The following is a 140,198-nucleotide window of genomic DNA, read 5'->3' as shown; positions in this document are numbered from 1 at the left end:
GACTGTGGCCAGAGGCATCGATAGCTCATCTGCTGCATGACTACCTGGCAATGCCCACCCTGGCTTTAGTTACTGCCTGGCATTCTCTACTCCGTGTGTGGCCAGTTGATGGCCTTAGGACGCTTGTCACTGGGCCTGTTTTGCCTGACCTGTCTACTATCCTCATGGGTCATTGTTCTGATCCTTCCATACTGTGTATACTCCAGTAGCCCACAGGATGCCTGTCGTGGTTGATCCTATAACCCCAGGGCACCAAACTCAGCTAGGAAGGGGCCTGGGAGCCCTTGTAAGGCCTCCAGGTTCCACTTAGAGGGTTTGAGTCAATACACCTTTTCCTTTCGATCTACCCTCTGGCCTAACGGTGAAAGCTGGGATCAGCTGAGCAGCCTTGGCGCAGATGAACCTTGACCTTCACTTCAGGTGTAGTCTTGTGTTGACTGTCATGTTGAGTACCAGCTACAGCCCTGCTAGACGGAAGGCCCTGGCCTTCTGCCCCTCTCAGAGCAAGTAGACATCTCTTTCCTGGTGGGGTTGTCAGGTATAAGGTGTTCTAAATCTCATTTACCACACCCTGCAGTCTCAGGCCACAGAGGCCTGGCTCTCACAGGGAGCTGCAGACCACGCTCCCAATCCCGCTCAGAGCCAGACAGCTGCATCTGGGGCTACGCTTGACATTCAGAACTGCTATTTTTCTCTCACACGTGGGTCTTACATTTGCGTTTGGAATGGATTCCTGCTAACTTCTTTGCTGCTGCTGCTGGCAGGCAGTCCTTTGTGGCTATGCAGGATGGATAGCTCACACCCGCCCACTGCTACCCCCCAAAGGAACCCGGTGGACATGGAGAACTTGGCCCCCAGAGGACATAGCTCCGTTTCCTTCCCACAACTCCCGCTGTGCTGTTAAGGTCACCCTTTTCTGGTAAATCTGAGCTCACCTTTTTCCTCACATATTTTCCCTCCCCCATCAGCTGCCTTCTGGTAGGACTGTCTGTGTTCTTTCCTTCCCTGGTACCAGAATACATTCGGTACCTACCAGCCCGCCCTTTTTGCTGGGGCATTAGGTGAGAGGCACTGTGGGTCCTGAGCCCAGACCTGCCCCCACGAGTTTAATTTGATTGAGAGTGGTTTTTCTATTGCCAATTCACTGCTTTCTGCTCTAATCTTTGCTTCTACCTTTTCTTTTAGGTTTACTTTTCTCTTCCTTTCAGTTTCTTTCAGTGAGAGCTCAGTTTACATATTTAACTATATTCTGTTATATGCAGGTCTCAGATGCTATTCGTGTCTTTCCCTCTCAACACCACATTACCTGCCTCCCTCACATTCTATATATCCTTCTCGATTCGGTTCTAAATGTTTTACTCATGTTCCTCAAACTTTCCTTCTGTGGCTTCTTGTGGGGCCACTTGTTCATCTAGCTTAATTGAGTGCATATGTGTATGTGTATATGACGTGTATGATATGTGATATATATGTATATTATGTATGTGTATATGATATATATGTGTATGGATTGATGTTTATGTATGTATGTGCTTATATGTGCTTATATGCACATATGATGTATATGTATGTGCATAGGCATGTGCATATGTATATGCATATGATACATATGTGTATATGTGTGTGTGTATATGATATGTGATGTATATGATGTATATGCGTATGTGTATGGATTGATATATATGTATATGTGTATGTATGTATTTGTATGTGTATATGCATATGATACATATGTATGTGCATGTGCTTATGTATGCATATGATTCATTTGTATATGATGTATATACATGTGTATGTTTATATTATTATGAGACCACAGTTCATGTGAGTTCTGCTTTTTCAACTGACCGTAGGCTGTTCCATGGCCAAGGATCCAGTTTGCCTTGCTGAAAGCTGGGTTGCTCCTGAGGGCATGTGATGGAATCTCTCTCTCGAAGTAGAGCTGTATCAAGTTACTTGTTCGGGTTCTGTGCAGCAGGTCTGCCTCTGAGTTCTCATTCTCTGCGACGATGGATACTGGTGAAGTCAGATCTACCATCTCTCTTGGCTGTGCTTGCTTTTATTCCATTTGGCTTCATTTCTTTCCCCTCTCCTCTCATCTGGTAGAAAATAACTTCATATTCTAGTTTGCTCTCCGCTGCTGTGAAAAAACACGGAATGAAAACCATTTAGAGAGAGAAGGGTTTATTTGGTTTACAGGGAGGGAGGCCAGGTAGAACCTGGAGATAGGAACTGAAGCAGATGCCATGGAGGACGCTGCTTCCCGGCTCATGTTAAACATTTCCTGTCCTTTATGAAGGTGATAACTTACTTTTTATTTCAATTAAAAAATTTAAATGCCTTTTTAGTTGGAACAGAATTACATAATTTTTCCCTTCTCCCTCCAACTCCTCCCATTCTGTCCCCTCCCCACAATACACATACCCAAGCTGAAAGCCTCTCTCTCTCTCTCTCTCTCTCTCTCTCTCTCTCTCTCTCTCTCTCTCTCTCTCTCTTGTTACATACTGTGATGGCTAATCTTGGTTGTCAACTTGAGGACATCTGGAACCAACTAAAACCCAAGCAGCTGGGCATACCTGGTGATGGATTTTCTTAATTGGGTTATTGTTTATTTTTTTTATTTCTCTGTATATTCTGGACACTACTGACCTTTTATCAAAGATTACAAAGATTACCTCTCATTCTTTGGCCTTCTCCTTCGCTTGACTGATGTTTCCCTAGCTGGACGGAGCTTTTTAATTTCAGCTTTATAATATAATAAAGTCTAGAATAGTAATATTTAGGGCTCTTTTTTTTTTCAGCTACATTTTTAAAAGACTTACTTATTTTATGTATGTGAGTTCACTGTTGCTGTCTTCAGACACACCAGAAGAGGGCATCAGATCTCCATTACAGATGGTTGTGAGCCACCATGTGGTTGCTGGGAATTGAACTCAGGACCTCTGGAAGAGCAGTCAGTGCTCTTAACCGCTGAGCCATCTCTCCAGCCCGATTTTCTTCTTAATACAGGGTAATTTTGCTGGCTATTGAATTCTGGGCAGGTAGCGTTGTTTCTCAGTAAAGGAGTCGTCGCACTGGGTTCTTGTTCCAAGTTCAGTGTTTTTCACACCTTTGATTCTCTGCTGTCTGATGTGCACTATCTAAATGTGTATCTGTATCTATATGTGTGTGTGTATGTGTGTGTGTGTGTGAACGTGTGTATGGTATATGTGTGTATATATTCTTATGTTTACATATTCATATGTGTATTCATGTATAAGTGTGTAAGTATATACATGTACATATGTGTGGCATCTATGTGTGTATGCATGTGTGTATATGTGTGTGTATGCATGTGTGTATATGTGTGTGTATGCATGTGTGTATATGTATGTGTATGTATGTGTGTGTATGTGTCTTTACAGATGTCATGGTACATGTGTGGAGATTAGTGGACACCTTGTGGAAGTTCTCTCTTTCTGGCATGTGGGTTCTGGAGACTGAAGTCAGGTCATAGAGCTTAGCATTAAGCACTCTCCACTGGGACTGGATTGTCAGATTTTTGAGGTGGACGTTCTCGGTCACAGTTCTTTTGGTGTTTATCCCAATGTTCTTGGATTTTCTTGGCTCTGTTGTTTTGGAGTCTATTGTTAATATGGCCGCTGCTTCCCCAGATGGCCCTCCTTGTTTATGTGACTATGCGCTCTGGTTTAGAGCCGGCCCTTAGCCTGTCTTTGCTTTTTCCTGACTTCCTCCAGCCGTGTGAATCTGCTGAGCGTTGAAGTCACTTTTTTTTGTCCTAGTTGCTGTATTTCCATCTGGGTCTTACTTCCTTACAGGCCCCATCTCTGCTGGAATAACTTTTAGCATCGTGAATGCTGTCTCCTGTCTCCACAGATCACACACAGCTATTTTAGGTTCTCTGTTGGCAGTCCCAGCATCTGCCACGTCCCATCCACTCTGCTTTCTATTGTTGCTTTGCTTCCTTGGAGAGTTCTCCCTGCTCACTATCACTCTTGGATGGAAAAGGTCCTTCGTGGAGGACGGCAAGCGCTGAGAGGGTGTCCTCGAACTTGGCCGTGAGTGGCTTTCCTTTTGCAGGTGGTGGTGTGAAGGTCTGAGGACAATCAGGAGCAGGCTGGCTTGAGGTGGTTGTTGGTTGCTCCTTATTCAGGGTACACAGCTTTACTTTAGAGGTGGTCGTAATATCTCCCCCCTCAGCATGTGTTTTTTCCTCCTGCCTCACTAGAGAGCATCTCCGTGTGGTGTGATTTCAATCTAGCCCTGGCGGGAGTCATGTGGTAGGAGGGTAACTATTACATGTGTTTAGTAAACCCCATCTTAGGCAGGAACTTGAAGTTTGGGGTGCCTTTCCCAACGCTGACTTCTCTGAGGGTCCTCAGCTGTGTGTTGGCTGAATACTCTCTGCCTTCCCTTCAGAACCTCCCCTCTTCCCTGTTCTTTTGTGCCAATATCTTCTTCAGTGTTCCCTGTGGCAGGGTAGATGGAGGTGGGCAGAGTTTGTGCCCTTGCTCGATGAATGGCACTGGCCCTAAAGGCATGATTCCTCAGAATGTCCCTCATCAGTCCCTTAAGCACCGAGTGGCTGTAAAAAGTGGAGGATACTCTAAACCTTTTGTGGTTTCATTTTCTGCTTCTTCCTTCAGGGTGTCCAGGTACTGCTGTACGCTAGGCAGGGAAGAATGAAATTAAGTCCAGAATGGATGGGTGAGCAAGAGCCTGGTCTGGCAGTGAATACTGGGGATTGGGGTTGGGGTTTAGAGGAGTGGGGAGCTGGGGTTAGGGGAAGTGTTCTCCAATGATTTTAGTGCTACAGTTCTCTTAGACTGTGATCAACAAAACAGCTTGCACGCATATACTTTATTCAGGGTTAATCATGGGCTATATACATGAAGCTTGGAGCGGGGGAAGAGGCTCTTCTTAGGGTGGTTTCATTGGCTGAGGCTTTAAGGTCCTGGAGATACTTCGTTTGCATGGAAAGGCATTCCAAGACGTTGAACCTGTAATTTCTCCAAGGACTGTGTGACCTTCCGCAGGTAGAAGATTGGGGGTCTGGATCCCCAGATCAGGAAAAGAAGAGGAAGCCCTGGTAAGAAAAGGGAGTCCTCCATTTTGTACCCAGCTCAGGAAAGCTGTCTGGACCTTAGTAGTGAGGTGCGACATTCTTTAATCCCAAGCAGTTTAACTGTGAGACTAGCCTATGTTCAGGCACTGCCAGGTCATGCTGAACCTAGGAGTGTGTGTTGAGTTTATAATCACTCACCCTAACCCTGACTGGACTGGTGTTACTATGGACTCTCCTGACATCTCAGAGTCAAGAAAAGTTGATCGTCTGTGTGGTTTTGGTTTCCCTATGGAGGTTAGAGAGATGATTTCAGAATTCTTTAGTAAGAAGAAACTCAGTCTTGCCTTTGTTTTTGAAGGATGCTTTCTTTGTCTAGGTATGAAATTCTAGGTTAACTTTTTCCCTTTTATATGTAAATATGTTGTCTCTTCTTGTTACATTGTTTCTGTTTAGAAATCTGATAGTCTTAGACCAGGTGGTGGCACAGGCCTTTAATCCCAGCAATCTCAAGGGAGATAGAGGCAGGTAGATCTGAGGCTAGCCTAGTCTACATAGTGAGTTTCAGGACAGCCAGAGCTACATAGTGAGACCATATTTCAGAAAAACAAAACGAAACAATACAAAAGCAAAACATAGTATCCCAAGAAAGAGTGGTCTACAAAGAAGGAAAGTGAACAGAACCTCAAAGGCAAAGCATTGTTGGAAAATGTGAAGGCTGTGGGTCAGCCAGACAAACAGCATAGCACACACAAAACAATGTCTAAAACCACTAATAACGCAGCTAACCAAGGACATGTAGGACTTGCATAGCACAAAACACTGCTGGAAGAAACTGAAGCCTGGCAAATGGAAAGACACACGCATTCTCCAAGGTGACAATATTATTAGAGAAAAAAAAAAAAGAATAGGCTATTCTTTTTGGAATTTTTAAAATTTTTATTTTCTATGTGTGGGCATTTTGGTTGCAAGTATGTCAGTGTGCCATGTTTATGCAGTACCTGCAGAGGCCATAAAAGGGTATTGGATTCTCTGGAACTGGAGATATAGAGGGTTGTAAGATGACATGTAGGTTCTGGGACCCAAACCTGGGCCCTCTGTAAGAGCAACTGTGGAGACATCTCTCCAGGCATTCTTTTTTTTTAATTTATTCTTATTATTTTAATAATGTGTATGTGTGTGTATTTGTGTATGGATATGTGCATGTGAGTGCAGGCTTCAGTAGAGGACAGAAGTATTGGGTCCCTCTAGAATTGGAGTTACATGTGGTTGTGAGCTGCCTAGCATGGGTACTAGGAACCAAACACTAGCAAGTGCTCTTAACAGCTGAACCTCGCCTCCGGCACAAAAATCTTTAGTTCTTTCTTTCTTTCTTTCTTTCTTTCTTTCTTTCTTTCTTTCTTCCTTCCTTCCTTCCTTCCTTCCTTCCTTTCTTTCTTTGTCTTTCCCAGCCTCAGGCTGCTTTAGTGACCAATTTCATTGACATCTGTTAGATTTTTCTCTTTGCCGTAGACTGAGAAGTTTGTGATGCGTCTGTGTAGGCTGAGTCACTCGCATGCCTTTTGTTTGGAATGTATTGAACGGAGAGTATTGAAAATCTAGAAATTGCCAAATTCTTGAATTTTTAAACTGTTCTTTTATGCATATGGGTGCTGCCTTTAATGTTTGTATTGTACCACGTGTGTTCCCTGCTCATGTGTTCAGTGCTCATGGATGCCAGAAAGGGAAGCAGGCTCCCTGGGAGTGCAGTTATAGACAGTTAGGAGGACATCGGGGTGCTGGGCGTTGAATTCCTCTGGAAGAGCAGCCAGTGCTTGCAACCGCTGGGCCATCTCTCCAGTCAGGTGGATCATTTTTTTCCAGGTATTCTCTCCTGCCTTTTTAATGGGGACTATAATTATAACTGTGTTAGATCACTTTACATTGTTTTATTGATCGTCGATGCTCCTTTTATTTCTTTAAAAATTCTCTTTTATGCTTCATTGTTAATCACTTCTTTGCTGTCCAAGTTTACTAGTGTCTTCTTTTGCCAAGACTTCTACTGCATTCTCTGGAAACATCTGGACCTAGTCTATATTTTCTTCATTTCTATTTAACTTATTCAAAAAGTTAAATATAGCTACAATAACTTATAAATACTCTTGTCTGCCAAACCCAATATGAATACAAGTTTTGGTCTACCAATTGTTTGGTTTTTGGTTCATCTACTTTTTTTCTTTCAATGCCTAGAAATCTGGTTTAATGTTATCCAGTGTGAATTTGATCCACAGTGATTCCTTTGGTAGGAATATTTTTGCATTGCTGTGATTTTGACACTTGCTATCAGGTGGTGCTATATTTCTTGGAATATTTAGAGGTTTGAATCTTGACTTTAAGACTCATTCATCATCATCAGATCAGCGTTTATTCTGGTTCCAGCTGCCTTCCGCTGTTGAGTGTTCTGCCTGGTGTCTGTTACAAGGCTTTTCCTTCAGTCCTGGTGTGGGCCTGTGTACAGCCTGACCTCTACTTGGTACTTTCCTCAAATACTTCAGAGAAGATTTTCGTGGGGGAGCCAGAAACACAAATCTCTGAGGCTCTGGCCCTCTCTCCTCCGTTCACCAGCCATATCGGGTTCTGCAGGCTCCCAGGTCGTCTCAACAGGTTGGGGTTACCAGAAAGCAACTTGGGAGGAATCAGGGATCTTGTACACTTACTATGTCTTGGGTGAACTATTCTCTTCTGCTCGGCTTCTGTGCCTCAAAGCTGCTCCTTCCTGCACTGTCAGCTGTTCTGGTGAAGAGCGACCTCAGCCTTGCTCCACTCATGGTGATGTTCTTGTGTTATGAGGTGCTGCATATTTCTCTACACCGATCCTTTCTCACACGGATTCAGCTCTCGGAGGAGCTGAGGTTGGTGCGATGGATACCAGGCTCTTCGGTGCTCCTATCTTTGCCAATAGTAAATCCTGCATGGTATTGGTGAAAGCCACTTGGGTTTCTCTATCCATGTGGTCCCCTCCCTTCGTGAGGGCAAGACCTTCAGATACAAGTTCACTCATTTCTCCGGAATCAGGCATCCACGTTTCTATACTTATCAGAGTCTCCTAGAGCTTCAGAGGCTTGTACACCCTGAGGCCCAGGGAACCCTGACTGCCCCAGGGAGCTGGCCTCCACTGCAGTGTTTTGTAGGGATGTTGGGCCCTGACCACACTAAGAGATAATGGAGGCTTATGTGGGCAGCACAAAAGGTGCTCTTGCCCTCAATCCCTGAGTTTCTTCTGTATTCCAGAATTCCAAGCACCCAGCTTTATGATCCCAGCAGTAGAAGAAGGTAACGGTTGGTGTATGCGGCCACAGGAAACTTTAGTGTTGCTGCTGTCTTTATAGTTGGTGGAGACCTGTACAGGCCCTCCTCATTCTAGTTATGTGTGTAGCTCTTGAGACAGTCACAAGCCTTGTGCATTAGTTTTGAAATTAAACAAGCAGCAAAGCAGTGAATGTATTGAGACTTAGGAAACAAAAAAGTAAAAAGTGGAGCAGAACCATTAATGATAACTTGTCCATGCAGGAGGGGCATTGATCCCTAGTGGCCAAGAGGGAGCTTCACGAGACACAGTATCCTGGGTTTGTGATCAGCAACCCAATCAAACTCTCCGAGGCTGAGTCTAAAGGGGCAGTGTGGCAATTTAGGATATGAAATTAAAGGCTGTATTCTTCAGGCAGCAAGAAGAAATCTGATACAAAAATATTTTCTGTCTTAACAATTCAGCTGAGAGGACAATTCAGAAAGTCAAATGGGCCCATGGCTGACAGGACAGTGTCAGGAACCTGAGTCCAGTCAAGGTAGGAAGAACCTAGCAGAGTCTAGCACGGGTTCTTCCTGTAATCAGCAGGCTCTCAGGAGATCTGGTGTGGGGAGGAGTCTGGGGTAAGAAGAACCTTTGGTTATAAGACTCACACCATGAGGCAGCTGGGTTCTTCCCTAAGGGAAGGAAGATACTAAGTCAAGGATGGAAGAGACAGCAGGATGAAGCCTAGGGTCCTGCTGCCATAGGATGTAAGAACACATTTGCCTTCAGAGAAGACTTTGGAAACCGGGGGCTCTTCAGGTCCACTGGCAGCTTGGCCAGCACCTCCCCTGAGCAAGAGGACACAGATAGGGATCTTCTCTTCCTGAGGACGTCTCTTCTGGATCCTCGCTGCATATTATTTTTCCTTCAAAGGGGCTGGCCAGGTGTTATTACATTTAGTGTGAAGATGAGAGGAGAGAACTGTGGTCAAGGTTGAATGGTGAGGGTAGAATTGATAGCCAAGCCAACAATACGGTCCCAGCATCTTCCTCCATTTACAGGTCCACTATCCAGCACTTCCACAGATGTCCAGCAGGTGGCACTGCAGTCACACCTACTTGTTTGGCTCTGGTGCACTTGAAGCATAGTCTTGTGCCAGATCGGGTCATGGTCTCTGGCAGGGCACCTTTGTAGAGGACAGGCCAGTGTTAGCATCCATTTCACAATATGAATCTGTCACCTTCTCAGACTGACATTGACCAGATTTGACAGTGTATCTGGATCTACATAGGATATCCTCGGTCTCAGGGCTCTTAGCTCCCTTAGAGAAACAGTTTCCTCAGAAGCCTCTGGCAGTTACCCCTCGGAAAAGGCTGTGCATCCCAGAAGTAGCCTCCAGCTCAGAGGAGTCAAGCACCACTGAATTCAGCTAGGATCCTTTTGCCCTAGGCTTTAATAAGACTAGAAATGTCAACATAACCTGGGCATTGGGACCGGAGCGGGGATGTGGGATTGGTAGAAGGTATCATTCAGGACAAGAAACCTTCTAAGCTCCCCCTTCTCCGAGATGACAGGATTGTAAGGAGAGGGTGAGGACAGGTGCTTGGACTTAGGGTTACATCCTTACATTGATCTGGCTACCAGCTCTCAGACACCAGTGGCCTTCTAAGTTCAGCTCACTTTGGGTGAGGTGTTGCAGGGCCACCCATTTGGGACATGAAGAGAGCTGTCCTGGGACAGGCAGATGTTGCCTACAGGAGTCTATAGGTCTAGCAGAGTGACGTGGGGGCGACATCTTGGGCTCAGAATGCCTGAGGATCCTTCCTGTGAGTAGCCACTCTGGTTATCTTTTGACTCCCTCTACACAAGGTCCTCTCATCATGACCCCAATCCACGTCACCCCTAGGCCTGTTGCCATGTAAGATCAGGAACTTGGGGACAAGTTGTGGGAAATGTACAATGGGCCTTACAACCAAGTCAGGCCTGGTTGCTGGCTGGCCTTTTGACTGTAGCTAGACCAAGCAGGTGCTTTCTCCTGTATCAGAAAACTGTAGTAGATCCAGTCTCTTGTGTGAGCATCAGCTGTGAACAGATCATTGTGAGGGTTCAGAGTATGCATGGGTGTCTTAGTCAGGGTTTCTATTCCTGCACAAAACATTATGACCAAGAAGCAAGCTGGGGAGGAAAGGGTTTACTCGGCTTATATTTCCACACTGCTGTTCATCACCAAAGGAACTTAGGACAAGAACTCAAGCAGGTCAGGAAGCAGGAGCTGATACAGAGGTCATGGAGGGATATTACTTACGAACTTGCTTCCCTTGGCTTGTTCAGCTTGTTTTCTTATAGAACCCAGGACCACCAGCCCAGGGATGGCACCACCCACAATGGGCCCTCCCTCCCCCTTTGATCACTAATTGAGAAAATGCCTTACAGCTGGATCTCATGGAGGCATTTCCTCAAGGGAGGTTTCTTTCTCTGTGATAACTCCAGCTTGTGTCAAGTTGACACACAAAACCAGCCAGTACACTGGGTCTGGCCGCAAGCACAGGTGGTAGGTAGGGATGAGGACCCAGTGCATGGTGGGAGTGAGGTGTTTGAAAGGTGAAGTAGCTGTGATTTGTGTTTGTGCCTAGAGGTCATCCCTGTTCAGGGAATGGCAGGCTTATGAGAAACTCTTTGTCCTGGCCCCTTCTTACCCGCACTCCACGCTTGGTTGCTCATGGAGAAGGTGTGGCAGAGCCTGTGACACATCAGCGGTCTCCGTGACTCTTTGCTAAGTGTCATCTGGCAGGCTGGAAAGGGAGAGATGGGTGGACACAGAACTGAGAAATGAGTAGAGTCCTTGGGCAGTCGGGAGGACACAGAAACACAGATGGCCCTCGTTTTATTCCCTAGTGGGTAAGCTCCAGTGATTTATTTGAGCTGAGAAATTTGCATCAGAAATAATGGTTTTACTACCAGAAATTGAACTGTGGAGTCTGGTAGATGTTGATACATGTTATTCACTTGCCCTGGAGGAAGGGACAGCCAGATGCCCACAAAGGACCCTCTTCCTGTTGCTGCTTTCAGGATGCGTGACATGATTTAAGCCACGGGGCTGGGCCTCAGCTGGGCCTGTAATAGCCCGAGTCTGACAGCTGACCCTTTGTCAACATTTGCTCACCCGGTGCTAACTCAGGATGCCCTAGATATCGACAAAGTAGATATTAGAAAGCCTGGTTGCCTTGCTATAAAAATGGGAACACCCACCAGATAGTAAGCCAGCTGTGTAGAGTGGCCTGCAGCACTGGGAAAGTTGGTTCTGCTGCCCAGAGAAGGTTGACCCTTCCACCTACCTGTCCCCAGCCTCCTCAGGCTCGGGCCAGTGGGGAGGCAGTGAGTGTTTCTGGTCCTCTAGCTCCGTGGACAGGCTTGGGGTGGACGGAATGAAATACCCATAATCTCTGCATCCTCATATTATATTTAATATATTTATTAATATTAAAAATATTGTGCTTAAATATATTTAAAATTTGTCTGACCATTTACATGTTAAATGGTGTTAGCCTTGCTTTAGAATGTGCTTAAGGTAATGACAAAGGTGGTGATTAAGGCAAGATTGTATGTGACAGAGGTTCCAGCTTGCCCATGTTGTTGATTCAAGGTCAAGGTGCCACCCCCCCTTGAACTGTCATGAAGAATTCAAGTCATGGTGTTACCTTCAAAGAGCTCACTGTCTGAAGAAATGTGCCTGGGAACACGTGCAGGTTACTATGGAAACACGTGGGCTACTTGCTGTGGGGGATGGGAACCAGAGGATATGAAGAAGAGGTGTTGAAAGATAAATGAGTCTTCCGAGCAGAGTTGGGGCAAGGTGGAGGTGGGGGTAGAGAACACATCCTGGACAAGTGGGAAGCTTCTTGATGCTTGAAAACCTCAGACAGAGGCCGCCAAGTGTATCTACCACCAAAAGTGTGCTTACCAAAACTACCACCAGCCCCGGGGTGGGGTGTGGGGGCTGGGGGGAGAAGGGATGCAAAACTTTCAGTTCTTTCACCTGGCTTGGGTGGCAGACACAGAACTGCTGGCTAGTTATATGTGACTTGCAGATGTTCCTGATCTGAAACCTGAGTCTGGCTTAGCTCTCCAGGCTCTGGGAAGAAACAGGATGACTCATTCTGTACCACCTTGTACAGAGGGACTATGGTTCTCCACCTCTCAAAGCTCTCAGATCCCAGGTCTTGAAGGGATCCATATTCTTTTGCTCTGAACCATATTGTATGTCCCCAGGCAAAGTCCTGCACAGTTTAACCCAAGTAGAAACAGTTCAGAGGGGAGTGGTGTCCCTCAGTGGCCAAATATAAGGGACCTAAAACATCAGGAATAGTCTGGGGTCTTCTAGCTGGCTCCCAGAGGAAGAGCCGTGATATGTCCCCCTCCCCCTTCCCTACCTTGACCCCACTCAACTCTCCTTTCTCCTCAGTAGCTGCACTGCTGCAGTTAGACTCCAGGGAACAGGTGGGTGTGAGGGAAAGGGCGGAAGAGGGGTGCATAATGCAGGGTGTAGTCTCTTGCTTCTCTGTTCTCTGGAACAAGCTCTTCCTACTCCTGTCTTCTGTGTGGTCAGACCTGGGGGTTATCCTAAAGTATATCTGAGCAGAGACACAGTGAGACTATGATGGGTTTCCTGTGGTACTAGAGAGAGAGTACTGAGGTTTCATCAGGAGGACTGGAATAGTGCTGTATCCTGTCAGAGAGGAAACAGTGCCATGGGGTGGGCTTGCCTGGGTGTAAGAGTCTAGTGGCCTTGATCTCAAGGAATCCTGGCTCCTGCCTCCTCTGTGGAGACACCAGCTTTTTGCTATCCCTGAAAGCTTGCACCAGGCATTTCCCCATCACTGGGCCTGAAGGCCTCCCATTTCACTTCTGCTGCCAAGACTCTTGGGCACACATGAACTGGTGAGCTTCAGGGATAGAAGCCAAGCCCAATTGTGCCCACTACTCTCCAGAAAGACCACAGCTCAGATCAAGTCTTGCTCTGCCTGGGGATATATAAAGGTCTAATCTTTTTGGCGACTAGGCTTGTTTCAAAGGACATGTGGTGTCATTCATGTAAAGTGGACGAGTGGGTGAGTGCTGGCCTCTCATCTCTTGAGTAAAGGCCACATTGCACAGAGCCCCCTTTACACATGTTCAACCTATGTCTCCCTTGTCAAGGCTCATGTGTGATTCTCCCATGCATGCCTGCAGGACACAGCTCCACCAACCGGATCAGACCTGTCTCCAGTAGGACAGTGTCCCAGAGGCCTGATTTGTGAAGCCATTCCTTAAATCACTGGGGGAGTCCACACAGACCAGAATGAGGGGCATCTCCCCAACAACCCTTCAGCTTCTCCTCCTCTTTGGCCCCAGCAAAGAACACAACTAAGTCTCTGACACAAAGCTAAAGTTTTGACTGAAACTCCTGTTGCCAGGAAGAGTCTCCTAGACAACATAAGGGGTTGGCAGACCTTGCTGGGCATAAGCACGGCTGGGTGCCGCACAACCCAGCAGAGGCTTGAAAGCTGGAATTGGAGGGTCACCCCAACCCTTCGGTTTACCATCCTCCAGCGTTCCAGGCTCCCCCTGTCTACAGCGGTTTTGAATAATCTACCTATCATTTCTTCATCATGCTTAATAAAGCATGGCTTGGGCTTGCTCTGGTGCTAGTTCCAACCCTGGATGATCTGTGACCCAGTCCAATGCCATCAACAGACAGAATCACTTACTGGGGGTTTTGGCAGACTCTGCTTACCCACCACACCACTGCTTTCTGTTGTCATGGGCTGACTGTTCCTCCCTGGTGCAGCCAGGTAGACCTGAAGTATTTCCTAGGGCCCAAAGACTCAGCAGCCAATGAGGCTCTTGTGCTTTGCCGTGCAGGCAGGCATCCTTAGCAGATCCCTGAACAGATAAGCTCAGGTCTAGAGTTCAGCTCAGAATCCATCCCAGCAATCAGAAATCTCTCTTCCTTGGCACCTTTTCCTCATAGGTGACAGAATGGGTCAGCCTGGTGCATGTGACTCCCTGGGGACCCCTTGCTAGGCCCATGACTTCATACTTGCTGACTAGCACCCCAGCACGAGCGCAAGTTAAAAGTGTGTAGCAACAAGCATTTTCTCAAAACCTTTAAATGTTAGGGGATGTGTCATGCATTTATTTACTTAGTCCCCCCCACATACACACACAAAAATGCCATCTTTAGCCAAGATACACCACAGATCCAATAAGGTAGACTCAGATTTGGAATCTGGATGTCCCATATTTTAGTTCTGGGGAACTCAGTTCATTTAGGACACTGTGATGAAATATCTTGGATCAGGTCATTTGTAAACAACAAATGTATTGCATATAAGTCAGAAACTATGGAGCCCAAGATCAAAACAACAGATAGCAGGGTAGTTGGTGTCAGCAATACCTTCAACGTGTCTTCACTAAATGGGGAGCAGGCTCAGGTTCCTGATATCCCCTCAAGATGTTTGCATCTCAGGAACTCGATGTCTCCCAAAGGTCCCACCTGCAACATTGCTGACTGGAGATTAAATCTCTACATATGGAGGATAGAGTGTGGGGCACAAACAGGCCAGCGCAAAGCTGGAACTGACATTTAAAAACAGTAGCAAGCAAAACACAGGGACAAAAGAAGAGCTGCAAAACCCTGGTTCTGTCAGATGATGGGCATGCCTTCTGCCTGCCATGGTAAGCAAAACCCATAGGAAGAGAAAAGCCAGCGGGAGACACAGAAGAAGCAGCCACAGAGCTGGGAGGGAGACGAACACTGAACACACTGAGTGAAGCTGAGTCCCCTCATCTGCTTCCCTCCTGCGAGCCACAGCTTAGCCTCAGGACACCAGGCTGGAGCCACATGGCCTTGAACCAGGTTTTTCTGTGGGATGACAAGTGTGGGGCTCCATCATTTGAATGTGGCTGTTCTTATACACCCATCACGCCGAAACTTGCCCCACCTGTGAGAGATGACAACTCTAGAAGCAGGCTCGTCCATATGCACAGCTCTTTCTGTCTGTGGCGGCTTCTCTTTCTTCTCCTCCACCATGTTGTAAGCCAGGGGTCTTTGCTGCAGGCAGGTTCTGTGTGTTGGACTTTCCAGCCAACAGAATCATGACAGCACAGATGGAAAAAATCCTAAGAAGCTTACAGCGTACAGACTCTGGCTGTATACAAAAGGACAGTATATCATGACTGGCTAGGGAAACATGACATGGAGCTGGTTCACAATCTGAAAATCAGGGCTGTGGAGATGGCTCAGTGGCGAGGAGAGTTTGCTGCTCTTCCAGAGGATCAGAGTGATTTGCAGCATCCATTTTAGGCAGCTTATAACTGCCGGTAACTTCAGTTCAATAGGATCTGACACTTCTCTCTGGCTTCCATAGACACCCACACCTACACACACACACACGCACACACACACACACCTACACACATACACACCTACACATGCATATACCCAACTCATAAATAAAACAGTAAGGAAATAATATGAAAATCAGTCAGTATAATTTATCAGATTAACAAATGGAGAAAGCAAGCTTAGGCTTATCCACATAAAGCAAAAAGGTATTTGGCAAAATTCACCAGCCAGGCATGGTAAAAAGTGTCTGCCAGCAAGCTAGGAAGTGTTTCGACCTGGTACGAGGCACCCACATACAACAAACTTAGTGATGACTGGACATTTCCTGGGTCTAGTTAGGGACAGTCAGGGACAGTACCCTCATTTTTCCCCAACATCTTAAGTCCCATATAGTATAATAAGGTGAGAAAAAGAAACAAAAACCATGCAAGCGATAAAGGAAGAGATAAAATTATTCCTTTTCTCATACAGAACATCACAGGCAACCTATAAGAAGTTCTTAGAATTAGCAAGTGGTAAGCTTGCAGGTTTTAAATACCACTGTATTTCTTCATGCTACCGATGATCAATTGAAAACAAAATATAGTATTAAAAGTGCCACTTATAACAGTCCTGAGACTCTGGCTAGAAAGAGTTTGAGCTGGGTTTCCAGTTCAAGGTCCTGGCTGGCTCTTTTTATAGGAAGGGTCCAAGGTCTGATGGTGTGACTCTCCAGTCTTGTTTTCCTTGGATTCAAACTATCTGAAGCTCAGAAGTCTGACCTTAGCATAGGATTCTGGGAAGGAACAAGCAAGTAGTCATAGTTGTTATTAGCATTAATAATTAATTAATCAAGTAAGTGAAGTGTGGGGCCCATCAACCAATCAGCAGCACCTATTAGCAATCTTATCCGTGCAAATCAGAAGGTGAGAGCCCAAAGACCAAGCACTGATTCCTTCTGGAACGTCCTCATGTATGGTCTACTGGGGCCCGTGAGCTCATGTGATGTCATGATGTTGAAGGGGCTCTGGGGTGGAGACACTTTCCCAGTTTGTAGAGTTCTCATATGAATGGAGCAGCAGAGGCAGCTCCAGCCAGGTCACAGAAAACTCCGATTGGAACCATACATCCTGACCACCACTGCCGCTGTTACAGCCACCGCCATCATCACCGTCCCCACCAGCAGCTGCACCGCCACCAGCATCACCTCCATCTTTATCACCACCGTCATCGCCACCATCGCCATGGTTGCAATCCTTACCATGTTAGCACCATTAACGGCACCATTGGTACCACTGTATTACCGACAATCGTACTTTTCTAGAGCCTTGTCATCTGCACCATCAGATGAGTGGTTCTGGCACCCAGGCCTCTTTCTGGCTTCTTCCTTCTTGTGTATTGTGGGAGCAGCAGCCAGGGCCAGGAACCGGTTATCTTTATCCCACACCTGCCTATCCTGGCAAGAGATTCCAGGCTTTGAAAATCCACAAGGGCTGGGAGCTCCCAACAAAGCCAAAAGCAACTCCGTGTGAACGGTGACTCCTGGAGAAGTCCCTGGGCCCCCAAACCTTTACGCCTTGTCTCTTCTGCAGTTCATCTCTCTGATTGTTTCTCTGGGACTCTCTCTGTCTTGCTGTCTCTCTGTCTCTGCTTCTCTGTCTCTCTATCTCTGTAACACACACACACACACAAGCATGCACACCTTGGTGTTGAAGAAGCATACAGTGTGTTGGCCATTTTCAGAGCAGGATGCTGACAGTACTGAGAGTCATCGATGGTTCCCTATATCCAGTTGTTTGATATCTTTTCCAAGTAAAATGTACGTATTTCTAACCCATGAAATTGAAGTAAATTTAAATGAATGGGTACAAGAGGAATATCAAGTGTCTGGAAGTGCCTAGCTCACAAAATCTAAATTACTGTCAATTACTGGGAAAATTATCCAAATTCCTGAGTCCTAAAGCCCAAATCTGATGGAATCTGACCTGCTTCCTAGAACCCTGGCTTTTGGGTAAACACCGAAGTCCATGCAGGTGGGTTAATGCAGGGTGGGAGTGTGGGGCTGGGCAGGAATAGGGAGGGGAGGGGAGAGGAGGGTGCAGAGTTGGGGATGCAGAGCTAATGCAGAGACAAGGCACAGGGCTAGGGGTGTAGGGCTGGTGGAGGGTGAGGGTGTGGGGCTGTTTGGTCTGTTTCAAACTTCCCAGCTGGTGTCAGGGCAGCCTTGACTTTTCTATTTTATAAATAGAACTACCATGCAAGCTTTCTTTTGAAGACAAATCCTGTGAACAGAACAAAGTTACCACCTCCACCTGGGGCCACATCCCACAGTGACTTCTCTGCCTGTCCTGAGGCTTAGCTAGCTAGTTGGTGGAGAAGAAGCCCCAGGCAGGGACCAGGGGCTGAGATCCAAAGTGAGTGCCAGATATGCTCTACCTTAGAGGCCCTGGTACCAGAGATGCTCTACCTTAGAGGCCCTGGCAGCTATGACCTGACGTAGTTCCCTGCCTTGCCAAAAGGTTACCTCTGTGAGACCCTGGATATCTTGGGAGGTTGGAGAAGGGTTCCCATAAGCCCTGTGATTCCTCCCACTTGCCTACCTTCTATCCAGCAAGCATAGCCTCGGGCATAGAAATCTTATTAAAATCGTTCTGAGAGAAGCATCTTCGCTATATAGTTACAGCCTGGCTGGCAAGCCCCACACCCCTACATCCGGAGCTGTGGAAGATGAAGGAGCCTCCAGGAACCTCTGTAGGAGACAGAGAGAGCTTGCTGGGGCTGAGTGGGTGTTGTTGCTAATTAAGTGGGAGATAAGGGGCAGGGACCTTAATTAGCATCGTAAGAAGTCTACTTCTCCAAGAGTTTCCTGGGGGTGGTTTAGTTGGAATAGAAGTTCGGTTAGGATGAGAACAGGTGTTGGAGAAGGGAGATGAGCAAGCCGCTGCCATGGCTAGCACAGCTGAGCGCCTGTCGGAGATCACAGACCCATCTCCCCTCCCACCCCACACTCTTCCCTATGATACAGACTCTCCATCACGGGGTAATGGGGGCTTCTGAGGATTATCAGCTTTAATGTCTAGGGTGTACTCGGAAAGGGCTCCTGGAGGGGACTGAATAGTGCCCTGCCTTGAAAAAGAACCACTGCAGCCTTAAACTCCCTCGGGACATCAGTTCCCCTCTGATGTGGTCCGCATACAATGACTACCTAACAACCTGGCAATGATGTCCTCCTAGAGCCAAAAGGACTGGCCCAAAGGCAGGGAGGGGACATTCTGTGAACCCCAACTCCAGGCCTTGGAGTAAGCCACTTGTCTCTTTGGCCCAGCCCTCCAGTGTCCTTCAGCCTTCCAGCAGACCAAACCCTGTGTGAAAACTTCTCCGTTACTACCATCCCAGGCTTCCTAGAAGGCACTGATTTAGGGCTAGCTCCGAGGACAGTTCTAATAAACAAATGTGCTGTGTCAAGGCCCTGCTGTCTTGGGCTTTTGGTTCCACAGCCGAGTACTCGGCTTGATTGTCCTACTTACAGATGAGGAAACAGGTTTGAGGGAGTAGAGAGACCTGCTCAAGCACCAAAACCTGGTGATTGTTGGATCTGGATCCTGGCTGCTGTCCATCAGCTGCCCATATGTCAAGTTGAGACTGTTGCCTCCTGAGGGATTTCCAAAGAACAGAAAGAAGCCATTGTGTCCAGGGAGCCAGCTATGGCTATACATTTTGGCAGTAGCAAGGGACTGGTGGCACCATGGATCTAAACTGGCCCTTTAGACATGCTTAACTGACTTTCAAGGTGACCCTCCTACACAAGAGGGACAACACAAGAACCCAGATTTGCCCTGGACTCTACTAGCACACAGTGAGCGCTGCAGAGAACAGTGGGGAGCCCAGGGTATGATTTCTGTTCCTTGGGCTGTACCAGGAGGTATGGAGTTGGGGCTACTGTCTCAGAGCCCCAACTACTTGGCATAGACCTGGTCTCCAGCTGCAGACCAGGACTGAAACCCAGTCTGAAGCTGGTACTCAAACTGCAAAGGCTGTCAGAGCCACTTCACTGGGAAGATTGGGGTCAGGCACCTGGGGATGGCAGCTCATACCCAGCTCCAGAGCCTCCTTCTGGAATGCCAGATTGATTTCTTAGGGCAGGATTTTCAATATAAAAAAGTCAATTCCATGTCCCTCCTTTTAAGCCTTCTCAGCCACAGCTGGCTCCTTCATCAAGCCAGAAGGAGTGGGATTGTCCCCAATACTGTAACAACCTCATGCTAGCTGAAGCGTCTGTTCACCCCACCCCCACCCCATCCTTCTTTACTTTCAGAGGTGTGGCCATGGGCATGAGTCAGGGTAAGCAGGATGATGTAGCAAGGCCCGCCCACCCTGTGAAGAGGCCAGCTGTGCTAAGGGTTCCGCGGAACACAGGAAGGTGGGAGGGGAGGAGCTTGGACGGTCAAGAACTAACCACATACTTGAGAGGTGGGGTAGGATGACAGGCTGGAACGTAGGTGTCCTTTTGACCAAGACAGTTATATCATGGAGCCACCTGTCTCCTCACTCAGCCCCAAAGGTCATCCTGTTTGAGCTCTGGGATGGAGGCAGGACTATTGTATTCTTATTTCTGGTGGGGCTGGCAGATGTCCAGATAGCTGTCAGGCTACAGTAGCTGTTAGGTAGACAGTAGACCTGCACTGGATGGCCTGGGGCTGGAACTACAGACCTGCTTTGAAGAGAGAAGGTCCTCACCGAAGAACAGGAGCCATGGCATTCATTATCTGAGATCTCAACATCTGCCGTAGGGACTTCCCTGGTTGGGCACAGTCTCCCAGTTTCTCCACAGTCTTAACTTCCCTAACCTTCCACTGTCTCTCCTGCTCAAGATGGAGCCTAGTTCCAGGGCTGCAAAGCAGGCAGGCAGCCAGACCTTAACGTCATACAAAAGCACAGGAAGAGCTATGTTTCTTGCCAGCTCTGGCCCATGGGGACATCTAGGTGCCCTTTAGGCGGTGATTTTCCCCAATGGGCAGGTTCCTCCTGCACACTGATGTTTGATGGCCATAGCTGGGCTGGTGTGGTGTTAATGGCACGATGAAAAGGAACCTCCCGGCCTTCATCAGTGGAGTTGACTGTCCCAGCTGGGGCCCAGCCAGAGGGAGGGAACACATGGCAGTCCATCAACGTACCACGGCCAAATTTATGTTTCCGATGCCGAGAAAGCGTATTTAAATTCGGCAAATGGACATCAGGGTAATTATTTTCACCAGGACTGGGACAAGGTCCAGAGCTCTCTGAGGACAGGGCGGGAATGTACTATGAGCTTCACAGAGACAGTGAGCTGAAACTGGTACCAGAACAGCCCAGCAACAGAAAGGGAAGTCAAGGCTGCTCACCCTAGCTGCTAGAAGAGAATCATTTGAGGAGAGAACCTCAAAGTTAGTGACTGGAGCTGCTGGGAAAGCTCCATTGGCTTAATTGGAGGTAAATAGAGAGCTGTGAATGTCCCTTTGACCATGAATATCAGTGAGTCTCATAGCCTTGCCTAGGTAAGCACTGGCTCCAGCGGGCACCTGAGTCGGCTCTGGGATCATGCTTCAAACTACACAAGCATTTCTGGATTTCTGGATTGGAGATGTGAGGAGCTATTTGCAGATGCATCTTTGACAATAAGGCGTGTGCAGAATTCCCCTGGGCAGACACTGTCAGGAGGGCACAGCTTCTACGGATGTGGAAGGAACGGAGGAAGGTAACATCATGAGATTCAAGATGCTGCCAGAATGTTAGTGTCCCAAATGTCCAGAGGCTGTGATATAAAACAAGGAGGAGGCCCCTGGTGTCAGAGCTGGGTCTCTCTTCCTTCTCCAACGACCTTGGCATTGATACCACAGAAGTGACAACAATAATGTCACTCCAGGTGTTTGTGACAATCCGTCTGGTAAGACAAATGTTAGGACATGCCAGAAATTGAAAGGGGAAAAAAAAGTGTTCCCAGGTGCAAATGACCTCTTTCATACAGCAATGTTGAGATTCAGAAACTCAGGGCAGGTGGAGTCTGGCCTGACACCTGCTGGCAGGACAGCATTTCAATATCCCCCTGCCTCCAGCCAGCTGCACTGGGAAGGCTCAAGACCATGCTTACCAACTGGCATCCAGCTGGGTTTTAGTCGGCCAGATCCAATGTCTGTAGACCTGGGACCTAGGCATCTTGGGGGAATCTTGATGACTTAAAGCCCTTGTCTTGGTCCTTGCGGCTTCCTCATCCTTCAGCTTCCTTTCAGCCTGGATCCCTGGAGTTACTGCTAGGATGGGCCCATTCCCTTATCCAGCCCATCTGGGTAAGAATCCTATAGGGAATCTCCCTCACCATAAGAGAAGTCCTGGATGCTGTCACCAGGTGCTCACAGGGCCTTGTCCAGCTTTGTCCCTCCTGCCCTCTAGGAGGATGGATATCTACGTCCATGAGAGGTGTGTCTGCCCCCAGGACATCCTAATTAGAATAAGTCAATTGTCTCCATGGGGTCTTGGAAGCCCTCTCAGCAGTGGGACACTGCAGCTTAACAGAAAAAGGACCCAGACACCTCAGGGCATCCCAAAATGCCACAGGGATACAGGGGTCAATCATACTCTTATAGTAGTCTCCACTGTGCTGTAGCCTGGACAGGACTTTTGGGGACTGTGAGGAGGAAGGTATGTGAGTGGGTAAGGATGGCAGAGAACAGAGAGGGGCGGGAGACGCAGAGTCCTGCACTGGGTGCTGGACAGAGGCACTGAGTGATGAAGACCCAACCTGGAGACCGGTGGCCGGGAGCCTCCCGTATGCTGCACTTCACTATCAGTCTTCGGATTACTGGTGGGGCAGGAGATGCCTGACCTGCAGGCTGTGAGTGCCCACAACAGCCCCAAGAGTCTTGGCTGCCAGTGCCCAATATTGAGATGCCCAAGGACACCCAAAGACAAAGGGGTGGGAACATTGGTCCCCATCCCATGCTCCCCCCTTTTAATTGCCTAACAAGAGAAATATCTTCCTTGTAATGATCTCTTGGGCCTAGAGATCTGTGTCTTCAAGGCCTCAGGATAGAAAGTAGTGGTGTGAATGCCCTACTCATATCCAGGGAGAGCAAACTGTGGAAGCAGAGGCCACGCACATGGGCTATCTTTTCCTGTAGGATCCCCTCAAGGAAATAAAGGTTAAAGTGAGCAGGGCAGGGGCTGGGCTGTAAGGTCAGTCACAGGGCAAGCAAGGTAACCTAGTCACAAGGGTTAAGAAACACAGAACTATAACATGTACTGTGTACACGTACATACCCTATGCACACACATACATACTGTGCAAACAAACACCATATACATAAATGCCATGCACAACTATCCTATGTATATACATGACCCATGTAAACATGAACACATACCCTGTGTATACACATACCTTGTGTACATACATACCATGTATACACACCGTGCACACATATATCCACACATTATACCCTGTACATGCTTATCCCATGCATACATATCCCATGCACATACATACCATGTATACATACCACACACACACACACCCTATATACATATATCCCATACAAATACAACCCATGTACACACACATGTACATGTAAACTCCATAAACATACACCCTATGAACATCTATACTTCATGCATACATATACCCCATACACACACACACACCCAATGTACACACACCACACAATTCTGTGTACACACATACCTGCATAATACATAGCATGTACACACATCTATACATGTGTATGTTGTGCATTCACACCCTGTACATGCTTACCCCATGCAAACACACCCATTCATCACACCTCATGCACACACACACCCATGGCACATGTAAACTCTAAGCATACACCCTATGAGCATTACATAATCAACACACATACATCCTGTATAAACACATAACTAACGCATATATACCCCACCCCACATAGATTCATGTACACATAAAATCCATGCACATGCACACCCATGCACACACCTCCTATGTAAACACATACCCTACGTACATTCACACCATGCATACACACTTCATATGAACATACATATTCCACACATATACATAGGGACTTTATTTGTGCTTTATGTGTCTCTGTCAGCCTCTAGGCTTCAACGGTCCCATGGCTTTGGTAGAGAGGCCAGGGGCTACCTCTTCTGCCCACTCTGGGGTCACAATGGGCTCCTGTCACAAAGAGACCCAATACCCCTGACTCTTGAAGAAGCCAGGTGGCCAATGGGGTCCCTTGTCTAACCTCTATAGCTGGGCAGCTCTTATACCCCTCAGGGACACTCATTCTGCTACCTTTTCCAGGTTGTTTGTGGGATGTGGGTCTCCAAGAAACTGGACAGAATGATCCAGGGCAGCCTAGTATATGGTTTCTAGAAGCTGTGTTGGTTCCTAGGGAACCTGTGACAAGTCACAATGATCTCAGGAGGGTGAGAGAGCAGAAGGGACCTGGAGACTTTGCTGTGACTCCTGTCCTCTAAGAAAGAGCTTCCTATACCCACAGCATCTCTCCTTTGGCCTATCTGTTCTCAAAGCTTCAGCCATGGGGAACATCCCCAGTTCACTCTGGAGGGTTGATCTGAAAGGGTAGGAGAATCTGTTCAAGATCTGTGACCGGAAGGACACTGTCAGGGGTTGGGGACACCGTCGGGACTAGGCCTCCTGCCTTGGGCTCCTGTAACTCTCACATACACCCAAAATTGGGGTCCTGATACGTCTGTGCCCAGTGGGTGAAAGCATGGTTGGGAAGGGCTGAGCACTGCCCTGGAGAAGCAGAGTCTGCTCCGTCAGCAAATCCCGAGCCTCTCACTACACAAAACACTGGCAGTTTATGAGAGTCCAATCCTGACTCCTTTCCTGGGAGGTCTTTCCTCTGAAGGAAGATGCTGGCCAGGAAACTTCATAGGCCAGGGGACTTCACAGTCTGGGTAATATATGCTTGAGAGTCCTGCCCTCAGCTACTGGTGGTGACTTCTACCCACGTCTGTGCTAGGAGGGGTTCAGAGAGAGCCAGACACCCAGTTTATGGATCTGCAGTGTCAGAACATGCGTGCTGTCTCTTACAAGAGATCATAGGAGGAAAGTCCCATGGTACGGAGATACAGGCATACAAGGCCAGGTGTTGAAATCCAAGTGGGACCCAGGTCTATGGTGGAAGTCACCAGAGTTGGCCCACAGGGGTAGTGAGGGGAGTTGGGCCAACTTCAGACATGGTATTCACAGTGACCTCAGGGGTCTCAGGATATCAGCTCTATGCGGGACCGCAGGAATCCACCTGGCCGGGCTTGGAGAAATAAGAAACAAGGTGAGTTGGAGGTAAAGGAGAATTTTCCAGAAGGACCTTGCCTTCTCCCCAGAGGGTCACTTAATCCCTGGCTGGCCCTGCAGCTGCCAAGTGCAGTGATTCAGGAGGCTGCCCCTCCCCCACCCGCCTCTACAGGGAAGCCGAGGCCACTGTCTCTTGTCCCTCCTGTCCTGGTCATGTCCCTGGGGTGGGAGCTGCATCGGTCCTTCACAGAGGCAGTTTCTGAGGGACTCTGGCTGGGATCATTTGCAGGCGGCCAGCTGGTGGGGACAAAGGCTTTTCTTTGTCAGCCTGTCAGGACAAAATTCTTCACAAAGAGCCTGAGACCCACCACCTGCCTCAGCATCAGCTGCAGGGCCCAAGCTGTGTCACAAGGCTGGGAATCGGCAGGTATTGAGAGATTTAAGCTCTGGTTGCCAGGGGTGGGGCCTGAGTGTGGTTGTCGTCCCTGAAGGGGATTGAGGCCAAGGTTCCTAAGCCTTGGGCACATAAGTGCTAAGGCACAAACCAGGAAACAGGGCTACCCCTTTGGGTTGTGTCATACCTAGTTTGCCCCATGCTAGACTCTGAAGGCACCTGAGTTGTAGATCACAAATGTTGGCACTGGGATTTTCCCCTGAGAGCTCCAAACTGCCAGGAAGTTAAAGGGTAATCCAGGCACCTGGTCCTTAGCACCAAATAACACAGAACCATTGCTACCTCATTCAACAGCTGAGGAAACCAAGACTCAGGAAAGTGAATGGCTTGCCTGAGGTCACTGCATGGGAGGGGCTGAGCAGTTTTAAATCAGCTCTGGCTGCCAGCCATGATGCTGTCTCTGGGCCAGCAGCAAAACTTGGAGCCAGCAGGGCGATCTCTCTCATTCATCACCAGCGCTCCCTGGAGCTGGAACCCTCCTCAGAGTACTCATAAAGAATTAAGCGCCGAGTGCTGAGGTGCTGGCACGTGGGGAGGAAGGCAGAGCACTGACTGCCCCAGCTTTGCAAATCGATGCCCCGTTGGCAAAGAGGGGCACCCACAGGAAGTCAGGTGAGGAAAGAGGTCCTCAGTCTGCTAAAACAAGGAAAGTGGGCTTTTCACATGCTAGCCACAGCAATAGATGATCCTGGCTAGCATGCTGGCAGCTGCTGACCCCGGATGACATGTCCCCTTAACCCAGAACCAGACTTCAGGGTGCCAAGGATTCCCCTCCCCCAGACCTGGAGCTGCCACCATGGCACCAGGCATAGCCTGTAGCTTGCCCATTCTGTTTCAGTGCATGACTAGAATTTGGAGTGACTGGTAGTGACTGGGCTAGGAACACCTAAAGCAGCCAAGGTCAGGATGAGTTCTGATCAGAGAGGGGCAGGAAGTGTAGCCCGGCCCCCTGTACTCGCAGGGTTGATGATGGTGAGCAAGTGTTCTGAGCCCTTATGTCACTGCTCCCTGGCAAGACCTGGCCTTGAGTCCCCTCTCCCTGTGCTCCTGCTGCTCTCTGTAGGGTTCACCTAGTCATCTCAGAGGAACCCTCAGCCTGGTTGAGCCTGGATGAGGGGTGGGGTTGAGAATGATAGAGCAAGGCCCTGGAGGCAGATGGTGCTTTTCTCCCTTCCTTTATTCTTCTGCTTTCCCTCCCTCCGTCTGTCCCTGCCTCTTGTCTTCTTTCCTTCTGCTATACATCTTTTCCTCCATCTGCATTCGACACACACACCCAGCCACACTAACATCCCTGCCTGTGTGTGAGGCCCAGAGCCTCCCCACTGGACTCACACCCTTGTGGGATGGAGGCCTGGTGTAGCGGACACAGCCTTTATATGAATCCCTGTTTATACCAGCAGATGGTTACCATGGAAATGTCCTTGGGACAGGGTGTAGGGTAGAGAGGGCAGAGAGAGGGAGGGAAGTTCCCTCAGAGGCCTGTATCTTTAGAACTACCTGTCCAGTTGGGCAGCAGGATCCTGGAAGAGAAGTAACAGAGCCAGGGAGAGAGGCGTGTGCAGGGGCTTGCTCCACCCCCACCCTCAGGGACACAGGGTCACTCTAACCTTCTTCCCAGAGTAGTCTATAGACTTGTAAACTGGGCTTTTCTTGCCTAGTACCCTCAGTAAGAGTTTCACTTGCTGCCAGGATTCCCAGGGTCCCCAGCAATGGCTTCGAGCCAGCAGGTGGGACAGAAGGGGGCCTACAAATTAATGAGTGAGACTGATTAATCTGCTGCATTAGCAAATCCACAGGGAAAGTCAACCAGCCAGGCAGATGTGTGTGAGCTAGTGCACGTGGTGCACAGGGCCGTGTCAGCCATGCCCTGAGGGTGGAGCTGGCCCCCACCTGGCCTTTTGCCCCAGGAGAGACTGCCTGCTGGTGTGAGCCACTGTCCCAGACTGCTCAACCTGGGATGCTGGGCACAAAGCCTGTCTCTAGAAGCTGTGAAGAGAGACAGGCAACAGAGTTGAGCTGCCCCCAAGAAACTCTCAGTTCCTCCTGACTCAGTCATAAGCCAGGGTCTAATTCAGATTTGGTCTGAGGCTCCTACATCTGAGTTGTCTGGAAAAGGCTGCAGGAAATCGCTAGTCTGAGGTTGTACCAACAGACTCAGATAGCAGATGCCAAAGCCTGTACACTAAACGAATCCCCAGATACAAGTGGACACCACGGCATCTACACTGCTCCTGTGCACCTTCTTCTGGAAGCCTCTGAGGGCTCACCCAGCTCACCATCCTCTGACTCCAGAGCAACTCCAGGCAGTCAAAAGATGAAACTGCCGGTTAGATTCAGGATGGAGAAAGCAAAGTAGCCTTACCCAAAAGGGGGCTTTGATTTGCCATTTGGGCAGGGGCTCGGACCCTCATCCCTGAACCTAGGAGGCACTATCACTCAGAGGCAGTGAGAAGCCTTAGTCTGTGTACTTTCTCCACAGCCATGTCTGAATGACAGCGCCTAATCAGAGTTCCAGGGTAGCTGGAAGAGACGCCAAAGGACCTGGGTCATGATTGGCGACTTCTATATATTTAAGAGGACCTAACACCAGGCTGACCTCGAACTCACTATATAGCCCAGCCTTACTTTGAACTTGTGGCAATCCTCCTGTCTCAGCCTCTGAGTACTGGAATTATAGGCACACACCACCCTACCTCCATTTTTGGCTTCTGGTATTAATAGAAGAAGACAGAGCTGGCTGTGTACAGTCACATAAGAGAATCCCTTGTTCTGTGCTAATATGAAGCAGAGGTGTCACATCAAGATGGCTGTAGACCCAGGTCCAGCTGAGGTTTTCCCACGTGGGATCTATTGGCCTTGCTGCTCTCCTCGGATCCCTTGGGGTCCACCATGCTAAGCCTTACACAGGCTTGCTTTCTGTCCCACAGGCAGTGCTCAGCCGCAAGCTGCTTTGTTCGTCCAAGTTTGCTTAAGAATACCCAGCTAGTGCAGGGATGGGCTAATAAATACCTCAAGTGTGGAGCCAGGGTCTGACTCTTTGGGGGACAGAGGTGGATGAGGACAAACTACGCGCGGGGTGGGGGTGGGACACCAAAAGGGGGATTAGCCCTATTGGTGATTGTGGAAAAAGTGGAGTTCTACTGATTCTCAGTAGCCAGGCCTTCCTTTGAGTCCTGGAAAGTCTCCAGGCAGAAAGTGAGGGAGTGCTCAAAACATTCTTCACGTGAGGTCAGGGTGCCTACTCTGAAGCTCGATAGCCTGTTTTAGGATCCCACTACTGAATGTGTGATGGGGAGCAAGTTGCTTAAATCTTTCTGCACCTACTTTAGGGATGGCATAGGTAGGGTGAGAATTGGCCTTTGAGGATACTGTGGGAGTCTGGCATACCAACACATTCTCAGTGTTTGGGCCAGCATCTAGGAAGGCACAGGAGAACAGCCACTGCGGAGGTGCTCTGCCCGGGAGGAGAATATTTTGGAAGTCTGTACTGTAGGCTCTGCTCACAGGGTATAGGCAGATGGCTCCTGTGACCTAGAGGAGCCTGAAGGTCCCAGAGCAGGTGTGTGACATATGCATTCACTGTAGGCCAGAGAGCAAGAGAGCTAGGCCCACTACTGTTGGATGGGGCAGACAGAGGAGGTGGGGCAAGGTGGGGAGATGGGAAAGAGGAGGGTAGGCATGGGAACAGAAGCTGAACCAGGAAAACCATCTGTACTGTTGGGGTGTCGGCATGGAAGGACAGAGGGACAGAGGGACAATCAGCCTCAAAGCCACCATGCCTGGGGACAGAGAGGTATGTGCTATAGGGACAGAGCCGGCACTTTCTTGCCTTCAACTTCAGGACTGTCTCCATCTGGGGGCTCTGAGCAGGCTGCAGAGTCTCTGGGATAAGGCAGGGTTGGGATACATCTGGCCTTTTTTGTTGGACAGGGTTTCTTTCTTCTTGGGGAACTAAGGCCCACAGACCATCGCCTCTTCTTCCAGCACCTGCTGCTCAGACGTGTCCCCCCCCCCCCCCCCCCCCGCGTCACCCTAGGAACCAAAGCACCCGAGCACCTCCTCCTTAGTGGCATCCCTCAGGACCACCCCTAGCATCCTGCAGCTTGTCCTCTCCGGCGGCCAGTAGCTCACGGCCCACAGAGCTGCGTTGGAGAACTGCTTTCATGCCGGTACAGTCTACTGAAAAGGCAGGGGCAGAGAATCTGCACGCTTGAAAAGGACAAAGATGGACCTTAGTCCCGACCTGGCCCTGCGAAGGTCTGGACACCAGGTTCTTCTCACTAGAAGGGTGGCGCGAGGCCTGGGCGTCGCAGGATGATTCTTGGGCTTGATGTGCAGAAGGAGGGCGGGAGGCGGATGGGGAATGGGTTCTTTCCTCAGTGTTGGGCTAAGGAAGACTTGTTATTTCCAAACTGCAGTCACACCAAAGAGGGGTGAAGTGATGGAGTTAGCCAGTGCCGAACAGGGCGCCCTCCTCGCGCGCACAATCCCTGAATGCGCACCCGCAGTCTTCTTGCTGCTGGCAGGGTTAAATTAAGGCTGGAGACCAGGGTTGGGGGCTCATTTCCAAAAGGCGCCGAGATTGCTGGAATGACCACGGAGTCCCCAGCCCCTCCCGGCACGTCGCGAACCTCGGGAGGACAAGGAAACTTTACCCCCACAAGGGGCCGAGCACAGCCTCCACACACCCTCGGGGCCCGGTCCGCCCCCTCCTCCCGCCCTCTTCCTCCTCCCTTCAGTCCCTCCCCCTCCTCCCCTCTCGCCGGCGGCTGGAGGCAGCAGGTCCGGGAGGGGCCGTGCCGCGGAGCCCACAACCTCGAGCTCCCGCCCCGCCGCCGCGCCCCGCGGGACGAGCTGCGGAGCCTGGCTTGGGGACGAGCGGCCGCGGCACGGGGCATGAAGTTGGGTGCGCGCGGGTCTCGGAGCGGAGGCGCGGCACGGCCGGGAGCCGCCCTCGTCTAGAGCCCGCTCGGTGCGCCATGGAGATCGGGGGCCCCGGGGCGACGCCGCCGCTGCTGCTACTGCCGCTACTGCTGCTCTTGGGGACCGGCCTCTTGCCTGGTAAGTTTCGAAACGCGAAACGGGCCTTTATCTCTCGGGTCCTGGCACCTGGGACTTCGGGGCTAGGGGAGAGGAGGCCCCGGGCTGCGGTGCCAAGCCGCGGGTGCGCGCAACGGGATAGCCACAGAGACTCTTCCACCCACTACAGCTCCGATGTCCTGCGGTGCTAGCTGAGCCGGAGAGGAAGGAATCAGTCTCCAAGTGCTGGGAGAGGGGGTTTGAGTGAAGGCGGGGGTAGGGGTGGGGGAGGGTGGTCTAGCTGCATTTCCGAGCTGGAACCAGAACCTCCAACTAGGATAGAGGTGGAGTCCACCTAGGAGGGAGGTTCCATCCTACCAAATCTCGCCTTCAGACCGCCCCCCTCCCCATGCCTGTCCGGGTTTTCAGGGATCTGCCCCTGCCCCTGGAGCTACCCTTTCTGCTCCCCAAGGCTTCCTCCACCTCTCTTCTTCTAAGCGGACACCTTTCACTCTAATCCATGATGGGGCTTTCTGCAGTTATTTACTCCTGGCCTTCCCACTGAGCAGAGGGGCTGGCTGTGCCTTACTGGTTGGTCCAAGATACCAGGAAGAATGAGGTTGAGGGAGGAGGAGGCTGTTGGGGGGACTCTAGGAGTCCCCTCCTGAGGAGTTCCCGTGTCTCTCAGGTGAGCAAGAGCCAGCAGACAGCAGAGACTCCCCTCTTTCTTCCCAACCCCCTCTTTTGATGCAGCAATCCAGCAAATGGAGGTAGGGAGCCCCCTAGCCACGTGGGGGGCCGATGGAGAGGACACAGATGGGCTGCTGGCTGGGGGACCATCCTCTTCGTGAAGCAGTGTGGCAGTTATCCGTGGCGTCTTGTATCTGTCTATGAACACAGGGTGCCGGTGGCCCTAAGGATCTGCATTCATTGTCAGGGTGTACACTAGAAGCCCAGGCAGCAGGACCAGTCCTGTGGACAGAGGTTTAAGCTCCTGCAGCCATGAGAAGTGGTGCCCCATCCTCTTTCATTCATTCCTCCCCCCATTCTAGCTGCCCCATGCACTTTCTGCCACCATCACCATCCCTGCCCCCCTGCTGTGACTTCATGTCCTTTGTCTCTGCCGGTCACTGGAGATAGGGCACTTCCATCCAAAGTGATTGTCTGCAGGGAAGCTCTAGGTAATTAATTCAGTGTTCACTGTGTCAGTTGTCCTGTTTTCCTGGTGGAGTTCAGGAGGGCCTGACCCATTCATTCTTGGGGCCCTGGAAAGGCTTCCTTGAGGGGAGGGGTGGGGGCAACAAGGGAAACAAGGCAGCATGCCCAGGGGCCCTGAGGTGAAGGCAAGGTGTGAGAGGAATGAGAAGGAAGGGCTGTGATGGTATGGGGCCTGGTGTGGGGCTGGAGGGGCAGCCTCTGTGGTCACCTGTCCTTAAACCTCCCGCCTCCCCCCACAGCTAGCAGCCACATAGAGACCCGGGCCCATGCGGAGGAGCGGCTCCTGAAGAGACTCTTCTCTGGCTACAACAAGTGGTCTCGGCCAGTAGCCAATATCTCAGACGTGGTCCTGGTCCGCTTTGGCTTGTCCATTGCTCAGCTCATCGATGTGGTGGGTATGGGGATGTCCTGGGGTTGCATACGACAATGGGGTCAATGCAGTTATTACACAGACATTCCATGTGGCTGGGTTCAGCCAAGGTTGCCAGCAAAATGTCATCCTGAGCCTCAGCAGGTGCTCAGCACTGGGGAAAGGAGGTGAGCATTGTGACTCTGGACTTGTTCATAGGAAAGCTAGTGGCCGCGTTTCCTGAAGTAAGCGGGGCTCCTTTTGGAGTGAAGATCCGGAAAACACCTCTGTGGGTATAGGAGGCCAGTTCCCTCCTCATCAGCTAGGCTGTGGAAACTTTGGTTGTGGCATCCTTCGAGTGGCCACTGTTGTTCACCAGAGGCACATTGATCTCAGACTGACTTCAGAGGCCACCAAGGTCCTGTTTATCTGCATCTGTTCATTTTCCTAGTGGGGGTCCAGGAAGACTTCTGGGAGGACATATGTGCGCTAGGAAGTGGTCTTCTTCCAAGGAATCCTGGAGGAACCACAGGAGACAAGGCCCTGGCCCAGGGAGTGTACTATAGGCAGCTGGTCTCATGTGAGACTGAGTTGCTCTGTTAGGACCCAGCCTTTCCTGGCCAGGCTCAGCTGCTTCATGTGGGGTGAGACCAGCCCTAGAGGAACCCCCCCATGGGTTGGTTCACACCTGTCTTTCAGTACCACCCAAGACTCTGCTCTGTTCTCCTGGGCCTCACATGGGTTCTCTCCTGGCTGGGAAGACATGACCTTACCAGTGAGGGCAGTCAAAAGTCATCTGATTTAGGAAGCTTGGGGTTTCCATACTAGGCTTTGCTGGGTTCTGGATTGGAGGAGAGAGACCTGTCCCTGCAGAGCCTTCAGTGCCCTAAAAGCCCTCCCCATACTCTGCTACAAGGGGAAGTGTTGGCTCTAGGCTGGCACTGAACATGTTGGGTGATTCTCAGCCATTGCATGTGCTTTCCTGACGTGAGCTGAGAGCAACTATACCATCTTTGACGGAGCCAGCAACATCCCAGGGCTTCAGGCTGATGGGATTGGACACAGAGACCTTCCCTGTTGACTCTTCTCAGAGCCAGACACTAAGTTTCATTCTCAGGAGGGCCCAGCATTTGGCTCTCCAAATGGTTCCAACTGTGTCCCTGGCTGGGGGACATCAAGGACAGTGCAGGATGTACAGGCCCCTCAACCTTGCTGAGGTTTGCAAACACAGTTACAAAGTACTGTCTGGCAGAGGCAACTGTTGGCAGCAGCTCAAGGTACTGGGGGAGGCCACCACCAGGTCTGCCTAAGGCTGTCCAAGCTCAGTCTCATTCTCTCTCTCTCTCTCTCTCTCTCTCTCTCTCTCTCTCTCTCTCTCTCTGTGTCTGTCTGTCTCTCTCTCTCTCTCTCTCTCTCTCTCTCTCTCTCTCTCTCTGTCTCTGTCTCTGTCTCTGTCTCTGTCTCTGTCTCTGTCTCGACATTGAGACCCAAAGCATACTCAACACCAAGATTTCTGTGAGGGACCTGGCTCCCAGGCCTGATGACTGCCCCTGATCTAGCTAAGGCCATGTGCAAACATGTATACACATGCATATAGATAGCTCCTGGGCCTGGTCTTGAGGCGAGTCCCAAAGTTACACCCCACATCTTGCCAGGCACCATGACATTGCCAAAAGGGAAATGCTGGTTCTAGGTTGGCACTGTGTGTTGGAGGTACATGGCTAAATTTGTGTAGAAAGGTCTACTTTGGTTCTGGCCTGCTTTGCTCTCTTCCACTGAGGGTTGAGATGCAGGTCCCCCATCATACTGCTTACCCTGCCTTTGCAAACTACCATATCCACTACAGATGCCCTCTTTGAGGTCTGCATCCAGTAAGTGTTTTGCTTGAATTCATACCCAAGCATCAGCTGCAGAGAAGACTACTGAATCCCCAGTGGTTTCCTAACCCAGTGCTGAGCCCCTGTGAAATGAGCTCTGTGTCACGTCTGCAGCATCAAAGGCCCCTGAAGTGTGACGGCCACATGCAGCTGGAAGGGATATGCCAGGAAAGGAAGACCCAACCAACCCAGAATCAAATTTGTTCTGATGACCCCGGAGGCCTTATGGGACGAAGCAGTCTTCCATCCCGGCTTCCTTGGTATGGGTCAAGGTCATGCAGGGATGATCCAGCTCGTGCAGGCAGCACAGGAAGTGGCAGCCTGTAGACTGTTCTAAATTCTGTCTTCTCTCCCAGGGAGAGGACTTGGTCAGGCAACTGGGTGACCTTCCTAGGTGACTGTACTGGAGAAGACCCAGGCCTGAGGCTGGGCATTCAGGGGGTGCAACCTCTCCACACATACCAGCCTATAAGGACTTTTGGGGGGCAGGAGTTATTCTTGGCAAGACACTTTCTTGCTAGATGCCTTGGGATCTCCTGGCTTAGGTCCTCTGAGAAGCCTGTTTGTCATGTTTCATGTTTGTCATGAAGGAAGATGTTGGTCTAGATTGCGAAGTAAGCTGCCCAGCATGAGGTGCACACATCAGACCGTCTTGCTCTCTGGCAAGGCTCAATGCTGTTCCCTAGACTGCAGGCTTGAGTTTGCAGGCCCCTCCTGGATTCTGAGTGGCTAGAAGATATGGCTATGGCTGCCTTTCTGTCCCCAAAGACCCCTATGCCTGAAACAGGGCTTGTTATTCACAAGGGTCCTGTCCGTTTTAGGAACTGACTGCTCAGAACATGGGATTCTAACCTGAGGTTCTGCACCAAGAATGAAACAGAGGAGCCCATTCCTATGGCACAAAGGGGAAATAGAGGCGTAGGGAGAGTAGGTAGATTGGGGCAGTAGCAGTAAGAGACCTCACAGAGGAAGCTATGGCCTAGATCTCCTCAGCCTGACTGGCTGTTACATGGTGACCTTGAGGCGAAACTATCAGAATTGTCCCATGACATCCACCTTGGCTCTGGGAGAGGGGTAGTTTTGTCAAGACCTCCCCAGCCAGTGGGTTTGATAGCAGCACATGGGTTTCATCTGCAGAGGAAGAGGGAGGGAGAAAAGGCTGTCAGATTTCTGGGAAGATGGCTCAGCCTACATGGAGCCTGGGGTCCATTTGGAGCTGAGCTTATCCCTCCATGTGTTTCTGGAAAGGCTCCAGGGTCCTTGTCTCCTATCCCTAGCTCTCCTTAGGCTGCGTTACCTACAGAGCTGAGGCACTCCTTCCCTCCTGAAGTTTAGCCCTGCTTATCCACGCCTACGGCTAACTATAGATAAGTAGATCTAGGCTGGAACATATCTGTTACTGAGGGGGACCTCAAGCTCCTTTCTTACTTGTGCCCTAGGACGAGAAGAACCAGATGATGACGACCAACGTGTGGGTGAAGCAGGTGAGTGGGGAGGGTGTCCTCGGCCTCTGCCCTCTGCCCTATATCCCCCTCACACACGGCTCTCCACTCCCACCCAGGAGTGGCATGACTACAAGCTGCGCTGGGACCCTGGTGACTACGAGAATGTCACCTCCATCCGCATCCCCTCAGAACTCATCTGGAGGCCTGACATTGTTCTCTACAACAAGTAAGCCATGTGGGCCCTGGCAGGTGAAGTCAGGCCCCACCCAGCAAGGAAGCTGCTAGGAACAAAGAGAAGCAAATGGAGAGGAAACCCAATGGGCTGGTGTGGCCACTAGCACCTGGGGGTACCTGCTCTGAGGTCTGGAGAACTTCTAGTTCTGCTGGTCTCCTAAGGGCAAGAATGGGTTGGACATTCTCCTCTGGCAGTGACTGCAAGTCCCATCTCAGGCAGGTATCCTTAACCCCTGCCATGCACAAGTCACAGTTTGATTGATCAATGATGCAGGGGACTTTGGGAGTAGGTAAAAAGCAAGAAAAGTAGCTTTCCCACAAAGCCTTGCCTCTGCTTATCTTGGTCCCGCCTCCATGCTGTATCCAACACTGGGCATTGAGCCAGTGGGCAAACCCGGCTCTCAAGATCAGCTCACACCCTGCCTCAGCTCCTGGAAGTTGAAGTCCATATGGAGACAAACCCAGTTAAGTGGTGACAAGACAGGAAATAGGCATCTTCACACTTGTCTTTCCTGGGAACCTGGCTAGGAGCAGCTGGCTTTCTAAGCTGAGTCTTCCCAGGTGATGCTGTATTCCCTCAGGGTCTGGGTGGGCAGCAGCTTCTGCAGTATTTACAGACAAAGCAAACAGAAGCTTTTCTACCCGCTAGTCCCAGCCATCTGCCAACAATTCCCTCCAGGCCCTGGAGTTCCCGCCTGACCTACAAATGTTCCTATTTGGCTAAGAATGACTGGGGTTCTCTTCCTCTTTAATTGAGTGGGGTACTTGCCACACCCTCAGGTTGTAGAAGGAGCTGAAGGTGGTTTTCCAGAGTGTGTTATGGATGGGTTTAAGAATGAGCATGTATGTCTGGGAGTGGCAAGGTGGACAATTCCCGCTCTTCCCTCAGAATGACTGTCTTCTGTAGCAATCATGCTGAGCCTTGAACCCTGGAAAGTTTCAGCTACTGGGCCTCTCTGGGGTCCACACTCTGCTTGTTCCACCCTCAGATCCTGGGATCAAGTAGTAAATCTACTCTGGGCATCCTACTGAATCCATGACAAGGAAGGGCATTCATTTCCTGGGTGGTATTTGTTAGGCAGAGGAGTAGGTGGTGGGGGGAGCCAATAATCAGCCCAGTACCAAGCTCCTGCAGACAAGCACTCAGAAGTTTCCACCCCTCTAAGGTCACCTTTTTATTTCTCCTACCTGCTAGAATACTGTGAAAGGGGCAGATCTCCTGCTTTGTGTGTGTGGCTGGGATGAGTACTTGAAGTCTATCTGAACAGGACTTGGAGCTGGTGAGGATTGATAGGACTCTTGCTGGCAAGCAGGAAGGCCATTCCCAGCAGCTGCTAGACAGATGGCTGGTCTCAGTGCTGGACATGGGAGTCCCCACTCTTTTGTTGACTTGGGGCTCCCTCTCCTGGAAGCCCAGAAACTCTCCACCTGCTACAGGGCAATCAAGGTCTCGAAATTGCCTCTGAAATGCAGCCTCATGTGATGGGGCCTCTTAGGGTAGACAGCCTTCCCCACCCTTCCCACCCTTCCCTAGCTACTGGCTAGCTCACTGAGTCCACCAACTCACATTGGATGGCTCTAGAACCCAAATACTGGTGCTTCCTCTGGTTTCCTGGGGACCCTAAGGTACAGAACTGGAAACTGGCATTAGCAGCCTTGGCCGTGAAATGCTGACAGCCCACTTGAGGAACTGGCTATTCTGGTGCATGGCTGGGCTGCCAGTGGTGTGGTCCCTGGGACAGCAATATCTTTTGGGCATTCTGAGACCCTTACCCTTGGCACTACAAGAAGAAAAGGCAGCCAGAAGCAGTATACAGAGTGCTGATCCCTGTGGGCTCGTCTGTCACCTTCTCCATAACTGGGGTTTTGTGGCAGTGTCACATGGAAGCAGGGCCAGAATCTGAAGGAGATGGGCCACATTGCCATCCTCACAGAACTCCGCCCTTAGAGATTGCACTCGGGACCTGCCTGCAAACACAAGCCGAGCAGCAGCCTCAGAGGGAGCCCTACAGTCAGGTTCAGGTGCTCTGGAAAACTCTCAAGGGAAACCCAGCCAGGCTAGGCAGGGCAGGAAAAGCAACCGTACTAGCCCCAATTGTGACTAGTATGGGTGAAGGCAGATGGAACCACAGTAACCTGAGATATGACTACTGAGCCCCCAGTGTGTTTCAGGGGTAGGAAATCTAGACCCAGCAACCCGGGCTGCAGAAGGTAGCTACAGATTCAAGTGAGCCCTGAGTGCTCCCTGTCTGCCAACTGGTTGCAGCCTCCCCTGCCTGCCCTCCGGAATATTTGCAAAGCAGAGGATCCACTCACTGACTGTGGGAGAATTTAAATTTGTGCCTGGGGTGTTTAGGCTTTGATTTTTTTGGAGAGATGGGACTGAGAGAAGGAAACGAAACCAAGCCTGATTCCACAGGGCCCAAAATGTGCCGTGCAAGATCCACCCCCGTGTACCCGGAGGGAACCTCAGCTTCTGGGAAAGCTAGGCTGTTCTCTGTGCAATGTGCAGCCAGGAGCTGTATTGGGGTGCATGTAGACAGCATTTCCATGTTCTTCCGTATGCAGAACAGCTACACAGGAGAGAACTGGTGGCATTGGCCCAGGATGTGTTAATGTGCAGGAAGGTTCAGGGTTGGCACCCACTGAGACCATGAGAGACTCAAGTCTTCTGGACTTGGGAATGGTGCTGCAGAATTTCGGCTAGCATAGGAAGGGCCACTGAGATTCCCAGGAGGCCACCATGGGCCCTGGTCTAGACCTGAAAAGCTGGTCAGGGTGCAGAGCCAATTGGCTGATGAAATTCATGGACCTGGATCCTTCTGCCTAAGAGCCTTGAAGGACACTAGTCAACGAGCCAGGCCTGTAAATTTAGGTGGGAGAAATAACGGACATAGGGGGCCAGGCAGCTGGGTAAACAGAAGGTTCTAGAGCCTGTGGCTCTGAGCTACACTGTCTTATGAGTGTCGAGACCAAACGGATGCATGCAGGTGCCATTACTGGGGGATTTAATCAGGCTTCAGAGAGCTCGTTAGCTATAAATCGAGGTTTCCCGTCAGCGTTTCCGAGCTGAAGCTGGCAGTGTTTGCCCAAGCAAGCTAGTGCATTGCTCTCTCACGGTCTGTGAATGCTAATTTAGGGCTGGGGTGAACAGCCCCAGCCTGTGAGGGAGCCAAGACCTAAAGGGGGGCATTGCAGCAGGACAAATCGAGTACAGGCTATAGAAGACCAGTTCTGGGGAGGGTTGTGGAGGTGAGCAGGGCGAGGACAGCTTCATGAGAGCTGCTTCCCAGTGTCACCAAGTTCCAGTAATGTGTAAAACGAGGCATAGCAGCATCGTTCGAGAAGCTCAGAGGTCAAGGCTGGAACTCTGCTCAAGAGGAGGGGCCTGAAGGACAGCAGCTCCATGTGCCACTGCTCAACCTGACACACATCCCCCGAGGCAGAGAGAGCAAGAGCCAACAATCAACATTGGAGGCTGGATTAGACAGCTGGAGTCCACATCCAGCCTGTGCCACGCCTTGTAGGGAGGTGGCCTCCAAGTTCTTGGTGCCAGTGGAGAGGAAGATGCCTTCTCAGGCTCCAGCGGCAGACGGTCAGGGTTGATCCATGCTGAGTGTGGGCTCGGTCCAGGGGTCACTGTGGTCACCCCTGTGTGTGGATAAGACAGGCAGAGAGGCCAAGTGGCCTTCAGCAAGATGATCCATTAACCAGGACACGACGAGCAACTGGTTGATGTGAGATCCTTTTCATGGGTGATGGGAAAGAAATCTTGCTTGTCTCACTCCCTCTGCTTCTGGGCCCGGCAGGTCCCTATTCTCCCAGATCAGGCCTCAGGGCCCTCTTGTCTTACCACTGTGGACACATACTCTCCGTGCACAGTGGGCTTGCCATGGTCCTGCAGGGACCTCTGTGATATTCATAACACACTATAGAGGCCAATTGTCAGGACAGGCACCAACCCCTCCCTCAGTACATGAGACACTCAGGTGGAGGCAAAGGGAAATCCCCACGGTGCCTCAATAAGCAGAGGTGGCCCAGGCCTCTCTGAATAGAGGTACAGATGCAAACTCACAGAGGCAATAGGTGCTGGGGAAGCCGGTGGTTTGGCCCCACCCTGCGCTCTCACAATAGCAGTGAATCAGAGCTGCAACACCGACTCTGCTCACTGGCTCAGACAACATCCATCCCTGTCTTCTTCTCTGAACCACATGTCGCCTTGACTCAAGGGTGAGAAAATGAAGCACGCAGGTGAGTGACGGCCCAGACTACATGCACCACTGCACACAGTCCTGCACTCTGTGCACACACAGCTGGTGGAGCTGTCAGTCAGGCTGGGGGGCTTTCTCCGCATGAATGTTCATGGGTGTGGTGTATGGGGGGCCAGACCTCATCACTCTTTCTCTCGCTTCCTGCCAGTGCGGATGGGGACTTTGCAGTCACCCACCTGACCAAAGCCCACCTGTTCTATGATGGGCGGGTGCAGTGGACACCCCCAGCCATTTATAAGAGCTCCTGCAGCATCGACGTCACCTTCTTCCCCTTCGACCAGCAGAACTGTACCATGAAGTTTGGATCCTGGACCTATGACAAGGCCAAGATTGACTTGGTGAGCATGCATAGCCGTGTGGACCAACTGGACTTCTGGGAAAGTGGGGAGTGGGTCATTGTGGATGCCGTGGGCACCTACAACACCAGGAAGTACGAATGCTGTGCCGAGATCTATCCTGACATCACCTACGCCTTCATCATTCGTCGGCTGCCTCTGTTCTACACCATCAACCTCATCATCCCGTGCCTGCTCATCTCCTGTCTCACCGTGCTGGTCTTCTATCTGCCCTCGGAGTGCGGTGAGAAGGTCACACTGTGCATCTCGGTGCTGCTCTCTCTCACCGTCTTCCTCCTGCTCATCACGGAGATCATCCCGTCCACCTCGCTGGTCATCCCGCTCATCGGCGAGTACCTGCTCTTCACCATGATCTTCGTTACCCTCTCCATCGTCATCACGGTCTTCGTGCTCAATGTACACCACCGCTCACCGCGCACACACACCATGCCCGCCTGGGTGCGCAGAGTCTTCCTGGACATCGTGCCACGCCTCCTCTTCATGAAGCGCCCATCTGTGGTCAAAGACAACTGCCGGAGACTTATCGAGTCCATGCACAAGATGGCCAATGCCCCTCGTTTCTGGCCAGAGCCTGAGGGCCAGCCTGGTATCTTGAGTGACATCTGCAACCAAGGCCTCTCACCTGCCCCAACTTTCTGCAACCCCATGGACACAGCAGTCGAGACCCAGACTACATGCAGGTCACCGTCCCACAAGGTCCCTGACTTGAAGACATCAGAGGTTGAGAAGGCCAGTCCCTGTCCGTCCCCTGGCTCCTGTCACCCACCCAATAGCAGTGGGGCCCCAGTGCTCATCAAAGCCAGGTCCCTGAGCGTCCAGCACGTGTCCAGCCCCCAAGAAGCAGCAGAGGGCGGCATCCGCTGCCGGTCTCGGAGTATCCAGTACTGTGTTTCCCAAGATGGAGCTGCCTCCCTGGCTGACAGCAAGCCCACCGGCTCCCCAGTCTCCCTGAAGGCCCGTCCATCCCAGCTTCCAGTGTCAGACCAGGCCTCTCCATGCAAATGCACATGCAAGGAACCATCTCCTGTGTCCCCCATCACTGTGCTCAAGGCTGGAGGCACCAAAGCACCTCCACAACACCTGCCCCTGTCGCCAGCCCTGACGCGGGCAGTAGAAGGCGTCCAGTACATTGCAGATCACCTCAAGGCAGAAGACACAGACTTCTCGGTAAGTCCTTGCCAAAGGCTGTGCATGGGAAGTGTCCTGGCCCAGATAGGATGAGTTGTCTTGTGTTTCCCATGCATGATCCAGAAATCAAGGCCCCAGACAAGCTGCACACTTTGAGGGTACATAGTGTACTCTCTGCCTAGCCTGCTTTACAGGTCCCTAGGCCGTGCTGGGATTAACAGGGCACAGGATAGCTGGTGGATGGTAAACTGGGATGCTGTCCCTTCATCCAGGTTTCCCAAGCAGCGGGTTGAGAGACTGTTTCTAGCACTATGAGTGTAACACCTACAAGGTCTTCCTTGGAAGTGTTCAGATTGTTACTGGCTACCCATGCCTGGGTGACAGGCAAGGTCCCACACTGGCTGTCCACAAAATGCAGTGGGGCTGCTGCTGTTGCTGCTGCTGCTGACGTGTAACCCCAAGAACAGCTTTCCCCTCGGTTTCCATCTGGTGAAGAGTGGTCCTTTGAACCACTCTTAGAAAGATTGAGAGGGCATAGAGAAGGCATAGAGAAGAGAGTGGAGCTGCCAGAATCTGTGCCCCCTGCAGCCACCCCCCTCCTGCACCATCGTTCCTTTTGAAGGGTTGGGGGGTGAGAACGTAATGCTGCCCCACTGCAAGGCCTTCAGGAATCTGGAGACAGAACACAGGTGCTTAGCCAGTCTACCTGCACTTGGTATTCATGCTTCAAGCTTTGACTCTACAGCGGCCTGAAAAAGAATGTCCATGTTCCTCTGTATCTCCTGACCGAAAACAAGTGCTCCTGTACTTCTCCCAGATTGCGGCTCTGGTGAATGGCTGGCTGGCTGGCTGTTCACCAGAGCCGGGAGGCAGTTCCAGCTCTGTCCAACCATCTCTCTTTCACGTTTGTCTGGCTGTCACAAGAAGGGTCTCCAGAGCTGGGGTCTGGGATCAGATGATGCTGAGATGCAGGACTCCTGGTGCTAGGCAAGCTGCTTGCCAAATCTGGGTCTGCCTGTGATGGGGCACAGTTTGAGGCGTAGGTAGAATCAGAGCCTCAGAGAGAGATGAGGTGAAGAAGGCAGAAGGAGAAGTCCTTTCCTGGCCTACCTTTGTCTTTGTTGTGCCAGCTGAAATGTCTGTGGCATCTTTACATTGACCTTGCCCTGGGCTGGTATTTGTCATTGTCCCTCCTGAGACCTTGGTTTTGCTAGCTTCTGCTCATCTTCCTACCCAACCTGGGGTTTGCCTGTTGTCCACTCCCAGATGTTAGTAGCTTGTCTTCTGGAGCTGCCAAGCCCTGTAAAGAAAGGAGGCTGATGTTTCCACATCCCAGGAATGGGTATCGGCTCCTGGAGTCACCCCCATTAAGTCCCTGGAACTTGTGAAGCCATTCTGGAGGTTTCTGGAACATTCTGGATTCCAGAGACATTTTGGTTCTGGGACTGTCTTGCTGGGGTGGAGGGAGAGCTCCAGGCACTGGAGTGAGACCATGGAGGGAGGATGGATATGACAAGTTTAACTGAAATCCTTCTGAAACCAGTGCATCTCCAGCACAGTCCCATGGCTGGGGCTTGTGACCTCCTCCATCTCTGCTGGCCTACTGCAGCTGCCTGACCTGGTTCTGGCCACAGGAAGCTCTCAGACTTAATAGGGACAGGACATCAGGGCTTTGGTCCATAGCTGTGGTGTTTCATCTTCGAAGTCTTGGTCCCAGGGACAGGGAGGGGAAGAGGAACACCAAACAGCCATTTGCTCTGAGGAGTCCTTAAGGGGCGCTTTATTTAGCAGAGAGCTATTCATCCTGAAGTCTTCTAAGTGGACATGGCTACTTACTTATGCCTTAAACCAACAGGACACCTATGATTCCTTGAAAACTCAGGGTAGAAGCCCTTGCAACTGGGGCAGCCAATCCAAGTGCCCTCGGCTGGGTTGAGTTCTGCTTACTACATCTTACTCCCTACTACTCACATATATGCACAGACTGGCTCAGGGGCCCCCTTGTGCTCTGTCTCTGGTGCAGCTCTGATCAAGCTTCAGGGTTATTACAGACCCTGCTAGACAAATGATGTGCTCACAGGACAGTGAAGCGGAAGGAGCAAGACAGTGCGTGACGGGCACCCTGTCTGGAGAACAAAAAACAGATCTGCACTTGGAGTCGCCTTCAACACAATGCTACTTCTCAGGCCTAGTTAGACCCAGGCATTAGTCTCCAGACTTTTTGCTTCTGAGAACTTATCGAGGACGTGGCTGCCTTGCATCCGCCCCTGGCAGAAGCTAGAGTCCACACTGGGATCCAGAAAAACCTGTAGACAGAGCCAGTAGTCATTTGGACTCCATTGCCACCATGTACTATATAGTCCAATGATAATTGATTGGGTGGCCACAGAAGGTGGACTTGTACATCATTCTTACGTGTGCTTGTTGCCACTGTTCACCCTCTGCTCGGACCCTCCGCCCTCCGTGGGACATCTCCTGCAACATTGTCTCCACACCAGTGCCTGCTCAGGCTGGCTATGGTGCCCATGTAGGAAGTGGGTGTGCATAGTCAGAACCAGACCAGGGGACAGTTGTTCACTTAAGTTGCCCTTGCTTTTGAGATGGCCTTAGTGACCAGTCCATTACCTAGCATGTTCTGGCTCTTACCTTCTGGTCTAGGACACATGGCTGACATCTCTCTGAGATCCACTTTTTCTTAATTTAATGTTATGCTATGTATATAGATGTTCTGGCTACATGTATGTCTGTGCACCACATGCATGCCTGCTGCCAGCAGAATCCAGAAGAGTATGTCAAATCCCATGAAACTTGAGTTATGGATGGTTGTGAGCCACCATGGGGGAGTTGGGAATTGAACCCAGGATCTCTTGAAGAGCAACCAATGCTCTTAACAACTGAGCCATCTCTCCAGCCCCTGGAATCCACTTCTGACATCTGCACTGTGAGAAGGTACGCTCGGCCTCCATAGTGCTACTAGTTTTAGAAAAGATAAGACAAGCTTCATCCTGAAGTCATGGGCCCTGTGTCTGTCCAAAGTAGGCCCAATGAGCTACATTTTGCCAAGCAGGTAAGACCAGCTAGTATACTGCATGAACCCCAAGTCTTCTGTGGCAGTGTGGACTACCAGAGTCTGAATTCAAAGACCCCACACACGCAGCCTTAGATATGGGTTCTATCACCCCGTATGGTACCTCCCTCTGTTCTACCCTGAAGCAGCCACTCTGACCCAACAGACGCTCTGCTTTACCACATCTGTGTGCAAATGTGTATCTGATGGGAAATACAGAAACTGTGGCTCATGATGTTAAGTTCTCTGTCTGCCCACGGGATCTTGGAGCTGGAGTGACCCATGTCTGTGTTTGCAGGTGAAGGAGGACTGGAAATACGTAGCCATGGTCATTGACCGAATCTTCCTCTGGATGTTCATCATCGTCTGCCTTCTGGGCACTGTGGGACTCTTCCTGCCTCCCTGGCTGGCTGGTATGATCTAGGGACATAGCAGCTCCCAGCTCCCAGGTCTCTGTAAGGCCATGCGACTCAGTCACCCACATCTTCCAAACCGGCCATGAGACACCTAGGAGAGAGACACTGCTTCTTGGGAGCTGGAAGTTGGCCCTGGTTCTAGTCAGGCCATGGGCCTGGTTGGAGCGAGTTGAGGGCTGTTACAGTTGCAGGCTGAGTCCCCATTAAAGTTTTTCCAGAGCAAGTGACAGTCACCCCCTGGCTTACAGACAGTACACACCCATCTGTGTCACAGAGAATGATCCAGTGTTGATCTCAGTTGTCCTAAGTGGCCTCAAAAATTCATCCTTTTTCAGGAACCAGAGCCCCTCATGCTGTGGGATTCATAAGATCCAGGAAATTCTCACTGTGCCTCTGCTGGCCACACCCTCTCCCTCCCCAATGATGTGGTCCCTTCAACCCTCCAGGCTGGGCTGCTCTCTGACTCAAAGGTGTCAGAGGTGAGCTAGTGTACAGCATGAACTTCAAGTCTTCTGTGGCAGTGTGGACTACTAGAGTCTGAATTCAAAGACCCCACACATGCAGCCTTAGATATGGGTTCTACAGATGCCCAGTCCACCCCGTATGAGGTAGCCTGGGTAGGTTTTTATTTTGTTTAGTTTGGGGTGAATTGGTAAGAAAGAGAGCAGTGAGCTATGTGGGTGGGTCCCACTCACAGGACAATGAGTACAGGTCTTCACAGGAAGACTGAAGCACCACAGGAATCCTGCTTTCACCTCAGGGTCACAGGGCTCTATGGTGAGCATTTCCTAGGGTCCAGAAACCCCAGGAGGGCAAGGGCACTGGGAGTCTTGGGTTGTGATGGAGCTAAATCATGTCCAGGGCCTGGGCTGTACATCCCCTCACAGATCTTCCTTGATATCCCTGGATGTTTCTGCCTCTCTGGGATTAGAAGACTGAAGGTAAGACTTCTCATCACAGCCCTATGGTGAGGCCACAGGTCCCCTGAGCATGTCCTTCTAGACCAGCAGGAGTGATGGGAAACCTCTTCAATGTTGTGGAATAGGTTGAGCTGTCTAGAAACTTCTAAGCAAAACAGGCCCCCTGACTCATTGTTTGAGGGCCATCGACCAAGGGTTAGGGGTGCCTCATCCAGGCTACCTTGCACTTAGGTTGTAGGGAAGACCTGAAGGGCCCCTCTTCCCCTTCCCAAGATGGCAATAGGTAACCTGGAGAATCCACAGTGGTGGGATGGGAAAAAGAACATTCTGTGCCCACCTCTATGAGATTCCACTGGGTGAAGGGCAGAACATGGGAGACACCAAAGAAATCATCCTGTGTCATGGTCCCAGTTGCCTCTCTGCTGTTCCCACATGCCAGGTGGGTTTCGCAGAGCTGGGCCCTGAACCTTCAGCCAAGTTGTCTTAGGCCCTGAAGCTGAGGTCCCTGTTAGGATAGTCCTGGGGACTGCAGAAATGAAAGGAAAACTTAACACACCAAGCCTCCAGTAGGCACAGCTACCACCTCCATGGTATGACTTGCCCATCCCAGCTGGATGAGGATGTCAGGAAAGTATGCCAAAAGGCCAGCATTGTCTTTACCTGACTATCTGCAGGCAAATCCACCTTTAAACACAGAGCCACTGGGCACCTGGGGTGCTGGTGGGAAAGGAACCCCATGCTGGAAGCCCCAGGACATTCCTGTGTACAGGAAGGGGATGCAGAGGTCTGGGCTCTGAACCCCGGATGTTCCAGGTCTTCCCTAGAGACCTGAGGGCATCGAGGATTCCCATCTGCCACATCTCAGTCTGCCCTTCACTGACGGACTAGGTCACTCTCTCCTATACTGAAACTCTCAGGATGATGCAAGATAACCCTGGCGGGGAAATTTGTGCCAGAACCTGGGAGCCAAGGGGAACACAAGCCCCAGTGATGAAGGCAGCAGGTAACACCCGACAGATGCATGTTCTACCATCATGGTGCATACGTGGCTCCAACAGCAAGAAATGCAGACAACAGTAGAAATCAGGGCAAGTCCACAGTGACACGGAGCAGGACTGCTGTGCTGTTCTCTTCAGGGTCAGGAAAACTGAATGGCTGGGATGTTCCTGACAGGATATCCCCTCCCCCCCAACACCCAGAAGCCAGAAAAGGAAAATAAAGCACCGTATTCTCCCCGTTCCCACTCAGCCGGCCTTTTGTCTGCCTGCTCCAGTGTTGATATATGTTCAAGATGAAGTTCAGTTAGGGCAGAATGCTTGATCTGAGGCCTTTGAACCTGTGAGCTTTAAAGAACAGAGACTGTGTGGCCCCAGCCCCTCTGATATGTAGACGTTATCTCCCCAAAGCTCCCAGCCCTCCCACCCTACCCCATCCCATTGGACAGCATCAACTCAAATGTGAGTCTTGGAGAGCAGTCCAGCTAGCCATCCCATGTCTGGGATCCCAGCTCGGACTCTGCGATGTCGGGCTTCTTTCGCTTGTGTGGCCAAGGCTCATCTGCAGTGTTATGTCCAATAGACTCATTGCTGTTGTGTGCTTGTTGGTTCTTAGTTGTTGTTTCTGTCTGAATAAACTGAGTTGTGGTGTCTCCCCATCAGCGTGTGGCCCTGTCTTCATTTCCAGGTGTCAGTCAAGGGGCTGCTGAGTACCTGTGTTCATCTCTGTGGGCATGTGTTACCATTTCTCTTTGTGTTAATAATGTTTCTTTGCTTTCTGTATGCTATGATGTCTTGACACGCTGGGGGCCCGTCAGACTCACGACTACTGTCTCCACAGCTGGCCAGTTTCTAGTGTTCAGCTTGCTCGGAGCCTACCCACCTTCACGGCTGTTGGGCCAGCTACAATGTTCCTTACAAAACTTACACCAGGGTCAGCCACAACTAGAGGCCCTTTTGTAGCCCAAGGCCTGAGGAAGAGTCCAGAATATCACAGGCTGCTTCCTCTATGCACCCTGAGCCCCTCACAGAAACCCCCACGAGGGTGGGGCCACCTTGTTCCCTCACGTCCTTTTCACCTACTGATGGACCTGGTGTCCCCTACTTCCGGGAACTTGCATGGCATGACATCTTCTTGGTAATAGCAACTGACACCCATCCTGTAATGCCATCAACTCCCAGGGAGTCTTTTGTCTTTCTGGCAAGCTAAGATGTGGGTCCAGAGGTCCGTCCCACACAGATAATTTATCCTACAGGTTGGGAGTGACCTTACTGTTACCATAGCTCTTGGGCTCTGGTGCTTTTCCACTAAAAACATCTGAGAGTCCACTGCTTTATACTCTGGGTCTCCTGCCACCCCTACAAATTAAGGCACATTGGCACGAAGCCACTAGCTGGTCCTGGAATTGTCCTGACCTTTTGGGGGAAAACCTGAGGATCCCTGGTATGTGTCCATCATGTGCACATGGGTTTTTTAAAAAGCTACATGAGAACATTCCTGGCTCCTGCTGCTTTATTCTAGTCTCTTCTATTTCAGTCTGTAGAAAAACGCCAGTTGCAACTCCCCAAATTGATTTGCTGCTGACCCACAGCTGGAAGCACACTGCTCAGGACACAATACCAAGGGGAAGGGTAGAATTATCAGGCCCTAGAGTTTGTACTGGGATTTAGATGATTCAGAGCACTTTCCACTCGGGTGTCCTGTTTACACTGGCTGTTTGCAGGTAGGAGTTTCCATTACTTTCATCCTGCCTGACATTTCATGCTATTTGCTGGCCTCATGGGTGACGTACAGATAGAATGCACAGACCGTCAGCATGCCTACATGCACTTTCTTTCTCACTGTAATTGCCTATGTCACCAGTACCCAGAAGCCCCCACTCTCCACTGTGTATCTGTTTCCACATCTAGCTTATGTGGGTTCCATACTGTGGGCTGTACTGCTGTGCCCGGCTTTCCTTAGCCTGCTTGGGGTTCCTCAGTTTACCCTGATGAATAGTTTACCATGATGGTGATGAGATTGCCAGTCCTCGTGTGCTTACTGTGTGGCTACTGCACCATTTATTCCCCTGTTTTCTTTGTGATGAACACGTGGGTGGTCCCAGGTTGTCGTATGAGAAGTGCTGCTGTGGAGGGGGTTATGGTGAGCATATCAGCTTTTCATCCTAACATCAGGAAGGAGAGTCATGAGAATGAAGGGTTCAAGGCCACCCTCAACTATATTTTGAGTTTGAAGCCAGACTGAGTGATGTGAGACTTTGTCTTGAACAAACCACTCCCAACAGCAAAAATACACCTAGGATTGGGAGGCAGCTCAGTGGGTAAAGTGTTTGCTGTATAACCATAAAGACTGGTGTTCAAATCTCCAGCACCCATATAAATGCTGAGAATGCTGACGACTGTCTATAACTCCTTAAACATTTTCTGCAATTCCTCTCAGACAAGCAGGTCCCAGGGCTTCCTGGGCAGTCAGTCTAGCCAAACTGGCAAGCTCCAATTTCAGTAAGTAACCATATCTCAAAAAAATCAGGGGGAAAACAATAGACATCAACTTCCTGCCCCCACAAAATATACACACACATACACACACACACACACACCCCATCACCACCAACACACACACACCACACACATACACACACACCATCACCACACATATACATACACACCATACACACCACAATCACTACCACCCCACACACACCATCACCAACACACACACCATCACCACCAACACACACACTACACACATACACACACATACATACCATCACCACACATATACATACACACCATACACACTACAATCATTACCACCCCACATACATACATAAACACCATCACCAACACACACGCACATACCATCACCACACACACACACCATCACCACCAACACACCACACACATACACACATACCATCACCACCAACACACCACACACATACACACATACCATCACCACCACCCCACACACACTACACACATACACACAATCACCACACACACACACACCATTACCACCCCCACCTCCACAAACACCACCATCACCCCACACACACCACACACATACACCATCACCACACACACATACACACACACATACATACACACATTATACACATACCATCACCATACATACACACACATTGTCACCACACACAGACACACACCATCACCACACTCACACACCATTACCACACACATACACACACACCAGCATCACACACACATACACACAACATATACAACCTTCACTACACACTCACACATAGCATCACCACATACACATACCATCAACACACACATACACATATATACATACACACCATCAACAAATAAACACAACATATACAACCGTCACCACACACCACACAATAATAAAAATTATAGTAATTTAAAAAATATTATCTACATGTTTCTATTGGGAAAATACACAAGGCTAGAGAAGACTTGAACACCATTGTTGTCTGCTGGCCTGGCTAGCATTTCTAGAACCTTCTCTCAAACAGCAGAAAGCATGCTTATTCTTTTCAAATGTACATGGGACAGTGGCCACGACAGACCATGTGCAAGGCCTGAGAGCAAGTGTGACAGAATTCACTACTGGGTTAGCAATATATTTCCCTGACTAGTGAAGAATCAACTAGAACACTGTGGCTATGTTTCAGAGGAATTTATGTCTTTCCACAAGTGAAACATATTTACATCAATTTCTGCCACACTAGGAGATTTATTGTTTAATATGTTCTAAACCCTCTACAGGGGAAAGCCTGATCTAACCGGCCACTCTGGACGCTTGGTCTTTTGGTCTCTATTCTAGAAGCTGCTCCTTGCTTATGGCAGACACTTGTAAAACAAAGCTTTCCGTATTGGAGACACCAGTGTGCCTCTACCTCCCGAGAACGCGACACCTGCTGCCTTGGGCACTAGTTCACTAGAATAATCTAGAATGGTCTTGTTTTATACCACTACTGTGTGACTGCCTGAGGCAGAGGGAGGTTGCCGTCAGTCTGCTCACACCATCCCGGTTCCTCCGTAGAGGTCTCCATGAGTACCTGGAAGTGCTGTGGTCCTTATAATGTCCTTTGCCCTCATCCTGGATAGGAGATGTGTTTCCCCTGCCCCCTGACTGCTGCCTCAGAGGTTTTTGTCTGGTAGCTTGGGCTGTAGTTTCTCCCAGCAAGGATTTCTTAATGAGTATTCCCACTGTCTTTACCACATGTGACGCTAAGGACATATTTCATAACCCACCTATTGACTCTCATGGCTCTGCCTTCAGTCTGATGAGATCTGAGATCTTTCTCTGATGTTCCAGTCTTCAAAGCCTTGTTACCTCAGAATATCAGTGCTCCAGTTTTTACTGCCTCTCTCCTCTAGGCCTCATCACGAGGCTGCTGTCAACAAGTTCCCTGTATCTCTCCGGACTCAGGCTCCTGGACACTGCTCTCCTCTGATCCTGCAGCTTACTGGTGGCTTTGGCAGTGTTCTCAGGCTCACGTCTCCTGCTGACTTTGTTTCACAGTTTCTTTTCCACACACCATCCTTCAAGCTGGCCTCCTTTCCTTATTCCTGTTATTTTGGGCTTCGTGTTATTAATATCCTTCCCTGCCTCTGTGGCGCATTGTAAGTTTTAAAAATTAATGGACCAAAGAAGACACAGATTTCTCCTCATCTGATACGGACTGTTCATTTGTCTCAGTGTTTGCCTTGGACTTTTCCTTTGCATGCCCTAAGCCTGCATAACAATGGTGTTCACGAGTGGATGATGAATGTGCATCTCTGTACATGTGCATATGTGTTTTAGAATGCATGTGTGTGTGCACAGGTCCAGAAGGAAACTATTGTCTTATAACAGCTTCCTGAGGACCAGTGCTGCACAGCTGTGCAAACACATGCATATATGCAGTGACACATGTACACACAGACATGCGTCATGCAATCTCATGCACAGGGACACTTGTATGTGTGCAGCATTACATAGAGACATGTGTCCACAAACGTGTTCATAGAGACACATGTATACAGAGACAGACATGTTGTATACAGACATTAATATACACATGTACCTGTGTGTCCATATATGCGCACACATGTACCTACACACATTGAATTGTGGTAGACTGTTCCAGAATTCTCTTATCCCTTGTGTCAGAAATCTCTTATCCCTTGTCAAAACTCTTACCCTTCCCCCAGTGATGTGGGTTCCCTCTTTGTTTCTGGACTTTTCATGCTTAGCTACACCGATGGGAGCAATGGGCCAGTTACTTAATATTTGTTGAAAGAAGAAATAGAAATTCCTGACCCTTAGCTGGGCTAGGATTGGGAATGCAGGTATCATGAATTCATGCCATTCCAGACCCTTGTCTGGCACAGACAAGGTAGGAAGACTCACATGTTCTCTTTAAGGATGTTGACAGACCCAGGGCTGAGGTGTTATCAGGGGACAACCTTGCTCTGAGACCAAAGATACCAGGTCTTAAAGTGAAACCCCCATGCTGGGAGCCAAGCACAGAGGCTGAGGGGAGTGGAGGGGACCGGACTCCTTGGACTAGGGATAGGGTGAGCCAGAACAGAAGCAAAAGGGACTGAAAGAGACAGTAGGGTTGGATTGGGGGCCCTATTCTGAGGGAGAGACAGTCAGGACCAGAGCACTGGGAAGAGCCTGGCAGACATGATAGCACATGCAAAGGCCCAGGGGTAGCCATAGCAGACACTCTGCTGTGCTCTACAATTGGCAGGAGGTCTGGATTTCACCCTTAGAATGACAAGGACTCCTTAGAAATGGAAGTTGTGCCCAAGTTTGTGCCTTAGTGGGGTGAAGATGAGCAGCAAATGATTCTGCTGCCTTGGGTGAAGGATGAGAAGTCAGCACAGCATCCAGGCTGAGTCCTGGTGAGGTCCAGAGGAAGGAGCCTGGGCTTTGAGGAAGTCCAGGGATCCTGTAGAGTTCTGAGTGAGATGATGGTGTGAGTGGTGGGAGACAGCTCCCAGCAGTGATCAGACACCTCACAGAGGCTGATGAGCAAGAAGTTTATCTGAACCTAGATGTGCTACAAAGAAGGGGCTTGAGGAGGAGTGCCACCCTCCTCCCTTCCAACTCCTGCCACCTCAGGGTCTTCCTCTGGGTTTCCTCCTCTGCCCTCCAGCACACAGTTGTTCTTAGTGTTGACACAAAATTATGGAAGGTGGTGCTGGGGAAGGACAGGGCGATCTGAAGTGACAGAGGGAAAGTCCTGGCAAGAGAGAAGGGCAGACATAGCTGGACTGCAGTCTAGGAGACCTTGGCCCAGCCTCCTGGCACACTGAGCTCAGGCTTCCCTAAAGTGGAAGAAGCCGAGGTCTCCACTCCCCAGCTTCTGTTGTGACAGGAAACAGAGCAGAACCTTGAGTTGTTCTCTGGTCTCAGAAGCAGGGACAAGGCTGAACTCACACAGGGCTCTAGCTTGTTCACAGGTGGCTCCCTACTCCTGACACTGTCTGTCACACACACCCCTGAGCCCCTGTGCCTAGTAAGTCTGCTCCCACATGCCTCCAGCTCCATCATCTACTTGAGGACAATGCTATTGTGCCCACCTGTACCACCTGTGCTACCTGTGCTACCTGTGCCACCTGTGCCACCTGAACCCACCTGTGCCACCTGTGCTCACCTGCTCTTATGTTCACAGAACTCACTTGGGTTTATTTGTACTCATACCCGATCTGTGTTCATTATACCCTATCCCACACTTGCACCTAGAAACACCTCCTCAGGCAGGTTTGCTCAGCACATCCTGAGAAAGGGAAGAGGTCATCTGGTGCTGCACCCTGTCCACCTACTTTCAAGTCTATCACTCACACTCATAACTTCCAGAGTGCTCTGTCTCAGACCTCAGGCGCTCTCACCTGGTCAGGTGTTTACTGGAATGCATACCTGAGGTCCAGTCTCTGTAAGCACCCCCCCATTATAGGGCTTCTCCCAGATCCGTGAGCACCCACACTCCTGTAGCTCAGACCTCTCCTCCACCTGTGGCTCCTCACACTTGAGGGACCAACCAGGGTCTGCAGGACAACCAGCTTCACAAGTACCAGCTGCACCCCACTCTTGAGGGCAGGGTCTCTTCCCAGATGGAGACAGCACCATCTTCCACTCTCTCACTGTTCGGCCCATGCAGATCTCCTCCCCTCCAGCTATCCCTCCTTCTCGCCCCATGGCTGGCACCATGATAGAAATTCACCTGTTCACTCCAGGGGTTCTGGAGTCTGCACCTCCTGGAGTCCAGGGTTGCTTGTATGGCTGATAGCCACAGGCTCACCTGAGAGGAAAGGGACAGTCCAGGATTGGGGATGCAGCAGCTTCAGCTTCTTGTTTTCTAACCTGTCTGAGGAAGGGCTGGGTTCTCTTGGGATGAGCATGAAGCTCAACCCTTGGCTGAAGGCTAAGCACATATGACACCAGCACATCAGGTCTTTGAGCCCCAAGTCTCTACTCTGGGTTCAGCGGCCAGAGTAGAGACTTTACAACTTCTAAATGAGGTATTCATTAAGACATCTCTTAAATGATGTAATGAGGTAAAGGGGCTGACAAGGAGGAACATGCACACACACACACACAAAACACACACATGCATACACACACAACACACACACGCACACACGTACGTGTGTACACAGGGAACCAGCCACTGTCTACCTCTAGAATCCCTTCCAAGAGCAGGAAGCCTGATACCTTGGTCCTCAGGGTGGAGGATATGTCCCCAGTCTCCAGGAAGTAGGGCCTCGTTGTGTAATCCAGGATCTATAGATCTGGGTCTGCCTAGCCTGGCTGTCTCTGCCATGAAGGGCATTGGGGGACGGGCATTCTCATGGAGGAAGGAATTCAGCTTCAGCACATGCACTGGGGAAAGAGACATCAGATGGGGCCCAGCCTCACCAATAAGGATGAGGCCAGGCAGGGTGGGTTTTACTCACTCCGTATGGCAGACTCGCAGGCCTGGCTCACCAGCTGGAAGATGGTGGCAAGGGACTGTGGCTCTCCCTAGAAAGAGGACATGATTTGGGAACCCATGGCAGGTGCCACAAGGGAGTCCCAATCTCCAGGTTATGGGCCTCACCCACCTTCTCTCCTCGTTCGCCTTTGGGCCCTGGTAGACCCTATAGCAGGAGGTAAAGGGGAAAAGCTGTCAGCATAGAGGCAAGGAGCCGCAGGCATGGCAACATGTGGCAGGCTTGACTCCACACAGACTGAGGTGGTGCCAAAGCCTCAACCCAACTACCAAGTTCCAAAAGTGCATTATACCCTCAGCGCCAGCCCAGAGTGAGCAAGTGAAGCTGGACATCCACAGCAGGACAGTCCCAAGTGGAGCTGGGAATGATCTGCAAAGAATCCATCCCCAGCTGCATTTTGTGCTGGGGAGTATGGGCAGAACTCCCAAACAGCTGAAGTACTGTCTAGAGAACAGACCCTCCCTTGGCCTAGAGGCAGGCCTGAGCCGAGAAAGCCACATCATCCTGCTTCTCCTTCCACTGTGCCCATACTATAACGCCCACTTCAGGGGCTCTAAGCCAATGAAATGCTATTTCTCTTGTCTGAAGATTAAGGTGACCTTCCAGGGAGCTGGATCCCCATAAGTCAACTGCTGCCTCCTTCCAATTCTGTGCCCCGTGGAAGCCACAGGAAGCTCTAAACAGGCAGATCTTCAATCAGGGATCCCTTGAGCCTGAGCCTGCACAGTCTCTGTTGCTTGGCTGCCTTGCTGGAGGTGTGGGGGAGGGGGTACTTACTGTGGGACCCACAGCTCCCGGGGGTCCTCGTTCCCCATTGGTGCCCCTGGCCCCTGCCAAACCCTGGAAACCCTGCAAAAATGCAGATAACAGAGTTTGAGCCCCAAGGAGCCTATTCCCCTGTCCTGACTTCATATCCACAGGCCCAATGCCCAGCAAGGTTAATTCTAGCTATTCTCAGTCCTTTCCCTCCTTCCTAGCATGCTCCAAGTCCTGTTCCCAAACCAGTGTCTGTAGAAGACCACTGATCTTCATCCAGCACCCAGGGCATCAGACCCCCAGCATCAGGACAAACCCTACTTATGCTCAGCACTCAGCCTCACTCTGCCTTCAGGGTAGACTCTCCTCCCCTCACCCAGCACTGAAATGCTCCCTGCTAGGCTCTGGGTACTCTGGCATAAACAACGGGATTCCCCCAGACCCAGAGGGTAGTCCTTGCAGCATATCCTGGTTCTCAGCTGCTGGCCTGGGGCACCCTCTCAAAGGTTCACTGGGTAAGAACTCACAGTGAAGACCCTCTGGAATTGAGGAAAGAAACTCTTCTCAGGGTGAGGAAACCCCAGGCTTCCTACAGGTCAAAGGCTGCCTTTGATTCCCCAGCTGCTGGAGAGTCTGACAGCCAGTCTAGATACTTAAGAGGCCCAGTTGGGAGCCCTGGCACCCCTGCACTGTAAATTTAGGGTGCAGGTATGACCGGGCCTGCACAAGGACTCCTTTCCATAGAAACCTGTTCCAGGAACAAGGGCCTCTTGTGGGGTAGCGTAGGGATGCTCCAGGATACAGACATTCAGATGCCCAGCAGAGCTGCGGAAGGCTGCAGTGGGAACAATTCCCTCCTCTACAGTGGTCTAGCAGGTAATGTTCAGTGCCTTTCTCCCAAACCATCTGCCCAGTTCCAGGAAGCCTTAGGGATTCAGTCAGAGCCTACCCTGGGGCCAGGTGGTCCAGGCAAGCCGGCAGGTCCCTCCAGTCCTCTTATTCCCTGGTGAACAGAGAAGGGGAAAACTGAGATAGGGTCTTATATCATTCCACGCTTTCTACAGTGACCACCCCAACATCCCTGACAGGCTCTTCTCATTGTCTTTCTCTTCTACCAACTTGATGGACCTTTGGGTCCAGGCTAGTCCTACCCCAAGAAGGTGACCTACCCTGGTAAGGTGAGATGTACAGCTTGCCCCAGCTCTGATTAGTACAGCTGCCTCCCTTCACCCCACCTCAGGGTGACAGCATTTACCTTCAGTGTGATCTGAGATAGCTTACTTCCTAGTCAGGTCTTAGGAAGTAAGGCAAATGAAGCCTCCGGTGGAGAAGGAAGCCTCTCCACTTCCTCTATCCCTGTCTTTTTTGTCTCCAAGATTCTACCTGGGCCCACTCTCTCCCACTCACCACCCGCTGGGCCTGGAGCCAATACCTTTGGTCCCTGAGGGCCAGTTTTCCCAGGCATGCCTTGCTGGCCAGAGAGGCCCTGTGAGGGAACAGAGACAGTGCATGAGGCAGAGGCAATGTCATAGACAAAGGAGGGTCCTGCCTATGTCCTCACCCTGCCATGGCCCTGCCACATTACCTGCAAGCCTGGGAGTCCGTGGTCCCCCTTCTCTCCTTTGGCTCCTGGTGGCCCCTGGAGGGGAAGGGGGACTGAGAGGCAGGGAACAGAGACAAAAGGAAGAAGATGTGTACAGAGCAGCACCTACCATGGGTCCTTGGACTGCACGGCCCTGAGTCCCTGGTGACCCCTGCTGACCTCCAGGGCCTTCGGGTCCTGTTTGTCCAGGTGGGCCCGGCTCTCCCTGAAGACACAAGGAGGGATTGAGAAGGCACACCCTCTGTCCCTTCCTAGTCACCCCCTGCCCTTTGCACCCTGTCTGACACCTTATGCCTACCCTGAGTAGATCCTGACAGGACCTTATCTTAGGGAATAATCAGTCCCTGGTCACATATCCAGAGCCATAGACAAACCAAAATGGATTCAGGATTTGAAGCTAGTTCCTCCACCCAATCCCAGTTCTCCTCTTCTGCTCTGGTTCTAAAGGGGCTTGGAGAGGAAATGTGCACAGAAATCACCAAGAGGAGTTTACTGGCTGAAACCCCTAACACTTTGGTTTTTTTTTTTTTTTTTTTTTTTTAATTAAGCAAATCATTGCTTCTAACATGATACAGCAAACCGCTTGGTCTTATTAATGCAAAACTATAAATAAAATACTAGCATGCAGAACACTGCCACATACTAAAACAGTGATGAGGACTATCGTCACCAGGCTGGCTTCCTAATGACATGAGAGAACGTAGCATGTGGGGAGCCAGCAAAATAAATAGCAAATAGCTTCAGGAAGAAAATTGCCTGATCATGTCCATAATCGCTGAACACATGATACATTTATTTAATGTCTGTTTGATTTGTTTTTCAAATTTCAAATAAATTAAGATTAAAGGAATTTTGTTATCACATGAAGATGAGTATCTGGTTAAGTGCCTGAAGCAGCTCTGCCTCTAATGAATCACTGTGAAGCTGAAGGGAAGATAAGGATATCTGTATTACCACACGACACCATTGGTCAGAGTTCTAACTATTGGCTAACATCCCTGGGCAAAAAGAAAACAGAGTTATAAACATTGGACAGGAGAAGGAAAATTAGCTATGCACGTGATCTCATGTAAATCTGACATACATGGAAGTAAATTGATCACAAGATAAATAAGAACGTGGGATACAAGGATAGCCCTCAGCACCACCTCCTTCTGAGTACAGCTATAACCCAAGCTTGATCCCAATAAAATCACCAACTATATCTCCCAAATGGACAAGTGAGTTTTACAGTCCAAAGTGAATAAGCAAGGAGACCCAGATTGGGCTGGCAAGATGGTTTGGGTGGGTTTACTTCATTTACTTCATTTACTTCATTTACTTCACTAGCCTGGTGACTTGGGTTCAATCCCAGGAACTGACATAAAGGTGGATGGGGAGAACAGAGTGGTCCCCTGACCTGCGTGTGCATACATACAACCCGCTGTGGGTTGAATCTTCCCATGTTAAAGTTGTAGGTATGGAAGCCCGCTGCCATTCATGATGCTTGAACCTGTCCAGTAGACAGGCACGGTTTGGCCAGGCTGGGCTCATAGACTCAGTAAACAAGCTAGCAGGGAAGTAATGTGTATCTGGAGGCACAGCTAGATGAAGGTGATACTGACTAGCAGGGCTGAACCCTCAGGAGACAGACTAGAGACTGGGTTTTCAAGTATTGGAGATGGCTTTTTCCACCTCATATCAGCAAGCTGGGGATGAACCAACGTGTGTGGGTCTGAAAGGCCCAGAAGTCCCAGAGAAACCAGAGGATATCCACTTTATACTCTCAGACTGTGGGGGGGGGGGGTGTCTTTTGCATTTCAATTGTATTTAACACGTTTGTTTAGTGTTTGTGGACTCTTGTGGAGGTCAGAAGATGACTTGAGAGTGTCAGCTCTGCTCTTTCATCGCGTGGGTCCTGAGACACATTCATGTGCTCTGACCCGGTGGCAAGCAACTTCACCTGCTGCTGTCTTTCCCACCTTGCGAGGTTTTTTAAAATAGCCTTCAAAATTCAAAACCCAGGAGAAACAGAGCAATGATATAGACTAGATTGTAAAAATTACCTTTAAAATCTATATAGAAACCAGTCACAAATAAGGACAGAGGGCACACAACGAATAGCAAGGATGTCACAAGTCACTTCAGCAGCACGGCTGACGCCAAACTAAGACACCCCACAGTAGGGAGCTGGAGGACACACTTCCAACAAGAAAATCCTGGAAGCTTCTGAAAGACTTCCTGGCTAGTATAGCGACAGAGTGAGAACCTCTCCAAAACAAACCAACCAAAGAAAAATAAAATAAAAAACATGGTTATTTCCATTTTCCCCACCAGATTGCCTAATATAAGCCAGTTATCCAGGAGTGGTCTGGAGCACAGCTGGCTCACCCTGGGAGAGCAGGTGCACATTGTTCAGCTTCAAGGGAGGACAGCTGGCACAGTTGTGTATAAGGACACAGGACTCCATCCCTGAGGACACTGGAACTCTTGCAGACTGTGCGCAGACAGGGAGGAGCACTGCAGTGTCTTTAGAGGGCGCTGAGCACTTACTTCACTCATGGAAGTCTGACTACTATACATATGTCCACGGTGCAAAGACTCAGCCATCTCTGCCCCAAAACACACAGTCCTTCCCAAGAGGCACTGTGCCAGGCTTAGGGCAGGACAGGGTATAGTGGGGGCAGTTTTACAGGCCCTCTGGAGGGCTAAGAGGGAGGTGAGGGTCAAGGTAGGGGAGGAACATAGCCCAGAATCTGTCACCAGTTGCACATCTTGGACTTTGTACATGTGGCATTGTGCCGTACCAATCTAGAACCAGGAAAGAATGGCACCTTGTATGCCACTGTGGGGTGGTACTGCCATAGAACTACACTGCCTTCAGCTTCACACTCCTCAGACTAAAACCTTCATCCCAACGCACCCACAGACCTTACAGAACCAGACCCTGGTCTACGGAATGAGAGCAGTTCTCCCACTCTCCGCCAGAAGAAAATCATCCTGCAGCAGACTGCCGTTCAGCTGTTTTATCTGTCAGACTACAGCAAAAACGCTGTCCTTTCCACATCAGACAGTGTTTGCTAAGACCGGCACAATCCCCATAAAGGTTAAAGTGGAGCAAACACATATATTACGTTCCCAGAGTCTGCCTGACGCGCATAGTGAACCTGTGGTTATCGCTGCTGCTTTAATACTACACAGTGTTCCCCAGATTCAGATGAAGGGGTGAAGCACCACCATCTATATTTGTCTCTGAGTAATCCCTTATAAACTCATTTTACTCATCAAGATTAACATTAATGAGTCATTTTTTTCAGGCTACTGGTGCCACCCCAGTTGGTACAGATATTAATTTTACATCTCCAAAAAAAAAAGTCATCTGTACTTTGACATAACCACAGACGTCTGCAGAGTCAGACTCTCTCTCCAACATGCTCATAGACCCCACAGACAGCACAAACTCAGAGGCTAATCATATTTGAAAACACTCTGAAACTCAGTCTCCAGTGCATTGTGGGTGGAGGAGTTAGCAAGTGTCTGTGGAAGGGAGAGAACATGGATTGAGGAGCTGGGCAGCCTGGACACACCCACTGGCCCTCCCAAGCCTCAGTTTTCCATCTGTGGCATGTGGGTGATTCCTGCCTGTGAGAGTGGGTGAAGAGCAGATATCCACTGAATACTAGGTTCGGGGCCAGAGTCCAGCAGGACATAAGGGAGCACGGATTGATCCCTGGTTTCCCTGTGGTGACAGATCCCTGCTTTTCTACAGTGAGGAGCCCTTCCCTGAGCTCTGAGTGTGCAGGGTCCTTCCACTGCAGGCCAGATCAGGTACATGGCTCCTGTACTCCGTAAGACCTACCTTGGGCCCTGGGTGTCCCTGTTGTCCTGGAGTGCCGTTTCTTCCAGGAAGGCCCTGTGAAATACAGACAGGACTGAGTGCCAGCGCCCCTCATAATCCTCAGTCACACTCAAACTCCCTCTGATCATCAGCTCCTCCAGCTATGGTTTCCCATCTGTGTTGCTGGGAGGAAAAGGATCCTCTAAGATTGAAGATGTCCTTACTGCCCTCCTCCTCGTTGCTGAGCGTCTGATGGAGTAAAGCAGATTTGAGGTCACACCCTGGGACTATATAAAATGATGCCTTTGGACCACCGAGTGCAGAGTAGTGCTCTTGACACGTGTCCTGCGGCCACTGACTCTGGAAGCATTGCCATCCTGCAAAACTGGCCCAGGAGCCTTGGGCTTGCAGAGAGAGGGGACCAGAAGAGGTATAAACATCTTCTAAGGATGCCATAGCCTGCCCAAGGTAGAGGGCTTGTGATGCTGGCCAGCTCCTAGTTTCTAGTACCCAGGGCAGAGCTGCCAGACAGGCTATGGCTTGCAGTTTGCCACATGATAGCCCACCAGCTGTTACCAGTATAGTCCTGGAGACCAGCTGGACCTGGACTCATTCTGTCTGGAACACTGGAGAAACTCTTGACTTCCTGGCAGAGAAAGGCTAACATCTGCCCACAGACGGGTACATTTAAGGCACCAAAGCTCAGCCACTCAGCAGAGGAGCTGGCTGCACTGGGATGGGCGGGGCTAAGACGCATGGAGCAGACCTAGGGAAGCCTGTCCTCTGTGTAACAGGCCTGTGCAGGGCTGTGGCGAGGGGCAGAGATAGACCACTCCACCTAAACCAATGGCAGCAGGAGTCAATGGTCACCCCCCAGAGGAGAAGATGTTGGACTCACTGGAGGACCTTGGGGCCCTGGTGGCCCAGGGGTCTCAGATGAGTAGGCACAGGCTGAAGGGAAGGCTGGGCACGTCTCTCCATCCCTCTGGAAGAAAAGAAATCATTTGCTTAAGGAACCATTCACTGGATCTCACCTGATTTAAGACTCAGCATGTCCAAAGGACACCTGACTCCAGGAGACTTCTAGAGTCACTAGAGGTAGGGCAGGTCAGAGTGACGGCTGCCAAGTCCTGTGTATGTAGACGCTCAGGTGCCCTTCATAGATGCCCACACGAACCCCGTGGCATGATGGTATCTCCTTTTTCTCTCCCCAGGTTCCTAGCATGTTCAAGCTCAGTATGGGCTTCCAGGAGACTGGTGAAGAAAGCTCCCAAGTCCCCAGCAGCCCTAGGATGGTCCCACAGCCTCCTTGAATGAGCCTCCACCTGGGCCTATAGAGAAGGGGGGAAGCTTCTCTCTAGGGACTTCTGACACATGGGTGTCACTGATGAAAATTGGATGTCCCAGTCCATGGCAGCTACAGTAGCTATAGATGAAGCTTCTTGGCCTTCCCCGAAATCCCTGTGGGACTTCTCTAATCAGACCCCTGGACACCTCAGTCAGAAAGTCTGCTTTCATCTCCCTCAGCATAGTGGATCTAGACAGGGCCATCTACCCCAGACTCTGTGTCACAGTGCCTTAGTGGCGCTCTCCCAGGGCCAAGGGATATTGTCCAGGGCCTTTCTGCCACCTACCAATGCAGGAAGCTCACAACACCTGTCCTTGTCTGCCCAGGTATCACTGCACACAATTTGCAACATCTGGAGCTGGAACTGTGAAACAGGGGAAGGTCAGGTCATACAGGCAGAGCCCACCCATCCCATGAGACAAGGCCCAGACTCACTGTGGCTGAGCTGCTTCGTGGCCCCCTGGCCTTGGCTAGCCTCCCTAGTGTGATGAAACCAGCTGTGGGTGGGCTGCCAGCATCCCCAATGGGCCGCTCAGTCACCTTCCGACAGTCCACATAAAGTCTGACCTTAGAGTGGCCTACGGCAATATGTACCTGCAGAAACCATAGTAAGTCTCCCACCCCAGATCACATCAACACAGATTAAGGGGGCCAACGCATAGGGGCCTTAGCTTAGAGAAAGCTGCTGCAGGAGTCTCCCAAAAAGAGGAGTCTGTTCTCTGACCCAAATTAAGGAGGGACAATCAGAACAGTGGAGCACAAGGATCAAAGGCCATAGATAGATCAATGTTTGACTCGCACAGAAGACAACCACATGCAAGGAGGGATAGGCCAGAGGGTCAGGGCTCAGACACACAGTTCCCAGGACCTTGTGGAAGCTTCCGAAGAAGATCTTCTTTACTTCCTGCAGGTCAAAAGTGACCTCCTGCAAGGCTGCCCTGGAATCATGGTTGAAGTAAGTCAGAGACTTTCTGCCAGCTGCCATGGAGGATACGGAGCAGATGAGAATGGTTGAAAGAGAAAGGAAGTGACAGATCAAAGGCCCTACCCAAAGCCGATCAGGGCCTCTCCACAGTGCAAAGCCATGGCGATATCCGGGTTATCTGTTCTAACTAATGGTGGGCTTCTATGCCTAACTGCCTGGGAAGACCCACAGCTTGGTCTGGGGGTTGGCATCCTTGGACTCATGTTCCATGAGGTTAATAAGGTAGGCAGCAGCCCCCAGCCCTTCTAACTGCCAAAGGTGATAAGGGGTGCACAGTCACCATCCAGCAGGACCCCGAGTATGGGCTGGAAGTCTTCAGCCATCATCTGCCACAGTCCAAAGGCTTCCCGGGGTGTCTCAGGGAGTAGACGCACAAGGAAGACAATGGTGTGTTCTGGTGGCAGGGTTGCTGGGTAGATGTCACTGGAGAGACAAGGGGGTGGAACAGATTTCAGAGGACTGAACAGAGGTCTTCTTGTCTCAGTTTCCTAAGAAACACAGAAGTGTAACAGAGCACCCCCTCCCACCCCAAATTGTCAGTGTTTAACAAGAAGTGTCAAGGCCCCTGGACCAACAGACCCTCTGCTCCCTGAAGCCAGGCCAAGACTACAATGGAGGTCACTTTGCAAGGGCTGCTCTCACTGAGTATATGTGCTGAGGTATCAGACTAGGCAATGAGGGAATCCATGTTCATGCTGATCCAGGCTAAGGGCAGAATGGCAAAACACGGAGTCTTGAGTCACGAATAAAATTATCCTTATCAGTCTATACCTTGCTATTTGCCTTTCATCTGCTCTTAGGATAAAAGCCAAGAGCTAGAAAAAAAAAAAATACCAGCTCAGCCATGAGCCTTTATTTGCTTTTTTTCTTGGGGACGGGAACTCACTACATAGCCTGGGCTGGCAGTAGAGTCACTGTGATCCTTTCTCAGCCTCCTGAGCTCTAGGCTTTGATGTGCTACCATGCACAGAACAACTCCCCAGCTCCCTGAGCACAGTGACCACCATGACCTCACAATCCTTCCTTGGGCAGCTCTCCACTCCACTACAGAAAGGATGCCTGTGCTCCCAGCAGCCAGAGTCTCCTTGTGCAGCAGCTGTCATGATGGGGACAACTTGTGTTAAGTGGGCACTCGGGAAATTAGTCATCTGTCCTGCCTTCTTTTGAAGCACAGAAAGGCAAATAGATAGAGAGCTACAGAAAAAGTCACTCATTTGAGGAGAGAACCAATGAAGGCAAATTACTACTGAGAATGTGGGCAGCTTTGATTCAGTTTTGTCGTAAGAGTAGAGACAGGGGCAGTGGGAGAGACAAGAGAGGCAGAAACAAGACCACTCAACTGCCTGTACTCCAGGTAGGTGGCGTTGCCCCATGAGTCCAGTCGCTGACCAGCTGAACCACCAGACTAGATCTTGGACTTGAAGGATGAGCCACCTGCTCTGTGATAGAACTTCCCCACCATCAATGAAGAAGCATTTTGTAAAACATGGTCCTCCAGACAAAAGAGCTGCCGTCTTCATCAGCTCAGCTGTGTCTTCTAACAAGAGGCTATGTAACTGGACCTACTCTTTGTTGATATCCCTCAGAAGAGGAGGTGGGATCACTGGAGTCTGGCCTGAGAATCTGGCCACTCCCCACTGCACAGTTATTTGCATGTACTTCTGCCCTAACTGCATGTTGCCTTGGGTCTCTAAGTCTATACATTGGGAGAAGTTAACTGAAGGGTAACTCCATTTATGTGACTATGTGGCAGTCACTACTCATGCTAGGTAAAGGCTTCTGGTGGAGCTGCTTTAGGCTCCAGTAGGTAGCCTCTCACCCATGCTCTGTAAATGGAAGATGCCATTTAAGTCTCCCCATGTTGGAAACTCTCACAACAGCACAAAAGTGGGGCAGAGTGGGAAGGAGGAACATTTGTAGCAAAGGCAAGGAAGGTAAGAAGAGGCTGGTGAAGGAATCCAAGAGACAGTAAGATAAGGGACAGCCATATATGCCAAGCCTGACATGAGGACCAGGGACACATGAGGACTGGATGACAAGGTCAAGCACCAAGTACATATGTCAATGGCTACATCTGCCTCAAAGGAGACTTCTCACAGGAACGTGTGAGTAGATCATACAGATGGAAAAGTTTTTAATAACACTGTCACTGAGAAAGCGTAAAGCCTTGCACAGTCAGAAAGACCTACTGAGTGTTGGTGGAGAGAGGAGAGCCTTGTACAGTGTTGGGAGGGTAACTTAGTATAGGCGCTATAGGAAACAGAATGGAGGATCGTCACAAAACAAAAATAAGAACTACCAGATGATGTGGCAAGTCCATGCCTGGGTACAAAGGAAATGAAATAAGACGCTGTGGTCACTATACTCTATTCACCGGAGGCAAGAAATGGAGTCAACCAATATGACCATTAAATTCTGAGTGCGAAATGAAGCTAGGCTCTAGGATGGAGGGGTAGGTATGGACCTCAGGGTAGGGACAGCAGTAGATGATGAAAGGGAAAAGCCATCGTCATGTAAAATTCAGGGAACGAAGGGCATAAAGAACTGTAGTGTGGGTTCATCGAGGACAGCCGCAGACACCCACCAGCCATGGAGTTCATAAGACGGGGAGAGAAGACTTTGCTTTCAAAGTAATAAGATAGTAAGTGTTGGAATGGACAGCTATGCTTACCCGTATCTAACCATTAACAGTTATGCATCTACAGAGATGATGGAGAGCCTGTGTGGGCTCAGATGAGCACACAGGAAGGGCTTCCCCTGAGCCTCTCTCTTGCTTGACCAGGAGGCATCTGCATGCACCCTTGCAAAGTTTCTACTTCGGGCATAATCAGGGATAAGATTCCCCAGCTTACTGCCTGCACCTGGGTCCCAAATTGCTGTGGGAGCCCACAGTGCAATGCTCAGTCCACTTGCGATCTCTTTTCTCGCTCATGGGAGTGCACGGTGGTGGTGTAAAGGCTGGGGCTTTTACATCCGTGAGGCTTATTTATACTTTTGTTACATGCCCAGGCCTCAGTTCTTTCAGGTTCTTTTGGGAAGTGACCCTGATGCTCAGTCATACTGTGTGCATCGAAGTTCAGGCTAAAATCATGGGACAAGCAGATATGGGTGCCTACTAGATACTATGGGTCTTTGTGGGTCTTCTCATGGCTTCTTGGAAAGTACCTACTACTTACAAACCTAGGATGGTGGTAGATCAGGATACAGAGCAGATACACAACTATGTACCATGGCTTCTATGCAGAATTTTGTGCATTCACAGTGAATGATCTCTGGGCCACATAGGAAAAAGACCCATGCATGGCTTCAAGTCATGCTGGGCACAGAGCCTAATTCCACACACAAGACTTTATTAATCTGTCAAATGAGAGTTTCTGGAGTACAGGGAGCTGAAGCCAAACAGTCTATGGCCTGCTGGCATGGTATCAGGAGCTAGTCAGTTCTGGGATAGGGTCATGGCAGGTATGTGGCAGACCCCATACCAACTCTTCCCACCCAGTTTTTCACAACCCCCTCTTGTTCCCCCATTTCCCTCAGCTCTTTCACACCTGACCCGACGCATCAGCTGAGCATCCTTGAAGAGAGTGAAGGTTGGGACCACACCCAAGGCTGAGGGCTCCATAGCCACCCCTCGAATAGAGGCATACTCCTTTGCCACGAGGCCAAAGGCCACCATCAGGTCAAACCCTGGTGAAACAGGGAATGGTAGCCAGGAACAATCAGGGAAGAAGGAGGGACAAGAACAAAGATTCCACTTGGACAGGGGTGGCAGGCTATAGAAGAAACTGCCTTGCCCCACCCCCCCAACAAGAATCTAGCCCCTTTCTAGCCAGGCTGACATCTGTCCCAGGATAAACTGTTCCCCTTCCTCAATTCCAGTTCTGACAATGGGGAAATTGCTGACCCAAATGTTTCAGTTTGGAAAGACAGATACAGGGCACGGTGGAGCTCCTGACACATACCTACCACACTCTGCCTCAACCCAGCTCTAAGTTTATTATCTTTAAGAAAGACCTTGCTGAATTTCCCTCTGGCCAGCACAGAAGCCTCAGGCAGCCCCTTTTGCTCTCTGTAGCCTGAGGACTAGATGGTCCTGACTCCAGCTAAAGGCTGAGACTGGCTTATGAGCCTCTGGAGTTATAAGGCCATGATCAGTGTCATGGTGGATCCCTCTATGTGCCAGCTCCTTTTGTAGTGTTAACTGGCACAAATTGAATGTATGTATCTGGTGTTTAACTGTGCACCACCAGGCATAGAGGCTCAGCCCTTCTGAGGCCTGTTCAAGGAAGCAGCCATGTCTACCCATCCCTGGCAGCTCTGGGGCAGTGACAGCCCCAAGCAGGCTCTCTTACTGGATGTAGGTGAGGTGTAGCCTTCAGACTACAGAGCCTATCTACCTACCCTGTATTTTTAAGGCCATCCCTTGCTGGAAAGAATCCCATCATGCCTTGTGCTAAGCATCTGTTCCCCCACCCTCCTACATAGTACTTGTGAGGACTCCAGGCTCTGCATTACTTGTCACAGACGCCTGGCAACAGTGAATCACCTAGGGCCTGCATGTGCCTGGACAACCCTGCCTCTGCCCTGCACATGCAGATGCTAACTTTGGAACCCTCAGTTCCCCGACTGTGAAGCAGGAATAAAACTTCCCTGCCAGTCTCATGGGCCATCTGAGAAGGTACAGGCTTTGACCTGCACCCTGTAGTTGATCATGGATCCTGAATGCCCCATGATTCTGCCCCAACCTCCGAAGAGTCAAGAAAATCAGAGCAAGCAAACAATAGACCACAGCTGGTGTATGCAGGACCTACCTGAGAGGGAACTGTCCGGGTGCAGGGCTGGGCAGGCTGCTGAGAGGACATGGAGGGTCCGGTGAGTCACAGCAAAGCTAGCCCAATTACCAGAAGGGTGATGTCATGGGTGATGTCAGGCCTCTGGTGAGCACAGGTGGACCTATGCTCAAGTAGGTGCCTGTTCTACCTGCCTCCTTTTGTTACGCCAACCCCGTAGTCTCCGTTCCTCACTTGACAGGATCACACTAAGTGAACGGATGCCCCTGCCTACCCTGTACACCCCAGGCCAAAACCAAGGTTCCATTGGGGACTCTGCCTAAACACGTTATGGGCTCCAAATGAACCCCAGGCACCAGATGAATAAAAACAGCATAGCCTGGAGGCGAGGGTACAGGCTGACCCTGTAGCCAGTACAAGACAGATGACATCACAGTCAGGACTCCAGGCATAGTGGCCACCCACTGGGCAGTGAGGGACTGACCATCATAGGCATTTGGAGTATAAGTAGATGACCCCACAGAGAACACTACGGCTGAGGTAGTGGGCTTCATGGCCTCTGAAGGCCCTATGCTCTGAGCACCTGTGACTCCCAGGTGATTGTTCACAGCTGAGCTTGGCCTTTTGGTTGGAGGATACCAGGCTACCAGAGACCTACCTGCTCATGTCCTGTGGCATCAACGGCAGGCATCTTCTGGGTGGAACTCTCCATACTCTCTAGATATTCCCCAGTCATTCTGATTCAGCTTGCTCTGTGTTGTGCCTGGGGCCTCACTGGTTCTGGGGCTTCACTGGTTGTGAGGTCTCACTAGCTCCGGGGTGTCACTAGTTCTGGGGCCTCACTGAATTTGAGGTCTCGCTGGCTATGAGGTCTCACTAGCTATGAGGTCTTGCTGGCTTCTGAGGTCTCACTATCTCTGAGGTGTCACTGGTCCTGGGGCATCACTGGATCTGAGGGTCTCACTGGCTATGAGGTCTCACTGAATCTAGTATCTGGCCTACTCTGGGGTCTGACCAGTTCTGAAGTCTGACTAGGTCTAGCATCTGTCTGGACCTTGAGTCTGGCTTGGGTTTGGTGTTTAGAAAGAGCTGCAATATTGGTGCCTACCAACCTGTGCGGTATGTGCCAGACACTGCCATGCTCTCCCCTGCTCCATAGACAGCTGAGACCAGGACCCTGTACTTGGTGGCAGACATCAGGTCACGAAGTACAACATGGCTCCTGGTGCCTGGCACAGAGATCTGTGGGAGGAGGAGGCCTCTGAACCTCTCCTCTTAGACTACCTTCTCCTTTCAAGGCTGCACTCCCTCTGCCCATCTTTCCCTCCACAAAGAAGCTGCTATCCTCAATAGATGGATAAAGTCAGCACCTAAATCCCTGGGTGGCTACTACCTCTTTATATAGACTCACCGATTTCTCTGGTCCAGAGCCTGAGGCCAGTGCGTAGTTGAGCCGGTAATGAAGGACATGGCCACTTGGTGGCGTCCAGCTGACTTGCAGGCTGTTGGGGGTCTCCGAGGACAAGGCCAGACTGGATGGGGGGCTCCTGCTTGCTGCAGCTATCCAGTGGCACAGGCAATGTGGAATTCAACGCTTTCCAGAATAGAGGTACCCACAGCCAGAAGGCCAGCCAGCCAGATGGTCTTGCACCATGTCTTATGCCCTGACCCATCCAACCCTACACAATGCCCCTGCTGAGTTCCCCAATACCCATAGAAGGTCTTGCATAGAGGCTGTGTCACCCATGCTGGGAAATTTGGACCTCAGCCACCCAAAGGTTTGTTCCCCTTGTGGGCTCAGATCCAATGGTCCAGCCCAGAGTCTCAGGGACTCACATAGCCTGCTTAACTTGGGTCTGAGAGTATAATGTCCTAAGCATGTGGATCAAGGAAGGCCTGGGTCCCCTCTGCACTGCTCCTGTCCCAAGACCATCTGAATGGAAGATAGATCACATACAGGGGGTGTAGCGGAGGGACACAGGGTCGCTTCGAGTGCCATCCCTGAAGTAGGCAAGAATGGTGATCTCATATTCCACATGCTTCATCAGGCCAGGCAAGACGGCTGTGCCAAGGGTCCCTGGGACAGAGATCTAGAGAAAGGAACGTGCACCTGGGTCATAGGAAACCTCACCTCCAGGAGATGAGACTCACAGGCTATGGGCAGACAGATCTTCTCAAGATACAGGACTGGGATGGGTGCGGGGCCTAAGCCTCACTTGGCCTTGGGATCTGGGGCCATAGGAATTTCTCTGAAAGGTCATCTGCCCTGTGTCCTTACCTCATGGGCCTTCCCCTCTCCCAAGGGCATCCACTTGATCTGATAAACAAGTACACCAGACAAGGCAGTGGCCAACCATGACAGCTGTACTGCACCTCCCGGGAGCTCCGTCACAGACAGCTGGCTAGGGCTAGGAGCTCTCTCTGAAAGACAGGGTGTATAAATGGAGTGTAAACTGTTGACCTTAACAGTTAGCTCTTAGACAAGGGTCGGCCACACGGAGAAATGTCCCTGGCCCCTTGTCTAGACACTTGTCCCTACCTGGTCTAGCACAGCCAGAACAGACACCCAGCATAGGCCCTTAAGTAGGACATAGGGACACAGTCCAGCTACACCCCAGCTTGGACTTCACTGACTCACTTGTGGTCACATGGCCAGTCAGCACAGAGGATCCTCCCCCGAGGTGAAAACAGGTGACTCGGATGGTGTATGTGGTAGAGGAAGAAAGTGGACCCAGAATGGCTGAGGTAACATTCCCAGGAACCTGAGTCTGTGGGAGGGATACAGGCAGACCTATCAGGAACCTGAGCTCAGAGTGGGGACCCAAGCTCAAGACCTATAGCCAGAGCTAGCCTGTGACTCCCAAAATGGGAAAACTGCAACCAGCCATGGTGGATTCCCAGCGTGGCCCAGGCGTGGGACTCTTTTGCCTGTCTCACCTTTAAACCCCACAAAACATCCTGCATCTTAAACCCAGCCTCGGCATGAAATCACTATCATGTGTGTGTGCACATGCACATGTATGTGTCTGCGTCTTTGCATCAGGTCTTCCCCCAGTTCCTGCCTGACAGAGCTTTGAAGGGGTAGGGAACCACCAACACTGTGCCTGATGCCGTCCCAAAGGCTGTGTATAAGGAAGTTAAACAGATACAGGCGAGGTGTAAACAAGAAGAAAGAGTATGTGGGGTGGACTAAGGATGCCAGACTCCCCATGTCTGCATGGATGTTGCATCTGCCCAGGATTCTGGGCCCCCCAGGAAGCCTTTGAAACTTTTGGGTCCCTGCTCTTACCTGCCCAGAGTGGCTGCCATCGCTAGAGATGTAGCTGACCTTGACCAGGCGCAAGGGCCTCTGGGCTTCCCAGGACACACAGGTCGAGTTGTAGCGCACATCTGAGAAACTCAGATGTCTTGGGGGCTCCAGGACAGCTGCAAGGCACAACAAGACCTCAGGAGCTGCCATCCCTGCCCTTGGGACTGAGATAAGTATGAGAAGCACTGGGCCTGAGGGCAAACGGGTCATCCAGAGTTATCTGTGGTCTCCTACCCTAGAGCAAGCTAAACAACAGATCAGGGTAACTGCTATGTCAGCGGTTCTCAACCTGTGGGTCCCAACCCCTTTGGGAGTCGAATGACCCTTTCACAGGGGTCACCTAAAACCACAGACATTTACATTATAATTCCTAACAGTAGCAAAATCACAGTTATAAAGTAGTGACAAAAAATAATTTTGTGGTTGGGGATCACCACAACATGAGGAACTATGTTAAAGGGTCACAGCATCAGAAAGGCTGAGAACACCGGGCAGTGTGGACAGATACTCACAGGTCCTGGCACGGATGCTCTGGGCCTCACTGGCCTCTGGTCCCCGAAGGCTCTGCACTGAGACCTCATAGTCCTGGCCAGGCTCCAGACCATCCAGCAGTACCTCAGGCTGTCCCACATGTACCTGGCAGGAACGAAGTGACACAGTACTCTCTCTACACTGAGCCTTACCTTAATCTGCCCCACCCCATCCCCCCGCTCTCCCTGCCTCTCACCTCTTTCTTTTGCTCCTCCCCAGTGGAGGCAGCCAGCAAGTACTGCACCAAGTATTGAGTGGCCCCAGCAGAGGGCGGCCAGGTGATGTGGAGAGTTCTGGGTGTCACTGCAGCTAGGGTCGGTGGCCCAGGTGGAGGCAGGGGTGCTGAGGGGGAGGTAACCATCGGGAGAATCTCAGGGGAATTGTGGCACATGCAGAACTCATATACATGAACAACGAGCCCTTTTTCCAGTGACAAAACTTTGATTAGGTAGGGTTGTAAAGACAGCCAGGTAGGCGACCACCAATCAGAGTACAGGATTCTATGTCACATGTGTCTCAAATGTCAGCGGGCTGGGTTTTCGGCTCAGTTCTGGGGAGGATCACCCTGCTGGCCTAAGGCAATTTGGTACAGAGGTGGTAAGGGATGTAGCATTCAGGTTCACACACACAAAACCTCACATACTTCATGAAGGTGTCTCTGTGAATGACCGGAAGAGGCGGATCCAGAGGCATAGAGCAGAGCTGAGGTTGCAAGGGCTGGATGAAGGTGTCAATGAAATGCGCAGTTTCTTTTGGCGACTGAATATGATCTATGATAGTCTTGGTGCAAATATCCCTTAATACGCTGTTCTTTCCATTTGTTTGTTTGTTTGTTTGTTTAAGTTTCTGTCTTTTGAGACAAAGTTTCTCTATCTAACCCTGGTTGTCTTGGAACTCACTGTGTAGGCAAAGCTGGCTTTGAACTTACAGAGATCCACCTGCCCTTCTAACGCTGGGATTAAAGGTGTGTACTACCACAACTGGCAAAGCCCTGAATACACTAAAAGCTATTCGTTGTCCCCTGTAAGTGGGTGAGTGTGGGCACATGAGCTCTATCTCAGTGGAGCTGCTACAGAAATCATTGTAGGCCCAGCAGTAGACTAAGAGCCAGGGGCCGCCACCATGTGCCGTCACCAGATGGGATGGGAGCCTTAGGACATCATAGCAGCAGCAGTGTTGAGCCGTGGTGTGACACCACTGTGTTCAAAAGAGGACACGAGGGTCAGGGAGGCTTGATCCCGAGCCTCTTGTGGCTTATGAGAACACTTCAGACCCAGAACTGCCTGTAGTATCCCCAAAGGGCAGGACTAAAAAAAAGGTCACCTTTTTACCTGTGGTTGCCCGGCCTTGCAGGCTCTTGCCAACCCCACTCTCATAGACAGGGAGCACAGAGATCAAGTATTCTGTGTTGGAGGTCAGGTTTCCAAGATCCATGGATGAGACAGGCCCCTCCACCACCACCTGTGCAGGGGAACTCCATCAACAGGGTGTGGACTTGGGAGACATGATACTACCATCCTGGGAGATTGGGTCCCCACGCGGAGCAGAGCAGCACCAGGCATCATGGAGACAGGTGACACTATAAAACCATCCACTTATCTATCAGTGTGTCATCAAACCCAATCTGGTGTCTGCAATCACAGCCCAGCACTCCACATTCTGACTCGGTCTGATGGGTTGCCTCTGGGTGTAGCTACCCACTCCCAGCACCACACTCTCTGGTTCTCCTCCCTCATGAGGACTTACTCATCTATAGCCCTTCATTCCAGTGTTCACCAACAGCTCAGCAGAACCCACCTGAACCATGCTGGTTGAGTCCTGTCAGCTGCCCCAACTCCCAAGGATGGTCTTAGCAGAAGCTGAACCAGGGGACCCTCTCTTACCTCCTTGGGGGCACCACCCCTAGAAGGCTGCCATACAATTAGATACTTGAGGGGTTGGTATAAGGCTGGAGTCCAAGACAGGTGGATACTGGATGAGGTGGCGTGAGTCAGGATCAGTTTGGTGGGCGTGGGGAGGGGGTCCAGGACCTGAGTACCTGCTGCTGGTTTGACTGTGAGGAAAGGGAATCAGGGACCAATCAAGCATATCCACATACTCCCCCTGGTGGCCATGTACAGGAAGGACAGGAAAATCCACCTACGACAACCCCCAACATATCCAAGGAGGAATCCCTTCTGGTTTAGGCTACACTCCCTTCTGGGCCATAAAATTGGTCCAACATAGCTTCAATCTCCATGTCCCTCCCTGTCACCATGGTGCTGTGTCCTTACCTGGGCCTCTGCCCTGAATTTTTTGGCAAATGAGACGGCTGAGCAGAGGAGCTAAGGTGGCCAGCTGAGGGAAGTCCAGCACATTGTGGACAGTGATGTCCAATGGCTGGGACGCCAGGAGCTTCAGCTCAGCCTCATCGACATTCTTCACACCTGCGTTGGGGAAGTGTGTGCCAACAAGCCACTCGGAGACAAGATCACAGGGGAGGGACCTACCAGAGTTCCCAGTGTGGGGGAGGGCACAAGCTGAAGCCCTATGTCCTAGATTCCATGGGGTCTCAATGGAGCATATGAATGGGCCAGGGTAGGCCAGTGTGTTTAGCTCTGAGAGCTCTGGGAAGCAGGCTAGGCTATATGGATGCTGGTGTCAGGGACCCACTCATAAGAGAGGGGGCTCCTGGGAGAGAGGGGCTCTAGAACACCTCCCCACACTTGGAGTTGCCTTCCCATCAAACAGTGCAGTAAGTGTGGTGGACGTCCCAGAGAGTACCTGGAACGGTCCTTGCTTGAAGAGCAAAGGGAGAAGAGCTGTCAGGCACAATGGCAGCTGCCAGGCAGGAGACCAGTTTGAAGGTTATTTGCAGTGTGAGTTGGAAGGTGGCAGAGAGTTGGGAAGTGTCACAGCAAGGGAGGCGGGGACAGATTCTTGCAGATGTTGCTGCAAGGTGCAGCCATGCATCTCTATGAAGCAGGCTCTATAGGACTCTCTGGGCCCTATGGGTGTGGAAGTTGCGGGTCAGCAGTTCTCAAACTTGGGTTTCTAGCAGAGATGGTAAAGCCAGAGGGCAGATGTTTCTGTGACCCAGAGCCCACACCAGCCATGAGCATTTCAACCCAGGGCCCAGGCACTGTGCAGGCTCACCCACAACAAAGACATCAATGTCCTGATCCTTAAGGATTCCGGCAGCTGTGCGCACATCATCCTGAGACTTGCCATCTGTCACCAGAATCAACACTTTGGCTGCCTCTGGGCGGACACCTGCTGCTGGTTTCAGGTTCTGCTCCAGCACATGGGTTAGGGCGAGGCCTTGGGAATATAAGGGACAAAGTGATGGGCAGCCACTAGGACCTTCTCCTCAGGTGCCCTCTCAACCACAGCTGATCCCGGCACTTGATCCCAGGGCTCTCTGTTCACGTGTCATCTGTCCTGCCTTGCCAGGCTAAGGGCACTCGGGATCAGGGACAGCTCCTCCTGTGAGAGTATCCATAGCCCAGCAAGACCATGCCCAAGAAGCCATCTTCAAGGCTGACAGTACAGCTGGGTAGGACGGAGAAAGAAGCTGCCCATGATCAGTACTGAACCTTGTTCTCAACAAGGTGCTCAAAGTTCCACCCTTTTGCCCAAGAATTGGAGTAGGTGGTGGTGGTTGATTTTGCCCTGTAAAGTGTGAAGTGGACTCCGCACCCACCCACTACTCAAATGTTCAGGGGCAGAGGGGGCAGAAAAGGGTTGGCAAGAGGCTTCAGAGCAGCTAAACCTCAAGGCCCAGGACATACCTGTGAATGTGTTTCCTCCCTTGTAGCAGAGGTCATGCACTGCTGCTAACACTCGTTCCTTGGTGTGGAAGGAGTTCAGGTCCCACTCAGTCTGGGGGTCTCCACTGTACTGAGTCAGACCTAGGGATGAGCTTTGGTTGCTGGGTTGAGGTTTTTTGAGTGGAGGGGTCTTTCTTTTTTGCATTACTAGAGGGGGTGGGCAAGCATTCTAGGCAAGTGTTGGGCTACTGCATCCTCAATGTCAAGACTCAGGTTTGGAAACCAGATCCACAGAATTGCCTGCTCTGGGTACGGCCTCTGGGAGTCTCACTCCCAGGAAATGACACATTTTCAGGGTCCAATCCTCGCATAGAGATCTCATCAGAGGGACTAACTGGGACCTAGACATTCCTGCAGACCGTAACAACAGCCCCGACTCACAGAGAAAGTGAGTCATGACCTATCCCAGGCCAAGTGGGCTTCCATCAGCCAGGTTTCTTAACTCTCTTGACAGTTGATGAGTTGAGAGGCAGTAACTGTCACTATCCTGTTCTGAGGGCAGCTACCACCCTTCTGCTGGTGAGGACTCAAGAAGTCAAGTCCCCCCCCCATACACACACACACACACACACACACACACACACACACGGGCAGGGCAAAGGAGACAGCACCCACCTACTTGGACTTTATCTGGTCCTATTACAAAGTGTGTGATGATGCTGGCCAGAAAGTCCTTCACCTGCTGGAAGTGGTTATGGCCGATGCTCCAGGACCCGTCCACCAGGAAGATTATATCAGCAGGTGTTGGGGGTGTGCATTGGAACTGGGGGTCATCTGAGGCAGATAATAAGGAGTGGGGTAGTGGGTGGGGCCTATGGCCTCCCCAAGATACCTCAAGTATTGGAAAACTGACTAAAGCCCTCAAAATACCCTTCCCTGGGATCTTGGGGATGTCAGGGTTTCTGAGGACTTTGTGTCTCATGTATCCTAGTTTGGGGTTTCAGCTTTTCTAAATCCCTTCACAGAGGGCTGATCGCAGCCTCAGGTCTAAGGGTCACTTCTGCCTTCTAAAACCCCTGGCAGCACTTTGTCTGAACCTGACAATTTAGTCCCTGGGCTGAGCAGGCTTCAGCCCCACATTCCCAGGCCCAGCTGCCTATAGGTGGTCACCTGGTATGGCTGGGACCATCAGCACCACAGACAGTCCAATCTGGGAAAACTGACAGGAAGATCAGGCAGGGATAGTAGCAACCAGAGACTTCTGTGGCCTCAGGACCTTTCATCTCCCTAGAGTTCTTTGTAGATAAATGCTTCTCCCCAAGGCCCCTAATTATTTGACAAAGATGGCACCTGACAGGCCTCAAGAGATTTCTGAACGCAGCCAGGTGATTCCTCTGTGGCTTCTGATCCTCAGTCTAAAGGAGGGCCTGCCTGTAAGACTCTCAGTGGAGGGGTAACAGTGTACCAGAAGACCCTATCCATAGCAACAGAACAGAGCACAGGGCCTGGACATGAGGGAGTAATACCCAAGTCTGAGGACAGACACCTTCCCGTGGCTCTGTGCTGCTGGAGCAGGGAGTGTCCTGATGTGATGGGAGACAGATGAGGACATGTCCTCACTCCACCTGGTCCCACAGGACAGAGCTTACCCAGCTTCCCTTGCTTTCCCACAGAGACTGCAGTGTGGCTCTGCCTCTCCAGGTCTGTGGTTGGCTGAGCAGAGTCTTGTACTCCAAGGCCCTGCTTGAGTTTCTTCTGATCCTTACTGGTCACTCCTGGAGGCAGGGGGATGGGTCACAGCTGCTACTAGATACCTCCCAAACCTAAGCTAGGGCTCTAGGGAAAAGATGACCTGGCCCCTGCATGCGAGATTAGCGAGTCCAGGAACATGGTGGGTAATCCTAGATTAAAGCTAGAGTGTGTGGTCAAACACAAACAAACAAGAACTCTGGCCATATGACAAGAGACACAGGCCGGGCGGTGGTGGCGCACGCCTTTAATCCCAGCACTTGGGAGGCAGAGGCAGGCGGATTTCTGAGTTCGAGGCCAGCCTGGTCTACAGAGTGAGTTCCAGGACAGCCAGGGCTACACAGAGAAACCCTGTCTCGAAAAACCAAAAAAAAAAAAAGAGACACAGGAAGCTTCACAGGGCTCTCCCCTCCCCCAGGATGTAATCTCACTCCACTCTGACCCACCAAGAATGGGCAGGTTCCTGCTTGAGGTGAAGGCAATGCTGGACTCAGATGTTTTCTCAGAGTCTGGGCCTCTCAGAGGGAAGGAGGTGGGCTCCAGGGTGGCTCCTGCCAGCCTCTGGCTGCCTCTGCCCAAAGATTGGCTCTTCAGATCCTCAACTGCAGAGAGAGGGGGGGAGCAAGGGGCTTGGAGTTTAGGGGTTTATGCACTTCCTGGAAGGCAAATCCACAGACTTGCTGTCTGCCTCATGGGGGGAAAAATGAAAAAGACCCAACCACTTCACAGGCAAAGTGCTTTAGGGCACGCGCCAGAGGCCTTCCAACCAAATCCACCCCTGCCTGGTGCAGGAGGACTTACTCACAAACTCCCTTCGTGCCAGCAAGACAGGCCCAGAGTCAGTGAGCTCGAAGATCTGCACAGTGTAGCTCTTGGAAGGGCTCAGGCCACCCACGGTGGCCTTGGGGGTCTTGGTGGTCAGTATCAGCTCCTGCTCCAAGTCCCCTAGGTGGTGGTGGAGAGTTGTTGAGGCTGCTGGTTATTATACGTGAGTGCATACATGTGGGTTGGTGTGTATCCATGTCAATGTGCGTATGCCATTCGTGTTTGTGCATGTATCACTGCATATGGACTATGTGGGGTGAGCATATGTATACATGTGGATATGTGTGGATGTTTGTATGTGTGTGTTGTGCGTGTCTGCGTACATATGTATGCATGGAGTGTATGAACGTGTGTGCTGCATGCATGTATCCTCAGGTAGTATTCATATATGCATGTACATGTGGATAGGTGTAAGTGCACTGCATGTGTGCTTTGCATGCACATATGCAAAAAATACATGTGTGTATATGTGAGTTAAGTGTCCTGCATGCATGGGTGCTATATGGGTATACATGTACATGAATGTGTGTGCATATGGATATGTGCATTACACATGGATTGTGTTCATAATATAAGAAATCATCCAAACCAAACCCTGTTGAGGGCAGGGAAGGGGACAGGACAAATGTCAGATGGGAGAACAAGGCATGAAAAAGGGAAAGAATCTCTGGGAGCCAAAAGAAGTCTCTCCTTTGTGACAGAACCTGTCTTGCGGGAGAATGGCCGCCTTTCCTTCCTTGGAATGCTGTCATCTAAGATAAGGACAGATTCCAGCATTAAAAAACAGTCATAGCCAGGCCTGGCAGTACAATCCTTTCATTCCATCACTCTAGAGGCAGAGGCAGGCAGATTTCTGAAAGTTCAAGGCTAGTCTCATCGACAGAGCAACCTCCAGGCTGGCCAGGGACATACAATGAAACCCTGTCTCAGAACAGAACAAAACGAAAATCATGTGATTCCAAAGGAACTCTGTTCCCCATCCGAGGGCAGGTGGGGGGGTGTCAGAAGTGACCTTGTAATGGATCTAGGAGAGCTATCTAGACTTAGGGACATGCTCACAGAGCTTCGACAACAAGGAATAAAAACGATTCCCACCCAGGAGGAACAGAACACTGTTTCTGCACAGCAGGCAGTCCCTAGACCTTCACCTAGTCCAACAGTAGGCAGAGGCCAAGCAGGGAGTCCCAGACCACCGACAAGCTTCTGTTGTTTAAAATAATGTTATAGCAGGAGCAGACGGGCTCGAGCTGGATGTGCTGGCACAGGCCTGACATCCAAGCATGCAGCAGGCGAAACAGGAGAATAATTGAGTTCAAGTCTAGCCTGAGCTATGCAGTGAGACTCTATCTCAATTTAAAAGAAGACGGAAAAGACAATGTTTAAAAAAGACAGAATGTCACACTGGCTAAAAAGAATGCTCTGGTCAATATCCCTCTAGAAGCCATTATACTGGTATTTTATAAGTTTTAGCTTTATGGATTCACTTTGCTATGTTCTTTTTATTTTTCTAATTTATTCTTTTTTCTATCATTTTCTTCTAGTCTATCTGAATTTGCTTTTCTGTTCTATATAGCAATATGGATGCTTAATTCTTAGGTTTTTGTTGTTGTTGTTCCTTTTTCAATACTGGGGCTCACTCATTCCAGGCCTTGCACATGCTGGACAAATGTTAGCACTGAGCCACATCCCCAACCCTACGTTTGTTTGTTTGTTTGTTTGTTTGTTTTTGAGCTTATGGAACTGAAGCTATTAATCGTCCTCTAAGCAACAGAAAAAATAAATGCAGCGTCTGTGTAGCTCAGGATGGTCTTGAACAGGGGATCCTCTTGCCCCAGTCTCTGAAGTATTAGACTATAGGTGTGACCTTGCCACAGCCAGCTTGTTATCAAGGCCCTGTCCCTGTAACTGGAGGGCTAACTGGGGTTGGGGCACTCTCCCTTCTCACATGTTCACTGCCTGCAGGATCCCGGCCATTCTTGCCACCTTCTGTGTGTATTCACGGTGGGTACAGAATACAGAGGCCTCTCCAACTGCATCTGCTCCATGTGATTGAGGAAAGGAACTCAGAAATGATAGAAATAGCTCTGCCAAGGATGGTGCGAGAAGCAGCTGGCTGGAGCAGGCTCAGTGAATTCTACAGACGGTGTGAACTCAGTCCCACAACTTTATTCGAGTGGAAAGCCTTGGTCCTGAAGAAGATGGAAATGATATGCACTGTCTTTTATATCACAGTGTTAATGAGACAAAGGAGATTCCATCTTTAAAAGACATATGGGGGCGGGGGTGGGGAGTCCCAGTCTACACCTTCAGTATTTTTCTAAGATCTAAATTTGTGCTAAGGTTACATCCTGCTCTTGGCTCATCAACTATGTAGCTTTAAATTAGCCAACATGTAAGAATGTGAGACCTAGCTCTGATCACTCAGAACAAAGTACATGACTTCTGCAATTAGGAACAAAACCACACTGGGACCTCTGACTGGGTGTGCCCACTTACTTGCTTGCTTAAGCTTAGCCACACACCATTCTGCAGAAGTAAAACGTTGTGCTTTGTCAAAATCCAGAATAAAAACTCTGGATTGTGTGGTCATTTTCTTGAGACCATAGACCCATTTCTAACAGCCCTAATAGAGGAAAGAGGAGAGAAAGCCTAACAGGGAGACACAAGCTCTCCATACCTGCCATAGGTGCCACCTGCACCAAGTAGCCAAGGCCACTTCCCTCTGTCTCCCTCCACTTCATCTGCAGCTGGTCCTCAGGCAGTATTGCCAGCCTCAGACGGCTACTTACTGTAACAACAGGATTGGAAGTTGGGGTGTAAGACAGACTTACCAGTGACCAACTGACTACCTCCTGCAGCCAGAAGAAGGCTTTCCCTAAGAGGTATGGAGGGATATAGCCCCACCTAGGTGTCTTTAGAGTCTGTGGCCTCATGAAGATCCCACTTCCTTGTGATCTTCGATGACAAGGCCACACTGGTAGCTTCAGGAGGAAGGAGTCTAATTCCACAACTGCAAAGGAGGATCACATCAGCACCCAGAAAGGCCATGTCTGCCCTGTGATGACTGAAGGTGCAGAGATAAAGCCCAGGGCCTTGGCAGCTGCCTTGGGTCTCCTAGTCTCAAGGGGGATGTAGAAGCAGCTGTGCAGCCGCACATGCACGCGCACGTGCACGCGGACACACACACACATCGAAGCTGCCAAGGTCATGCTAGGTTGATGCATCCCTTGTGGGCAGATTGGATGTAGGACCTCAGCTGGAACTATGGTGATGGCACATGGTGTGTCTCTGTACACCTGGGTATAATGTGGGTGTGCGTGGGATGCATGACCAAGTTTTAGCTCTCAAACTAGGAATGGCAGTGTGATGGCTGGTACTGTTGGCTTCAGAGAATCTAAAATCACCTGGGATATCAGACTCTGAGGATGCCTGTGGGGGAGGATTATTTTGATTTTGTTAACTGACATTAACAATGTGGAGAGATACATTTTAATTGTAGATGGGGCAATTCCCTTGGCAGGGGCTATGAGAAACTGAGGTAGTGAGTCGAGCGCTAGTATTCATGACTTTTTGCTTTCTGGCGGCGGATTCAGTGTGACTGGCTGTACCTTGGCTTTCCTGCTATCACGGATTATACCTTGATCCACGAACTAAAATAATCCCTTTCCCCTTAAGTTGCTTTTGTCAGCATTATGCCACAGCAAAAGGAAAAGAAACAAAGACAGGGTAATCCTGTCATGAAGGAGGGGAAATCCATGGTCAATGGGGATGAGGGAGACCATAGGGCCTGTGCTGACCTCCCAGAAAGCTTCCGGACTCTGCTGCAGACAGCTATTTTTGGAAAATGGGGACAGAGGCCTCCTCTAGTCTCCTCACCATGTGCTGGGGCACAGAGAGACAGGCAAAGACTGAGGGTGCCTGGGATAGACACAATGACTCATTCAGAATGATCTCTTTCCGGATGGGCTTGGCTGCTCTCTGTGACCTACTGAAAGGCAGGAATGTGTCAGGATGAGGTGGGGGTTCTGACAGGCCAGCTGTGAGCATGGGTCCCCACTCTTGCCCATAAAGAGCCTTCTGTTTTTCTCCCTCAGTGTGTTAGGGGCTTTTAGAACTTCCATCTCAGAAACAGTACAGGCACATGCTCCCCTCCCTAACCTCAGCTGCACCTCTCAACTGGTCTCTGAGGCCACAGCCCAACCCAGCCATGCATGGGTAGCCTGTCATGCTGAGACTTGAGCTGGGGGAAGAGTATTTGTGGGTATTGCAGAATCACTCTAAGTTATTCATACAGCAAAGCCTTCCTTCTAATCAAAACCTCAGCCTACAAACCCTACCTTGGGGTTCCTCTGTCTGAACAAAGGGAGCTGCAAGACTTGGCCATGTGGCAGTCACCTCCCTGAATAAGAGGACATGCTGGGAAATAAAGTCTGTTGGGCTCCAGACAAACCTGAGTTGGAACCACCGACAGTGCCGTGGATAGTGTGGTAGGAAGAGATGTTTTTTAACTTGGATGAGAAACAGATTCAAACCAGTCAGGTGTCATGAGGAACACACATATTGTTCCTGAGAGCTAGATATGGCCATGAGTGTGAAGGCTATGGGAACACAGAAACATGCCTTCCCGGGACCCATCTGAGCCAGCAGCTCCACAGGAAGGAGTCTGCAACACAGACCATCCCCAAGTCCTGTGTGTATATATCCCTTGGAAATCAGTGAAATGCTAAGGGAGACTTTCCCAGGGGAAGCCTGGAATGGCCAAATAGGAAGGGATCAGATGGAAACTCTTGTCCCAAGACATGTACAGAGAAGAGAGATGCATCACCCTTCTAAGACAGTGTAGGAAGGCTTTTTCTTCTTGGGAGGGAGGAGGCAGGTGTATTGATTTCTATTAAGCCGTGCATGTAGTGTCTGAAACCACATTGAAATTTACAGAATAACTAAGCAAAGCATGGATACAGGACCAAATTTGGAGTATGCCAGTGATCTTGAAATAACCCAGACAAAAAAAGCCTCACTAAGCAAGGCTGAAAGGCCACAAGGTCAAAGGTCAAGGCTTAAGGCCACAAGGTCAAAAGTCAAAGCAAAAGCTGAGAGTGAGGCTTCTCTCTGCTCCACCAGCTTGCCTGTTGCTGCAACAGCTCTCAGGTTAGCATTTACTCTATGGGGAAATGCCTGTTATGGCAAGTCAGAGGCTTGTAGCAGAGTTCCTCCTGCAGGCAGTGGGGGCATTGCCTCCTTACCTTGTCCCTGCCCCAGTGCCAACGTGGTGCCCAAGAACATCCAGAGGCAGAAGCGGAGGTAGGAGCCTTGGAGGCCCATACTGAGCAGCCTGTGGGAGAAGAGGTCAAAGCCCTTCACCACTTATGGAACCGCCTGCCCCGTCCCTGACCAGAAAGCAAGTTCTCCATCCATTCCCACGGACCAGCAGGATGTCCCTACAGACATGTGTGATGCCCAAAGGCCTATGGCTTGTCATTATGAAGATGTTGATGAAGACTGAGGAGCTAAGACCAGCGCTGAAGCCATGCTGAGGCATCTCACTGAACAAAGGACCCTTAGCTGCACAACCTCCTAGTGTACTCCATGTACCCTCCTGCAGGGAGCCAATTGACCCCGAACAGGGTACAGTCCAGCACATCTGCCCATGCCCCTTCTGGTGTTCACAGCCACAATAGACACAGTGGGGATCACCAGAGTAACAAGACCTCAAGGCCCCAGCAGCCCCACAATCCCATGGTATCTGGGATTGGTTTGGATAAATTCCTACCACCAAAGTCATCACATTCAGTGGTTTGCCCTCAAGCGAAAGGGACATGTGAGACCAAATTATGATTAGAACAGAAGCAGGCGCAGTAGGGATGAAAGAATTGGGGAACCCCTGGGACCTCTCAGAAGTTAGGAGACAAGGCTTGAAAGAGAGGCCAATGAGGTAGAGTCCACTACCTAGGGGTGGCATTTTGGAGGAGGGAGCACAAGCATGACCCAGTCTGGAATTTGTGAGCCTGAGGAACCCAGATCTCCACTCCACTGTACAAAGCACCTAATTTCCTGTATACCTAAGGTTACCCTCTGCAGAGATGGCAGCTCTGTGAGCAGAACCCATACCAGTAGGAAGGCTGCAGGCTGATACAACCTAGAACAGCAGTTGACCTGTGAGTTGTGATCCCTTTGTGTCAGGGGTGGCATCTAGTGACCTTTTCACAGAGATCACCCAAGATCATTGGAAAACACAGATATTTACATTATAACAGTAGCAAAGTTATGAAGTAGCAACAAAATAATTTCATAATTGAGGGTCACCACAACATGAACTTTTTAAAGGGCCACAGCACTAGAAAAATTGAGGACCACTGCTCTACCGTGTATATATGCATCCATCCAGAGAATTTGAACTAAGGTGTCAGTGCTATGGGCCACTGCCCCATCTGCCTACAAAGTGCCACAGAAATACCCTGCCTTCTTAGACTCGTTCTGAGGCCAGACCCCCCCCCCCACCTCATGGCCAAGGTGGTCACAGCTGATGATCATAAGCTCTCCTCTGCTGTCGACCAGCCCTTTTTATCTTCGGTTCCAAGTGTCATCTGAAACCCTCATAGGATGCGGAAAGAATGCTCAGGTCTCCAGGTTGCACTCGGTCCCTTGTTATGGGGCCTTAGTACTTTCCCCAATCTTTCCCCAGTGGATTCGCTGGCAGCCCCCTTATGCACCTGACCCCAGGAACATAAACGAGTCACTAACCTCCTGCTCCAAGGATAGCGTCCCTCACTTTCCAATGCCTCTTGGTCTTGCTGTGACAAGGCTGGAGCTTAGAAAAGGCTTCCTTCCCTGATGTCACCACTAGGCCCGCCCTTAAGTCTTACCCCCTCCCTCCCATCTGCTGCTGCTTGGGGCTTGTTTGCAATGAGATGGTGGTCCCAGCACAAAGGACCCATTTCACAGTGTAATGGGAATCCCACCAGGGGTAGTGGAGGACTGTCTGTCCCACAGAGGTCCCAGAAGCTTCTTGAGAATAAAGGCCAGTGTGTGTGTAGTCCTGGGTGCTGGGCATTAGGAGTCTGACCAGTCTATTTGGGGGAAGGATCATTTAGACTACAAATCACTAGGGGCTGGGGTTTGCAACCTCTATTCCTCCTCTTCTTGTCTGCCCTAGAACTAGGAGCAGGCCCATGCCCACACTGCTGACACCTTCCTGAGCCGCTCCAGTCTGCCTAGGGTAGGAAAGCCCTGCTCTCAATGAATCACTCCTGATCTACCCTGAAACCCCCCATGGTCTCACCCTGTAACTCTTGGCAAGGTGACCCAGTAGACCAGACCAGGGATAAAAGGCCCTACTCCTACCTGAAGGCATGGCTCAAGACCCAGCCACTCTAGGGTTCCCATGGGTCCAGTGCAGCCTCTGTTTGGTGTTTAACTACATGTGGGTTCCAACCCACAATGTGGGACCGAGGGTCACAGTCCCTGTAGACCCTCCCATGGTCAGATAAAGGTTGCCCTGGTAATCTCTGGGTACATGCATCTGTGGCTGTAGCTCACAGAAACCTTGAAATACCTGTGTGCATACACACACAGCTCAGCACTCCTCTGTGATTCTCGGGTGCACAATCCTGTACTTTCTGCCTCCTGTTGCCTAGAAATGCCCTGGCAGCCCTTGTGCCAGCCCAGTGGTCCTGCTTTCCCGGTACCTAGCAATGGCATGTGTACATCCATCCCCATGCTCAGAGATCCATGCTATAACCCCTGCAAAATAAACCAGAAGGGAGTGCCCTGGCGCCTGCTCACCTTCCTCCTGGACCACAGCCTGACACAGTGGGCACTAACATGGGAGTAGCAGTACAAGTGAGCAAGTGTGATGCCACGGAATTAGACACTCAGAACACTGTCTTAATGGTTTCAAAGGAGCAGGGCTGACCCAAAGTTCCCCCTGGTCTGGCCGTTTGGGGCAGGAAATCCGGAGCGAGGCCCAGATCAATTTCAACCAAACAAGTACTAACTCCACCCAGGACACTTGGTGAGAGTAATGTGGGCATGGGCCTGCTCCTAGTAAACCCTGCCATTGCTAGGTACAGAGGATGCAGGACCACTGGGCTGGTACAAGGGCTCCCAGAGCATTTCCAGGCAGCATGAAGTATCAGAACTCTTTGGCCCTTTAGTGCCGCTCACAGACAAACCCCTCTGCAGGCCACATGCAGGAGGCTGTATGCTTTCCCACTGGACATCTCTGGGCCAAAGCCAGGATAGAAGACGGAGGCCAAGCCATGACTTGCCCTCAGGATGTGAAGTCTCTGGAGACAAGCCTACCACCCAGACCACTAACATGGGCCAGGAAAGGCTGTTCAACCAAGCTGCAAGACAAGAGCCAGTCCAAAATACCAGTATCTTTTCCTTTCCCACCTTCCTAGCTACCTGACTAACCGTTGCCAGCCAGGGTTGATCAGCCTCTTGCCAGGTCACCTAGGCCCAGACTGTATGACTTACAACCAGGTCTCCCTGAAGCCCAAGCAGTACCTGCCATGTGTTTGTTTACAGATACCCGAGAGGGGCTTTCCAGGGTTTGTTTTTATAGAACAGACTGACAAGTTCCCTACATACAGGCTGCAAGCAGCAGCGAAAGGCCCCACATAGTCCTCGCCCTAGGCTTCACTCACCCAGTCCTTTGAGGGAATGTTATGTTAAACAGGCCTCAAAACGTGCAGTCCCTGATTTACTCAACATAGTGCCAGCCAGAAGCCTATATGTAGCTAGGGCCATCTGCCACTCCCAAGTGACCTGAGGGAGGCAGCTTCCTAGACCAGAACCAATAGATTTCATTCCCCTTATGTCAACTTATGTCCACCAAATCAAGGACTCCTTCATTCTGAAGATGTACCAGTTTCAGTGAGGGCCCTTCCTCCATGTTCAGACTTCCTTGACTTTCGACTGTGTGCTGCTCAACCCCATGGCTTCTCACCTCAGGTCTCTGACTTCTGATCTCAACTACCTGTGGTCAATCTGTCAGATGCAAGCCCTGGGTATCTCCCTTGCTTCCGTAGCTCCGAGATGTCCTACTGGATGACTACTGAGTGATTTCATGTCCACTTGAGAACAAAGCAACCCTGGAAGGCTCCCCAAACTTAAGCCCTAACAGCTCGGCAGAAAACCATGAACCCCCATGGTGGGGCAAGCACTGGAACCTCAGAGCCCAGACAGCTCAACACTAGAAAGCAGGAGCAAACATGACAGACACACAACCACAGAACGTCAGGTCATGCACTGCTGGTCAAACTGAGGGTCAGACAGGAGTGGGTTTAAGGAGACAGAGACCCAGCTGGTCTCTCCAGCCACAACACACAGCAGTCACGGAATTCTGGGAGGGAATGGCTGTCACACCAACCACTGATAGCACATAGGTCTCAACTGCAGTGTTCCACAAAGTCCACAGGGTGGGAAGTGGGGTCATCTGGAAGGACAGCTGCATGCTGAGGGAGACATGACCAAGTGTCTCTGAGCAGCCTGAGCAGGCTGGGAGAAGGCCTAGGCTGTCAGACACAATACATGGCAAATACTAACAGGCGCTCTGCCAGGATAGAGGGTCCCCATTAAGACTCCTGACCCTGGCAGTGGCAGTCTACCCCTCAGCCCACCCTCCATGCTCAGGCTCCCTTGTACCAGGTGGAAGCCGCAGATACACTAAAAATGCTCCCAGCCCCTTTCCTCTCCTCTGCTCATGACTGAGCTGTCCAGGGCTGGCCAAGTTCAAATCAGGTGTCCAAGGAGGGCCAGAGCCCAGTCTGCTTTGAGTGCCATCTGTGGAGTTTGTCCCATTTAACTGAGGGCTGGACAGGCTGATGCAGGAAAGGCAGAGGGTCACAAAGTGCTATTCACAGCACAGGCCACAGGCTGTGGACTTAGGTGAGGGTGTCGGTGGCAGTGTGAGCTCCAGTATTGCTTTTGTCATTTCAATTCCAGCTTTAAGGCTCCAGGCACTTTCTTCAAGAAGAAAGAACTAGCAGACCTTTCAAGTTTAAAAAGACATTTCAACGAAAGCAGATGTTTGGCTTGGCTGACATTGCACAGGGCTCCAGTCCCAGGCTGTGCTAGGCTGCAGAGACAGTGCCTGGGTCCCAAGGACCCAGAGTCCAGGAAGGCTGTTCAGAGGACCCAAGAGGCAGGTGAATGACATGTCCCCTGAGGTCTAGGAGAAAGCCACCCCACACCAGGCAGGCAGCACCAACTCAAGTCCTGCCTGAGCCATTGTCTTCACACTGAGGTCAAATGAAGGAGGAACAAGAAGGGTAAAGTGCAAACACAGAGGTCTCCCAGCAGGGCTGGGCTAGGGTGCAGCAAGGCTCCTACCAGTTCTGGTTGTCCCAGCCCTCATCAGCCGTGGATGGGGCTGCCTTCTTGGTGGCCTTGGCCCTGCCCTCCCCACTGGCCCCCTCCCAGCTCTCCCAGCCATCGCTATTGCTGTTCTTGTTGTTGGATGCGGAACCTGAGCCCCAAACGTCCCAGCTGTCCGAGCTCCTCCTCCCGGTCGAGGCATCTGCGCAGGTCCAGCTGTCACTGCTTGGGGACTTGGCCTTGGGGGGCTCAGCACTCCCGAAGGTCTCCCAGAAGCTCTGGTCTATGTTGCTATTCTGAGAGTTGTCTCCGCTGCTGTTCTGGTAGCTGTGGCCCTCTAAAGGTCTATTACAAAGAGGGACAAAATCTCAATAGTTGTCATAGAAAGACACTTGTGCTGTCTGTATTTCTCAAGCTGCCCAATCTGCTCAAGTCTCAGGGGCTCTCTAGAACAAGACCCATTCATTGCTTCACAAGCCCAGCCTACATTTGACTAAGGTGTGGCCAATGCCTGTAACAGCACTATGCTCTCTTCCTGGCTAGGAAAAGGCTGCTGTCTTTCCAAGAGCTTCCTAGACACGCTTGTAGACACCCTTGAGTACCCCACCACATGAGGGACCTTCCTCTTTGAGAGAGTGACTTGGCCTTGGTAAGGCTCCAACCTGGTACTGAGGACACGGAACTTCAGGAAAGGATTGTCCCTTGCTACCTCATTCCCATCCATCAAACTGCAGGGTGTTTACTGGGGTGCTGGGAAAGATGATGCAGGCTTCTGCCCATGATCCAGGGGCCTGGTGGTGGGAGTGAGACGGCAGTCACTGTGCCTCTAGTAAAGGACTGTATGTCCCGCACTGGAAAGAGGGTAATGGGCCAGGCCACCAGCTCTCTCTTAGGGAGCCCAAGGGACCCAGGGCCTGGGGTGAGGACATGGACTACCTGTCTGAAGTGTCTTCGGCTTTCCCAGAAAAGAAAGTAGTGACATCACGCCATCCCTTACTGCCAACTCCCTGGACCTGGAAGGAGACAGAAAACCAGGTTGGGACCCCACTCTACACAGCACCTCTGGCTCTAAAACATCAATAAAAATGAATGCTGCCCTGCTAAGACAAAATTTGGAGGAGTGTCACATACAGATACAAACACACTTGTGCACAGTAACACAGCAGCAGCGCTAAAGAACAGTAGCTGGTGTCTGTTTAGTTTGCCATAAGCATCTCTCTGCCTTCTCTGCAGAAGAGGTTTCTGTGATGGTTGGGACAATGCCACATACATAGTGAAAGGCATGCATGGCCTTCCTGATGTCACAGCACCTGAGACATGTTCAGAGCTGCGGCCACTACAGGCCTTGTCTTTACTACAATGCAATGAAAGCCATAGAGACACCCTCTATTGCAGTTGTGTTGTAAAACCTGATGACCCCACCCCCACCCCCACCCCGCCCTGAGGTCACAGGACCAGCAACAGCTGACAATGGCACTTACCAAGGGACAGGCCAATGGCAGCAAGACAGAGAAGAAACACAGATTAGTGGCTGGCAAGTCCCCAACAACCAAGCTGTTTCCATATTCCTCAAGCCCTCAGAAACCAGAGGGCAGTGGCCACTGCCTCAGCTGGCCCGAGACCCTGTGGGGCTCTGTGCCTGGAATATGGAGACTGGCTTGGGCTGTGCTGCAGTCAGCAGGGTAGCCCTACCTTGGATGCCAACTGAGAGACCCCACTGGACACATCATCAAAAATCCTTCCCTCCTTCACCTGTGCGATTTAAAGGGCATCGTTAGGAAGACTGAAAGGCCAGAGTGCACAAAGACCTGTCATATTAAGCTCCACAAGTTCTACCAGGAGCCCATCTGGCTTCAGCTCCATAAAACCTCATTAAACCAAGACTCTGCCCTCCAGAGAAGGCAACTGCTGCCCGGACTCCTGCTGCAAGGAAGGGTGGGGACTACTGACTCCTCCCAAGACTGATACCCTTCTGCAGATAATCAGTAGTGGCCTGTGGCCTGGTCACTGAAGTAAAACAGAAAGAAGACAAGGACACCCTTGGGATGTCTTTGGGAACTGACCAGGAAGGCCATCTGGACCACAGAAAATTAGAGGCAAGACGTTGCTGATCCCCAACATACCCATTTCCCAGATAAGTAAAGAGCCTCAGTGAGACACACAAGCACCTTAATTTTTGGTGCCACCCATACCTTCTCCTGTGCGGGCTTGAGAACATTCTCATTCAGGCTGTGGCCCAACTCTGAAGCCTGTGGGAGGAGATGCTGTGTGAGCTCTGCAGACAGCAACATTAGTTGCTGGTCAGTAAGCACAGGACAGCACAAGCTTTGCCGACAGAAAGAGAGGCAGTGGGATGTGGATCCATGTGGGAAGCACTGTCACAGAAGTGACACCAGAATGGAGGAGTCAAGGTTTCATGAGGGGAGCTCCTCACAATGCTGGAAGTAGCTCTGGCTCTGCTCCACAGATCAGGAGGATGGACACTGATCTAACTCAGGCAACTCTTCATCCGTTTCCTCAAGTAGGCACTGAATCTTACATGGGGCAAAGTGTGCATGGGAGGCTGGTGGATGGATGCAGAAAAGGTTGGGGAAGAGAAGTCGAGAAGGGGCACAGCCTCTCCTGGTGCCATCATGTTAAGGGCCAAGAAACTTTGAGCCAACCTCGGAATGTGACTTGCCTGGACCTTCATCTCAAGGCAAGACCCGATGGAAGGCTTGAAGGGAGATAATTCATTAACATAGGCAGGCTCCTTTCCAGCAGGGTATAATGGTTTGGGATAATTAAGCCATGAAATGAAAACTGAACTAAGCAGTCTCTGTCTCCAGAGCTCATGGAGCCGACGACCCTGCCCAGGAAACACCCGGGCTGTGGATCTTGGGAAAGATGAGCTTCCAGCACCAGCAGGCCAAGAAGGTGTGAGTGCAGCACACAGGTGACCCAAGCAGAAAGGGAGATACAGCCAGGAGCAATAAGCATGCTCAACAGACACAGGGCAGCATGCACCAGCATAAACAGGATTTTACCGGCTCTGACTGCTGCTTGTAACCCCAAAACTTGACCCAGTAGGCACGATGGCAGAGAAAGAGCAGGTGTGGGAGTCGCATTAGCAATGCCCAGAAGTGGCAGAGACACACCCCTAACCTTAGCCCTTTCTTTTTCTTTTTTCAATAAAAAGGGTCTTATGATGCAGTCCTTGAATAATCCCCAGCTGCCTGGTGGCTGGGATTGCAGTTGTGTTACCACACCCAGCTTGGACTACTTTTTTTACCTGCAGCAGGCCCATGCCAGTCTGTTCTGGGCCCTGGCATGGTTCTTTCCCTGCTCCATACTCATCACACTCATCCACACCCCATGATACACCTGAGGAGCGTGATCCAAACTCAGAAGCTCTGAGACAAAGCCAGGAAGACTTCTCCTAGGTGGGATACGAGAGATGCAGGGCTGGAGAGGCCCCGAGAGGGAGACATGTACGGGAACAGAGTGCTGCAGGCCGCAAGGACCTAAAGTCCTTCCCACCTCACCATGGAGACCAGAGCGCTAAGCATGGCAACTATTATACTCAGCCTGGAAAAAAATAAACTGCCAAGCCCTAGACTGTAAGTGCCAGCCACACAAGTCAGGCTGCCAAGTGAGGATGTGGTGACACCTGTCCAGGGGAAGAGCCTGAGGCTGAGAGCCACGGCCCAGGGTACTTCCAGACACTGCACACAAGACTAACGCTGCTGGGTTTGCTTTTTGTTTTTGTTTGCTTTTCCTTCCTTTCTTTTTGATTTTTCAAAACAGGGTTTCTCTGTGCAACCCCGACTGTCCTAGAACCAGCTCTGTAGACCAAGCTAACCTTGAACTCAGAGATCTGCCTGCCTCTGCCTCCTGGGTGCTGGGATCAACGGTGTTGCACTATCACCACCCAGCAAGACTAAGAGATTAGAAGCTTCTCCTTTTTACCTTTTGACTTGCTTGAGATCCAAATTTTGTAGCCTAAAAGGAAAGCAAAAGCAGCACTTTGAAGTCAATGTCTTGACCCTGACCATAGGCTTTACCTACATGGGGCCCAGGTGGAGTTAGTTCCAGAACTCCTGGCAAGCACCCAGAAGTCAGCATCAACCTGACGGCAGGTCTAAGGGACTAGGTTGCTGCAGGTAGGTCTGGCTTAGCAGACACTGTAACAAGCCCATAAACTGGTGGGAGTAGGACATGTTTGGGCACAACAGCCACTCCTGGTCAAACATGTGGACATCATAGTGCCCAGCTTATGAAAAGTAGGCCTGTCTACAGATGCCCAAGCTGGAAGGTATTAGATCTCCCCTAACACCAGCTTTATTAGACATGAGGAAAAACACCTTGTCAACAGCCAGTAACTGCTGCACAGCAAATGGACAGGGAGGGTAGATACAAGGCTTCCAGCTTGTTCGGATGGCTCTGGGCACTGCTGGTCTGAGTCCTCTGGACCAGTGTACAAACTTCCACTTCATACCATGGTTACACAGCCCAGCCCCAGGCTCAAAGCCTATACACCTCCTGGCTTCTTCTATCAGTGACTGCCAGGTCATCCATTGCCAGAGGCAGACATGCTCCCCATGCAGCATTGTCTATCTCAACTAGCACTTGCATGTTCTCCTCTCATTCTAAGTAAAGGTGGGCAAGAGGAACTAGACTATTTCCAGACTACTCTGAAGACCCAAAGACAGAAATTCCAGCAAGGGTACTCATCAGCTATTCACCCACATGAAATGTAAGTCAGCCTCTGCAAGCAGTTTGTCCCTGACACAAAAAGAAACACCTTCTGCTACAGTAAGGGTTCCTGGGCCATCCTGCAGTGGACAAGGCCCATGCTTATCTGCCTGAAGGACCCCAGGACCCTTCTCCCAGAGCCACAGGCCTGGAGTGGACAAAATCCATCTCACAGTTACTTACACCCTCCTTTGCTGCAGACGCAAACTTGCTTGCCCCAATGGTAAAACTGCTCCAGCCCTGAAAAAACAACAGGAAATGATGAGACTTTTCTAGAGCCTGTATGCCAGTCTTGACACTTTAGCACAGGAAGGCTCCAAAGAAGGCACCTCAAATACCTCCACAGCTCTTGTGGACCAGCCAAAAGCAACCAAGTACCACAGTATCCACACTCCCCTTGCCAGCTGCAGCACACAGCACAGTCCTTCCCAAGGGGAAGAACTCAAACACTAACAACCACAGCACAGGATGGCTACCAGGCCTCTTGGGCAGTCCCAAAAGGGAGTTAGCTCAGCTTGTACTCATGTCTGTCCTTCCTCCTTCTTGCCTCCCAGAGGAACAGAAGAGGTGAGCAGAGGCTACAGAGCTTCCTCTAGGTTCAGCTGTCTCCTCACCAATATTTTCCAACGTAAACTAAAGCTACTTCAATACAGAAACATCTCATTTAAACCAAAGCTGGCCTTTTCCCTTACTCCTCAATATAGTGTAGACGAACCACTACACTTTAGGACATCTATATTCAAGGATCTTCCTTTTAAAAAGGTTATCAGCAGAAGACAGGGAATACAGATGCCAAATGATGATACTGGGCTTGACATAAAACTCTACAGGGCCTGACATGGCATAGCATGCCTTTAATTCCCACACTTGGGAGGCAGAGGCAGATTAATCTCTGAGTTTGAGGACAGTCTGGTCTACAAAATAAATTGTCAAAAAGCAAAAGAGAAAGAACTATATAACAGCAACAGGACTTACGACAACATCCTGCTTTTCTGCCCTAAAGACAACCCATGTGAAGGCAGGAGAGTGACCATGGCTGCCATGGTCCTACTGCAGTGACATTCCTCAGGGACAAAGAAGGCAGGTGTAAGCAAATCTCTAGTTTTTCAGGTAAGTTCTCACTGGTAACCCAGGCTGGCTTCAGGCTCTTCCACCCGTGTGTCTGGGCTGCAGTGAGCATGTACAGCAGCAAAGCAGATGCTCACACTCTTCCCCTTTCACAGTGTCTATTCCTTATGCCCCACTTAGTTATACTTATTTTGAAGATCTGGTATCGTCGGTATAAAAAGCCTTCTTTTTTATTAGGTTTGTTGTTTTGTTTTTAGACATAAGTTTCTCTATGTAGCCCTGGCTGTCCTAGAACTTGTTCTGTAGACCAGGTTAGTCTTGAACTTAAGAGATCTCCATGCCTCCAACTCCTGAGTGCTGGGACTAACGGTGTGTCCCACAATCTCTTTCTTCTCACTTTCAGCATCCAGCCCACTTAGAGCAGCCCCTGCCAGTCCTCCAGGGTGTTTGCATTTATGATTACTACAGAATACAACACTGCAACGAACAAAAGTAGCTTAAACATTTGTTTCCTTGGAAAAGCAAGCCTAGGATGTCATACCTGAAATTCAGACCCGGAGCTTCCAAGTTGCTTTGAAAGCAAACAGATGCCCCCAAACCCAAGCAACACACCCCAGTAGAATGTAAAAAACCTTGGGCAGCCTCTGCTCGCTCTTTCTGAGTCAGTTTACCCAACACAGGCCAGAAGGCTGGGTCAGCCTTCTGCTGGACTCAGGATATACCCTGGAGATAAGAGGAAGACAAGCTCCATAGAAAACCTTTAGTTCTTTGAGGAAATCTACTTTGGTAAATTTCATATATGTGTTTTATGGACAGAGTAAGTGGCTGAATCCCTTTGGGATATGAATAAAAGGCCATTTTTTAAAAAGAAGATAAACAAGAAGAGGCCTTTAATCAGATCAAAAGATATGTGCCCCAGGACTACCCACACTGCCCATAAATGCCCATGAAGGGTCCTCCTTGTCTTGGCATTGGATAACCCACTTGGCTATGTCTGGGGCAGCAGGCACTCCGCAGGTCCTATGCCCTCTTACCGAGTACAGAGATGACATGGCGTTGTTGAGGAAGTCGTCTTCTCTCTTCTGAGGAGGCACTGTATTCCCAAACCCCACATAGCGATTCTCCTGAGCACTGAAGATAGACACAGACATCAGCCACAGCCACAGCCACAAACCTTGCCACTCCTCAACAGTGAGACCTTGGTCACTAGGAGAGATGTCCTTCCCTCTCATAGGACACCCTGTATTCTGGGCAATGGGCACAGGAGCTATACAAATACTTTCTACCACATGATCTGAGGTTGCACAGTAAGACCTGTAACCCCTGGTAAGTGGGGTTACTGAAAACATCAAGCCTCACTTACAGGCCAGATAAATTCCAGGAAGAAAATACATCATCTTTAATACTGGATTTTTCTCCACATTCAAAATATCCACTCAAACCTAGGCCATCTTGGGGCTTGCCCCAAGTGAACCCCAGATTACACATGCTGCAGATACATACAGAAGTAGGCCCAGCTTACCCTAAAGAGCCCAACCCAATGGAATAAACCCCTGAAGGGTGGCCTGTCAAAGATGTTCCCAACTGCCTTCTGCTATCCGTGGCTTGAGAGGCCTTACCCCTGATAGGAACCCAGGTCATCATTCAGCCAATCTTCAAAAGCCTTGTCCCCAGAAGCAGTTGCATTCTGTGGCTGGCCAGAGGGTCTGAAATAGAAGGTTAAAGGTCAATAAGGCCTCTACACACCAAACGAAACCACACAGTCTGTGACAAGGACCTTTCAAATCATATTTGGGGTCAAAGAGGTACCAGCTCTGACCCTTAAGCTCAGGCACAGCTAAAGTCTGGTGTATCGATCTAACAGCTGACAGTGAATTCCGGTGCTGCCAGGAAAGGAAAGGCAGTCAGGGTTCAGAATTGGGAAACACACTGGTGCTATGTCATCAGTGGTGCTATGACCTAGTTATGTTCTACAGGACCTGGAAGATGTGCTGTCTTCCCCTGTGCCTCACCCACTTATACCAGCATCCAAAGGGGACAGTCTACACAGTGGAACTTGGTGTGTATAACCGGGACCTGTGCCATCTTGGGGCCTATACTACAGTGTGGCCAACAACTCACAGAAGAGTAACTACATGAGGCAAAAAGCACAACCCACCGGCACTGTCCAGAGGGTTGTGTAATACACCTGTAAGAAGGAGGAACTCTTCTGGAGAATAGGACTGTTAGTATTCTGTCTAAACTCCACCCCCACAGTTACCTGGCAACAGCCAGGTAGGCCTGACCCACTGTAAAGGTGGCTGCTTGCCCCCTCCTCTCTCTCTTACTCTCTTACTCTTACCCTCTTGCCTCTGTCCCCTCCCCCTTCCCTTCCTCTCTCTGCACGTGGTCACGGCCTCTACTTCTCTTCCTCTCTCTTCTTATCCTTCCATCTTCTTCCCCCCACCTTTGCCCTATCTCCTGAATAAACTTCCCCCTCTCTTGGAACCGTACGGTCTGGAGTGGTCTGTTTGCTGCGGTCGGACGTCTGAGCTAGCAACTAACAAGGACAAGATGCTATTTCTTATTTGGGGTAAATTTTTACTACAAGTTTACATCGTTTCAAAAATGTTAAAAAGCTACTTTTCTCTCTGACCTCTGGGAATAGTTCACAACTGGAGCTGTTCCCACAGAGGAAATGAGGTTTCTATGGGGTTCCTAAGCTACCACTAACGTGAGGGTGAAGCTGAGGTCTGACCAGCAGGCCAGAGGAGCTACCGGTGGGCAGTGAACTGCAGTGTCTTGGGCTGAGGTGGGGTCCAGTTCTGTGCAGGCGATGACTCCAGAGACCATTCTTTACCTTCTGCCAAAGTAGCCACCTAACAGGATGAGACAGGACATGAGGAGATAGACCATGTACTCAACCTTATAAGCCAGCACCACCAAGCCACGAACCAGGGCTCCCATGACGATGAGAGCAAGTGTCAGTGAGCTGTGGCTCCAACTTCAGATGCACAAGGACTCACTTATCTGACCCCCCCCCCCCCCAATCTAAGGATGGCCAAATCCTCAGAGGGTCTGCAGCTAAGCCATCCTAAGGCACTATGGTCACTGTCCCTCTCCTCCTTGGATTGTAAGCCATTTCCTCTGGGCAGGAAGAGCCTGACACAGGGTTAGTAGGGGCCACTTGTCCTGGCCTGTTCTTGGCCTCCATAGATGTTAAAAAGGAGAAGAGAAACCTGCCTCCCAAAGCCACTGAAGCCCCATCTGGCCACTATCAGAGTGTGCTATGTGTTCAGCTCTCTGTGTGGAGCCGGCCAGGCTGCCCTTACCTTATCTCTAAAGAGCGCGGCAGCTCGGCTGCTGTACTTGTCCTGCAGTGACCAGCTAGGCTCATAGTCGTCCTGTGCCTCCAGGAACTCTCGGAACTTAGCATTCCCACCAGCCTTCATCTTCTCCAGCTCAATGTCCTTCCATTTGTCCATCGTGACAGAGCGCACGAAGCTAGAACCAAACATCTAATCTGATTACCAAGCACGAGGGGACCCAACTGGCCTTCAACCCAAGATCACATCCTGAGCTAGATACAGGTGCCTCCTGTATCAAGGCAAAACCAGAAGCAGCTTCATGGAGGCAAGCTGGATAGCAGCTGGTAACTGTGGCTAGTGTCAGTGGAGTGAGGACCTCTAATATCCTGTCAGACAGCACTTGGGCAGCAGGCCCCACAACACAGCAAGAAGGACAGATGCAGGATGTGCAGAGACCAAGTGGCAGGACACTGACCTGAGGTGCACCCCAAGCCCACGGTGTCTCCCAGAGCATTCCAGGCAGATCCAGATGCCATAAGTCACGCTGACCCACTGAGGATTGAATGCACCACACTCAAAGCAAACCTGCAAGGGGGGGGGGGGGGCACACCCAACTCACCAGGCAGCTCAGGGCACAGTTAAGACCCCAAAGACCCAACTGATGTCCCAAAAGGATGCAGAGAGGAGCAGGCCACATGTGCACAGACTAACTAAGGGCTAGTACCCACAGGCTTAATGAGGCTGCTCAGGTTGGTCAAAGGATGTGGGTTCGGACAGCACTGGAGGTGGCATGAAAATAAAGAACCTCTGATGAAAAATACATTCAGAAAGGAGACCAAGCATCCTCAAGCACAACCTGAGTGGCGTGACAGAAATCCCACTCCCCAAGCCACACTAGTGAGCACCAGGAACTACTAGCTGCTCCCCTGTGCCATGACCAGCCTCTCCCAGGAGGGACACAGCCACAGCTGCATGTGATATCAAGACACTCATCAACCCAAAGGTTCAAACTCACATTATTCTCATCCTGTGCCCGAACTTCCTTAAGAACTTTTCTGGTTCTTGGGCTGGCCATTGTGCTGCAAGGAGGAAAACAAACCTTTACAATGGGTTTCTCTGCAAGAAAGAAAATGAACCAGCAGTGTAGTGACATTATGTAATGTTTTCTTCCTAAGATCTGACAGTGGTGGCCTTGCACAGTACAGGAGCCATTTACCAAGGAGGCTCTTCTCGGTCAGGAGGGACACCTTAGGGACAACCAGCAGTCAAGTACTCAGGAACGCCACAAAATAGTTCAACCACTATGTACCACCAGGCAGAATAACTGATAAAAAGCTCTGTTATTTGGAGTAAAACGTACAAGGAGTAGCCTTATAAAACCCATGAAGATTGGCTGCTCAATCTGTTTCCCCTAAAAGAGTTGTACCCTGATGAAGGAGGGTTCTCTGAACTCTACACTTCTCTCCCAGCTCTCCAAGTTGGGGTAGGAAGTAGGAAGCCCTCAGGCTGCAGCAAGGAGCAAGGAAGTATCCCTGATAATGGTGTTAAGTGTTAAGACAGTCTGTAAATAGGTCTTCTATGAGGACATCTGGACAGATAAAAGTTAATGTAGACACAGGACACAGTAATAAACGCAGACCACCTGCCCAGGGCCATTGGTGAGGACTGGAATGAGGCTCGGCTAAAATGAAAATCTCATTTCCTTTACATGTCTCCTCCTCCTTCTTTTCGTGTATACCTATCCACCCACAAGTGTGTGTGTACACATGTGTGGAGAGCAGAGGAGGACACAGGTTGTCTTCTCTAGATTTCCAACCTATTCCCTTGGGATACTGAGGCTGGGGGCAAGCTCCACAGAACCTTCCTCTCTCCATCTTCCACAGTGGAGGTTACAGACATGTGCAGCCATGCCTGCTTTTATGTACCTACTAAGGATTTGCACTCAGATCTTCAAGCGTACACAGAAAGCGCTCTGACCTACAGAACTGTCTCCCTAGACCCTATTCATTTCTCTATATCAGCCAGTTTCAGCAATGTTTGACTTTTAACTGGTGGTCCATTTAATTCAGGACCAAGAAAATAAACCCAGAGGAGCGAACTGTGCCAACCATAAGGTTGGACATAAATTAATCCCAGTGGTACGGCACACACCAGCAGAGGGGACTAGATGCAGGACCTGGGCTTCCAGCCCACCAGTCAGGTGAGGTCTTTCATCCATCCCAATGGATCCATGCTGTTTCCTCTCATTCGTAGGGTGACACACATACAAACAACAGAGTAAGACTCTGTATGACAGAAGCTGCAGGTGTCCAGTGTTATCACCTTGCTACTTAACTTGCCGTTAGACTGAAAGTGACCATTCTTTCTACTCATGAGATAGGCAGAGCATTAATATGAGGTTTACATAAAAGTCAAAACACCTCTGTCCTGTACCCTGCATTCCATTTTAAGTTGAAGTTTGCAGAAATACGGTGTTCAGTAAAGGATCTTGATTCTCAACCCACCAATCCTCCTACATCTTAAACACTATGTTTTAGCGTGACTCTCCCAGTCTGTCTGATGTTAGAAAATATTTGCTTTCTGTAGCTGTTTGAAACTAAGTCCTAGTTCATTCTACCTTCCTTTTACTGCATTAATCGTGTATTAGAGTGGCATCCTACAACTGTGAGCACAGAAATGCAGATTTCCACATGACTCATTCAGGAAGTGAGCACCCTAGGCATCTACTCATGCACACCCCCAGACAGCTCAGAGCATTTGGGGAGACACACAGCTAGAGCTGAGTTCCAAAGCTCTCTGCATTCTTCTCTAGCTGCTACATGAACGGTTGACACCAAGACCATCATGGCACATTTCTGTACTCAATCCCAGTGTCCAAAGCACCATGGCTGCTCTCAGAGGCTTACAACTACACACGGAGGCCAACAAAGGCAGGAAGTCAGCAGCACCGAAGGCAACTCTAGATCTCTGAGTAAAATCAAGCAGGACATTCTCAGCTATACGAATAAATATGCAAAGCACATCATCTGGGTCTCTCCACATAGCTTTGGCTGCCCTGGAACTCACTATGCAGATCAGGCTAGCCTCAAACTCACAGAGATCTGCCTACCTCTTGTCTCCCAAGTGCTGGGATTAAAGGTGGTGGAAAAAAAAAAAAAAAGCCTCAAGAATTCTTTCAAAAAAAAAAAAAATTCTTTCTTGGGTGGGCTCACAAGTGCATGCCTAGAAGCCTAAAAGGTGGGAACTGTCTATCTCCTTCCACCAAGTGAGTTCCAGGATCAAACTTGTGGCAAGCACCCCTACCTGGTAATCCATATCACCCACGCTTAAGAATTCTTAGTAGAATCAAACATGAAAAAAAATACTCTTCCTTCAAGCAGACATACCTAGTAAATAATGAAGCAAATAAGGATATTTTCAAACTTTATTAAGCTACATGTCACACTAGAGAACATTTGGTTCTTAAACTGGGACATGATGAACATCTAAGGTCAAAGGGGACATCTGGGGACGTAGCTTGGCCCTAAGACTACACAGTATGGGTGACCAAAAACCGTTCAGGGAACACAAAGAACCCATGTCTAAGTTATGCTTCCTCACTCTGAACAACAGATGATATCAGATCATCACCTTGTCCACGACCATAGTTATGGCTCCACGACCATAGTTATGGCTCCACGACCATAGTTATGGCTCCAATGCTGTAAACATTGCACGGCAGAAATACCAAGCCTGAAGCAGAGTATATTATTTCTGACTTGTGGGTGCCTTAAGAGGGCAAACACAGCATATTCTTCTATACCCAGGTACAAGTGAGAAAAAGTTTGGAAGCCTGATCCTGTGCAGTCTGTTGTTGGGTGGTTTTGCTTTTCCTCCTTCGGCAGAGGACTCACTTCAAAGGCTAAGATGGGAAAGAGTAAACAAGCTGAGGACAGGAAGCTTGGCTTACCGGCACCTCTGGACAGAATCTTCTTTCAAAGTGAAGGGCAGAGGCCCTTTCCCGGCCAAATGGGCAGTGCAGAACCAGTCTGCGTCCGAGAGTGCTCCGGACTAGAGAGCTGAGATCCGCGCAACCGCTAAGCTGACGAGCGGCAAGGCTCAGAGGCCCGGAGGCGGGGGCGGGGGGGTCTGGACGGCCGCACACTGGGATCCTGGAGTTTGGGGGTCCGAGAAACAAGAACGTCAAGGGTCGAAGGACTGGGGAACCCGGGGCCAGGAAGCTGGGGAATCGGAGGTAGGGGACGCGGGAGGAACCGGGGAGTAAGTCAGGGCTGAAGACCGGGGGCGTCGGACAGTCGTGGTATTGGGGGACCGGGGGCCTAGGGCCGCAGAATCGAGGATTACAGGGCCAGGAACGGGGTAATCTGAGAGCCAGAAAGGCAAGGAACTGAGGGTCCGCGGATGGCCGGTGTCCTGGCCGCAAACTCACCTGCTGCCCCAGAGGTCGGGTCCGGCCGAGGTGCCAAGCTGGACTAGGCGCTCAGATCCCCCCACCAGCCGCCAGCAGCTTCCGGCTACGTCGCGCTTTGCAAGGACTCATGGGAGGCCTCCGAGGCGGTACTTCCGCCTCTGTGCGCGAGCCCGAGGCGCGGCTTCTCTTCCGGTCTGGTTAGACCTTCGGCTGAGCGCCAGGTTTGCAGGGTCGCCTCAGCGTGAGCAGTGCGGCAGGGCATCGCAGATGTATCCGGGCACCCGCAGATCTGATGGATCCGAGCTGCGGTCGCTCCGGCCCGGATTCTAGGGAATGCACCGTCCCGACCAACCCCGGACGGAAGCAAGGCACTTACCGTGGCTTCTGTCAACTCGATGGTTTAAAAAGAGACTTGAGCCGGCTGTTCTGGGCAAATCAATGGAGTTAGTTGCCGGCGGTTTTTAGTTTTGTGTTCACTTTGGGCCTCTCTATGCCACTAATTTCTTCCTCATCAGCCTTTTGACCTTTTTGTTTGTTTGGTTGTTTTTTTTTAAGAGACCGGGTTTCTCCGTGTAGCCCTGTCTGTCCTAGAGCTCGCTCTGTGACCAGGCTGCCCTCGAACTCTGAGATCCTCCTACTCCTACCTCCCGGATGGATCTAAAGAGGTGCGCCATCGCCGCCCGGCTCATTTGACTTTCAAATTGGTCAGAAGTCAATGTTTTATTGAGGTCAAATCAAACCTACCTGCATCGAAACATACCATGAGACATTTTGTCAAATTCATTCGATTGTCACCTCAGGGACAATGGGTCCCTTTCTTCATCCACTGTTGAATTTTCTGCCACAGGTTTAGAGCTTTGCATGAATAGAGAAATAATAATAATAATAATGTAGCCTGAAATCACTTATCCACAGCCTGATTTTGTTGTTTGAGATAGACTTTTCACACTGCAGCCTAATTTAGCCTGGAACTCGCTTCAACCTCCTGAGTTCTGGAATTATAGACACCCACCTAGCTTCATAGCATGGCATTTCTGATTTTGTGAGAAAGGCTTTTATTATGTACACCAGGATGTTCCAGAACTCATACCTGCCCACTGCAGGCTAACATAGTGGGCAAATACAGAAGACAGGGATCTCACCAAGAACATAAGTGGCAAATGCCTTAATCTCAGCACTGGGGAGGCAGACAGATCTCTGACTTCCAGGCCAGCCTGGGCTATACAGAGAAATCCTGCCTCAACAAACAAGAACAAAATCTAAGCTAGCTATGATGGCTCAACCTTCCACCTCCTGTATACTTACACACACCATGTGCAGCCCAGGACATAAGAAAATGGTGGCTGGAACCTCTGGTAAGGATCCTGTGATTCCACTTTCATTATGAGAATATGTTAATGGCCTCACCACCATTACCACAGACCCAGCCATCCTTGGGCTGCTTTGCTTATTTTGCTGAGGGCAGCCATGGTGGCTGTGCTTCTCAGTGGTGATAATCATGTCGTGCCCAGATGACACCACAACATAAACAACAGAAAAGAAGTCCAGGCCTTGAGCTCAGGCCCTTGATGTGGCCCAGCATGATCCAGAGGGTTCCGTGGTTCCCAGCGAGGATAGCAGGGAGGAAACAGCTAGCTACACAAGCTAGGTGTGTTGAAATACATGTGAGCTTGTGAAGGTCTGTACTTGTTCATACACATGTACATGTATGTTTGTATGTATATGTACTTGGTGTGTAGGTCAGTATTCCATGTGTGTAGTGTGTGGGTGCTGTGTGTCTAATATCACCAGGCTCCTAGGCCTCTGGTTCACCACACTTCATCTACATAGAGGTATAATTATGGCTTGTGCTGAGGGCAGGTGTAGCTGCCCTCGGCCACAAGTCAACTGGGTTCACCTGAAAGGGGGGCTGGGAATGAAACGGGAAGGAGGGAGAGAAGAGATGAGGCCAAGACAAAGTTCTCTGATCAAGGCCCCAAGCTTTAATGTTCAGCTCTCAATTTAAAGGGGAAGACCCAACCCACAACCCCTCCTGGTTTCAGATGGGTGGGATAATCCATAGTCCGTTCCAGGTCATGGCCGGAGATGTCTCAAGGCAAGCCCAGGGGCAGTTCTGCTTCTGTGTTCTGGGCAGCCAAGGTGGGTAACTCCACCTAGATCCTGTTAATTGACCTTGTTGTGGTAAACAAGGTCTCTCCAGGCTTGCTCATGGTGGGGGGAAGGGTACAGGCAGGTGCCTCTTCAGGACCTCTCTGTAAAACAGGCCATGCTATGTATACATTGCACGGCTGCTAAAGACACACCTAGGGCATGGGACTAACCTGTCAGGGTTCTGTGGCAGACAAGAGTGCAGATGCAGATCTGGGCTTCTTCCACCCATGGCCTTCAGGTCAGGCTGTCTGAAGTGCTGCTTGGCAGGTAAGAGCAAGCAGACCTGACCTATAGGTAGTCCAGAAGTACCTTGTCGAGTATAGGTTGTGGTTCTCGGCCTATACTCACCTTGATCAAGACATCTCTTCCTGCTTGTGTTTGCTCATTTTATGTCATCTAAAAGAAGGGAACCTCAATTGTAAAAATGCCTCTAGAACAGTGGTTGAGACCTTCCTGAGGCTGCGACCCTTTAATACAGCTCCCCATGTTGTGGTGACCCCCCAACCATAAGACTATCTTTTGCTACTTCATAGCTAATTTTGCTGTTACGAATCGTAATGTAAATATCTGATAGGCAGCCCCCAAAGGAGTCTCAACCCACAGATTGAGAGCCGCTGCTCTAGAAGATCAGGCTGTAGATGAAGCAAGCCTGTAGTGTTTTAATAAGTGACTGATGAGGAAGGGCCGAGTTCATTGTGGGTGGTGGTCCCAGGTTCTATAAAAAGCAGGCTGAGCAAACTACTAGGAGCAGACCAGTAAGCAGCATCCTCCATGGCTTCTGCATCAGCTCCTGCCTCCAGGTTCCTGCCATGTGTGAGTTCTTGTCCTGATGTGGAAGCATAAGCCAAATAAACCCTTTCTTCCCCAGGTTGTTTTTGGTCACTCTGGTGATGACAGCAGTAGTGACCCTAACTAACACGCTGTTCCAGGAAGCACCACTGCTTGGATTAACTGTCTCAGATGTGAAAACCCTTGAGTGTTAAGCTCACCCTGAAAACATTCTCCACAGAGGGCACAGCTCCCTGACCTGGGATGTTTCTCGCCTTCATTCAGTAAGTGTCCTTCCCTGACTGTCCTCCAGAGGGCAGTCAGCCCACTTGGGGTTTCATCAGAGACAGCGCCTTCTTCTAGTCTCCTGAAAGTCTGTGGAGAAAAATATTGCCATGGAAGGGCTAGATAGTTCTGGCAGGGCATCCAGGGTTGGGATACAAAAAGCTGATGCAAGAAGGACTGGCCAGGTGCAAGTAACCTGGATTCCAGACCTGAAAGGAATGTTCTTGCCTAGTGTAACAATTGGAGTAAATGGTGATAAAGAAGCTTCTGCTGACAAGAGGCCATAGTAAGCAGCCTGGTTGGCCTGAGCTGGCCTTCCAGTCAGGGAAGAGCTAAGCCCTCTGGTGTGAGGCCTACTAAAGAATTCAGAGTTCACAAAAACAAAAATGGTGGGTGATCCTGAGTCCTCACTACTGGACCTGTTATTTATTATCCCTAATTGCAAGCGTACCGTGTGGCTAACACCCTGAAATAGACAGTACAGAAAACACAAGGCCTTTGTGGGTCACAGTCATTGTGACAAGTTGGAAACCCAGTGCCTGTACTCCATCCTCTATGGGACTTCTGGGTGCCCATGGCGTATAGCACCTCTCTCCAGAGGGCAGGCCTCTGGTCTGAGGACATCCAGACCTTAGCCAACATCATAAGCTCTCACTCTTCCGCTGGTGAGCAGGGTTGAGTGTTCTCCAGCTGAGAACACACCTACTGTATCACCCCTTCCTTTCTCCTAGGAACTCCCTGCATCCCCTAGAAATCCAAACTGTTCCCAGTGCCTCGTGAAATTTCACTTCTTGTCTCATCTCCCTTCTTTCTCTTTGCTGTGTGCTAAGCAGAGCTGTTGCCACCTCCCTGTGAAGATTTTACTTTTTTTTTTTTTTTTTAATGAAGCTGAGGCTAGGTAGCAGGTATTAGCTGTTGTACAGCCCCATTGAAGACTTTGCTTTCCTGTTTTGTTCCTTCTGCCTACCACCTTCAGATGCTTCCTGAATCAGAACAGAAGAATGTGAGCTGGCTCAGGCCCACCCAGATAAGGAAGGCTGCTGCAGTGTGGCCTCTGGCCCTTAGGTGGTGGGCGGGACCTTGATGTTGAGAAAGGCCTGGTAGAGTCCAGTCTGTCAGCTCTTTGCTGCAGTCTTGCAGTGTTTGGGAGGGCCTGGAGTTGGGACGGGGGAATTAGAAGAATGTCAGAGAGCAGGCGACACTGCAAGGCCAAGAAAACACGCAGGCTTCAGAAGTGCAGCTGTCCTTGGAGAGGAGTCTTGGACCATCCTAACTCTTCAAGGATCTCGCAGCCATGTTGAGTCACATTTGGTCACAGCCTCTAAGAATGTGCCAGGACTGGCCAGCTCCTCAGATTGCAGGCTTCATGGCTTAGATCTCTGGACTGTGGTGGCCAGGACCCAAATACTCCCTGTGCCTTAGCTCCCCCCATTCCTGTCTTAGATGGGAGTCTTTCTTGATTCAAGTTGCTAGAGATAGAAACCCAATATTAAATGGTGGACACAGTAAAGAGAATTATTAAATCCGGTGAAAGCTGGACATTGGAGAGCAGACTGTCTACAACCTGTAGTATAGAGCTAGCTGCCTCTGTGCTCCTTGGATATCAAGCACACTTCCCCTGCATTGTAAGGGTGTTTTTAACTCTTTGTGTCCTCAGCTCCAGTGAAGCTAACAGCAGCCTTCCTGAGGAAAAGGCTGGTGACAGACTAGTGGGACCTTTGTTGGTCTTTTTTATTCTGTATAGGTTTCTTAGACTAGGCTGTCCCCCTTCAGAGCCAGCCATGGGAGGATATGTGATAGACTCGAGCAGCTGGAGGTTTATAGATACAGGTAACAGTAACACTGCATACACATATATGGGATGGCTTGCATGTGTACAGAAGTCTCAATGTGAGAGTGAGCCCAGGGAAGGGCATTAGAATCTTCCTGTCCCAGAGAGCCTGGGAGGAAGAATGGCTGAGGTGTGGTGGCTGCACCTTTCCCTGTCCAGAAGCTGAGAAAGAAACAGGATGTCAGATCTCTGCTGAAGGCAGGGGAAAAGTTGGTGTAGGTCAGGAGGACCGGGAAGACTAGTTGACATGAGTGTAGGAGCCATGACTTCAGCCCCAGATACTCAATACCAAACCCAGGAGCCTGGGGCTGGTTTGCATAGGAAAGGTAGGAGTGTTGTGAAATCTGTGACGGGATAGGGGCCCCACAGGATGAGACCGTGGGGGCTCCGGAGAGTCAGTGGGTAGAGGAGTTGGTGCTCATAAGAAAGCTGAGAAAGGAGTCAGTGGGGCCAAGTGGGGGATCTGAGATAGTCAGCAATGGACTCAATCTTACTCTAAGGACAACAAGACCAGTGTGTAGAGATTAGGCCATAAGAGGGCCACACAAAGCCATGTGACCAAGGCTGATCCCCACAATAGTGCTGACCAGCTGAAGGCTTGCAAGGTGATGGGCCCAGACAAGTGGAATCTGTCTCTAAGGCAAAGTGTAGGCTATATCTCTTCTGGGCATGTGCTGGGCATGTGGTCATGGCACCTCCCGGCTACTCTCTGTCTTAGTCCTGCCTCCCAGGTCCTTGGAATGTTCTCTTTGTCACAAAAGTACAATCTGTGCCCAACTTTGGAGTTGAAGAAGACCTGTTATAAAATCTCTGTTATTTGCAGGTTCCAGGCAAGCCACTCAGGGAGAAGCTTTTTTTTTTTTTTTACCTACAAGTGGAAGAAGATACAATAACTCACAAGGTTTTTATAAAATTAAAGGAGCTGGCAGGATGGCAGAAGCTTTAGGAACCACTACTATTGTTGCTGCTAGAGTGGGGACTTCCCAGAGTGAGTACCCTGTATAGTGAGATAAAACAGCAGGCCTGGGAAGACTGCCCTGCATATTATCCAGCAAAATTAAAGTACGGCCCACAGCGAGAGATGCTGGTGCTGTGCCTGTGAAGCTGAGTTTGCTGAAGGGATCATTTCTCCATCTTCCTGGGTCCTCCCTAGAATTCATGCCAGGCCCACAACTTCAGGCCAAAAACTTTTCAGGTGTGGTCATGGGGAGATGGATGAATTAGAAGGCTTTGGCCTGAGAAATGGGATAGCATTCCTATAAAAGGGCTCCAGGTTGAAAGGCTCTCTCCTCTTGCTATTCAACTCCAGGCAAGGTTTCAACAAAGGGCCAGCTTGGGAGCGTAGTGGCCACACCATACACCCCTGGTGAAGCTAAATCTTGAACTTGCAGTTTTCTGAGCTGTTAAGAATAAGTTTCCTTTCTTTATAAACTACTCTAGCTCAGGTCTTTTATGTCAAACGCTGGTTTCTTGTTGACATTTAAGAATCATGTTGTGGACCATCATGAGAGACAGAGTAACAGAGAGAAACAGAAAGTGGGGGGAGAGGCAGAGGGAGCATTCATAGGTTTCACTGAAAGAGAGCAGCTGCTGGCCCCCAGGAGAGGGCAGAGGGAGCCGATGGATGGGGCTTGCAACTGGCTTTTGATCTCTCTGAGTTCTTCCAGTTTGTTTAATGAAACTAATGCTTAAACGCTTGTGAGAAAAACATCAGCTCCCCACCCCCACCTCTGCTCTACTGCTGTACTCAACTCCCTGATCCATGAGTTCCTGATGCTAAAGATGAGGTCCCGAGACATCTTGGTCTGATCCGTGGTCTTGGGCTCCTATGGAGAGGGTCTCAAAAACTCAGGTATGTAGTAGCCACAGGAAAGAGTCTCCTCCCTCATACTGTTAGACTCCAGGCATGGGCCCTTCTGCTACAAGGAGTTCTGGTCTCCTAGAGACCATAGATTGAATTTTCCTGAGGATACATGGGCAAGCATCTATTAACCCCCAATAAAGCATCAACTATAGGACAAAGAAACTATTCCATCCGTGTCTAGCTTAATAAACAAGTGAGTTTATTGGGATTGCTTACAGAAGCATAAAATAAGGGGCTGCTTACAGGACGAGGGTGATTCAAATGCAGCTACATCGCTGAAAAACCCACTTCAGTGTGATGACTCCTGAGTGCTGCATCCAGAGAGTTCACCGCACAGCCTGCAGATACATCCATGGGAGAGTCTCCTCAAGCCCGCCATTGGTATTACTTATATAACCTTGGGGAGTGCCTTGTGAACCTGTGAACACTCTTAGTATCCTGGGCCTGAAAAGTTAAAAGTGCTTCTTTCTTCACTCCAGGAGAAAATGTTTCAATTCGGAGGAAATGGGTACCAGGCTTAATGCTTCCTCTGTAGCTCATCACGCTGTTTGACACCCTAGTGAACCATCAGAAGTCACTGGTCTCACCTGGCTTACATTACTCTGGTCTAGTGTCCATATGCATTCATAGAATCGCCATCACTGGCTGGTCTGGGCTCCATTCTACACTGAACTGATGGTGGTCTTGATACTTGTGCTTGAGATTCTTTCTGCCCTGGGACCCAGGGAGGCCCAGGCCTGTTGCTCACCACTCAGCAATGTGCGAGGTTCTGTGAGAGCCAATGTGCACTGCAAGATTCAGCCTATCAGGCGTAGTTATAGCCTCCTCTTCTTCTTCCTCCTCCTCCTCCTCTTCTTCCTCATCTCAGCTCTGTGATCTCCCTCAAACAGCTTCCAAGTCTGAAATGAGAATCAAGCTACCAGCTCCAAGAATCAAGAAAACCAGATAAGAAGCTGGTCTCCCAGCAAGGCCAGCCCACCTTATTCCATCTGTATTAGTCAGGATTCTCTAGACTCTAGGATGGTGGTTCCCAATCTTCCTAACACTGCAACCCTTTAATACAGTTCCTCATGTGATGGTGAGCCCCAACCGTAAAATTATTTTGTTGCTACTTTATAACTATAATTTTGCTACTGGTTATGAATTGTAATGTAAATATCTGGTATGCAGAATGTCTTGCCCTACAGGTTGAGAACCACCATCTAGAGGATCAGAATTGACAAGTATACATATGTATATATATTAATATGTATATATATTAATTGGAGTGGCTTACAGGATTAGTAGGCTAGTCCAACAATGGCTGTACACTGAAGGAAAGTTCAAGAATCCCATAGTTGTTCAGTACAGGAGGCTGGATGCCTCAGCTGGTCTTTGGTATAAGCCATAATCCCAAAGAAGTAGACTCTAAATGCCAGTAAAGAAACGGGCTTGTATAAAAGTGCAGGGTTTTTCCCCCCTCCCTAGTACCCAAATAATGACATGGAGACCTATTATATTTATTAATAAGCTTCAAGCACTATAGATGGACAGACATTCATCCATTCCACTATGCTACCTACTACCCAGCCTCGGGCCCCGTTACCCACCATCTTAGTCTCGCCCTAGCTGTTCCTGCTTCACCTATATCCTCATGGTGACCCTCTCATCATGACTCTCCTCTCTCCCTCCTTTCTCTACCTGGGACCCCCTCACTGGGATCGAAAGTCCTGTTTCAACTCTCCAGCTATAGGCTGGTCGATTCCTTATTAACCAATCAGAGGTGATGAGGAACACTGTTTATACAACATCAAGGCAGGCGATACTTTAGTAATAATGACATTGCCAACGTCCAGACTGCAACCAGATCTCTGGGCACAGAAATCAGTGGAAATGTGAACAATCAATCAGAGAGAGAGAGAGACAGAGAGAGAGAGTGACCTTCTTCTGGGTTCTTTACGTAGGCTGCTGGCAGAAGGCGTAGCCCACAGTTAATGTTGACCTCACCTCAAAAGATCCAGGTTAAAAATGGGTCTTCCCACTTCAAATTATCTAAGAAAAAAGCTTTAACAGGTGTTCCCAGGTGCTTGGGTTTTAGTTAATTCCAGATGTAGTCAAGTTGACAACCAAGAATAGCCATCACAACTCCACCTCTTGTCAACTTGACACACAATCTTATCTCCTTATACAATGCTTAATTCCCAAATGAAACAAAAGCCAGCTTATAAGTATAGCTATTGTGATACAACTATTCCATGAACAATTATAAACACATTATATGTTTAACCAGGTCATAGTTATATCTAACGTGGTATAACTACCTGGAGTACAACTGCGAATACAGCATCAGTTTTAGAATCAGTGGCACCGTTCCTTGAGGAACATTCTTTACTGTTCATAGGAAAGGCAGTCACAGTGAATACAACAATAGATGCTGGTCCGTAAAGATGGAGCTTGGCACGGAAAGTGGACAAGGATCTGGAGGGGGATGAGACTGAGCATGTGCCTGGGTTGGGCATAAAGTCCCACTGTGAGGTGGGCTAAGATGCATGGATATCTGGTGTCTATGCCCTGCTTGCTCTTCCATGTACCCACACCAGCTGAGCTCCAGGTCAGGAAGTTGGGGTGACCCAGAAACTTGATATGACATGACCCTGCTCTGCATCCAGAAAGGCAAGTTCCCATAGGAAGACTAAACGACTGAGGGAAGCCCTGGGGTCCTAGCCACTCCTGATCCACAGGGTGTGTCAGGAAGAGTCCACTGCTCATCTGCTCTTTTATGAATAGGAACACTCCTCTTCTTTCAGAGAGTGAGCCCTAAAGAACCTCAGACAGATTAAAGTCAAGACTCAAGGACTTGCAGGCACCATAAACAAATACCAAGAGAACTGGGAAGAACACAGGCTGGGCACCCACCTGGTTGAAGGTTTGAAGGGTGTAGGATTAGACTAAGAGTATGCAGGTAGTATCATGCCAGGCTCAGTACTGCACTCTGATGTCTGCTACAATTCGGATACCATGGCAGCTGGAGATAGACAGCAGGCTGCAAAAAGTATGTGTGTGCCCGTCTGCAAACCATGCTGTGGAGGCTGTGGCCCACATCCGTGGCCATGGTGAGAACGTACCCAGAGGTGTGCACAGTGTCATGTGGTGGCCTATGCCATTTGGCTATATGATTCTCTTGAGATGACATCAAACCCACACTGGAAGGGACTGAGTGAACATTTGTCCACATTGAAGACACATAGCTGTCATGACTAGAGAGGAGTACCATTTCTCTGTTGAAGTTAAGGTACGATAAAGTTCATCCTAATCTGCCCAGGAGGGCCCCACCTGAGGAAATTATTCAGCCTCACATGTCAATACCTGCCCAAGTTCTATCTTCACACAGCTTGCTCCAATGGTTAGGACTTCTAAACACCACATGTGGCTCTACCCCTGCCCCATTCAGAGAACATCTGTTTAGTCTCTATCCTTGATGGGTGGTTAGAAGCCCTTTCCTGGGCCCCAGTTCCCACCAAAGCTGCTCTGAGTGGGGCAGGGAGTGATTAGGAGCTCTCCCCTCTTGTCTACTTGATTTCTCCCTTCTCATCAGCCCGACTCCCCAATACTTCTCCTCTCTGAGCTTTATTTGCTGTATCTGAGACCTGCACTTCCACAACATTGGATTAAGGATCTTGGCTGGCTTCCTCCCCAAGGGTGAAGGCCTGGACTTGCTTTTCTATTAAATGGGCTGGCACGATTGGACCATGACAGTGCTGTTTGTAACTGTCCACCAAAAGGAGCTAAGGGAAATTTGGTAATTCACAAAATAGTACGAGTGATTCAGGAGTTAAATAGCAACAGGAAGTCACAGACCACTTCTCCACGAGAAGCCAGTGGTGAAGGGTTCTCAGTGCACAAAAGTTGTCACACAGAGGAAGGCTCTCCATAGATACTCTGAGCGTCCCCATGAAACTGGATGATGCTGGCTTTGGTTCTGTCCCTGATCAAGGACAAAGCTACCTAGACTCAATTTCCCCAGAAGCCTGTAGCCAAACCACCTGTTGTAAACTGGGTCTCCTGTCTACTTCCTCCTCCCCCCCTCCCCCAGTGAACAGGCCTTTTATCGTTATTCCCTAGGATCTGCACTACAACCCAATGCTTCCCTCTGACCATGAAGTCCATTCCTGCCTGGATATGAGGCTCCTCTACAACCTAGCTCGATCCCATTTTCAAGCTTCCGGGAAACAGGGTTTTCTGTGTACTGTTGTGGACAGAACACCCCATTAGAGAGTCTAGTGCTGTTCCTGAGCAGACCTGGACCCACACCTTCTGGACAAGTGAAATACTGGTAAGCTCATCATTCCTCCTGCTCTTGAGTCCTCGCTCTCAATATGGACATAGAGCTCTGGGCCAGGTCGGGGCTTCTAAAAGATGAGGAGTCTTGGAGACTTTCACACTGAAAACACCTCGTTCCTGGGGTACCTCTGTACCTCCACAAGAAAGGAGTTTGATGTCAACAGTGCAGAGGTGTGTGTTCCACCAGAGTATTCGGAGCAGGGACAGAAGCCAGGCTGAGAGCGATCTGGGATAGACACAATTACTAATTATTCTTTTATGAGCGTTCTGGGACAGACTCGTTGACAGATCAAGTCTGTCCTGTGGCCACTGTTCAGCCCTGTGCTGCTCTAGGCTACCAGAAAGCCCTGTCATCGCCGCTTTAAGAAAGGGTCTCGTGCCTCCTCTCCGGACCGCTTGAAGCCCCTAAGGGCTGCAAGGACTAAGGGTATCTAAGCGTGGAGGCAGACGCAGAGCAGCTGTTATCCAGAGCTAGAGAGATGTGGGTGGGCGGGGTCTAAAGAGCGGGTGGGCAGGGGCGGGATCTAAAAGGAGGGGCGGACGGGGCTGGGGTCTGCTAGGCTTACTCGAGGCAAGATCCCGTTGGGGCGGGATCTGCAAGCTGGAAGGAGGCGGTGTTTTCAGGTCCTGGCGGGCGGAGGAAGGGGGGTGGGGAGGGTGGACAGAAGGCTTCGCACGCGGAGGACTCCGGCCCACTCTGGCAGCAAAGGTTCCCACAGGCGAAGTGACTACCATGGGCTCTTGCTCCGGCCGCTGCACACTTCTTGCGCTCTGCGCTCTGCAGCTGGTGAGTCCGGGTGTCCTGCGTGGCTCTCCAAACCCGCGCTAGCCTCGGGTGGCTCCTGGGATGACGGCTTGGACTTGGCTGCTGCGGCCGATTTTTCTGGCTGACAGGCGTGCGAGGGGAGCTGTTACGGTGCCGGATCCTGGCTGTGCCCTGCTGTGTTTGCTCGGGGAGGACAGGTGCTGGGGACCATCTGGGGGCCCCGACCGCAAGAAACAAAAGCCTTTGGGAGGGCTGCCCCGGGAGCTGTGCTCAGGTCCAGAGTGCCTAATCAGGGGGACAATGTTGCTCTTGATGCCAACACGCCCCTAAGGCGCCTGTGGCCAGGAGAAGCAAGCGCGGGTGTCTTACTACCGCAGCACAGGGGGCTGAGCCAACAGCAAAGTTCAGTGTCTGAGTGTGGACATTAGAGTGGGATGTGCTGGAGAGTGTGATCACTTGACGCGCCCAGCTTGTGCGTAGGCACAGACTAACTTGAAGTCTCCCAATCTCCCTGGGCCTGTAAAGGGAAGGGGCTCTCAGGCCCACATACTTAGGGTTGAGCCCAGGTCCATTAGTTGAAAAGCCTTGTCAGAGAACTTGGATGACACTGAACAACTTTGTAGCTCTCCCTGAGCTTGGAGCCTGGAGTGTGGGTTCTAGGGCTGATGGAAGAAGGGGCTAAAACAAAGGTCGCTGGGGAAACTCCTTTGCTAAATGCTAATGAGTCCTGAGTATCTGGTCTTAAAAAGGAAATGTAGCTTTGTTGTTTCTGGACTGGGTGTGGGCCTGGGCCCAGCACGACTGGGTGCCTCCTCCCCTGGCTAAAGCCAGAGGTCCCTGAGGAAGAGGTTGTTTTAAAGACGCTTTAAGGCATTTGGTGTTTTTTCCCAGCAGCCCAGGCTGTACCTCCAGGGACTGCCAGGCATAATGTGGGATTACAGGGAGGTCCGTAGTCCAAGTCTTTACTGGTCTGCAGGTTTCTACAGAACAAGTCAGACTTAAGAGGGCTACCTCAGGCCTTGGAGCAGTGTTGAGTACTGTCTTTCTGTGAAGGGGTCCCTCAAGGGGAAGATGGAGAAAAGTCCTGCAGGAAGACCAGGTAAAGGACAGGGATAAATGACTCAGGTTTAGAGCCTGCCCAATGTGGGAGTCAAGAAACAAATTTGCTTTGTGGGAGAGGGAAGACTGGTTTCCTTGCCCTGGGTTTGTGATGTTCTCTGACTTGTGGCTGAGAGAAGCAGGTGCTTCTACCACCTCTAGTTCAGAGAAGTGGTCTTGGGGTGAAAGAAGATAAAGTCTGACTTCTGGCTGCAAGTAACAGGAGAGGGGTCATTTTGGTGCTTGGGTTGTAGGGCTTCCCTGGACAGGGCTTCTCAAAAGCCCGGTCTCAGCCAAGACAAGCCCCAAGGACTTTGTGGAGCTGTTCTGAGTCCTGTACCCTTGCTTTGTCCAGCAGGGCCACAGCTGAACCGCCCCAGGGAACTGTCAAGGGTCTTTTGTCTTTCACTGGCTGGCAGTTGGGGGCGGGCCACCCTCCTCAGCCTCTGGGCAGAACAGGCCCAATACCACCCACTGCTCTGGTCTCTGCTGAGGAAGCTGGGAGTAGCATGGGGGTCCCGAGGCTTTCCCTTTTTTTTTTTTTTTTTTTTTGACAAGCGTGAGAGTTTTCTTGTTACTAAGTTACTGGACAAAGGACCCAAACAACTCTCCCTTGAAGAACAGCAGGGACTTTGCCGGCTATGAGCCAGCGCTATGCTGAGGCCATTCTCAGTCCTCGCCTTGCGGTGATGACAAGACAGGAAATTCGGGGCCCACGAAGGGGTCTGCAACTAGATTCTGCATGGCTACTAGCTCTAAATTGCCTATCTCCATGCAATGGGAGACTCATATATGGCCATAGAACTTCTGGGCATGTTAGCTCAAAAGTGAGAGGATATGTCAGTATTCTCACCTCTTCCAAGGTTTGCCATTTCTGAGGCGACCAAGGGGCTGGCAACTCTTCAGACTGAGCAGACATGTGCAGCTGATCAAACATCCAGTTGGGGCCTCACAGGACAGTGCCTTGGGTTTCTTAGTGGACCAAAGGGGGCATCTTCAACTCCCCTTTCTTTTTCTCCTCAGGTGGGATGAAGACCAGTCAGATCTAATCATTCATAAAGAGGCTGGTCTCTGGCCCCTGTGCTTGTCGCCCTCCCCTCACCCCATTTGTAATTCTATGTGCCGGTCTCCTCCAGAAACTAGAGGCCTGCTGGGATGGAGAGAGCTGGTTCTGATACTTAAGATCCATTCTAGGTCACACATTTTCATGTTGTATTTAAAAAGACTGTGGCTTTGGTCAGTGCCTCTAACAGTTGAAAGAAACAAGCAAGCACATGGATCACTGTGTGACTCCTCAAGACAAGTATATCGTGGGGGAGGGGAAATGCCATCACTATCTGCCTGGGCCCAGGATAGGACCGTGCAGGGGTGGAGACCCTGAGTCCTGCCTGAAGGAGGGATGTTTCTGTTCCAGAAGTTGAGAGGGTACACAGGGCTCTGAGATGGTGGATGGAGGCAGCAGGGGTTTAGGTGGATGATCACTTGAGAGTGAGGAGCTTGGTGCTCAAAGTCTGGGTTCTGTTAGAGCCTCACTCTATGGGTCAAGAGCAGCCTGTGACTGTGGCTCCAACAACAGTCTCAGTCTTGAACATTCAAATAGGCCTCTGCTGTCATCCATTTTATGGGGTTGGGGTGGACAGCCATCTGGTGCCTCCTTAAGGGAGATTCTCACATTAGTGGAAGTTCTGTAGGAGCTGGGTTCTTCTGGTGAAATGAGAGTAGAGGAAATACCTATCCAGGGCTTGTCCTGGCAGATCTGACAGTGTGGAGAGTCCTGAGTGCCTTCCCAGCAGTTATATGTTCAGTAACACTAGGAATTCAGCAGTGAGCTAAGGGTACGGCTTAGTGGACCAGTGCTTGCCTAGCGAGTGCAAGGTCCTGGGTTTGATTCCAACACTGGAATTTATCATCTCCCCACCACCACCACCCCACACACACACCACAGTTTGGAAGAGTTGAACACATTCCATTCCTTATGTTTTCTGGCCCTACTGACACTCAGAGATTGTCTTCTGAGGTATGTCACAGATGTGTGTTGCATTCTGTTGCCCTCTAGGATGCTGAGGGCAGAAAGGGTATGTATGCAAAGTGAGGACCTGCAATTCCTAGGCCATTTCTTATCCATATGAATGCCCCAGGGTGGCCTCTCCATCATTCTGGGAGAAGCTTGAACTGAAGTTGAGAATCTGAACATGCCTTCCGACACAGACTTAGAACCCAGCAGTTCTGGGGACCTCTGACAGAGGAAGTGGGGAGGGGCAGGAGTTTAAGGTGCCAGAGAAACAGACATCAGAGATTGCCATAGGATTATTGGAGCTGTTAATTTCCTAGGGTCACAGCATCTCTGTAGACTTCCTTGTGGTACAAGGTACTAGATAGGCAGAAGACAGACAACATATGGGAGGGGTAGTGTGTTAGACCTCTTCAGAAGGTTGTGCTGGTGGGCACCAGTCATTCTGCAGGTTTATTGTGGCCTCCATGTGCTATGCTTGGCTGCTGTGCTTGGCTTGTACCCCTCATCAGGAACATTGTTGGGAGGGTCAGCAGGGGCTGGGCATGCAATAGAAAGGAGTTGGCTGTGGTGTAGGTGGCCAGGGAGAGAGAGAGGAGGATATGAATGGGTTCTCAGATCAACAGGAGAGAAAGGATCTTGCCTGCCAGGCAAACTCTGGTTGAGGGATTGGAGAATCAAGCAGCTGGGCAGCTTGTGACAGCCAATAGAATAAGTAAAAGTTTTAGATAACAGAGGGAGAAAGCTGATAAAGGGTTAAGTGTGTCTGAAACACCAGGTAGGTTATAAAAGGGGTGCTGGGCATAGGAGTTACAGAGGTATGGAATGCGGATATACTTCAACCATGGGCTCTGAGGCCTTAGACTCAACCTGACAATTGAGAGCCCATCTTTCAAGAGCTCTAGGTGGAGGCAAGGCAGGACTGATACCCTACCTTGGAGTCTTAAGCTACTCCTCAGGAATGGTCTCCAGTGCATAGTCTCCTCCTAGGGACAGGAGAATGGCATGCTGGGTAACTCTCTTCTTGCATACCCCTCCTCATTCCCTGCTTGGGGAACAGGCCATGACTGACAGTCCTGGTGTTGCTGAGTGCCTGTGTGAAGCTCACTGAGTCTCAGTGACCCCACATTCCAGGCCTAGAGCCACCAGGGTGTGTCTGATCTGAGGGAGGGGCAGGTTCTGAAGGAATTTGGCAGATCACAGAAAGAATCTCCCTCCCCAAAGAAGTTATAAAATCACCTCCCCCTCAGGATAGCACTGTCAGAACAGCAAGACAGGAAGCACTATGGACTTTCAGTCGTACTGACTGGATCTGTCATTCGGCTTCTCCCTGACTGCTTGCTGTATAATACACACACCCACATGTGGACATGTGCACACTTGGCTCTGTATTGTATACAGCTATGGGGCCCACATATGGCCCAACCTGCCTGCATCCCAAGCATTCTCTGGTTACTTCTGGGGTCAGAATATCTCTGAACAAGTGGTCTGGTCTGGAGCCTCAGAATCTAGAGAGCCCTTGGAATGGATGCGGAGGGACTGTTTCTGACTATCTGACACATTACCACAGGGCTCTGATGAGGTGGCTGCTCTTGAGCTGTCCTTCTTATCTTTGGCCTCTAAGACTGACTGAAGCTTCTGCTATGCAGTCTGGTAGCTACAGCATCTGACATGCCTATAAGCACCTGATGTATATACTGTATAGGCCAGACAGGGTCTGGCACCCCTGTGGGAGTGAAAAATCCCCAGTTCATACTCATGGTCCAGAAAGGACTAGCCAGGGAGGGCAGTCCTTACCTCAGTCAAAGCTCCCAGAGGCTCAGGGAGCCCCTGAGACCAGCTATGTTTATATCACCCCAACACCAGCCCAAGCTCAATGCCCACAGGTAGAGCAGACTCTTAACCAACCGTGGCAGGATTCTTGGCATATTCCAATGAGAAGAGTGTCCTGGTTGACATCAACTCCCAATTCCTTAGAGATGATGTAGCTCCAAGACAGACAAATGATTCCTTGTAAAAATAAGCAAAGATCTTACAGAGCTCTCCAATGAGCTTCCATATGAAAGGCATGTGGATGAAGAGGTGAGAGCCATCAGCTGGATCAACAGTGTCTGCCTAGGCAGGGTTAGTGATGGGCCCTCTTCTTCCTCAGTGTAAACAGCCTGTCTGGGACTAACAGGAGCCAAAAGTCTGGCCAAGCAGCTCTCTGTTCACCCTGTGAAAGGACAGAACTGAGGGCTGATCCTTGAGAACTGTCCCATGTGAAATTCTTCCACAGGGAACCGCTCCAGTCTCCACATGCGTCTTCAAGGAGTTTACTCATGTATAAACCCACACACTCCAGGAGGCTAGCATCTTGAAGGACTAGCAACTGAAGGGATCTTTGGAGGTGGGAATGTGGCTGAGCAGAGGCTTCCTCCACCAACAGATGCAATCATGAGACATGGCAGACCCTCTAGGGCTAGCAAGCATGAGTGCTGTGTGACCTGAGAGAAGACAGGACATGTTAACACTTGGACAGAAGAGGGACATTTGAGCATGAGTGTTCTGCGACAGGAATAGGGGCGGCATTCTGACAGGAGCTGGGGACAACTGGTGTGAGCACCCTGATAGGAGATGAGGCAGAGGGTGTGAATACTCAGTACTGGAGGAGTGGGTGGGTCTGAGAACTCTGATTGGCCAGGGGACAGTAGGTGTGAGCACTTTGTGGGATTTTTTGTGTGTGTGAGGCCTTTCTTAAACGGATTCTGCTGGACCATCCTTGGTGTTGTTAGAAGGTCTAATTTTACCTCTCCACTTAGCAGACCAAGTCACCCAGAGAAACCTAGACTCCTGTAGAACACTCTTGTTAACAGTCCTCTTTTGAGACTTCTTTGGACATACCACACTTCTGGTCCATTCACAGCTGTCAGGGCGACGATAAAGCATGCTCAACTGCAGATGGTTCCTGGGTACTGTCAGCACACTTTGGGGGTCAATTCCATCATACAGACCCCAAGCAGCAGGGAGGAACCGGAGTACTTGCAATGAAGTCAGTGTCAGTGGCTATCCAACCTAGTAACCAGATTCAAGGCATGAGGTTGGGGGGGGTGGTGGTGGTGGAGGGAGTCTGTGCCCCCATAGCAATCTCTCAGCCTTGCCTTTCTCTTTTTTGAGTTTGTTTGTAAAGATTTATTTATTTATTTCATGCATATGAGTACCCACCACTAGTCCTTCTCTCTTCAGACACACCAGGGGTTTTGAGCCACCATGTGGTTGCTGAGACTTGAACTCAGGACCTCTGGAAGAGCGATCGGTGCTCTTAACCACTGAGCCATCTCTCCAGCCCCTTGCCTTTCTCTTGATCTCAACTTTTCCAGCCTTGGAGGCAGTGTCACCACTGTGAGCCAACCTGCCTTAGGGTTTCTATTGCTGTGATAAAATATGACAACCATAAACAACGTGTGGAGAAGAGTTTATTTCAGTTTAAAATTCCCATATCACACACCATCACTGAGAGAAGTCAGAGCAGGAATTCAAACAGGGAAGGAGGCCAAAGCAGAAGCAGAGACCATGGTGCTGCTTACTGGCTTGCTCCCAGGCTTTCTTACAGCTCCCAGGACTACCAGCCCAAGGTGACCACCTACAATGAGCTAGGCCCTCCACATCAATCATTAATTGAGAAAACACACCACAGGCTTTCCCACAGGTCAATCTAGTGGGGACATTTCCTTGGTTGAAGTTCTTCTCAATAGACTCTGGCTTGTGTCAAGTTGACAGAAAACTAGCTAGCAGACTTTGAAGTCAGAGACCCGCGTCTGATGCTCAGATAAAAGGTGTGGACCACCATCACCCGGCCCAGAAGCCAGTCTCCATCAGAGAATGCCTTAGTTTTTCCAGTGCTAATCTGATTGCTGGTACACAGAGGCCCAACGAGCGTCACAGGCTCAGCCAATGTGTTGCCCTTTAACATTGCTTCTCTCCCAGAGGTAGCCCATCCTTCTTAGTCCTTCCTGGACAAACTTTTGTCATCCCAAACACAGTGGCTTCAGAGAACGTGTGGAGCATGGTTAGAACATGGTGGAGTTAGCCATACTTTGTCTTCCTTCACCTATACCTGCTCATGGAATGGAAGTGAAGGATGGATGGGTGTGTGGTGAATGAAGGATGGAGAAATGAATGGAAACAAGGAATGTGTAGGTAGATGAAGAAATGGGTAGATGAAGGGATGGTGGGTGAATGGGAAGATGATGAATGAGCAGATAGTTAGGTAACCACCTAACCTCAGAGTCTTGATTCTACTGGGCATAAGTTTGTTTCCCCCAAGTTTAAAACATGTTCTTGTATATAATCCATTCTTCCCCATTGATCTTTCTATCTACTTGGTTAGAGGTCATATTTTTAGAGCTACAGCATCTCATGAGTGTCTCCAGAATAGAAGTGTGGTCAGCTCATGAGGATAAGAGCCATCTTATCCACAACGTTCTCTAGGACAACCATAGAGAGATCAGTTACCAGGAGACATGGATTCTCTGGGCTTCTGCGTTCAGCACCCTGTGTAGGCTCAGGTCTCATCTGTTACTAAAGCAGCTGGGCAGCACTTTAGGATCTGTACTTCTTGTTTATGTCACCCCCATCCTCCAGGTAGAATAGCCTTAGGTATGGGCCAGTCAAGATGGTGCATGCCTTTAATCATAGCACATGGAAGGCAGAGGCAGGTGGATCTCTGTGAGTTCAAGGCTATCCTGGTCTATGTAATGAGTTCTGAATGAAAAATAAAAAAGAATGTAACTGGTCCTAGATATGGTGGAAGAGAAGTTTTATTGTAAATAAAAGAGAGAGCATAGCCAGAGGCAGGGACATCTGAGAGTATTCAGAGTGGACATGACCCTGTGAGGAGAGGGCAGAGGGGATAGGAGAGAGCCAGCCCAATATGCCAGGATGGTAAAGAGCATGGCTGGGGGGAAGGGCAGCCCAGTCCCTGGGTTGGGGAGTTCAGGGTAGGGGTAGATAATGCCACCCAGTAGAGCCCTGTAACAGGTAGGGACCAAGGAATTCTGGGAGAACCTGGGGTCTACTTTGATTGGGGGGGGGGGGGTCGAGACAGGATTTCTCTGTGTAGCCCTGGCTGTTCTGGAACTCACTCTGTAGACTAGGCTGGCCTCAAGTGTGTGCCACCACTGCCCGGCTACTTTGATATGTTAAATAGGCACCTTAGCTGTTAGTCAGGGTTTGAGACCTAACAAGTTCAGGATAATCAGGACTATGTAGAGAGACCCTGTCTCAAACAAACCAAACAAAAAACAAACAAACAAAAATAAACCGTGGCGTTTTGGGTCTGGGGACAAGGAAGGAGCCTGGCTCCTCAAGGTAGGAACACTCCAGCAGTGACATTTGGGCTTGTCAAACTTGATGATTTTTGCTAGAAAAGCCACATCATAGGCACACGAAGCTGCTCAGGGTTATGGCCGAGGAGTTTGTGGCTCACCTGGTACAGATGTTAAAATAGATAGATGTGAAGGATACTAAGGAGGGAGGCAAAACCTGAGGTGGCCCATTAGGCCCACTGTTCCTCATGGGTCACCTGTTCTTAGGTCACAGCTCTGGAGCGACAAGTGTTTGACTTCCTGGGTTACCAGTGGGCACCCATCCTGGCCAACTTCACCCACATCATCGTGGTCATCTTGGGTCTCTTCGGCACCATTCAGTACCGGCCACGCTACATCGTGGTGGTGAGTCTGCTGTGCTTGGCTGCCTCTATGCAAGTAGTATTGGTAGCAGCTTAGGCAGAATGTCTTAGATGGACACCTGTCCAGGGTGGGCTTAAGGAGGCTTTTCCAAGCTTAACATGGGAAGGTCGGACTCAGGGAGTCCCGACGTTGCCACAAGTTCAAGGGCTTTCTTCCAAGGGGTTGGAGAAAGTCAGATATCCACCCTGAAGCTGCTGGGTTCAACCTCTTCTGCCTTGTCCTTCTTGGTCTCCCTAGTATGCTGTATGGGCAGCTGTCTGGGTTACCTGGAATGTCTTCATTATCTGCTTCTACCTGGAAGTAGGGGGCCTCTCAAAGGTGAGTAAGGGTGGGGAGGGGCTCATCCACTGGGTCTTGGCCAGATCACCATGTGACACTTAGTGTGGTTCGTTGCACATTTCTAATGGCGATGGGCACTTGGTGCATAGCGCTGGCCGCAGCACCAGGACAATTTTGGCTGTGATAAGTGCCCCAGTAGTTTGGGAAGACTGTTTTGTAAGTGGTAAGGGTTGCTGGTAAGGTACTGTGGGTGTCAGTGTGCCAGGGCCTCAGGCTGGGTAGCACAGAGGGTGGGTAGGTCTTCTGGGAGAGGGTCCTGGAACCAGGCAGTACCAGGGAGGAGTTGGGACTGTGTAGACAGCTGGCAGAGATGTGTAGGCGACTCCTTCTCAGGGGATGATGGGATTGGGGCACAAGCAGAGATCTTCCTCTTGTGGCCACATGGAGTCTTCTGTTCTGGCCGACTGCCGTGTGCCACTCAAGAAGCTCTGGATTGGTGCAGCTTTATTCTCCTACTCTGAAGAGACATGTGGTGGTATGGTGGACTGAGCTAGCCCTGACAGGGCTTATGCCAGTCACAGTTAGGGAGTAGCTGACATAAAGCCCAAAACCCACTGTGGCATCTTTGGCCAGAGACATGAGTGAAGGTTTTGAGAAAACTGGATACTGTAATAGTGAGTCTTGAGGTCTTTCTCAGGCAAGAAAGGATACCCCCTGGAAGAAGGGGTATGAGGGCTGATGGAAAACAAAATCAGGCTTTCCCCTTGAGGAACAATTTGGGGACACTTGTTCCTGTCTCTCACAGCTGGAACCCAAGAGGAAAAGGTGGAGGGAGATTGGACACTTCATCCTTTCCCACTTCAGTCTGTGGTTGGTAGACACTGGCTGTCTTCTGATATTAATTTTTTTCCTGTTCCTTTGTTTCCAGGACAGTAAACTCTTGACCTTCAATCTCTCTGGGCATCATTCCTGGTGGGAAGAGCATGGACCAGGCTGTCTTCATGAGGAGGCAGCCACAGCTGGCCTGGGTGTACTACATGGACAGTCCTTGGTGGTGGGTACTAGCTGTGCCATGGTGCACAGCTACGTGGAAGCCCTGCACAGTGGCCTGCAGATCCTGCTAGCGGTGAGTATGGGGTCAGGCACTCAGGCCGGGGGCTTGTTCTATCTGGGGCAGAGTCAGGCCTTTCCTTCACACAGAGGAACCAGCTTTCCTCCTTGTTAAGCAGAACTGACTCTGTGTCCTACAAGGAGTGAAGGAGTCAGGGCGGACTTCTAACCTGGAGCTTGTCTTAGTCACTGCTCTATTGCTGTGAAGGGACACCATGACCAATGCAACTCTTATGAAAGAAAGCATTGAATTGGGGCTTGCTTACAGTTTAAGAGGTTTGGTCCATTTTCATCATGGTGGGGAGTGTGGCAGCAGACAGGAAGGCATGGTGCTGGAGAAGTGGCTGAGAGCTACATCCTGATCCATAGACAGAAAGAAAGAGACTGGGCCTGGCATGGGCTTTTGGAACCTAACCCCAGTAACACACTTCCTATGAAAATGTCCCACCTCCTAATTCTTACAGTCCTTTGAAATAGTGCCATTCCCTGGTGAATAAGTATTCAACTATATGAGCCTATGAGGGCCATTCTTATTCAAACCACCATAGTCCATCATTGTTCTTGTAAGACAGGCTCAAATGCAGAATCAAACTTCAGCTTCTGATGATGCTGTGGAGTCGCAGGCAACCAGGAACAGCAACAACAAAGGTGAAGATGGGTGCTCGTCTATCTCCCTAGCACAGGGGTAGTACAGGCAAAGCTAGAGGCTGACCTCAACAGGACTGTGAGAGGGAGCTAGAAACCCCAGACCAGCCAATAAGGCTGCAGATTGGCCCCACTGATGACATTGTTTAATCCCAATAAGTCTGGTCATTAGGATAACACTGCAATGCTTTTTCATGAGTCTCAGGGCTCTTGGGGATTTTTCACAAGCTCCCATCTCCTAGGAGAGAAGGCAGAAGAGGGGACATACTCCCTGGCACACAATGGGCTGACTGGGCTGGCTATGAGCCCATGGCTCTGAGAAGTCTGCTACAGAACAGATGCTGTGAAACAGGGAACAGTGTGGGGAAGTAGCAAATTTCCTAGCATTGTGAGATACCACTGCTCTCCAGGAGTTCTGCACTGTGAGAAGCAGAATGGTTCTGTGGCCCAAACCACTCCTATATCAGCTGTGGAGCTGACTGCTTCTGGGTAACTTTCTCACTACCCTATTAGACATGTAGAAAATTCTCTTAGCAGTGAGTCACCAGCAAGGGTTATTATCCTGTCAATGGTGACACACACACCCCCACCCAGACTCAGGTTGTCTACATTGAGCCTCCAGGGAGACACAAGTCTCGATGGGTCCCGAGAAGCTGGGACTCCGTTATTTTTCATGTGTGTTCATGACCCTAATCCCAGAGGAAAGATCAAGGCGGCCTGATGTCACTCACAGCTGTGATGGAACAGAGTAGAAGGTTGGGTTCAGGTGTGCAGGACCATGGGGTACCAGAGACCTAAGGTTCTGAACCCCAAAGGCCTTTCCCCAGAACCTTAGCCCATTTAGATGGCCAGGGAGCTAAATGGTGCAGAAAAAGCAGTATGGGGGAGAGGGCCAAGGAGGCATTTGAGAGACTAGTGCTGAGGCTAGGTTTCTGCTGCTCTGTCTTACTGCCATGACAACACAAATGGCCCAGGCTTCAGCCTCCTTGCAAGGCCCAGAGTCTAGACTTACCATGGTCTACCAAACACTGGAAGTTGTGGCATCTGTGGGGATGAGAGATATGTGGCCCATATGTTTGCTCTGAGACCACATAGAGAATACAAGGATGGAATCCAGGCTGGAATCTTCCTCAGCTACCTATATAAAGGAAGGATTAAGACAACCCCCTATTCAGAAACAGCAGATGGCAAGGAGTCTATGAGGCCTCAGACTACCTATCAACAGCACCAGCTGTTAAAGACCAAGCCAAAGCCACACGAGCCTTTCTGAAGAACCCTTCATATCTAGAGTGGGCATAGGGGCACACAGACTCCCACTGTAGTCCACAACCCTCTCTTGCTCTCAAGGCCTTTTACACCCTGCTCAGGAGGTCCAGATGGAGTAGATTCCTGAGCAGAACACTCAGCCTCAGAGGCCACTCTAGATACAGTGTCAAGTCTGGGCTCCCTCACTGTCAGTCACTGGACCTCTTACTGTGTCCCAAGTTCTGTCATTCCAGGACAGCACCTGGTGCAGTAGAGTATCTTGTCCTGGTCAGTCTAGACCTGGGCGCATTATCTATGTGTCTGGATTTGGGTTGGTGCAGGGACTGGAGTCTTGAGAAGACCAAGCAGATACTGATTCATGAACTCTGCCTGCATGTTCATGGAGAAAGATGATCTCATCAGGCACCTTTCCAAAGGCCAGTCTGGACCTCATCTATTCACACCAGGGTACCTCAGCCTGCATAGAAAAGTAAGGGGCTGCAGAAGCTGCTATAAATGCATTGAAGCCCAGTGAGCCTGGATCCCTATGCTTAGTTCTACCAGGCAGGGTGACCTGCTACCTCAGCATGGATCAGAGTAGGACCCCACACATTTGGACCATCATAGAGGCTGAGTTCTGGCTTTATTTCTGTAAAATAATAACAACCAACCAGACGGGAGGAATCTGGCATAGTGACACAAGCCTGCCATCCCAGCATGTGAGAAACAGAGAAAGGAGGACCACCTACTCAAAGGAGGACCACCAACTCAAGGAGGATAACCTGCTCAAAGGAGGATAACCTGCTCAAAGGAGGACCACCAACTCAAAGGAGGACCACCTACCCTAGGCCAGCCTGGGTACAGAGCAAAACCATCTCTGGAAAATAAAATAGAACTGGGATGTGGTGACAGATCAGTGAGTAGGATGCTTGCTTTGCAAGCATGGGACCTGAGTTCAGTCCCGTAGAACCCATGTAAAAGATGCTGAGCACCTGGAGAGACGGCTCAGTGGACAAGAGCACATATTGACCTGGTGCCATCATCATGTGTCTCAAGGCAATAAGCTGGAGGGCACTAGGGCACTTGAAGTTCTCTTCCGGCTCCACATGCACTCACGCATGCACACCGCTGAACAAACGTGTATGTACATCACACATACACACATAAAACAAATAATTATAACAAAGCCCTGGCTGTCCTGGAACTCCGTAGATCAGGCTGGCCTCAAACTCATAGAGATCCACCTGCCTCTACCTCCCAAGTGCTGGGATTAAAGGCACAAACCACCACACCTGGTTCATTAAATATAATAAATTATATTTAAAAATAGGAATGGTGGTGTGTGTGCTTATAATCTCAGCATTTTGGAAGTAAGGACAAGTGGATCTGTGAGACTCACTGCCGAGCCAGTCTCGCCTGTGGTGAGTCAGTGAGAGATGTCTTTAAAAACACAAAGGTGGATGATGGCTAAGAAATGACATAAAAGGTTGTTCTTTTTGCTTCCAAATGTACATGCACCTGCACCCACACAGACACATGTACCTATAAACACACACACACACACACACACACACACACACACACACACACACACACACACACACAATCAGCCAAAGGGGCTTAGAACAGAAACTTGCTCCCTCACAGCTCCAAGATCAGAGTCCAAAGCTAAGGAATTAGTGGGGCTGGTTCTCTCTGGGGCTCTGAGGAAAGAGGTCCAGGTGTCCTCTAATCATGGGTCACAGCATTCTCTGGCCTAGGGAGATACCAGCTTCTCCACCTGTCATGCAGCCTTTTTCCTACATGGTTGTCTCAACATCCTTCCTCTGGTAAGAACACCATTTGGTTTAGGGTCACTTCATCTTATCTAACCGCATGCTGAAGTTTCATGAACCCTATTTTTTAAAAATGAGCAAATTCCAAGGCACCAGAGTTGGGGTTTGGAAATGTGTTTGGCACATGGTTTAACATACCACTGAACACTTCTCTAGACTCTTGCCTGAGCTCTGGCCCCAGAGGACTGGATGCAGCAAGCCACTGCCTGAGAAGACTACCTCAGACCCTTTCCAAAGCTCAGACTTTTCCAAAGCAGAGAGGACGGACATCTTGGCTTAGAGACCCTCCTTGTCCTAGGTGGTTCAACATGAAATAGGAGTATGTGCCCTTCTGGGAAGTGGTCCAGTGAATCCCATCCAGTCCAGTCCTGCCGGCCTCCTTCACTGTCCCCAAGCCTGTGATGATCACAGAAACCAATATGTGGCTTTTCTGGTGAGGATACCATCTCCCAACCATGTCCCACCTAACCATGGATTCACTGGTATTACGTGAAACTAAAGAACAGCTATAGCTGGTGATCATGGAATTGACTCCATAGTCCTCTCTAGCACTGCTCAAATTAGTGAAGAACAGTGGGGAGAGAGACACTTCCTGGGCCCAGGTGGTGCCACCTTTGTGGACCTAGAAAACCATTTGACCTTTCTGCCTCATTTATCACTTCTTAAAGTCAATGGACTCAAAGTGTGGTGGTAGGAGAGGTTTAGGAAACTGTGGAGCAGCAGCCATGTCAGCACAGTCCATACGACTGTGGGTGCCACACCTTGGGCACAACCACATTAGTCCACAGAGAAGCCTGGTCATATCTTGAGGCCTCCAGCCTTCCCAGTGCACACAATGCTTGGTAGAGGTCAAGTTCATGGGACAACCAGCAACTTAAGGAAGAAACTGAATTCTACATCTGAGGACATCCAAGATATAAGAAAGCATGCAGCAGACAGTGCAGGTAGCCTTGTGGTCCACACTACACCCCCACTACACCCCTAGGCATCTTGCTTAAGTTCAGCCTTCACAGTGGGAAGCTGAAGTTATGTTTCATCCCAATGTAACTGTGCAGAAGCAAGAGAGGATCCCAGTTGAACCCCAAACATGAAGGAATACAGGCATGGTCCTCATAAAAGAAAGAACTGATTAGTCAAGGTTCTCTGTCAAGAATTCTAAAATTGAAGACTCTGAAAAGACAGTAACTGGAAGCTAGAAAGACAAATGAAGGTCTTGTTTCAGGGTACAGAATGATTTTGGTGGAATTGGTGCTGGAGGAACAGAATTCTCCATGTCAGTGGGAAGACAGCATCAGCCATTCTTTCTCAAATGAGAATCCCAGCTCACACATCTGGTCTGCTTGTATTTGTTTTCCCTGTAGAAAAATACCGTCTGTTGTTCACTCTGGATAAGAGAAAAAGTATCAGGCTTAGCTCTTACCAGACCGCTGGTAAGGAAAGGCCAAGGAGAGGGAAAGCTTCCGGAAGAGGCAGAGTAGAAAGATGTTGAGGGAAGATCTGGGTGAACAGGGTGGACAGAAATGGTGGGAAGAGAAGGCAAGAATGTGCGGGTAAGATGTCATGAGCCACAGGGGTGCCTTAAGATAGAGTAGATGCCAGCTCGGACAGAGCCTCCTCCCCAAGAGAACCTGTCACTGTTTCAGCACTGTGGCCAGCTCTCAGGGGGGGTGCAATCCTGGGGTGTGACCCACTACCTCAGACTGTCCCAGGGAATCACAAAAGGCCATGTGAGAGACATCTCAAACTTTCTTCTCAGTGAGGAGAATGACTTCCAGGCTTCGTTCTGGACTTGTTCCTACAGTGCTGCAGTCCTAGAGAACACGGCCTGCACCTGAGCTGGGTAGGGTCTCATGGGCACTGAGGTTATGCATTTCCAGTTTTAGTCTGATAAAGTGCTATCTGTCTCCTTTGACAGGAGGTTGTGTGGCCTTGTGAGAGGCTGCTGGGTCAGGTCAGTGTGGAACCATGGCCTAGAGGGTAAGTGAATCCCTCAAGGCTGTCTGGTTGCTTTTGCAGAGGGACTGCTGCACATCTGTAAAGTCCTGCTTCCTTCCAGTCATACCCAAAAACACTGAACACCGACCTGTCATCTCTAGAGTAGCTTCCAGTGCTTTCACTGGTCAGGCCACTTCTAGCTGTGGTGTCCTGAGACATCCACTGTGGCTCTCAGAGAACCCACTATAGCTCCGGCTTAAGTTGTATCTTTTGAAATATTCAGGTGCACCAAATCATCCAGGGTCCCAGCAAGACAGAGCTGTTGCCAGAGGATGGGATATACATGATATAGATGTTATGTTGGGGCCCACAGGGGGCAGTGCACTCTCTTGAGATTCATGGTAGCATCTTGGGTCCCGAACTAATACACAGAGTGTGAGTTGACAGCACCAGGGCAGAGAGGCAGCTTTTCAGGGAAGTGACTAGTTGTGGAGGCTGGAGGCTTATTTTTCCTTCTCTCAGATCTGCTGGGTTCCCCACTAGCCATCTTAGTCAAAACACCATCCTGTCCACACAGCTAGCCTTGCATGCCAGGAACAGAGGCTAAATGTGGAAGGAGTGCCTGTACCCTGGAATTCTGCCTGATCTGAGTGGAAGGGGCCTACAGGACATTGCATGGTGACATGAAAAATACAGACTTGAACGTATGGGCTCAGAGGACACGTGGCATGGCCTTGTCTTCTCCAAATTACTTCTCAGGTGTCCGTGTTCCATGGGAAAGTTCAGCTCTGTTTTTCCATGTTTAGTGCTTCAAGCTCTGAAATGGGAAATGGCCACCACCCTTCAGACTGGCTTGATGGCTCTCCTCACCCATGTGGTGCCCACTGAGTAGTGCGTCAAGGGAGAACTGAGATATCTGGAATGTAGGAGCTTGGGAAGCAATGCTGGTCGGTGCCACAGTTCCATTTTATAGGGGAGGAAATGGAGGCTTGTGAGATGCAGGGGTTTTGTCAGGTACACATGGAGTCATCGCCACAGTCTTCAAATTACTGCTACAGCAAGATGGCTTGACATGTCTGGCCTCCTGGTGTCTTTCAGCTCCTGGGTTTCGTCTATGGCTGCTATGTGGTCAGCGTGCTTGCAGAAGAAGAGGACAGCTGTAAGTGTACAGCTAATGGGTGACAATTTTGAGTACTAGGTTATCTGGGGTAGGGCCTAAAGGTGCCCCTTAGTGATGCCCCATGGCTATTGGGTATTCGTTTCTTGCCACAGGCCTAACCACAGTCATGACAGTATAAAGATCTGAGAATGGCGGGGAGGGGGTGTCTATGAAGAGGGACCCAGCAGCCCTCATATCCAAGGATACCTATCTTCATGATCTCTACCATGGCCCTAGGAAAGTCTGAGTCTTCAGTAGCAAGGTCCATTCTGCCTGCCTGGCACCCATATTGATTGACACTTAGTATTAGGTGGGACTCATTTGGACAGATTATTCTTTCCCCTCTGCATGAAGACCCTTTCAACTTAACTGTGATTTGCACCATAATACAGTAATGACTCAAGCCATCCCTTTGGGGACTCCCAATCCTAACATAGTCTCATGGGAAGTCCCTGCAGTAGAAGGATTGACAGTATGTGGCTGGGCGGTCAGGTGTCTTGTGGATAGAACCTTCCCTGGAGTCAGAACTGAAATTCAAAGCCATCTGCCCCAGAGAGTTGGACCATGGAGTCAGCTGTCCCCATATTTAAGAGACTTAGGCTTGATTCTTGAGTCTGGTGAGAGATGTGATCCCTTGAGTCTTTGATCAAGGCCCTGGTGCTGCCTGGTCAGACTGCAGCTGGCTGCTGCTACTGCTGCTGAAGCAGGAGCTCCACCTGCTGTTTGAATTCAGAACTGCAGCCAACCCTGAGCTTCAGAAATTTCTTCATTTTACCCAACAAGCCACTAGTATGTGTGTGAGAGGCTTCACAGGGCAGGTGCTTGGTGTTAGTGAAGGCTACAGGTTTAGTATTTGGAGAGTTGGTGATTTGGAGAGTCTGACTGGGTGGGGTTCAGCTCTGTCCATGCTGAAGGGCCCTTGTTAGCCTTCCCCATCTGATCCCCTTCTAGCAAGGTCCAGTCAGATTGCAGAGCCAGAAAACTGTGCCCAGTGCCCCAGAGAGATCCCAGCAAGGTTTGCGACCAACAGGGACTGGTTTGGGTTTGTGCCTGAACCCTTCACAAGCTCTGGCAACATCTCTCTTGTTGGGAATCTGTCATGGGGAATGTTTTCCATCCTGCCATCTTTTCCATCATTTGGGTTTTATTTTATTTGGGCTTGATTTCTTTCAGTTGATTTCATTGGTGGATTTGACCCATTCCCCCTGTACCATGTCAATGAAAAGCCGTCCAGCCTCTTGTCCAGGCAGGCATATTTGTAAGTATGGCCCACTCAGCCTGCGTTAGAGCAGTCACAACACAAGGCTCTTCTCCTTGGAGACTTTACCAGGCATCTGTCTGTCCATCCATCCATCTATCTATCACTCCCTTAAGATCATGCCAGGGGTTCAGTGGCTGTAGAACTCAGCCCCACGTATTGAGCTCAAAGCTCAGCAGGGGTACATTCTGTAATAACCATGTCCCAGAATCTCCCCAGGGGCTTCACTGTTTCTGTAAGTGTAGATGGTGTGGGTATCTGTTTCCCATAATTGTCTGATTATATTTTCTTCTCCAAAGTGGTGCCATGGCCGTGCAGACACCTTGGCTGTGTCTGGGCTTCCTGGTGGTCCTGGAATTGCAGTCAGAGGGGCATCTAGGGTTTCCCTTGGTAACCTGATCCCAGAGATTCCTAATCCCTGACCTCAGATTGCCCTAGGCTATCACAGATAATGGGTATCAGAAGTAGCAGGACTTCAGCTCCCAGGAAAAAATAATGGAGGAAATACAGACTCAGGAAGGGGAGGAGCCTCTGCAGCCTGCCAGCTGCAAAGTCCTCAAAGTCTTGACAAATATGCTCCTAAGTCAAGCCTGGGTTCAATAGATCTCCATGAATAGAGGCAGCAGCCCTTGCGAGATCTCTTTTCAATAGGGAATCTGACCAGCATGAAACCCTTACTCCACTCCCAGTCCCATAGGGATGGCTCAGGGCCATCAGAGTATAAACCTAGTATCTGCCCTGTGCATGGAGAAGCCTAGCCCCTGGCATGTTTTTGCTATACCCTGAGCAACTATCCCTTTCTTGGCTTTGTGGGTTTTGCATTTGAAGTTCTCCAAGAGAAAAGACACTGTCCTGCCTCTCTCAGGATCCTCTGACCTCTGCCTTCTCCACAGGCATGCATAAGTGAGGGAATGGCTGACCCTGCTCCTGCAACCCAGCCTCAGCCACGGAAACAATGAAGAGTCCCCAGGCCTGGAGTCGCGGCTCTGCTTCCCTGCCTGCCTAGCATTTTTTCCAGTTCACCTTGGATACCAGTGAGGGGTGGGGGACACTGTGGCTACAACTATGAGTTTGTAATTTCTTTTTTTTTTCTAAAAAAAAAAAATAAGAAAAGGCATGAGAGACTGTGGAAACAAACAATTGGCATCCCTGGTCTTGGACAGCTGGAAGCAAACCTGGGCAATTTCCCAGGAGTCCTCTGGGTGCTCTGTTCTGGGGTTACAAGACCTGCAGCCCACATACTGCTTCCAGAGGAAGGATGTGGGCGTGGATGTGTGGCATATCAGGGGACAGGAAGAAGGTTCAGCCCCGCTAGCAGGTCCCTGTTATGAGCCACCAAGATCCAAGAGTGACTAAGGCCTTAAATAAATACTGCAGTACCCTGTCTGCAGGTCTTATTCAGGCAAAGCCCCTGGCCCCACTGAGGCCAGTGGGATTCCTGATGCTGATCCAGACGCCCTGCCACTCCTAAGCTAGGAAGAGTACCATGGGTGAAATATGGAGCCTGGGCCTACGACATGGATTCCTCTGAAGAAAGCAGATGGCACCATTCAGAAAGAAAGACCTGGGCAAGTACCCTGAGAATACCTGCCATATAAGGAAATACACAAGGTTGTCAAGTAAACTAGAACTGAGGGTCTGAATTGTCCCCTGAGGCCAGTCTATTCTGAAAGTGTAAAATCCAGTGCAAGGTCACTGAGATCAGAAAGGATGTTTTCTCCAAAGTGGGGAAGATTTTGTACAGTGACTAGAGGTGGCTGGACACCCAACAGGTGCTGCTGTGCGGGCAAGAAGCAATGGAGACCTGTTCAGCATGGACTAAGGGACATGGCTGTGAGTATCTGGGATAGAGCCTAGCTAAGCATTAAGGTGAGAACTTCTGCTTTATTATCTTCAAGTAGATCCAAAAAGCTACAGCAGAATCACTCCTCACACAAACCAGGAACTCTTCCTCCATGCTGTACCATTTGTGGTGGACACCAGGTGTCCCCAGCAGATGCACTGTATGGTCTGGGACAGGCTGAGGCAGGCAGGGTGCCCACTCTGCAGTGTAGTGACTGGAGGGAAAAGAGGAAGCATATGTGAGTTCTGTTCTCATCAGACTTGTCTGAGCCAGGGGCCATTTGGTTTCAGGGACTTCTTTGACCTACCACTCTGTTTAGAAAATTCTTAGGCACATCTTGGGGACATACTGACCTCTGAGCACCCAAGAAAGCCATGGCTCCTATCTCTCAGCAAGGACAGGGATGTGACACATTTATGTAACAATTGAGGTTCATGTGTCCCTCCCAAGCCCAAATCTAACCTACATACCTCTGCAGCTGGCCTCTCCAAGCCTGGCTTAAGCCCTTGATGACCAGCTAAACAAGAGGTGTCCCCCAACCCTCTTTCCCTCTGACTCCACCTATGAAGGATTCAAAATAGTGGGTGGAGTTGTCTATAAGAGGAAGTGAGAAGAATGGCCTGGCCATCTCTAGAGCTGCTAGAAGCAAAACACTCAGCTTACATCTAGGCTGCAGGAAGGATGCTGGGGATACCCTGGGCCTCACCTGGTTTAGGACAGGAATGTGCGTACACAGCTACAGATAGGCACTCTGCAGATAGGGCACAGCTGCAGGTTGGGGGCACACTCAGTACAGACGAAGTGGCCGCAGGGCACGAAGACTACAGAGACGGCTCGATCCAGGCACACCTTGCATCTCCTCTCTTCCTGCAGCTGTCGCAGCTGTTCCTGCACATCCATGGCTCCTGGGGACTCAAGAATTCACCAGCACCCTCAGGGACTAGGAGACTGATCCCTCAGTGAGGAATGAGCTTGCCACACAGACCCACCCTCTGTACCCCCTCCGTGAAAGAGGGTGGCCCATTCAACTTATGTGGATCCTGGCTATACCTGGCTCACTAGCAACTGCAGTCTGGGTCTCTCTTCTGGATCTGAGTAATTCAGGGCTTCCATGGGCAGGAGCTGGAGATAGTAGGTATGGATTAAAGGCCCCACTTCTGTAGGGAAGGGTGGCTTAGCCCAAAGAAGGTCTAGCAGCCATAAAGTTTCAGTTCTGACTTCTGACTCAGAGAGCAGAAAGATTTGTATGGCACTCAGCTGCTCATGAGGACCCTGGATTTCACTAGAGTCCTCCACCTGCCTGGCCCCTTAGATTCGGTGGTCACAGAGTGTATGTATGTGGCATATTGGGAGAAACAGAAAACAGATGGTGGTGGATGACTAGAAGACTGAGACAAGGGAAGGCAGACAATGCCTAGAAAGGTTGGCAGTACCTGTGGCCTTTGCCACCTGGCCTTCCTCCTGGAGCAAAGCAGTCACCATTTGTGAAGGGGACATGCCGGGAACACCTGGGTTTTAAGTTCCATGCTAACCACTCCTGGTTGCCCCTAGGGGTGTGGTGGGGTGAAAGACAGAGACAGAGACAGACAGAGACAGAAACACAGAGACAGAGAACCCAAGGTCTCAGGGTTGTGGAGAAAGGCTGGTGGTTTGTGGCATGCTTCATCCATGGATGTGTGTTTCCAGAAGGCACAGGTAAAGGTCCAACTCTCTTATACTGACAGTGCTGAGTTATCAGAGTTTCTAGAGGCGCTACCATCACTGGGGAGAACAGTAGACAAAACCCTGCCAAGCACCAGAGTGTCCCACAAACTTGTGTGCTTGTGAAATGGGTTACTGTTGTATCACATCTCACAGCAATGAGGCTGGGGAGAAGGGCCTCTTGACTGTGACCTCAAGGTTGGGAAGCGCATCATGTGGTCCCTGAAGTCAGAAGTCCCCTTAGGGGCCTCTGAAGAACCTCAAACCCCTGACCCATAGGTCCAAAGAAGGGATTTGGAAAGCGATGTCCTCTGTATCTCTGTTCAACAGGCTTCTGGTTGCAGCCCAGTTAGCTTTAAGGAAGTATGGCTAGTTCCCAGAAGAACCAGCCTAGCATACAGCTACATCCCCAGCTTTGGCTGGTGTCTGTAGCAGTCTTCTCACTAGGAGCAATGGGATGCAGTGCCTTGGACACAACATGTGAACATAGTCCCCGCCCTCCCTGCTGACTGACAGGTACACACTCATCAGTCTTACCCACGTGCGGGCTGCAAACACCAACTAAACAGCAAAGACTATGTTAGGCTCTCTCACCTGAGGGAGCGGCAGAGACTGTATCTTCTGGTTCTTCCCGTTGTTCCTGTTAGAGAGCCATCGATGCCTTAAGTAAACAAAGCAGAGACACCAACCCACCTGAATCTTGAGGACAGATGGACTTACCCAGGATCCCAGCAACGGGGTGTAGGCCTGAATACTTTCCACAAAGTCCCTTCCTTTTGACCGCAGCAGGAACTGACACCTGGGGAAGAGAGCTCAGAAGGCAGGACTAGACTCTTAGAACCCCATTGTCACATTCAAGCCCTGCAAGCCTTTGGGATTAGGCCATGCCTTCTGTTCCCATGGAACCCATTACTTCTGGTGACAGCTAGTCAAGGATGTATCCCCCATGGGCACCTGCAAGTAAGGCTATTCTGGAGATGAGCTCAGAACACCCAGGTGAGCACCTGGAGAAGGTTAGCAACAGGGGAGTACCTACCCTAGCAGCCCCAGGGAGGTCCTAATGTCTCAGACCCATGGGAGATGAAGAGGCTGTACAGAGTTCTTTGGGGCCCTTCTCATTAGTCAGATGCAGCAGCCCACGGAGCCCTTACCTGGGGAACCATCGGGCATGCTCTGTCCAGGGGTCATCTCCACGCTCCCAGCTCTGTAGACCCCCATAGCAGAAGAAACATCTCACCTTGTCCTGCTGGCCTGGATATGGCAGAGACACATAGCTGGTAGCCCCACCTAGCTGGCAACCCCAGGGTGTCCCTCCATGACCATCAGAGCTTGGGTGGGCAGGTCTGGAATCTGCCAGCAGGTTAACAAGAAAAGAGCAAGGCACACATGGGCACCTCTCTTGTCTCAAAGGCAAATAAAGACAATGGCCCTGGGGCATGTGTCAGGAGGGGCCCAGAATATTCCGGAAAGATTGAGCTAGCATTTGTGTTGTTCTCAGAGCATGTGGATAGAGTTGAGCCAAAGGCTTGGAGCATCTGTAACCTGGGAGTGTCAGGGCCAAGAAGGACTCCTAGTTACAGGATAAGGAAGTGACCCTTTCATACCAGTTTATAGCCAGACTTGATTTTAGTGGCTCAGGCCTCAATCATCTCTGCTTTGTGCCCTTCCCCCAGCCATAGGAAAATGTGCCCTTCATGACCTTGAGCAGAAGTTCTAAACAGAATTGCTTACAGGCATATCCCACAGCAGATACCTATGGTCCACAAAATCCCCCTGACATCTGTTGGCCTCAAGGAGGCTCTAACTGTTTCAGACACTGACTCTTCATAACTAGTGTCCAGTGTCCAGTCAGTATGGACCCTTGACTGGCTAATGTAAGGAAAACAGCTGTTTCCTCCCCTGCTAGCCCCACTGGTGACAATTTCTCTGGCTATGTTCTTACTTACAAAGCCCTCTGGTCTCACTGACTCATTTTCCCTCATCCAGGAAGAGACAGAGCCAGAAACTGAGCCCTACTGTGAGTGAGAAGCAGACCAAGCTCAAGGAGTGGTCTACATTTATAACAAGAAGAGGTACTCAAAGAATTTGTATGGAGTTGGCCCCTGCACTAACCTGGTACTTGGAAGCCTGGAGGATTACCTACAAGATGGGCACTGGATGCTTAATCTGGCCCTTACCCCATAAAATAGATTCTGATTTTGTCACTTTGGGTCCAGGAATGAAGGGAATGAATCAGCTCTATAACCAATCCTGAATGGCACTGATAGCTGGGGCTCCCTGAAGAGTGTGGGAAATCCTCAGAACCATGTAAGCCAGGTGAAACCACCAAGACAGCAGACCCCACATGCTGAAGGGCCCTCAGAACAAGGCCAGCATAAGCCCGGGATTTCATAGTGGCTTTGAATGGGATAGACCCCAGCCCTGTCCAGGCAAGGACATCAGAAGTACCTTTTATTAGTTTCTCCCTCGGGGCAGGAATGGGCAGAACCATCTGCCTGGAAGAGTTCTAAGTAGCATCCAGACTACAGAAAAAAAAAAAAAAAAAAAAAAAAAAAAAAAAAAAAAAAGCTCCAACATTTACCTGTGTGGAAGAAGCCAGCAGCAGCCAATGGCTCAGGCTGAATCCCAGCAGTAGCTGGCCAATCGTAGAAGGAGGCTAGGCGGAGATCCTCTGAATCCATCTCGGGGAAGGCAGGCTCCCCAAGGAAGGTAGCCTCAGAGGATTCTTCCTCTTCCGACAGGGGCCGAAGCTGGCCTAAGATCTGCCCGTCTAGGCAGTCCTGGCGCAGGACATGGTTACATGGAGAGTGGGGTCTACCCTGATCCTGTGTGTGGCCATTGCTATCTTCCCTGTAGCTGAGCTCTGGGCCACAGAATGAGTCCCTGGCCCTACTCTCTGACCCCATGGAAAGGACAGCAGCTCTGAGAAAGTCTGCAGGCGAGAACATCACCAGCCCTGGAATGTGCCTGGTGACTTACCTCTAGCTCCTGCCTCTAGTTCTTTCTAGAAGCTGTGGTGGCTCCTGCTTCTAACTGTAAGCATATGCTGCTAGATGCTCAGACGCAGTGGTGTCCAGAGATGTGTCACTTTCTGAAAGGGGCCAGGGCAACCACGTGCTCTTTGTAGCGTGTCATGGGGCCTCCTGGCAGGCACATAACAAAGGCAGTACTCCACCAGGCAAAAAGCATCTCTCAATAGGGGGAGGGACCAAGCTTGGGACCCCTCCAATGGCAACCCCTAAGCCTCAGGAAGCAGGTCATGAACACAGACAAAATAGAGAGGGACTCTAGCCACTCATGGTCCAGTTCTGGGTAGAGAGATCTAGACAGGGGCTTCCAAGGTAAGAAGCTAGGTTGTCCAGGACAGTATGCAACTCCACCATTCCTTCCATACCAAGCCTGTGCTGATGTTCAGGGAAGATCACATCATGGGCTTAACTTGTCCCTAGCACTTAGGAGATCCCTGCTTGGTGCAGCCCTGAGTGAGAGTCAGTCCACTTGTCTGGTCTCAGGCTGCTCTTTATCTGTCTGGATAGTCTAGAGTCAAGTTAAGGGTGGGGTATGCCCTGGCCTTTGTCTGGAGAGCTCAAGGTGTGGGTTGTGTTTGTTCCAGGACGGACATTTCCATCTGCACTGTCACGTAGAATATTGTCTCCTTAAATGAACTCTGCCCCAGAACCTGGTCTTCACTGACCAGCCCCAGGTGAGGGATTCCATTGACATAGAAAAACAGTGAACAGAGAGGAGGGTCATTACCCTAGAGAGGCCATAGGTTGATAAAACAAGAGTCCTTGGGACCCCTTGAAGAGGCAGATAAGAAGACTAAGAGACCAGCTCTGCCCCGACTTGCACTGTAACCAAGCTTCTGCACAAACCTTTACCCTTAGGCAGATAGCTTTTCACTGATTGTGACACTTTTAATATTGTGATTTTTAAAATAAATAAATAAATAAATATATAATATATATATATATATTATATTTTTATTAATTCTTTGAAATTTTCAGGCAAAACTGGGCATGGTGCTTCCCAGCTCTCAAAGGCAGAGGCAGACAGACCTCTGAGTTTGAGTCCAGCCTCTCCAGAGCTAATTCCAGAACAACCAGGGCTATGTAGAGAAATCCTGTCTCAAAAAGAAAAAAAATCCACTTCAACTTCATGTCCTTTTACTTATTTATTTTTTAGTGTATAATCCACCAAGTCTGGTTTGTGGTGTCCATATACTTATGGGTGTGTGGACGTCTACAGGAGCATGGTCAAGCTACCAGCGGCCACAACCTTAAAGAAAACTGACCCTCCCTCTTCCAGAAGCTGCTGACTGTCAATAGTCCCTCAGTTAGAGGTTGGGTATTGGGAGACATGGTGAGGGTT

The 140,198-nt window shown here is 50.2% G+C and overlaps 5 protein-coding genes across 15 annotated transcripts; 2 read left to right on the top strand and 3 right to left on the bottom strand.

Moving 5' to 3' along the window:
• Positions 1-30,181: 30,181 nt before the first annotated feature.
• On the top strand, positions 30,182-47,387 carry Chrna4 (cholinergic receptor nicotinic alpha 4 subunit). The gene is made up of 6 exons (XM_034496652.2): positions 30,182-30,494; positions 31,910-32,061; positions 35,336-35,380; positions 35,458-35,567; positions 39,995-41,369; positions 44,696-47,387. Exons 1-6 carry the CDS (start codon positions 30,413-30,415, stop codon positions 44,819-44,821), a joined length of 1,890 nt encoding a protein of 629 aa, XP_034352543.1. The 5' UTR covers positions 30,182-30,412; the 3' UTR covers positions 44,822-47,387.
• A 107-nt stretch (positions 47,388-47,494) lies between these two features.
• Col20a1 (collagen type XX alpha 1 chain) lies at positions 47,495-87,269 on the bottom strand. The gene is made up of 37 exons (XM_076930388.1): positions 83,418-87,269; positions 80,852-80,962; positions 78,151-78,294; positions 77,796-77,951; positions 77,250-77,375; positions 76,276-76,434; positions 75,622-75,741; positions 74,987-75,151; positions 74,125-74,277; positions 73,735-73,904; positions 73,183-73,312; positions 72,048-72,193; positions 71,833-71,956; positions 71,300-71,436; positions 70,649-70,778; positions 70,289-70,431; positions 69,968-70,100; positions 69,422-69,570; positions 69,123-69,252; positions 68,032-68,070; positions 66,769-66,907; positions 63,501-63,643; positions 63,104-63,213; positions 62,671-62,829; positions 62,522-62,599; positions 61,786-61,872; positions 60,909-60,962; positions 57,180-57,275; positions 57,053-57,106; positions 56,900-56,953; positions 56,417-56,470; positions 55,489-55,560; positions 54,823-54,858; positions 54,676-54,742; positions 54,434-54,601; positions 53,943-54,020; positions 47,495-52,961 (listed from the first exon to the last, which is right to left on the bottom strand). The coding sequence occupies exons 1-36, from the start codon at positions 83,494-83,496 to the stop codon at positions 53,947-53,949; spliced, it is 4,089 nt and encodes a 1,362-aa protein (XP_076786503.1). The 5' UTR covers positions 83,497-87,269; the 3' UTR covers positions 47,495-52,961; positions 53,943-53,946.
• A 145-nt stretch (positions 87,270-87,414) lies between these two features.
• Arfgap1 (ARF GTPase activating protein 1) lies at positions 87,415-102,167 on the bottom strand. Of its 7 annotated transcripts, XM_034496655.2 has the most exons (15): positions 102,013-102,167; positions 101,533-101,734; positions 98,599-98,662; positions 98,059-98,168; positions 97,608-97,779; positions 97,054-97,154; positions 95,916-96,002; positions 95,331-95,427; positions 93,412-93,468; positions 92,443-92,475; positions 91,521-91,550; positions 90,687-90,743; positions 90,187-90,246; positions 89,431-89,507; positions 87,415-88,839 (listed from the first exon to the last, which is right to left on the bottom strand). In XM_034496655.2, exons 3-15 carry the CDS (start codon positions 98,656-98,658, stop codon positions 88,506-88,508), a joined length of 1,275 nt encoding a protein of 424 aa, XP_034352546.1. In that variant the 5' UTR covers positions 98,659-98,662; positions 101,533-101,734; positions 102,013-102,167; the 3' UTR covers positions 87,415-88,505. The 7 variants fall into 7 exon arrangements, with proteins under 7 accessions (XP_034352546.1, XP_034352548.1, XP_034352547.1 ...); XM_034496657.2 differs by lacking the exon at positions 90,187-90,246 and having other exon boundaries at positions 89,431-89,501; XM_034496656.2 differs by lacking the exon at positions 91,521-91,550.
• An 11,677-nt stretch (positions 102,168-113,844) lies between these two features.
• On the top strand, positions 113,845-133,400 carry Nkain4 (sodium/potassium transporting ATPase interacting 4). 5 transcript variants are annotated; one of them, XM_034495341.2, is made up of 8 exons: positions 113,845-114,000; positions 122,662-122,799; positions 123,055-123,135; positions 124,025-124,222; positions 129,847-129,908; positions 130,965-131,025; positions 132,199-132,283; positions 133,177-133,400. In XM_034495341.2, the coding sequence occupies exons 1-8, from the start codon at positions 113,947-113,949 to the stop codon at positions 133,188-133,190; spliced, it is 693 nt and encodes a 230-aa protein (XP_034351232.1). In that variant the 5' UTR covers positions 113,845-113,946; the 3' UTR covers positions 133,191-133,400. The 5 variants fall into 5 exon arrangements, with proteins under 5 accessions (XP_034351232.1, XP_034351235.1, XP_034351234.1 ...); XM_034495344.2 differs by lacking the exon at positions 123,055-123,135; XM_034495343.2 differs by lacking the exon at positions 129,847-129,908.
• An 863-nt stretch (positions 133,401-134,263) lies between these two features.
• On the bottom strand, positions 134,264-138,775 carry Birc7 (baculoviral IAP repeat containing 7). The gene is made up of 7 exons (XM_034493788.2): positions 138,409-138,775; positions 136,979-137,078; positions 136,548-136,626; positions 136,422-136,467; positions 135,177-135,248; positions 134,833-135,031; positions 134,264-134,340 (listed from the first exon to the last, which is right to left on the bottom strand). Exons 1-6 carry the CDS (start codon positions 138,773-138,775, stop codon positions 134,838-134,840), a joined length of 858 nt encoding a protein of 285 aa, XP_034349679.1. The 3' UTR covers positions 134,264-134,340; positions 134,833-134,837.
• Between the last annotated feature and the right edge of the window lie 1,423 nt (positions 138,776-140,198).

The sequence above is a fragment of the Arvicanthis niloticus genome, chromosome 2, assembly GCF_011762505.2.
Source record: "Arvicanthis niloticus isolate mArvNil1 chromosome 2, mArvNil1.pat.X, whole genome shotgun sequence".
NCBI classification, from domain to species: Eukaryota; Metazoa; Chordata; class Mammalia; order Rodentia; family Muridae; genus Arvicanthis; species Arvicanthis niloticus.
Note: the sequence above shows the minus strand (reverse complement) of the source record. Positions and strands in the feature narration are given on the sequence as shown.

Excerpts from the sequence above, each read along its gene's own strand:
- Chrna4 (XM_034496652.2), top strand. The coding sequence starts at position 30,413 with ATGGAGATCGGGGGCCCCGGGGCGACGCCGCCGCTGCTGCTACTGCCG. Across the intron at positions 35,381-35,457 it reads CCAACGTGTGGGTGAAGCAG|GAGTGGCATGACTACAAGCT; the intron begins GTGAGTGGGGAG and ends ACTCCCACCCAG. Across the intron at positions 35,568-39,994 it reads GACATTGTTCTCTACAACAA|TGCGGATGGGGACTTTGCAG; the intron begins GTAAGCCATGTG and ends GCTTCCTGCCAG.
- Col20a1 (XM_076930388.1), bottom strand. The coding sequence starts at position 83,496 with ATGGGCCTCCAAGGCTCCTACCTCCGCTTCTGCCTCTGGATGTTCTTG. Across the intron at positions 76,435-77,249 it reads GGGAAAGCAAGGGAAGCTGG|ATGACCCCCAGTTCCAATGC; the intron begins GTAAGCTCTGTC and ends TATCTGCCTCAG. Across the intron at positions 66,908-68,031 it reads CCCGGACAGTTCCCTCTCAG|GGTTTGACCTGATGGTGGCC; the intron begins GTAGGTCCTGCA and ends CTGTTTCACCAG.
- Arfgap1 (XM_034496655.2), bottom strand. The coding sequence starts at position 98,658 with ATGGCCAGCCCAAGAACCAGAAAAGTTCTTAAGGAAGTTCGGGCACAG. Across the intron at positions 90,247-90,686 it reads TCAAGCCCGCACAGGAGAAG|GTGAAGGAGGGAAGGATTTT; the intron begins GTATGGGTGGCA and ends TAAATCGCACAG. Across the intron at positions 88,840-89,430 it reads GCCGAAGACACTTCAGACAG|ACCTTTAGAGGGCCACAGCT; the intron begins GTAGTCCATGTC and ends TCTTTGTAATAG.
- Nkain4 (XM_034495341.2), top strand. The coding sequence starts at position 113,947 with ATGGGCTCTTGCTCCGGCCGCTGCACACTTCTTGCGCTCTGCGCTCTG. Across the intron at positions 122,800-123,054 it reads GGCCACGCTACATCGTGGTG|TATGCTGTATGGGCAGCTGT; the intron begins GTGAGTCTGCTG and ends TGGTCTCCCTAG. Across the intron at positions 124,223-129,846 it reads GCCTGCAGATCCTGCTAGCG|GAGGTTGTGTGGCCTTGTGA; the intron begins GTGAGTATGGGG and ends CTCCTTTGACAG.
- Birc7 (XM_034493788.2), bottom strand. The coding sequence starts at position 138,775 with ATGTTCTCGCCTGCAGACTTTCTCAGAGCTGCTGTCCTTTCCATGGGG. Across the intron at positions 137,079-138,408 it reads TGCTGGCTTCTTCCACACAG|GCCAGCAGGACAAGGTGAGA; the intron begins GTAAATGTTGGA and ends TGCCATATCCAG. Across the intron at positions 136,468-136,547 it reads CCCCGTTGCTGGGATCCTGG|GAACAACGGGAAGAACCAGA; the intron begins GTAAGTCCATCT and ends GCTCTCTAACAG.